Source organism: Spea bombifrons, chromosome 3 (genome assembly GCF_027358695.1).
Source record: "Spea bombifrons isolate aSpeBom1 chromosome 3, aSpeBom1.2.pri, whole genome shotgun sequence".
Classification (NCBI taxonomy): domain Eukaryota; kingdom Metazoa; phylum Chordata; class Amphibia; order Anura; family Pelobatidae; genus Spea; species Spea bombifrons.
The window spans coordinates 49,442,591-49,586,769 of record NC_071089.1 but is presented as its reverse complement, the minus strand read 5'-3'; the positions used below and the strand labels follow the sequence as shown (position 1 = coordinate 49,586,769).

At 40.6% G+C, this 144,179-nt stretch overlaps 2 protein-coding genes across 3 annotated transcripts; one reads left to right on the top strand and one right to left on the bottom strand.

Moving 5' to 3' along the window:
* The first annotated feature begins 30,575 nt into the window (after positions 1–30,575).
* MAP3K4 (mitogen-activated protein kinase kinase kinase 4) lies at positions 30,576–90,248 on the top strand. Of its 2 annotated transcripts, none has more exons than XM_053461224.1 (25): positions 30,576–31,236; positions 35,583–36,976; positions 47,211–47,465; positions 47,907–48,053; positions 53,123–53,280; positions 57,203–57,319; positions 57,608–57,707; positions 57,782–57,865; positions 62,349–62,615; positions 63,223–63,372; positions 63,625–63,786; positions 64,666–64,799; positions 66,169–66,247; positions 68,978–69,056; positions 71,005–71,101; positions 74,704–74,804; positions 75,365–75,445; positions 77,350–77,541; positions 80,768–80,838; positions 84,670–84,786; positions 85,498–85,657; positions 85,953–86,075; positions 86,789–86,895; positions 87,067–87,246; positions 89,686–90,248. In XM_053461224.1, exons 1-25 carry the CDS (start codon positions 31,050–31,052, stop codon positions 89,704–89,706), a joined length of 4,563 nt encoding a protein of 1,520 aa, XP_053317199.1. In that variant the 5' UTR covers positions 30,576–31,049; the 3' UTR covers positions 89,707–90,248. The 2 variants fall into 2 exon arrangements, with proteins under 2 accessions (XP_053317199.1, XP_053317197.1); XM_053461222.1 differs by having other exon boundaries at positions 30,580–31,236; positions 77,335–77,541.
* A 3,829-nt stretch (positions 90,249–94,077) lies between these two features.
* AGPAT4 (1-acylglycerol-3-phosphate O-acyltransferase 4) lies at positions 94,078–128,904 on the bottom strand. Its single transcript, XM_053461225.1, has 9 exons — positions 128,861–128,904; positions 118,202–118,424; positions 116,623–116,792; positions 109,269–109,430; positions 107,932–108,085; positions 100,712–100,814; positions 99,481–99,556; positions 96,611–96,809; positions 94,078–94,565 (listed from the first exon to the last, which is right to left on the bottom strand). Exons 2-9 carry the CDS (start codon positions 118,377–118,379, stop codon positions 94,474–94,476), a joined length of 1,134 nt encoding a protein of 377 aa, XP_053317200.1. The 5' UTR covers positions 118,380–118,424; positions 128,861–128,904; the 3' UTR covers positions 94,078–94,473.
* Between the last annotated feature and the right edge of the window lie 15,275 nt (positions 128,905–144,179).

Sequence of the window (144,179 nt, the reverse complement as noted above, 5' to 3'; positions counted from 1 at the left end):
CGCACCTCTGGTCTTTCAACTTCCCAGGATCTATTCTAGATTCGGAGGGGAATCCTCATCCCTTAGTCCTTCAGGACAGACTGTGCCTGGTGGCTTGGGCTGTTTCGGGGGATCTTGGAATGTGTTGGGATTATTGGAGGGTGCTTGAGACTTACTAAGGGACTCTTGGGCACTAGCAAATCCTACCAACAAGCTTGGGGAGTTTGGCATAGCTGGTGTGTGGACAAACACCTCGATCCTTTTATGGCCCTGCTCTATTAATGTTGCACGCTCAGCTATCTCGACGGTTCCTTTTTCTGCCATTGGGAAGGATCCGTTGGTGTGCTGTCTTCTTTGTGGCATTTGTCTGGCTCGTCCTCCACCCCACGTGTCCTTCTCGGATCTGTCAAGGACTTCAGACATCCGAGCTTTTGACTCAATATCTTTTTATTTCTCCCTGGATGGGGTTTCGGTCACAGTCTCGCACAGGACCAAGTCCAATTCCTCTACGGTATTTTATCTGTATTTCACATAAAGACCTAAACTTTGTGTGGCTTGTTGCACCTGAGCCTATGTGTCTGCTCCGGTTCGGCCGGAGACTGCTGATTCCCTTTCCATTTCATATGTTCGTCCCTTGAAACCTGTTTCGTTTCACACTTTTGCCCGTTGGATTAGATGGATTCTTGGCCTCGGTGGGATCTACCTTTCGGACGTTATATTTTAGGCCTCGGTCCCATGCTGCCTTTTCCTTACTTTCCGAGTGTTAAAACTGCAAATATGAAGCCTCCTGTCTTTCTGTAAAACCTTGGAGCAGTGATAATCTAAATTTTATCAAAGACAGGAGGCCAATATTTTCCATCCCTTTATGCTTTATGCCATCCCTGTACATGGGTTTATTTTATATATTGTATTTGATAAGCAGTGTGCTTCTCATAGTAGGTGCTTTTTTCACTGCCTCATATACAGTGTACTTTCACAACTCTATTTCTGTTCTTCATCTAGTTTGACTTTCTACATTGGACTTCATTCTCCTTCACATTTGATTTAAAGTTCTTGTTCCTGTTCTTGTTGTTTCTGCAGCTTTGTTAGGTGCACCAAAGAAAGAGTAAGAGAGGAAGGCCCTGTTTTGTAACTGTTTGTTTGCTGCTGGAGGTTGCAGTAAAGAAGGTCAATGCAAATATTTGCCTACAGTCATTAATAAAATTTAGATTATTATTGCACAAAGGTTAGTATAATCCCAAATTGTTAATAAAACATTTATTTTCAGAGTATTGACTATGGACTAAAGGCCCATCTCTTATTCATGTGAGAAAGGCCGAGCTGGCCCAATATAATACTTAGTTAACTATGTATAATGCTAGGCCAACTCCAGGGTTGGTCTTTTATGATCTAAAGTTAAATATTTGAAATAAAATGTGTCAGCTTATGTACATTTATGTTGTTTTGGTAAATGCTGCCTGGTTTGTATGGAAAAATACCAATAGACATTCCATATTCGGGTCTATGAATTAGTATTGTCAACAAACGCTGCAATTCATAAGGACAAGAGACTCATTAACACACAACTTTTGGAAATGGCAAAAACATTATACATTGTTACATAACTGTATTCTACTGCATAATATTGCTGATTGTATTCTTAGTAATAGCTGCTAGAGTGCACTTACATTAATTAAAAACACACCATGATGAATCATTGAAGTCAGTAAATAATGATCTTTGTAATGCTGAGCATTTAATTCAATCATAAGATGTCTTACATAAATATACCAAAACATCTGCCAATGTATTGAGGCTGCAGGAAATGTCCCAGGAATAATAGGCAAAACTTGCGTAGCATGCTAGAACTGCATGCCCATGATGCTTCTTGGTTCAGCTTTGAACCTAGATTTTAAATTGCAGTAACAATCATAGCTGGTTGGAATGGTTCATTAAACACTACAGGGTTTATACTCTAAAGTGGGAATCATTGTAGAGCATTATGAAGCACGTGTCCCAAAGGAAACTCTCACACTTGACTTTGGTATCTCATTGTACATGTGTAATTTTAGCAAAACACAAAAAAGTAGCTTTAACCACTTCAGTTCCGCTATAAGTGCTGGGAAAGTATGGAAATTCTATATAAATTAGGTATTTCTCATCTGAATTGAAACATTTGGAGGGGATTTTCCATTATGTTACCTAATTTTGTGGGGATACATACAGAATGGAAAATATATAGAATAATAGTTTCTCTATATCAGGAAATAGCGGCTATTGAACAAACACACAAGGATACTCTAACGGACGTGGTGTTCCAGCAGTTGGTCCTTCTTAGGAAGGATTTATCCTCCCTGCTGGCTGCTAAAGCGAGGCGTTCCTTTTTAAGACTAAGGGCGGTGTTCTATGAACACGGGGACAAACCCGGTACATTTCTGGCACGGGCGCTACGTGCCCGCCTCCGACTCTCATATATTCCTAAAATACGGTCTCCATCAGGGACCCATTGTAGACTCCCTCAAGAGATAATGTCGGCCTTTACAGAGTACTACTCCAGCCTCTATAACCTTTCCGGCACTCTTCCCACCACTTCCCAAACTGTGAAGTCGACCGCTATACATACTTACCTCGCTAGGACTCTGAGGAAAGAATTGTCTGCGGCGGAGGCGGAGAGTATGGAAGCTCCTATAACCTTGTCTGAATTGGGGGGCCGCCATTAAAGGGTCAAAGATGGGGAAGTGCCCTGGGCCTGATGGGCTCCCCTTACTCTACTATAAGAAGCTGTTGGAGGTCTTGGGCCCGCAGCTGGTGCTTTCTCTTAACGCTATCTTGGATGGCAGGGCTATCCATCCTCATACCCTGATGGCCACTATTTCCCTGATCCCTAAGGAGGGCAAAGACTTGGAACAATGTAGCAGCTTTCGGCCCGTCTCTCTGCTTAATGCAGACCTTAAATTATTTTCTAAGGTCTTGGCTACCAGAATGCGGCGATTTATCCCAGCCCTGATCCGCCCTGATCAAACTGGTTTTGTTTCCCGGGGCGAGAGTCCAGGGATAGCACGATCCGGGCCCCAAATTTGATACACCACGCGCTCCAATCTAAGACCGAGACTATCCTCCTGTCGACGGACGCTGAAAAGGCGTTCCACAGGCTGGACTGGTCGATTATGTTTGCGGTCCTGGAGCGCATGGGTTTTGGTCCCAACATGAGACTTTGGGTGGCATCCTTGTACTCCTGCCCGTCCGCTAGGATAAGGGTCGATGGGATGCTTACTGATTCCTTCCCCATCACCAACGGGACTAGACAGGGTTGCCCGCTATCTCCCCTGCTTTTTATACTTTCCCTAGAGCCCTTTTTGGAATCTATTCGGCAGAACGCTGATATTCGTGGACTCCGAGTCTGGACGAACACGCACAAAATTCTGGGCTATGCGGACGACTTGCTCTTCACGGTCACGCACCCACAGCTGTCTCTTCCGATTATTATCCGGGAGTTTCGGGACTATGGGGAACTGGCAAATTTAAAAATCAATAACTCCAAATCTGAAATCCTGAATGTCAATCTCTCTGCCACCGTAGCAACCCACTTACGATCTTGTGTCCCCTTTAAGTGGCGTGCCGGGAAGCTGCGATACCTAGGTATCTGGCTCACGAACGATCTGTCCGCTCTCTATCGCTACAATTACGTCCCTCTGCTGGCTGCAATAAAAAAGGCCTCAATGGCTGGTCTCCCCAACATATATCTTGGTTCGGGAGGATCAACGCGATTAATAATGCCCAGACTTTTATTTTTCTTTCAGTCTCTCCCGATTGCAGTTCCCTTGGCCTTCTTTACCTCTGTAAGGTCCATGTTCCTGCAATTCGTCTGGGCGCGGAAGCAACCCAGAATAAAATTTACCACCCTGTGTAGGACGAAACGTTGTGGCGGCGCAGGTCTCCCTAACCCTCGCTTGTATTACCAGGCATGTCATCTTCTCAGGGTTCTGGAGTGGTCACACCGACCTCTCCATAAACTTTGGGTGAATATTGAGTCCGCTGCGATTGCGACGCCCCTGCACCATCTTTTGTGGCTACCGCGCCACCACTCTCGAGCTCTTGCCCGCGGCCACCCATTTGTGACAGCTACTCTACATATTTTGCACTCTTTGCATTTGACGCCTGCTTTGACGACGTACCCCTCACCCTTGCTGCCTATCAGGAGCAACCCTGACTTTCCTCCAGGACAGGGTTCAGGCCCCTTTCTCTCGACAACGGCGACGGATAGAGCCCCGATCTCTGAGTTTTTGGCTGACGGCAAGTTGCGGCTCCTGACGGACATTATGGTTGACAGAATGCCTACCGTTTTAGACAAATTTCATTACCTCCAATTGACATGTTTTCTTGCTATGGTTCCCCGGAAGTGGACTTTGACCAGGGAAGTTACTAGCTTTGAGCTTCTCTGTACCGGGCATTCCCTGCCTGCTCATGGCATCTCGTTGTTGTATCAGCTCCTATTACAATCTCTGACCACCGTCCCTCTATGTTTTCAGGGCTATTGGGAGCAGGCTTTGCAGATTACCTTGAGCCCCCTGGAGTGGGAAAGGATCTTTCTTCTTACTCACAAATGTTCACGTAGCATGAAATTGCAAGAATCTTCGTATAAACTTCTTACTCGCTGGTACCGGACCCCTGAAGCGCTTCACGGCACCTTTCCAGACGTGCCCAATGCTTGTTGGAGGTGCATGACGGGGGTGGGTACGCTATTGCATATTTGGTGGGAGTGCCCGAAGATAGTTCCCTTCTGGCAAAAGATTCATGCGCTCTTGCTGAGGTTAACAGATTGCTCCATGCCGTTTTCGCCAGCAACCTTCCTTTTACACAACACCACTAGTTCGATCTCCAGTTATAGGAAGTCGGTAGTTCCTCATCTTTTAAATGCTGCAAAAGCTTTAATACCCCTACATTGGAAGGACCCCTTGCCTCCCTCCTTCAAGTAGTGGATTGTGAAAGTGGAAAGCATACGTACACTGGAGGAACTAGCTATGTCCTCTGATGATCAGAGTGAGAAATATATTAGAATGTGGTACTACTGGATGGAGTATGTCGCGAGTCCGGATGCTCGGTCCGTGCTGGGGCTCTAGGTGAGGGCATGGTGTTTGGGGTGCTGTTGAAGAGGCTCTCCCTATTCATCCCCCCCCCTTTTTTTTTTTTTTTTTTTCTTCTCTCTCTTTCCCCTACCGTTGCTCCTCACTGTCCAGTTTCTTTGTTTCCTTTCCTCTTCCTGTAGCCCCTTGCAGTGGCGTCTCCAGCTTTCATATAGACGCACCGGGACGTCCGAAAAGCGCCTATTAAGAAACCCTTATGGACGTCCCGGTACGTCCAGCCCTTCATGCAGCGTCAGGGACGCATCCCTGCCGCTGCACGGGAGATCAGGCTGTCGTTTGACAGCCTGGACTCCCCACTGACAGCAGAAGCCGGCATTTCTGCTGTCCGATCTCCTGTAACAGCTTCCGGCATTCAAACCGGTAGGCTGTTACACTGTAAACTGCCCGATCGCGCAGTTTCAAACGCACGATCGGGCATTCCCTTCCGGGTTGCGTCACTGCTGATGTAACCCGGAAGGTCATCGGAGGACAGGATATTCCCTGCGGGGATATCCTGCCCTCTGATGAGGCACAGAGACGCTGCGATCTCTATGCAGGTCTGTGAGGACCTGCATAGAGATCACAGTGTGATCGGTGCAGTGAGAAACCATGTCTCTCAGTCCCCCTCCCGTCCTGAAAGAGAAAAGCTGGAAAAAAAAAACGGTTAGTCATTTAAAAAATAATATTAAATAAATCATTAAAATAATAATATAAATAATACTAAAAAATTATAATGTGAGCTGTGATGTCATTGTGACATCACTGGCATGTTCAGGAGGTCCATAGGAGGACCTCTAACCATTTATGTGTAAAAAAATATATATAAAAAATACAAAAAAATATAAAAAAATGAAAATTTTTAAAAAAAATATAAAAAAACATAATAAATTTTTTTTTTAAAAAACCTTACTTCCCATTGCCCTAGCATAACATCTAGCCAGTATAACTCTCCTGCCCCCGTTCACAACCCCCAAACCCGTTAAACCATAGGCATAAAAATTATACAAAATTGTACACCTTATAGTTTGCTCCCTGGTGCTGGGAAAGTCTGGAAAATCTATATAAATTAGGTATTTCTGAAATCAGGACACCTGAACTGATAAACTTGGAGGGGATTTTCCATCACTTTACCTAATTTTGTGAGGATTCAGAGGGAAAATGTAAAACAAAATTAGTTTAATTTTCGCTAGTTTTTACTAAATTTCTCATTCTAAATTTTCAGCTAATCATCCAACTATGGTATCAAACGAAAGCTCTATCTCTCCTTGAAAAAATAATATATAGTTTACATGGGTACACTATTCACAGGAAAGGAGAATAATCGCTAAACCGACATACCGTAAAAATGGCAAAATTGCTCCGGGCTTTGAGGTACCAAAAACCCCTGGGATTGAAGGGGTTAATATTAGCCCCTGCTGACAATATATATAAATATTAGACCCCGCTTCCGATATATATTAATATTAACCCCTGCTGCGGATATATATTGATATTAGCCCCTGCTGTGGATATATACTTATATTATACCCTGCTGCCGATATACATAAAAATTATACCCTGCTGCCAATATATATTAATATTAGCCCCTAGTGTCGATATATATTATTAGTCCCTGCAGCCAATATATATATAAATATTAGCCCCTGCAACCAATATTTATTGATAATAGGCCCTGCAGCCAATATATATTAATATTAGCCCCTGCTGCCGATTTATATAAATATTAGACCCTGCTGCCAATATGAATATAAATACTAGACCCTGCTGCCAATAAATATTAATATTAGCCCATGCTGCCGATTTATATAAATATTAGACCCTGCTGCCAATATAAATATAAATACTAGACCCTGCTGCCAATAAATATTAATATTAGCCCATGCTGCCAATATATGTTATTAGCTCCTGCTGCCAATATATATATATATATATATATATATATATATATATGTAAATATTAGCCCCTGCTTCCGATATATATTAATATTAGACCCTGCTGACGACATATATTATTAGTCCCTGCTTCCGATATATATTAATATTAGCCCCTGCAGCCAATATATATTAATATTATACCCTGCTGCCAATATATACAAATATTAAACCCTGCTGCCAATATATATATAAATATTAGACCCTGTTGCCAATATATTTTAAAGTGAAAAAATTGGACCTTGCATTTCCTTGGGCCCTGCTCAATGCTCCCTTGCATGCAATCACTCCCTGCGCTACCACACCAAAAAAATATATATTTGCCACACTGCAGATCAGGGGAAGACTGTGAGACTGCACCGTGACATTGAAAGGTCCTCTCCCCCGTAATCATTCCCAGAGTCCCTTTGTCCCTTCATTCACTAAACCATACCTCTCTTTTACTTACACCCTGTAGTTCAGGTATAGATCAAATAAACAACACATGGAAACAGCACGTGCAACTGTATTTGCAGGTATACATAAATAATGCATGGAAACATAGCATTGCAGGTATAAACCAACAGAACACATAAACCCAGCATTGCAGGTATAGATCAACTGGAAATCACATGTAAACTCAGCACTGAAGGTATAGATCAAATAAACAACACATGGAAACAGCACTGCAGGTATTGATCAACTGAATAAGACATACACATCCTATATTTGCAGGTAAACATAAATAATGTATGGAAACATAGCAGATACAGATCAACAGAATTTGACACACTATTTGACATCCAAACAACTATAAATCATTCTTTTTTATCACATTATCAAAATCCCAAAAATCAAAAAAGTTAAAAGGCCCAAATAAATTAAGGAGATTAGACATAATGGAATCAAACATTTGCTACTGCAAACATTTTTAGATGAAAAAGTCCAGTTTTATTCAGCGCAACAAAACAGTGATAGCATTATTCTTAACAATATTCTTGAAAACGAAATATGAAACTTCAACAAAACTTTTAGCCATTAATGCAACACAACCATCCTAGCACTGCATCACCAAATGAACACCTCATCACAGATAACAAAATGCACACAGATAACAAAATGCATATAACTAAGCTGAATACCACTTGGTCTCCCTTAACAGGGAAGGACTGTGAACCCAAAGGGGAAAAAGGGGAATAGTGTCCAGTATAATGAAATAATTGAGTTTCACAAACTCTGAACTCTAAGTTTGCTTTTTAATAATATATTCAGATTGAAACAGAGTAAATAACACAATACCTTTACTTTTCCTCTCACTGATTTCTAGGCCTAGAAAGTTTTGTCCTCTGAAGTGACCACAAAATCTGGATAAATAAAAATGACAAAGTTCTATTTAACCCTCTACAGCAAGTAAAGTGCCAGGAAACAGATGACCAAACTCATATCAGGACAGGGTCTGCCACACGGACACCCACACACATACACCAGGACAGGCTCTGCTGCCACATGGAGGATGGGATAACCTACTAATAGTATAAAAAATGCTTTCCACATTGCTCTGTTGTTTGTGTGTATTGCCCCCTTGTGTATTTGTGCCCCCCCAGCCACCCCCCTTTGGGCATTTTTGCAATACACCCTTGTGTATTGATTTATTTGATGCCCACAGCCAGCCCCCCTCCCTTGTGTATTGATGCACCAACCCCTTGTAATGGTTAATATAATGGCCCACATGCCCATGTGTATTAACCCCCCTGATGTGTAATTATGTCCCCAGCCACCATCTTTTTGTATTATTTAATTTTCCCAATGCAGCCCCCCCCTTGTCCCTCCTGCTGTCACCTCCACTATTTATTTAAAATAAAATACTTACTTTTTTTGCTGGCCTTCATTCTTCCACTGTAACACCGCTGCTCTTCTCCCTCGTGCTCTTCTCCCTGTCACGCAGTGACGAGTATCTGTTCCGTAAGATCCCGCCCCCTTCAAAGGGGCGGGACGAAGAGCCTCAGTCAGTGATCGGCATGCCGGCAATCCATTAAGCGGCCAGCGGAGGCGGTTTTACAGCCGCTTTGAAAGAAACTGTCCGCCGCATCGGCTGCAATTGGAGCTAGGTGTGCCGGCACACCGGGAAATGTCCCGGTTTCCCGGTGGTGGGCCGTGAAATGACCCATTAGTATAGCGTGTCGATTCGGGGGGCACACTGGGGGGGGCACAGCATAATGTAGGGGGGCCATGGCCCCCTCTGGCCCCCCTGCCGACGCCACTGGCCCCTTGTCGTGTCCTCTTTGTTCCTCGCTTGTGATGACAGTTCTGCTGGTCGGCCCCTGCCACACTGCTGCCAGTTAAGGGTTGTACTTTGATTGCGGATGTATGCACGTACTACTGTCGTTAAGTATTTGCATTTTTTTTTTTTTATATTCTGCCATTCCCGCTGCGTCGGGACTTATGTTCCTCGCTTGAGATGTCAATTATGCTGGTCAGCTCATTCCACACTGCTGTCAGTCGAGGGTTGTATTTTGATTACGGATGCGCTTACGTGCTACTGTCGTTTTGTATTTGCATTGTTTTCTGTACCTCCTGTGATCTCTTATATGACTGTACTACATTCTGCCAGTCCCGCTGCGTCGGGACTCCCGTTTTCCTTCCTCTTCTCTCTTTTGGTGTATTGTTCTTCCCCTCTACCCCTTTCCCCACCTCCTGTTATAATTGTAAAACCCAATAAAAATATATCACCAAAAAAAAGAATAATAGTTTCTTTTCAAATTTTCGCTAGTTTTTACTAAATTCCTTATCCTAAGTTTTCAGCTAATTATCTAACTAAGGTATCAAAAGAAAGCCCTTTCTCTCCTTGAAAAGACAATATACAATTTACACGGGTACACTATTCCCAGAAAAAGGGAATAATCGCTGAACCGACATACCACAAAAATTGCCCCTGGACTTGAGGTACTAAAAACACGTGGGACTGAAGGGGTTAAAGCTTCACATTCTAACCAACAGACTACATACTGTAAAATATAACTTCTTAAAACGAACTGGAGTTTTCCCAAGATGGTACATTTCTAAACTCTTCTATGCTTTCCCAGGTATGTTTGTGTGTGTGTGAGGGGTGTGTGCTAAATGAGAGTTGTGTGATTAGGCTCTTAGAAATCGCCAATACAGTTTCTAACAACAACATCAACAATGCAATGATTCAGAGGGCTGAGGAGAGACCGGGTGGGAAGTGTGGTTACCATGGTTCAGGGCATCTATCTTTAATCACTGCTAATCAATCTTTAAATACAGTTTTACTATGTTCATTTTTAGAATTGCATAAGCATTTGTTATATGTACTGAACTCAATTTTAAAATGGCACACACTGCAGCCCCCCTCCAAGAAATTTCTCAGAAAAAAATATGAAAAATATTTCAAGTAAAAAGTACTGTTATGATAATGCACATAGCATCTGTGCTTTACAGTGAAGGCATACAAGATGCCATGGTGTTCCTGGAATTACCTCAAGTACTGGCTGTACAGCAATATAGTCGCATTGCTAATTCTTCAGTGTAGGTTGTTTTGCATTCAAATAAATCTGTTAACGTGTGTTTTCCTAAACCTCTAAGGCTCAGAACCAGTTCTGTTCTCATCAGTGACGTACCTGGATTACCAGGGCAACAGGGGCAGATCTTGTATGTGGCACCCCCCCACACAAAAAAAAATGTTGGCAAGAATGTTTATTTCACAATTTGTAAACTGTATGAAACTGTAAAACTAAAATCTTAAAAAAAAAACAAAACATTTACTGAACAGATATGGTACAGCATAGCAACCCGACAGCCGCCTAATGCGGGCCCGCAGCTTACTGCTATGGCGCCTGGACACGGTGTGAGGAAAATCAGTAAGTGAGCTCCACAATGGTAAGCTACGGGCCTGTGTTAGGCAGTCGTCGGGTCGCCTAGACATCTGCTCGGCCAGCCCACTGGGCACCCCTGTGATGAGTGGTACCTGGGGCAGATACCCCCCTGCCCCCCTTAAGTATGCTACTGGTTTTGTGTCGGTCTGGTTATCATAGAAAATAATTAATTAAGACTCATGATGGGGCACATGCTGGGGTGGTTCCAGGGACGGAGCCCACTTGGCGACCCTGGTTTTCTTCATGCCATCTGGAGACTGGGATTTGGTAACTGTGGTCATTGAACTCTTGTTTGGCTATATCTCAGACCACACTGGGTCGCTCTGGGACTCCAGGATTGCAGCCGCTTCATCTGGATCACCCCCAAATCAGTAACTTAGCGATATGCGGGTGTTGCTGGCTATGGTGACCGGTCTGTGGCAGCAGGTTGTCCAGGCAGGGTATTGTCTGTCTTAATGTACTCATGCTCTTTTAAAGATCTGTGTGTGCATAAGTCAGTGTTCTGGTAATAAGCTCAATACTGGTTCTATCTGGTGTTTGGGGTTCATTATTTTAATATATTTGTTTAAATTGGATAGGCCTAGTTTGAATACATGTTTTGTGAGATATTACATTTTGTGATCCTTAAAAAACACTAGGTTATTTAGAGACCATATAGTAGATCTTTGTTAGTTAGTCACTTTCTAATTTTATAGTGTGATTTCTTGTCAGCACATGTTCTTAGAGTGATGTGCTGAACCCTGCGTTTTTGCAGGCTTAGCAAATTCTCCCTTATGAAGCTCATTTGACTTTAAGTTGTCTAAGTCACCTTTAGAGCTATCAATAACACTGAGTACATATGTTAATCCTGCTGACCTGCGGACTCTTGGCAAAGCCTTTAACTTGTAACTAAAAAATATTTTTGTTCACAGACCGTAAATCTCATATCTAAACTGTCACCCGAAGATACATTGTTATTAGTAATTTGCTTTTCTTAAAATGAAAAAATGATCTTCTAGTAATCAAAATTGGCACCACAGCCTATTTAAATACTTTACTCAAAGCTATTTAAAAAGGCTAATAAATGTAATTAGCTCCCATTTTGATTAGTATAATAAAAATCAGATGATATGTTAAGTAATAGACAAATTTATTTTTGACCCAATAGTTTTCAGACAACAAATCCTGTGAATTCAGCCGCAAATTGGCATGGATGTGTACGTGTGTGTTATCTTGTGTAATTGGGTGTGTGTGTGAGTATGGATGTGTAATTGGGTGTGAGTATGTATAAGTGTGTTTATATATGTTGTATGTTGAAAGGTACAGACAAGTTGTTTGGGGGCAATGATGGCACACACTAGCTCTTTCACACCAGGCCCCTTGGTTTCTAGTTACACCCCTGATAATAGACCTTTAATAAATGTGTTATTGGGTTGTATTCTCCACTTATTAAGAGAAGTTTTAGATTTGGATCAGCAAAAAAATATTTTTTTAAAAATGAGATTTGAAGTAGTTGTGAATTATATACATACAGACAAAAAATATCCTCTTTACTCAACTGCATTATAACTGTAGTTAATTTTTCTAAATGTGTTCCCTGGTTTGTGTGATCAGGGTACAGACCATGCATCTTACTCTTCCTTCAGACATTTCAATAAACATGCACGTGTATGATAAGAGGTGAAAAGAACCACCAGTAGTCTGTGCCAATCACCAAGGTGTTTAACATTTCAACTGTATGTCTCTCGTGATCTAATTGGTACACATCCTCTTGAATATAAGCCTTTGTAACATGTCTTTGAACTAACACCTTTCATTTATAATATATTTTGTTAAATGCGTTCAATCAATTAGAATTTGTTTTTAAATATTCATCACAAAGCCATGATCATGAAACTCTGATTTGAAGTTTCATTTAGTTATTGAGATAACACGCAAAATGAACAGATGCATTCTTAACTTTGGGTTATCAGTTCTTAAAATTGGATCCTAAGTGCTTCCCATAACCATTGTTTTTTTTGCATATTGCATGCAGACTCTCTGGCATTAGTCATTAACCCTTTCCTTACTAAAATTTAGATATTTTTTTAGTGTACCCCCATAACAATATATATGTTTTTTGTTTGTTTTGTTTTAGAAAAATAGGGCATTCTTCTTATGTGCGTAGTCAAACAAACCCAGCTTCAAAGCACATGACATGATGGTACAAATGGAAAAAGAGAAAATAAACATAACTGTCTCCCTCCATGCCAAGCCTAGTAACAAAATTACCAGATAATAAATATTTTTATGAAAAGACCAAAACTCCTTAGTAAATGTATTTAGGTATCATTATGCAACATATGGTAGGGTAGGAACCCATCAAAAATGGCTACATGCACAAATGTAAAAAAACACAATGCAGGAAATACAGTTTCAACCTTTTTCATTGCTGGTGCACCTGCTTCTGTGAACACTTTCATCATCGTCCGAATCTGATGGAAGCTGAAGTCCAATAAAGCTCTTTTTTATGAATAAATTGTTATAAAATTGTGTGTTTGCTTTAATTATTTTTATGGAGAGTATTGACAGGTGGGGGTGCACAGAGAAAAGCTAGCACCTGATGCCATAACATTAACACACACTGGAACACACACACTTTAACACTCACACTAAAACATACTCACACCATCATACCCTTACCTTGCCCAGAGCTTTTCATTAATCTTCTAACATTATGTTATCTTAACATGCTCCTGTCGCCCAGATTGGCACTTTATGAAGAATTTGGATTGGCTCCTGGGTTATTGACATCCAGCCCACCTGGCTCGAGGGGGGGTGTCTTGTTATAGCACATTTTCTGATCCCTACACTTATGGCAAGCGGCCATATTATACTGCCTGCTCAATGCACTGAGACAAGTAGTCTCAAGTAAATGTGGTTGACTTCCAGAACAGGGTATCAGTGATGGTTCTAGTAGACTGCCTCGGTTAAGACGGTCATCTGAATCAACTGATTTTGAGTTTGTATATGTGTGTACTGGTATATGTAAATGTGTGTATGTGTAGCTACCCCTAAGGCTGGAGTTATTGGGGCATATTACATATTAAGTATACATGTACATGTAGGGAAAATGTGTACCTGCATATCATACCATAGATTTTTCTGTAAAATATAACTAAAGTTGTACATATTTGCAGCAGAATGTATCTTCCCTCAGGGTCTAGGCTACTGTGTATGGTATGAGGTAAAGATTCATACAAGTACAAAGTATAAGTACAGATGCCACTGTTTCCTTTGACTTTTATGGAGCTTAAATACAAGTGTGATCCAGTAGGTTTTCATAAAAAGAACTATGTATGGGTTTTAAGCTACAAAGATTTTGTGAATGTGTTTAGCTGTTTCCAATCCAAGAAATAATATACAGAAAGGGAAGCACACCCTAAAGAGCATAAAATGCATTTACATTTAGATTCCCAGGTTGCTGCTAAAATAATAATGACCAATATGTACACAAAACAGAGCAAGAATTCAACACATACCCAGCACATAAGGCATAAATATTGGGGATGGCTATACTGCTTACCAAGGAGCGGAATCAGTGTGACTCTCTGTCATGGAGAGTTGCAGGGCAGGGGTTTCTATTGTTCAAATTGTCCCGAGGAGGGTGTCTAAACATTTCAGACTGAGTAGTTTTTCTCGGTACAGTGATAGCAGATGGCCTAAAAATAGTGGAGGAAGTAAAAAGCAACAGAGGTGCCCGGCCAGAGTGCCAGGTGTCTATTACACTATCAAGCAATTTAAAGCCTTCCCTGGACATCATTAAACAGGCACTTGTATGGTAGTTGGGGTTCTTACAACACCTTAGCGTTGAGCACCCCACCTGCCACACAGTTAATGGTTCCGCTGGTGCACTGCACACATTGCATGCGTTACTCTGCAAAGATTTAAAGGGCCCTATATTTTTAAAGGGGAACACAAGCCTAGTTTTAACTGCTGGGTGTGCACTTCATTCTCCTTATACCTATATATACCCTCACTTACCTTTTCCATGCAAGAGGTATCTTAAGTCTCTGATATTTCTTGTAATTGCCTTGTTATGAGTCCCGCACCAGTCAGTTACTTGCCTTGACCATGAGTTGTCTTATTCTGCTATACCGTCACCATTGTATCCTGAACTATGTCTGCCTTGCCTTGACCTTTCTTCCTTTTGTACTGACGTCTCGAGTTCTGCTCAGATATATTCAACCTCGGCCTGCCTTGGCTAAAATTCTGCCTTGCCCTTCTGAACTATATTCCTGCTGCTTCTGTGCCATGTTTGTCCATCAGATAATACCAGCTGTGCATTGCGGATGCCTACCCTGGTATGACGGTCTCATTACACCTAGTCTGATCTTGATTTTAATTAATGCAGCCCCAAGGATCAGCGATCTGGATCAGCGCCTGACTCGCTAGTAGGTTGTGTCCAGGTCTTACTCATTGTGAGCTCTCATGCAACTAGGACAACATACATATGAATGACATCACACAGCACATTTGTTTCTACCTTACTCTCTGATTGACCTCAGATAAACCTGGAAGTGCCTTATAAAATGCTGTCTTTATTCCACTCACTGCCCTTGGTTGGTGTGGACATCCTAGTATCTACTGCATCTGTGATTCAGGGTATTGTGAAATAGTTCTTCCTTTCACTCTACTGTTGGTTCCTGGTTGTTCGCACCTACAACCTGCAGGTATCATCCTCCTCTAATAATTGAATCTTCTTGTTCTTCTGTCTTTTTTGTTCTTCTGGGTCTACACATCAGACGAGGAAGCTGATACTTGTTTTAACTTTTAAATAATGTGAGTTTGGCTGTGCCTTATGAGTTCTGTTCAACTACTAGTCAATGCAGCAAGGATTTTGTTTTGTTTTTGTTTTATGTTCCATTTTTCACCACCTGGAAACAAATACAACTGACCAAGTGTTTATTAATACCAATCCTGTGTCTGAAGTGCATCTGTAGACTAAAAGCTGACATGCCAGGACAATTGAATTTCACTACCAATTCCTTGCACAATTTGCAAAACAAATAATGTGCACTCTTCATAGACATCTTGTAATGTTGTTGTGTTTTTTTTGCAAAATACAGTTTGGGCTTGAATATAGGCCTCACCCTAAAAGTTTGCCAATCTGCCCCCTAGAAATGTCAATCTGCCCCCCTGACATGACACTCTGAAGGCTTCAATGGTGGAGCACCGGCGTGACATAACCTTCCGGTGCTCCACCATAGAAGCCCCGGCGGAAGTGTCAGCAGCAGAGGTTGTCTGCGCTCATCGCACAGACATCCACCGGCTGGTCCTGCTAGACACCAAGGAGTCTGGGGGTGCATTGGTAAGTCTGGGGGGGTGACATATCTAGGGAGCAGAGTGTCATTTCAGGGGGGAAGATTGACATTTCTAGGGGGAGAGTAGGATCCGGGTCCCCTGCAGCGCTAAAGACTTAAAGGGGGGGGTGCGGCCTATATTCGGGGAAATACGGGAAATTATCTTTTTAGAGGTTTGTAGGAATTTCTTCTTCTCATCTATATCCATCACTGTTTCAAGATTCTTAAGACCCGGGTGGCTGCAGAGTATATTATACCCTTAAAGGTGGGGTTAATCCTGAAAATGTCTATTTTGTTAAGGAAACATGATTCACTTCTGCTGTAGTTCATCCTTCTTATATATAGTACATGAGAAAATGTGAAAGGGATACTTGGGTGCACCATGTGAGCTTTCAGGAAATGTGTACTTTTGTTTATTTACTTTAGTATTTTATACCAGTTTGACCATGGATCTTATCATTTGTAATTTATTTATAAAACAAAGATGTTTTGTGTAATTACCATTTTGAAGTACTTGTTTGCAATAAACGTACTTTATACATATTCGGTATAGCAATTTACTATGGGGATATTATAATTTAAAAACACATATATCAACCTCATGCATTTTGGTGGTAGAAAAATATATACCGTATTTGCTCGATTATAAGACGAGGTTTTTTCCAGAGCAAATGCTCTGAAAAATCCCCCTCGTCTTATAATCGAGGTCGTCTTCTAATCAGACCTCATTCTGCTGGGGCCAGGCTGCTTACCGGGCTTTGGTCGCGAGCAGCGTCCAGGAGAGCAGGAAGCTAGCACAGTCCTCACATAACTCTGCCTCCCCCTCCTTCCTCTGGGGGCAGGGCCAGAGAAGTTGCTCGCACAGCAGGACCCCTGCAGAAGTCTGCGAGTGGGAGATCTGCAGTTCAGGTAAGGGGTGGGGGAGGGTTTTTGCACAAGTATGGAATGAATGAGTATTTAAATGTTTGTGAATGAGTGTGTGTGTGTGATAGCATGGATGTGTAAGGGGGGTGGGGGTGGTAGCATGGCATACGGAGGCTGTAATCACACTACTATCATCCACAGGTTCCAGCATGTACTGGCTGCCTTGGCTCGATAGGAGTGTGATTGCTGTTAGCAGTTTTATATATATATATATATATATATATATATATATATATATATATATATATACCTCCAGAAATGCATTTTAACCCCCTATATGCCACTCAGCCCCATGATATGCCTTTTAACCCCCTATATGCCAGAGTGGCATATAGGGGTATAAGGCATATCATGGGGCACAGTGGCATATAGGAGGGTATAAGATATTTCTGGAGGCAGAGTGGCATATAGAGGGTTAAAAGGCACATCATGGGGCAGAGTGGCAAATAGGGGGGTATAAGGCATTTCTGGGGCAGAGTGGCAAACCTGGGGGCAGATGTGCATAACTGGGAGGGGGGCGCAGGTTGGCAATATAAAAGGAAATAAAAAATATATATTTTTCTCAATCATAGCTTTTATTAAATATGAAAATTAGTTTACATGAATTGATATTTACTAGTAAAACTTTTTTCCTATAGGGTAGTCTTATATTCAGGCTTTTTGTTTTTTTCCTAAATTAATATTTTGATTTTGAGGGTCGTCTTATAATCAGGGTCGTCTTATAATCGAGCAAATACGGTAATTTTGCGATACATTTGTTTGTTTGTTTTTTTTTCTTGTCCCATGATGCAAAATTCACTTCACGTCAACTTCCAATTACATTAGACCTTATGCCAAAAAAAACAATGATGATTAAATGGAATGATGTGAAAATTTACGAAAATGCCCTCTAAGGGGAAAATATTGTCAAAACCACCAGCACTCAAATGGTTAAACTTGAGGACACTCAAAAATAAATAATTGTTCCTCGAGAAACTGATCTTTAGACACAAATATTATGTTTTGATAAATTGTGACATTTTAAAAAAAGCAATATTTAAAGGAGCAGTAAAGGTGCAAACCATATAAACTAGGGTCAATGCAAGCAGCAGATAGGCAGAAGGGAAAGCTCAATCCATGGAATAGGCTGTTGGCAGAGCTAAATACAAACACAGCCTTTTGCTTTTTTCATGCTTTTGTGGACCACAACGCCTATCACCCTTATCAGCTTGGCTAGGAGTGATGGCTTGTAATTCATCACTCATTTATTTGGGGTCACTTCCTGCATTTTTTAAAAAAAAATTTGTCCATTAAAATAACATGGATGAGAAATACACTGTAAACATAGTTAATGTTGTAAATGCCTGACATAGCTGGAAATGGCTGTTTTTAATGTAATTTCTTCAAAAACAAGCAAATAACATTCCCCTTTATTACTAAACTAGTGTATGTGCCCATCATTAAGCCCCACCCAGTGTGACACATTTCAGAAGTTGACAAGACTATTATACATAGTATATAGTAGCATGTCCATCATTAAAATATCCTGCACATTTTTTTCTTTCCTATTTTTTCTCTGTCTCCTTTTCTCCCTCTTTCTTTCTTCCCTTAACCTTCTTTCCTTTATCTCTCCATCTTTCTTTTTACTCCCTCTTTATTATTTTTTCTCTCCGTATATTTTATGTTCAATCTGCTTTTCTTTTTCTCTCTTTCACATCACAACTTGCTTCCTTACACCTATCACATCTCACTCCGATCACACCCAGCAATCCACCTCATGTCCATCACACATCACACCCAGCTATCACACTCATCCACCACACATAACATTAAAATAATAAATAAAAGATAAATAATGTATTCAGGACAAATCCCAATTATCAAGAGAATATTGAAACAGAACATGGGATTGTTTTCAAAGGACACCCAGAACTTAAACTCCGTCACTGTTGTACAGATAAAATGGGCATCATCCTGGGATAATTTCATCAAGAGCACCAAATGTTAAAGACTTACTTAAAATTAAATCTAATGTTAAATATATGGCGTCATACACGGAAATCAGGGATTCTAGAGAAATTGTAGCGGGTGTAAGGCTAGATTTCCACTTGGGTTTTTTTTGCTAAAAACGCCCATAAAAACGCCAATAGCGCCACCTGGCGTTTTTTTAGTGAAAAATGCCATTTCCACTTGGCGTTTTTTCAGTCCTCTTTGGCGTTTTTCTGCTTTTTTGGGCTCTGTGGCAGTTTTTCAAAATCGCAGCATGTTGACACTCTGGCGTTTTTTGCAAGAAATCTTGGCGTTTTTCTCCAATAGAAGTCTATGGGAGAGAAAAAACGCCATGAAAAAGCCATGTGGGTTTATTGCCTTGGCGTTTTTTATGGCGTTTTTTCCACAGTTACAATGCAGAGGATGGACCCAGTATCTGTGTGTCCTACGAGAAATAGGCTGAAAACAAACAGTTTCACACAAAACAAAGTCCTGGACTGGTTCATATTGAATTTTACACCATTTGGAACAAACATGCCATTACAAACAAACATACCCAACGCATCAACTGGATCCTGCGTGCCAAAAGCAACAGCAAACAATTTGCACCATCATTTGGGGCCAATCTTCCCAGAGGAGCAGACATTCGAAATAAAGCATGCCTTACAAACCACAGAAAAGAGACAAAAGGGTCTACCAAGTAAATGACATCAGGAGAGGGCAGATACTTGCCATTTATCCTAATCCCTTTTAGCTGGGTGAAACTTCTAACTTGTAAAGGCTGGAAAAACTGCCTAAGGTCAAAAAAAGCAATTTCCACAGAAAGGCTAAAACGCCAGAAAAAACTGCAGAAAAAAACTGCAGAAAAAACGCCAAAACGCAGGTAAATGCAGTGGCAGTTTTCCTGGCGTTTTTCATCAAGAAAAAAACGCCGGACAAAAACCCAAGTGGAAACCTAGCCTAACTCTAATCAAGAAATGTATCTACTTGCATGCCCATTTGGGCTTCAGTATGTGGAGATAGCAAAGAAGTTTTAAGAGGAGGATTTACGAGCATTTCAATAATATAAAATTAGGCTTGATGACACATCCAAAACATTTTCAACTGATACTTCGTTCTAAGCCCTAAGACCTTAATAGAAAGAGCAACTATTAATTGATAAGGAAGGAATATACGTAAGCTACTGATATTAGTAATATTTGTACTGAGAACGGTAAATAACAAAGGTCTCAATAATGGAGTGGAATGAAAAGCACACATTGGGGTGTTGTTTGACAGTGACATATAACAGAACCTGTATATCTATAACTAAAGTACAATTTGTGTGGGAAAAAAAATAAAAAAAAATCACTATTACAAAGTTTGACAAAGTGTAGTTCTATAATTGGTGCATGGAAAGGGTTAAAATAACAGCATTTGGAATACCCTGGGTGTCTAGTTTTCAAAAATATATGGTTTCAATGGGTTAAATTGAGTTAACCGGCTTCAAAGATGTTCCAAAGAGGAGATGGAGGCAGAATGACCAAATGACCACCTGAATTACGCATGCCCCAAAAGTAGCCTTTTACCAGCCAAACAATCTGACAAACCCATGCATGTGAGGTATCGCTGTACTCAGGAGATATTGCTGAACACACATTGGGGTGTTGTTTGACAGTGACATATACCAGGACCTGTATATCTATAACTAAAGTACAATTTGTGTGGGGGAAAAAAAATAAAAAAAATTACTATTACAAAGTTTGACAAAGTGTAGTTCTATAATTGGTGCATGGAAAGGGTTAAAATAACAGCATTTGGAATACCCTGGGGTGTCTAGTCTTCAAAAATATATGGTTTGAATGGGTTAAATTGAGTTAACCGGCTTCAAAGATGTTCCAAAGAGGAGATGGAGGCAGACTGACCAGATTTGTTAAAAAAAGATTTGGAAATCATAAAACGCTGCTTGTACTTATTGCCCTATAACTTACAAAAAACAGCAAAAAAACATAAAAACATTGGGTATTTCTAAACTCAGTAGTAGAATCTATTTAGCTAGTTTTTTTACTTGCTTTTTTAGGTGAGTAACAAAATCTGTTTTTTTTCAATTTTTCACCATGTTTTTTTTATATTTTTTATAGTAAATAAGATGATACGATCAAAATAATGGTATCTGAAGAAAGCCCATCTTGTCCTGAAAAAAACAATATATAACTTATGTGGGTACACTAAATGGGTGAGGAGAAAATTAGAGCTGAACACAAGCACCACAAAAGTGTCAAAACAGCCTCGGTCCCACAGGGTACAAAATGAAAAATGAGCCAGGTCCTTAAGGGGTTAATAATTGTTAGCGCTATTAATATGTTTTGAAAATTATGGGTGGAAATATTTGTTGCCATTTGTTTTTTTGTAACATTTTTATCATAGCACGTAGTTCAGAAATAGGTATTACAAAAATGATACAAAACTATTATAACTGGAATTACAGATAGGCATGGATTTTTTAAACTGGCTTTACCTCTTCCAGGGTCCCAGGAAAGCTCAACTGCTTGCTGCAGCTACATTAAAGTAACTTAAAAATGCTGTGTATTCAACAAAGAACCGATGAAAATGGGGATAAAACAAACTCTTTTTAAAGATAGCTCAAAGGCTTGGTATGTGGTACACATAAAAAGGTAACACTGAAACAGATAATGAGACAGATTGAGCATAACACATGGCTAATCAAATAAACTAACCAATGGACAGCTCCCCCAGGGATAATGTTATCAATGGGAGATGTGTCTACCTCTGTCTACCATGTTACTCTACAGGTAAGGGCAACCGCTAAGAGCCGTGCTAATTCTCTCTTTGTAATTCTACAGAGATTTCTTTTCTTTTGTTTCTGATTTATAACCCATGCATAACTATATGTATTTCTTTATGTGTTTTTATACATTTTCTCAATTGCAACATTGCAACCAATGCTTTTGCGTCAGTTTTTTTTTACTTTTTCACACTATTTATTATACTGCTTTTTATAAGGGAATACCCAAACCTCTATTCACCCTCTTAAACGAAACCAGTATAATATTGCTTGCTCCATGTGGCATTAAACTGAATCTGTCAGCACAGAGCAAGCAATGCTGTGTATTTTGCTGACAAAGGGTAGACTACTTTGCCCTTTCCTTGTGATCCTTGCTGTGATCGGAAAACAGAGTTTAACCCACATTGTCCCCACTTTGTCCCAGGAGCATCACTTTTCATAAGGTTTAATTTATGTTTGCTTTCTATTAATGTTATCTAATACTGTATTTTAAATTGATATAATCTAATACCGTATTTGCTCGATTATAAGACGAGGTTTTTTTCAGAGCAAATGCTCTGAAAAATACCCCTCATCTTATAATCGGGGTCGTCTTATAATCAGACCTCAAATAGGTCTGACTATGGGACCTGGATCCTCCTGCCAACCCCCCCGCCCGCCCCACTTACCGGTACTTCTGAGTCCCCGGTGTATAGCTGGGCAGCGTGTAGATGTCTACGCGATTCGCGTAGACAACTTCCGCTGCAGCCGGAAGGAGGCGTGGCTAGCAGCGGGGGTTGTCTGCGTCCATCGCGCAGACCTTCCCCGGCTGTCAGAGATCAGAGTTCCCCGCACCGGGGAACTCTGGCATTTAGAGGGTTAAAAGGCATATCATGGGGCACAGTGGCATATAGGGGGTATAAGGCATTTCTGGGGCAGATGTGCATAACTGGGGGGCAGGTTGGAAAATAGAAGGAAATAAAACCAAAATATTTTATATAGGGTAGACTACTTTGCCCTTTCCTTGTGATCCTTGCTGTGATCGGAAAACAGAGTTTAACCCACATTGTCCCCACTTTGTCCCAGGAGCATCACTTTTCATAAGGTTTAATTTATGTTTGCTTTCTATTAATGTTACCTAATACCGTATTTTAAATTGATATAATCTAATACCGTATTTGCTCGATTATAAGACGAGGTTTTTTTCAGAGCAAATGCTCTGAAAAATCCCCCTCGTCTTATAATCGAGGTCGTCTTCTAATCAGACCTCAAAATGTCCGCTGGGGCCATGCTGCTTACCGGGCTTTGGTCGCGAGCAACAGGAAGCTAGTAGAGTGTCACATAACTGCCTCCCCCCTCCTTCCTCTGGGGGCGGGGCCAGAGAAGTTGCTCGCACAGCCGGGCCCCTGCAGAAGTCTTCGAGTGAGAGATCTGCAGTTCAGGTAAGGGGGTGGGGGAGGGTTTTTGTGATTAATGTGTGAAGTATGTGTGATTAATGGAATGAATGAGTATTTAAATGTTTGTGAATGAGTGTGTGTGTGTGTTAGTATGGATGTGTAAGGGGGGTGGTGGTGGTGGTAGCATGGCATAGGGAGGCTCAGACTCCTCAGACTCCTATCATCCCCAGGTTCCAGCATGTACTGGCTGCCTCGGCTTGATAGGAGTGTGATTGCTGTTAGCAGTTATATATATATATATATATATATATATATATATATATATATATATACACACATACATACACACACCTCCAGAAATGCCTTTTAACCCCCTATATGCCACTCTGCCCCATGATATGCCTTTTAATCCCCTATATGCCATAGGAGGGTATAAGACATTTCTGGAGGCAGAGTGGCATATAGAGGGTTAAAAGGCACATCATGGGGCAGAATGGCAAATAGGGGGTATAAGGCATTTCTGGGGGCAGAGTGGCAACCCTGGGGGCAGATGTGCATAACTGGGGGGGGCAGGTTGGCAAATAAAAGGAAATAAAAAAATATATATTTTTCTCAATCATAACTTTTATTAAATATGAAAATATTGTTTACATGAATTAATATTTACTAGTAAAACTTTTTTTCCTATAGGGTAGTCTTATATTCAGGCTTTTTGCTTTTTTTCCTAAACTAATATTTAGATTTTGGGGGGTCGTCTTATAATCAGGGTCGTCTTATAATCGAGCAAATACGGTACTTTTCTTACTGTTCCAATAGATGTTTGTGCCTTAGTTGGCAGTGGTCCCTTATATGGTGATTAGGGTTTATTGTCACTTGTAGACATATCAAAGAAGAATTCATACTAAAATATTTGGCGAGTACTATGCAAAAATTACCTTAGTGAAAATCTGTATCTCCAAGCCTCCTCTTTGGCCCAAAAATTCTTGTCACTGAATCAATGGAAACGGTTTCTATACATGCGCACAGTTTGCCAAGCCAGGGCTAGAGCTGTCGATAAGTATATCAAATGCCAGGAGATGTCTCCTGTACAGAAAATAGCAAGAAGTGGGTAATCAAAAGCATATGGGGAGATGTTGCAGAACCCCCCATGCATTTCCAAAGGGAGACCATATACATTTAAAGAGATGTTTTGCCTATGGTTATCATGCATTAAAGTGCATATTGCTGGATCATCCCATGGTTGATGCATAGTTCCAAGTAATGGATTCCTATTACATTAGTTTTCAGAGAGGTAGGCTGTAGAAGAGTGCATTGTGTTTTATCTTCAGTTGAGTACCCAGAATATTATCAAATGTAATTACCCCCAGAGTTATCATTATACCTTCATAGCCCAGGTACTTCCATTTGAAAGGTTGATGCGAATCTACTCAATATACCAAACAGCTGCAATTCCAATACTACAAAATTGTGACACATACGGTAATTATTAGTAGGCATCATGGGGGTGATTTAGACTGGTGTTGTAATTGACTGGCAAGTTATAACAATAAAAGCCAACAGAATTTGCAGGTTAGTGCCAAACACACTACGCTGCAGTTTTGTGAAGGAAAATGCTTTTAGGCTTTATGTGCAGTTTTAGACTCAAAACTTCTTACTTAGTTTTATACATTCCATATATCTTTGTAATAAACTAATCTTTGTACTCCCCAGTGGCCAAAGTATGTCCACTCATCCAGTTACAGCACAGCTGCTTTTTAATTACCGTATTTGCTCGATTATAAGACGACCCTGATTATAAGACGACCCCCCAAATCTGAATATTAATTTAGAAAAAAAGGAAAAGCCTGATTATAAGACGACCCTATAGGAAAAAAGTTTCACCAGTAAATGTTAATTCATCTAAACTATTTTTTTTAATAAAAGCTATGATTGAGAAAAATATTTTGGTTTTATTTCCTTCTATTTTCCAACCTGCCCCCCAGTTATGCACATCTGCCCCAGAAATGCCTTATACCCCCTATATGCCACTGTGCCCCATGATATGCCTTTTAACCCTCTAAATGCCAGAGTTCCCCGGTGTGGGGAACTCTGATCTCTGACAGCCGGGGAAGGTCTGCGCGATGGACGCAGACAACCCCCGCTGCTAGCCACGCCTCCTTCCGGCTGCAGCGGAAGTTGTCTACGCGAATCGCGTAGACATCTACACGCTGCCCAGCTATACACCGGGGACTCAGAAGTACCGGTAAGTGGGGCGGGCGGGGGGGTTGGCAGGAGGATCCAGGTCCCATAGTCAGACCTATTTGAGGTCTGATTATAAGACGACCCCGATTATAAGACGAGGGGTATTTTTCAGAGCATTTGCTCTGAAAGAAACCTCGTCTTTTAATCGAGCAAATACGGTACATTACTTTATGATTCTTTTATAAACACAATGCCTTATTTGCAGCAAGCGGCATTTTTATGTTATTTTCTTCAGAACAAGAAGGGCTTTTCTACCATTAGCTAGATAATATCATTAAATAGGGTGAACAATTAAAAAAAAAATACTTTTTCTGACTTTTATTTAAAATAAAATGCTAATGAAAAAAAACTGCTACACAGATTCTTATGTTAGTCCTGAGTTTAGAAGAAATACCCGCTGTTTTTTGGGAAGTTTTAGGGCAATAAGTACATTTTTCTCAAATCTGGTCATACTGCCCCCATGTCCTACATGGGATATCTTTAAAGCCAGTCAGTTCAATTCACCTCAATGTGTGTTCAGCAATATCTCCTGAGTACAGTGATACCACCCATGCATGGGTTCGACAGATTGTTTGGAGGTAAAAGCAACATATGGGACATGCACAATTCAATTTTTCAACTTGGAAGTTTGACATGGTGAAAATTATGCCCCATGTCCTATTTGGCACATATTCAAAGTGTTCAGTTTAATTTACCCCCATCAAACCATATATATGTTTAAGAGCTTGACACCTCAGGGTATTTCAAATGATGGTATGTTAACCCTTTCCATGCACTACTTCTACTACCAGCCTTTGTCAAACTTTGTGGTAGTAATTTATTTTTGTGTTTTTCACACAAACTGTACTTTAGGTATGCATTTACAGCTTCTAGTATATGTCACTGTCAAAAAAACACACAAATATGAGTTCAGCAACATCTCCTGAGTACAGTAATACCACCAATGCATGGGTTTGTCAGGTTGTTTGGGGGCTATCATTAGGGATATGTGCAATTAAGTTTTTCAACTTGGTATTTTGATATGTGATCATTCTTTAAAACCAGCCAATTTCATTTAAACCCATCAAACCATATATGTTTGAAAAATAGACACCGCGGGTATTTCAAATACTGGTATTGTACCCCCTTCCAAGCACTAATTCTACTACCAGTTGTTGCCAAAGTTCGTGGTAGTATTTTTTGTGTTTTTTCACACACACATTGTAATCCAGGTATGAATTTACTGCTGAAATATGTCACTGTCAAACAACACCCCAATATGTTCTATTTGGTGTGTTTGCCACCTCACTTGAATCATGAGGGGGGGACAATAACATGTATAAAACACTATATATATTTAAGAATTCAGGGTGGAAATAGGGTGACTCAGATGTGAAGGGAGTTTCCCTAGGATTAGCTTGGGTAGCAGTAAACTATACAGTAATTAATGTGCTGCGCATGCATGGATCAGGCTGACGTTGGAGGCAGGTATCTGAAACATTAAAAGAATTAAGCATTGAACAAAGGGACTTACTATGCTAAACACTGAGCTAATAACAATAGTCTTTTTCACCAAATAGGTGGACCATAAACATAGCTTCATAACGTATATGGATTACAAATTCAAACTGGATATCTGTTTCTTCTGGTTACTGTTTTTTTTTTAAGATACAACTAAAATGATTTAGAGATACCCAAATCAATGAAAATGTTTGACTTTCCATGTGTGCATTTTTCTTTATATTACTCATTATTTGCTTTCCTTTATAAAAATGGTTTCCTGGCTCCCTCTTGGGGTTTTCTAAACATATTGATGATCATTGAGACAGAAACACATGGTTACTGAATGCAGGATTCAGTTCTCTGGTGGAGTTGTATAGCGCTCTGGGTAGAGCTTAATAAATTGAGTGTTTTTTTTTTGGACAATATCAGATGTTTCATATTGACTGCTACAGCACCATTTTGGAACATGCCATACTTTTATTATAAACAGTCCATATTTTTTCTCTAGTACCTTCCATAAATATGATACTACAGGAAAAGTGATTATTGAGAATGTATCCCGGAGCTTTCTAATTAATATATCGCTATAAAACGTCCTACAGCCATAAAAACTCAGTTACTACCATATGCCCACTGATTTATTTTGGTACAAGCATGCATTTTAACCAAAACCGTGTACCCCAATTGAATGAACAGTTTAGTTTTCAAAGTCAAATACAAAGTTAGCCTGTTAGTGTTTTTGTGACTTTAAACCAGACATTAAAAATATACTACTCCACCCTCCAAACAGGAAGAATGATGCACTAGAACACTTATGCTTAACACAATGAGATGAACAACCCCTTACTCCATTAAAGATGTAACTGTTTTTAATCATGAGTACAATTTGTGTTGAACCTGTGTTGTGTTGAATCAAATGCTTCCTAATAAATCATACTTTCAATTAAGTATGAAAGCAAAAAGATGTAAAAAGCCAGAAAGATACATATAATTATAATGTAGTTTCTTGTCACATCCTTGTTTCCTGAGTGTTTAAAACACACTAAAGGTTTAATGAAGCTGTTTGCTTGGTACAGTTGAAGAAATACATTAAAATGTAGATTGTTATCATGTGTTGCTCAAGTTTCAGAGAACTATAAAACAAACAAGTTACTGTACAGTGACACTGTTCATGTAAAATATGGTGCATACCAAAACAAATGCTCACACAGTACAAAACTGTTAGTGGTTTGTACAGCTTGTGGAGGACATTATGATCTCACTGGTATTTACTGCTAACTCACAACAAGACTCTTAATAAAAAATGTAATACCTGCCTTGAGCAACCATGTCAACAGCTTATTGTTTAAACTGAAGAAAAAAAAATATCTTTTTCTTACTTTGAAGTCAGAAAATAAACAAAAGCACAACATTGACAGGCAGTAATATATTAATTTTAGTAATTGTGCTATTGCATATTACCAGGAAATAATACATCTTAATAAAGATTTCTTTTATTTCCATAACAGCAAAGCAAAATGTCACTTCCTAAAATGACTAAAAGTCTAATGGCCCATACAGCACCACGACTATAGATGCATGTTAAAATACTTTGTAATGCTTTAATTTGTATTTTCTTCTTATCCCCCAGCAGCAGAATTATGCCCCCTCTGTTGTTCACCAGAGGAAGCAGCAGCCAATCAATGGCAAAACAAGTGCTTCCAGTGAAATCAATTGGACTGCATTATGTGCATGCACTGGAGGATCTTGCTAGACACCTTGGAAGTTAGTATTGTGTAAGCCAGGGCTGAGGATGGCTGCTGGAGACTACGCACACTACAGTTCAATACAGTACAGAGCAAATGCCTGTTGCCAGGCCTTCCTTGATTTTAAGTGTATTTGCCAACTGCTTAAATTATATAAACAAGACAAAAAGAATTCTGACAGCACAGAAAATGTTTAGGGTATGCATAACTTTCCAAGACAGTTCTAAGAGTGCTCTTCTAATAGCTAAAACTTGCTATCAAAAGTGGAAACACACAAATAATCTTTCTATAGTCAAATCAGTATCATTCTAATGGAAATACCCACTTTTGTTTTCTTCACTTTACTAGATGCCAAAATCCCAATAATTACATGCAGTGATGTACTGGAGGAATGGGGGAAAGGCTATGGTGTGTGCTGAGGCTCTGCCATAATCCACTGGGAAGGAAAGGTGTACAAACACTTCTCTTAGTCCGCACATCTGTCTTCATTATTCTGCCCTGGTGTAGTATTTCTGCAACAGGGCAGGCTCTTCTCCCCGATTCTTCCAGTCGGGGAGAATGTGTGCACCTAGGAACCTAAGTGTAGAAAAGTTTCTCTTTCTCCATGGATCCATCTGCATTATTCCTGCCTGGTGTATGACTTCTCCTTCCAGTGGTGACACTAGTACACCAGGCCGGGATAACGCTGCATAGAGCTGGGACAAGTGGGCTACCAGAGAAGACAGAAGAAACAGAGAACAAGAACAGGAGTGAAGGAGAAGCAGAGAAAGCAGGGAGCCATTGACAAATCGAGTGAGAGGGTGAAAATTCTGAGCGCTTTGCTCCATTAATAATTTAAATTTGTACGAATCTGAATGTACAATTATAGTTAAAACATGCTTTTTGTCTCTTATGTAATTGTATTCAATATCCAATAAATCATCCACAGCAACCATGCTATACATTTTTTTATATCCAAACTGAATGTAAACAAAAGAACAATAAGAAAACCAGGAAGAAAAAGGGAGAAGTCAAAGGAAAATAAAATAATAAAATGGGTTATGGATGATACACAGGATTAACAAGTCAGAGGGTCCAGATCTATCAAGAAGAAAAAAAACTTAAGTCTGAACCAAAGCTGTCAACTTATCCAAGTCTATATTGTCCATAATGTTCTGGCAGACCTTCAAAATGGGGGGTTAACATTTAAGAATGAAACAAATGTGAATAGGTTTAGAATCAAGGTCTGAATCATTGTTTTCATTTTTAAGTAGCCACGTAAACAGCCAATTCAATAAATGTCGGGTTACAGGAGATATTTCATTTTGTTTCCCTGGCTGTGAACAATGAAATCATGAACACAAGGTTTAGTGGGGGAAAACCTATATAAAAAAGGGAAGAGCCTGTGACTAGATTGTAAGCTTGAAAGAGCCGGGCCCTGCCGTCCTTTTTGTATCGGTTACTCATTGAGTTTTCATTATTTTAATGGCGCTTTATAAATAAATAAATAAATGTAAAGAGCGGTAATGCCTTGGGTTTCCGCCATCTCAAATAATTAGTTACTTTATCGCACAAAATATTAGTCAAATCGTTAATACGCTCCCATGTTACTGAAACGGTTATGTCACTCTCTCAAACGATGCATTTCAGGTCTTCGTACTGTTAAAAAACAATAAACAAAAATCCGTGTGTATACCGTACTTATAGAAATTAAAATACGTGTTAACACATTTTCCAGCTTGGGAACTTTTACGTACAGGAATCAATATACACACTAATATCGAAGAAGGAACCCGTCCGCAATCTGTGCAACAAAACACCAATGGCGGGAGAACGATAACGAGGATGTGACGTACTTTGCCTTAGCTGGCCCGTTCACCGCAGGCTTCTGTACGTCATTTCCAGCTACCAGAGTCCGCTGGCTGCAGTCATTAAACACGGCGAACGTGGAGGCAGGACTATGTGCTCACGTTGAATGCAGGAAGCTCTGGACGCCAGCCTGCAATCAGCCTTAACAGGAGGAAGTGCGGCTGGACTCGCTGGCACGGAGCCGTATAATACAGCCACGAGCGCCGGCTGGGCTGAATCCCGTGCATGCACCGGGGGACCGGGTTTATAGGAGTGCGCGGCAAATTTGAATTGCCCGTGGGTTGCAGGGTCTTAACCCCCCTCGCTTACAGTCGGTGGCGCTGGGCCCTAGCGCTGCAAGTTTCTGCAATCCCGACCCTACTGCACCATCCAGAAGGCTGCGCAAGGTTTGGAAAATGAATCGCGATGCATACGTTTCAGAAGTCGCTCTGCGTAATCTGATTTGAACATAATGCACGGATCTCCTGAGCGTGCAAAATGCGCAAAACGGAGAATGCAGCCGGAGAAAACCTGGATTGTGAAGCCGATGAGTTTTCAGATGAGGCCAATGCCGAAAGCCTCTATGCCACCTCTCCGCCCAACAATCCCCGACAGATGAAACGTATGTCAACGAAACACCAGCGAAATAGCGCGGGGAGGGTGGTCAGCCGCTCCATGTTCAAAGGTCAGTGAGTGCCTTCCAAAATGTTTACCTTGCGCACGGATCCAGCCGTATAGTCTTGTCTTATGTAACTATCACGTTAACGGACTTACAGATGCACGTTAAGTCAGATACAGTATAAAATATTTTATTTTTTTTCCGGGGGGAGGGGGGTGCTGTCATAGCGCACCTTATAATTTGCAGTGGGTGGTGAGGAGTGGCGTCAAGCAACCGTCATCTAATATGAATGTAGGACCAGGATGGATAACAAAGGCTCTCTTAACATACCTTTTTGGTAGCGTAAATGTCTGTGTCCGACTTCCCTGTGCGCACAGCAGGTCTGTGGCCGTCATGTAGCTGTCAAACATCGGACGATTGGTTGACAGAATTAGTTGCCATGTCATTGTATTGAGTATCATTATGGATAATATGAAAATACATGGGTATGTTAAATATATATATGTGTGTGTATATAACTTGCACATTTAAGAAAAAAATGTAAAATGCCCCCTTACATACTGCTTGATTTTAGAGTTTAGTGTTGCGGGGCATTGAAGCACATTATTGAACAAACTCTGGTCTCTTCTTTTTTTTTTTTTTTTCTTTTTTTGTTTACGCTAAAAGGATAGTTTGTATCCCTGAAACCACCATGAAAGTACTCTGTTCCTTACTTTGCATTCTTCTAAAACAAATATTAATATATGAACAAAAAAAAAGAATTTGCCTTAAGTTGAGTCTCCCCCACGATCCCATGATTTTTGGCGCTATTGGCTGCTTGAAGCCACTAATCAATCGTACGAAAGCGCACCCATTGAACCGTAAAGGAGTGTTTTTTTCCGAAAAGATCCCTGCCAGAGGCATACACTGAGCCAGCAGTTGAGGTAGGTATGTTGCATGAATGGCGGTGTGTTTTGGTCAAACGGATCTCCTTTCATTGGCTCCGGTTCACGGCATAATGCCGTATGGGGGCTACGGATAATTTCATATTGGGGACACCACAAAAAATGTAAATGGACCATGCAGCTATTATATGCAATAAAGTGTGATGAACTGACTTAAATTTAGCTGTATTTCATTGTGGTTATTGCAGCGTTAGGCTGCTGCCATGTTGCCTACTTCACTTTTAGATAGACTTGACATTGACCGTAAAAGGGCCAATTATATTGAGCGCTTCAGAGAGCTTCTTTTACTGAATGAGTTTGTCATGGTCTTATATTTATAATTGGATCTTAATTGCTGTTTGTGAAAATCTTAAATGAAGAAACCATATTTGTATTATATCTCGCTAGAGGTCAGTGGTTTTTTTTTCTTCTTGATGTGGAGTCCTTGGAGATCTGATGAATGGATATTGTTTGTGTTGGTAAATCTATGTCAGTGTGATATGATTTAATGGCAGGTTTAAGTATTTTTTTACCTCTCTTGTCTGTCATAGAAATACATTCATATCTATGCCAACCATTTAAAGAGCCTGTTGACTGACAGCCTCGCCAAAGAAGAATGCACATTAAAGTGCTTTGAGTACTACATTAACTTTTTTTTATTTATTATAGTGGTAACAATTTTATGGAGCTCCTCTTTCAGTACAGATATTAAGTGGGATGACAGTACTAGAATCAACAGACTAAGCCAAACGAATACATTTGGTAAAGAGGGCCCTATTTACAAGCTTGTATTTTCCATTTGTAGGGTAGTATATAATCTGAAATGCATTTGCAATAAGATAGTTAATACTAAATTTTTCCTTCAAAAATAGTTCTGGTTTTCTATAGTTCAGGTTATTTACAGCACTCTTTGTCCTGTAACAGACAAGAAAAACATTGCTTTGTAATAAAAACAAAAACCCATAAAATCCTGGGTATAATATGAACAGTTTCAAGAGTCCAGAAAAGGGGGTACTTTTTTATGTGTTTTAAATATGCTGCCTGATCTCTCCATTAGACATTGAAAGTCAGATACTTCCGTTGGTTACACTTTGCACCAGATGACCCCTTTCTTCATTGTGAATTGGAGAGCGAGCGTGTCGTTATCAAGAGTATAAGATAAACAAGCTCACGCACACATTATTAATAAAAAATAGTTATTGCATATCAGATTACTATCTGATCACTGATTAGTGACATTTTATGTTGCTGATTATTCACTGTATTAACTGTTCAATGCCAGTGAGCTTTAAGTTGTCACAAGTGATCTGGTTAGACTTTTTTTATTTTACAATATTTATTTTAAATAGCCTTTGACCTAATAAACTATCTGATCAATGAGTAGTGACTTTTTAGGTGACCTAATCTGCAAGGTGCATTTTATGCACAAGTACTTTATTTCTTTATACCTGTAATACAAGGCGCGTATTATATCCAACATATTATGGAAATCTTGTGCATCAGTAGCCTCAAGTGATTGGAGGATGTCTTGCAATCTTCAGTGACATGCCCCAGCCTTGTTTTATAGGAGGCCCTGGGGGTCCCTGTTTTGTTTGAAGATTTCCATTTTTGTAATTTTTTAATTATTATTATTATTACTACAATGGTTTGCAGGGATGGAGGGTGTTAGCAAACTTTGCATACTTCAAGCGAGGGCGCTTATACCCTTCCCAGACACTCACACTCTACCACAAGATGTGGCGGGCATGTTGAATTTCCATTATTTGCTTCCTGGGTTCTGCCTGGTGAAATGGGCTTTATGCATAGTCTGGGTGATATAGGCTTTGCAGCATGATTTTTTTTTTTTTTTTTTTTGTAGTTTTCTGTATACTATGCATTGTTTGTATGCAACAAATGAGTAGTAGAAGCATTATTAAACACTCATCTACAGACACCAGACAAGCTCAGAAATCTCATGGTGTGGCCACAACCACAAGGGATTCTGGGTAGGCTCATGCAAATAAGGTCAATTATAATCACCTTTTGCCTCTATATCCACTTTATACATGGATCCGTTGAAGGTAATTGCCCGCTGTACAACTAATGGAAATACATGTTCACCGTTTTAAAACAGTACGGGGAATGTGAATTTACAAGCTGAAGTAAGTCATTCATATTTGAAAACATCTGGGCAAAGTGGCACTCTTCCATAGTGTTGGAATGTTAATTTGAAATATTTATGAAGCTGCTGCAAACAAGGCATGAGGAAAGGCTGATGTAATGGAAGGCATTCATTAACTGCAGGAACTAGTCCAAAGTGCTAACATACTAGCTTGCCCTTTTGATCCCTTAGTGACATTATGGAAAAAAAATGCAGGCATTTCCGTGCACAGCATTCCTGACATCTCCAAAAAGGACTAGAAGTTTAGAACACATTTAAGCCACTGGTGACAGTTCAAATGATTTGGGTAATTGTTCTGTTTGATATTTTTGGACTTATTTTGCAGTTACAAAATCTTTGGAATTACTAATCGGCGTGGGAGGTGAACAAAGAGATCTCATATTGAAGCAAGTTCTGTCTCTTAAACTCTGTACTGCCAAGCATATGCAAAAATGGAGTAAGGGGTGTATACAAATATCTCTATGTAGTGCAACTTCAACACAATAAGTGATCCGATATCGCAAAATGCAGATTGTATGTTTGCCAAGTACATTGGGCAGAAATAAGATGAAACGCATACATATAGAAAAAAAGCAACTGACTTGATTTAAAACAAAACACAACAACAAAGGGCATATTATGCTACTAATTTGCAGCAGTCAAGGCCAGAGGATTAACTCTGAGTCCTATTGCGTTAGGCATCGTCAGGGTTAAATGGACAGCCAGGTCTCCCTTCTGCTAGCTGGTGAAAAAATATGTCCCCAAGCTGAGTGATCAAATGTAATTTAAATGCAGGGTTTAAATACCCAAACGTGCCTGAAAAATAAGTACACAGTGCTCAATAAGAATGTTATCTGCAAGTGGGAAAGCCTAGTAATGTCATGGTGTCACAAGGGCTTTCCTCCTTGCTGAACACATTTACTTTTTTTTTTCTTGTGTTTTTTTTTGTGGTGTGTTTATCACAAATTTAATGACAAAATAACTGCATGAAAAGTGTCAATCACCTGTGCTGAATACATTGAATCTAATGCTTTTCCTAAATGTATACCTTTCTGGTGGTTCATGCCAGAGCTTGTAAACCATTCCAAATGGGACTTGGGCCCTATAAAGCAATCAGAGGAAATGTTGCAGAGGAAAAACTTTATTATTATTTTTTTTAATTGTATATTTCTAGGCATATGATGTGTGTTCGAACTCAGGACAGGTATAGGTATATAGATTTTTCCTTTTTCTTGAAGTATGCAAGATTTGCACAATTTGTTCCAGTTAAAACAAAGGGGAGGGGTAAAAGCTGTTTTTGAAGTGTTAATCATTTGACTGATTTGTTTTTTTTCTTCTACGTTTTATAGAAAAGATGAGTACACCAAATCAGACACCGCACAAGGAAGCCAGCAAAATAGCTGAAAATGTAGAGGATCACAGCTACAGGCAAGAGAAGAAGAACAGAGCAACGCTCAGGACAACAGAGAGGGATCACAAGAAAAATGTGCAATGTTCATTTGTACTGGACCCAGGCAGTGCTTCTTTGCCAAAAAAATCAATTCCAGATGTTGATCTTAATAAACCTTACCTCAGCCTTGGCTGCAGCAGTGCCAAGCTACCTGTGTCTGTGCCTGTTCCAATAGCAAGAACTACCCGTCAGACCTCTCGTACTGATTGCCCAGCTGACCGCCTCAAATTCTTTGAAACTCTGAGACTTCTGTTAAAACTCACATCTGTCTCTAAAAAAAAGGAAAGGGAACAGAGATGTCAAGATAATAACTCATCCATGTGGTTTAATCGTTCAAATGAACTTTTTTGGCTCGAACTTCAAGCATGGCATGCTGGCCGCAGTATTAATGACCAAGACTTGTACCTGTATACAGCCCGCCAAGCCATCCCAGACATCATTAATGAGATTCTAACATTCAAAGTGAATTATGGGAGATTGTCTTCTGTTACCAATGGAGGCAACTTGAATGGGACTTTGTCAGATAGTCAGTTTATGGTCTGCCATGACACTGTTGGTGTGGGCTACTCAAGCTATCATGACCACATCCAGAAACAGAGAACCTCTTTTGAGCAGGTAAAACAGATAATGGAGTTACTGGAATACATTGAAGCACTTTATCCATCTTTGCATGCTCTCCAAAAGGACTATGAGAAATATGCTGCAAAGGACTTTCAGGCACGAGTGCAGGCACTCTGCTTGTGGCTCAATATAACAAAGGACCTTAATCATAAACTTAGAATTATGGGAACTGTTCTAGGTATCACAAACCTTTCTGACATTGGCTGGCCAGTGTTTGAAATCTCTTCACCACGTCCATCAAACTGTCCAGTTGACGAAGATAATGATATAGAGAATGAGAGTGGTCTGAACGAAGGAATATCTGAGACTTTTATAGAGGAGAGTGAGGGAGAGGAGAGTGAGGCAGAGGAACAAATAGACAGTGTGTTGGATGCTAGTCAAGATGTAGACAAGCTCAACCACAAGATAAAGGTTCGTTTGAAGAAAGAGGACCAATACTCACAAAAGTTGGACAGGTTTGCCTCTGAGGATGATTCCTGCTGGGCAAATCAGGAATGCAATCATGAGTCTGGATGTAATAGGCATTGTTTAACGTCCATATACAGACCCTTTGTCGATAAAGCTTTAAAGCAGATGGGTCTCCGGAAACTCATTTTAAGACTTCATAAACTAATGCATGGTTCCCTTCAGAGAGCTCGCACAGCATTGATAAAGTCTGATCTTAAAAGAGAGGTACGTACAATCTTAATGTATTGTCTGAGGTGATCTTGAAACGGACTTAATATACCCACTGCAACTGCTTCCGAGACCTGAAATTACTTTTTTATGTGCTTGGTAGGTTATATGCCTTTCATAAACAGATTGAAACATTAAATGGTTCTTATCTGTGCCAAATTTGTTTTTTTAAAATGAGCCAAAGATGTGTATTAAAAACCCACCTTAGGTGAAATACCCTGTGGTGTGATGTCTCCCTTTTCTGTCTGCATTATTGTCGGAACCATTGTTACCTCTGCTATGTTAAATTGTTGATTGGTTCATATTTTGTTAGACCCTGTAACAAAGAGTTCCCTTTTTATAACTTTGCATACCTCACTAAAATAAGTATTTTAGGGAACTGTTTTATTTATACGGCCTGTGATAAATGGTGGCATGGCTTACCTCACAGCGCGTTCTGGTTAATGAAAGTAAATGGAGGAATGGCCTTTGTGGCATTGTCATAATGGGTGAACTCAGTGTGGTGGTTGAGCAGGTAAAGTCCTCTGAATTAACACATGGATACAGGCTTATTGTGACAATGTCTAATAAAAACATTTTGTCACTTCTTACCTAAACTACTGTATATTAACCCCTTTGTGACAATGGCTGATTTTATTTGTTGTACTCTTTCTGGCAATAGCTGCTTTAATATTTCTGCGGGGCTCATGGTTAGCTGTGTGGGTTCAGTAAATGTGAAAAATCACAAGTTATATAGTTTTTTGGGGACAAGAAGGGCTTTCTTTAGACTTTATTTTGATTGTATCATATAATTTTCTATAAAAAGTACCGTATTTGCTCGATTATAAGACGAGGTTTTTTTCAGAGCAAATGCTCTGAAAAATACCCCTCGTCTTCTAATCGGGGTCGTCTTCTAATCAGACCTCAAATAGAGGTCTGATTAGGAGACTAAGATCCAGATCCCCCGCACCGCTGCAGGGGACCTGGATCCTCCTGTCTCACCCCCCCCCATCATACACACACTTACCGGTGCTTCCTGCTGTATTGCCGGTGCAGCGGGTTGACGTCTACGCGATCCGAGTAGACAACGTCCGCTGCAGCCGGAAGGAGGTGTGGCTAGCAGCGGGGGTTGTCTGCGTCCGTCGCGTAGACCTTCCCCGACTGTCAGAGATCAGAGTTCCCCGCACCGGTGCGGGGAACTCTGATCTCTGACAGCCGGGGAAAGTATACGCAACGGACTCATACAAACCCCCGCTGCCAACTCCACCTCCTTCCGGCTGCAGCGGAAGGCGATGTCAACCCGCTGCCCCGGCTGGAAGCACCGGTAAGAGAGGGCTGAGAGGGGGAAGGGGGGTGAGAGAGAGGGAAGGGGGATGAGAGAGGGGGGGAGAGAGAGAGAGTGTGTGTGTGTGTGTTAAATGGGGGTATAGGGTGTGTGTGTGTTAAATGAGGGCATAGGGCATTTCTGGAGTGGCGTTAAGGGGGCATTTAATAGAGCACTCTGCCTCCTGAAATGCCTTATACCTCCCTATATGCCACTCTGCCCCATAATATGCCTTTTAACCCCCTAAATGCCAGAGTGGCATATAGGGGTATAAGGCATTTCTGGAGGCAGAGTGCTCTATACAATGCCTTTTAACTCCCTTAATGCCACTCTGCCTCCTGAAATGCCTTAAACCTCCCTATATGCCACTCTGCCCCATAATATGCATTTTAACCCCCTAAATGCCAGAATGGGATATAGGGGTATAAGGCATTTCTGGAGGCAGAGTGGCACATAGGGGGTCAAAAGGCATACCATGGGGCACAGTGGCATATAGAGGGTTAAAAGGCATATCATGGGCCACAGTGCCATATTGGAGTGGCAAGCCTGGGGGCAGATGTGCGTAACTGGGGGACAGGTTGGAAAATACAAGAAATAAAAACAAAAAAAATATTTTTCTCAATCATAGCTTTTATTAAAAAAAATGGTTTACATGAATTAACATTTACTGGTAAAACTTTTTTCCTTTGGGGTCGTCTTATATTCAGGCTTTTTCTTTTTTTCCTAAGTTAATAATCAGATTTTGGGTGTTGTCTTATAATCGAGCAAATACGGTATAAAATATGGTGAAATTGAGACATTTCTTCCTTTTTTTTTTTTTTTTTTTTTTTTTAAATTCATTCATTAAAAAAAAAAAAAACCAAACCTGCTAAATAGATTCTACTATTTGTCCTGAGTTTAGAAATACCCAATGTTTTTTTTGTTGTTTTGCAAGTTTATAGGGCAATATTTACAAGTAGAGTTTTGCTCTAAACCATTTTTCCCATGTCTGGCAATTTTGCCTTCATGTCCTATCTGGGACACCTTTGAAGCGGGCCAATGCAATTTATCCCATCAAACCATGTAATAATCTTTGTGGTAGCAATTGTTGTGCTCCCCCCACACATTTTACTTCAGGTATGAATTTATAGCTCCTAATAAATGTCAATGTCAAACATCCCAATTTGTGTTCAGCAACATATCCTGAGTGCTGTGATTTCCCCTTAATACATAGGTTTGTTTGGGGGGGGGGCCTAAAAGGTCGCATATGGGAAGTGTGCATTTTTCAAATTGAAAATTCTGCCCACACATCCTATAAGGGAGATATTTGAAGCCGCTCAGTTTAATTTGCCCCCTAAAAATCATATATTTTGAAAACTAGACACCCCAGGGTATTTCAAATGCTGGTATTTTAACTCTTTTCATGCACACATTTTATCACCGGCCCCTTTATCAAAGTTTGCTGGAGTATTTTTGTTTCTTGTGTGCTCTCCCACCCTCCACATTCTACAATGCGTATGAATTTAAATCTCTTGGTGTAAGCCACAGCCAAACACCCCAATATGTGTTCAGCAACATCTCCTTGAGTACTATAATAACCCCCATGCTAAAATGCCACATTTGGGACGTGTCCATTTTTCAAATTGGGATTTTGATATGTGGTCATCCTGCCCCGTGTGTTATTTGGGACATCATTGAAGCTGGCCAGTTCAGTTTACCCCGTCAAACCATATATTTTGAAAACTAGACACCCCCCCCTTGGATATTTCAGTTGCTGGTATTTTAACCCTTTCCTTGCACTCATTTTACCACCAGCCTTTGTCAAAATTTGTGGTGGTAGTTTTTTTTTTTTCTCCACACACTGTAATTTAGGTATGAATTTACTGCTTATGTCACTGTCACACAATATGTGTTGAGCAACATCTGTTGAGTACCGTGATACCCCACATGCATGGGTTTGTTAGATTATTTTGAAGGTAAAAAGCCACCTTTGCGAGGTGTCTGTTTTCTAGAATTTGGACATCTGGTCATTCTGTGCCCATGTCCTATTTTTGGGACATTTTTGAACCCGGCCAATGGGAAATTATTCTAGCCTTGGTGCCGGAATACCGTATTTGCTCGATTTATAAGACGACCCTGATTATAAGACGACCCCCCAAATCTTAATATTAATTTAGGAAAAAAAGAAAAAGCCTGAATATAAGACGACCCTATAGGAAAAAAGTTTTACCAGTAAATGATAATTCATTTAAACACTTTTTTAATAAAAGGTATGCTTGAGAAAAATATTTTGGTTTTATTTCCTTCTATTTTCCAACCTGCCCCCCAGTTATGCACATCTGCCCCAGAAGTGCCTTATACCCCCTATATGCCACTGTGCCCCATGATATGCCTTTTAACCCTCTAAATGCCACAGTGCCCCATGATATGCCTTTTAACCCTATATGCCACTGTGCCCCATGATATGCCTTTTAACCCTATATGCCTTTTAACCCTATCTGGCACTTAGAGGGTTAAAAGGCATATTATGGGGAAGAGTGGCATATAGGGAGGTTTAAGGCATTTCAGGAGGCAGAGTGGCACTAAAGGGGTTAAAAGGCATTTCAAAGAGCACTCTGCCTCCAGAAATGCCTTACACCCCCCATTTAACACTCCCCCTCCCTCCTCCAAACTTACCGGTGCTTCTGAGTTGGGGGGGGCGCATAACACAGGAGGGTCCAGGTTCCCTGCATCTGAGCCCCAGGTGCTTAGTCCGGGCAGCATGTAGAGCTACACGCGAATCGCGTAGAGCTCTACACGCTGCCCGGACTAAGCACCGGGTACTCAGATGCACCGGTAAGTTGGAGGGGGCATAACACAGGAGGATGCAGGTCCCCTGCATCCTCCTGTGTTATGCCCCCCTCCCCTTCAGCTTACCGGTGCTTCTGAGTCCCCAGTGCTTAGTCCGGGCAGCGTGTAGAGCTCTACGCGATTGTATCGTGTAGAGCTCTACGCGCAGCCCGGACTAAGTACCGGGGACTCAGATGCACCGGTAAGTTGGGTCGGGGGTTAACACAGGAGGATCCAGGTCCCCTGCATCTGGGTCCCCAGTGCTTAGTCCGGGAAGCGTGTAGAGCTCTACGCGATTGTATCACGTAGAGCTCTACACGCAGCCCGGACTAAGCACCGGGGACTCGGAAGCACCGGTAAGTGGGGGGGAGGGGGTTAACACAGGAGGATCCAGGTCCTCTGCAACGCTGCGGGGATCTGGATCTTAGACCTATTTGAGGTCTGATTACAAGACGACCCTGATTATAAGACGAGGGGTATTTTTCAGAGCATTTGCTCTGGAAAAAACCTCGTCCTATAATCGAGCAAATACGGTAATTAGAATTTTAATAGACAGGAGGCTTCCTATTTTTGCATATCTTCCTTTACTCTCCCCAATGGCAGCAAAGAAAGAGTTAACATATAAAGTGAAAACAACCAATAAAAAAACAGTACACAGGTGGTATTTAAACCCTTAGAAATTCCCCCTCTTCCTCTTTCATCCGCATTTCAAGCCGCAATGTAGAAAAAGAGAAAACATAACAGGACCAAATCCCAGCAATAGGCGGCAGAGGCCAAGGAAAACAATCTCACATACACATAATGCATCAGAAGACAAATAAGTGAAATAACACAATCAATGCATACTTCATACTCACCCAGAGGAGTGATACACCTACAGGGAGAGAAGAGAGGGAAAATACTCGCCTCCTGTCTTTATTAAAATATAATTCTGGCACCAAGGCTAGAATAATTTCCAATTTTTAAGGCAAGACAGGAGGCTTCCTATTTTGCAGTTTTAACGCCTGATACCAACGCCACAGCCGCAGAAGGCACAGAGCGGAAATAAAAGGAGTGAAAAGTGGAGGCACGGGACCAATCCCCGGCCTGCAGAATGTCCCCCAGAGCCAGCAGGGCACAGGAGTCTGCAACCCCCCCTAACTTAGTGGGCACCAAATGACACCTTGACGCCGGCCAAAGAAAGAAGCCACTGAACCCATCTGGCTAACGTGGGAGATGAGGACCAGAACGGCTTCACATAGGAAATAAGCAACTGGGAAGCAGAGACTGGCCGAACAGCCGAAGTGCGCGAAAGGTAAGTGCAGACACACCTGGCAGCACAGAGTTTGGGGTCATCAAGGAGGTAGGGGTATGACACAGAAGAGGATAAAGACTCAGTAAAGGATTGGATACCCTGCGAAAAGACGGGAGAGACAGAAGAACAGTAAGCTTAGCCGAAAACTGCCGGAGAGAGAGAGACTCGTTATGCAGCCATGCCCGAAGAAATTCCAGGACCATGGCTACATCCCACAGGGAATCGCATCGAGGTACCGGAGGTCTAGACAGCCGGATACACCGCAACAGACAGCACATCATGGGTGCCCTCCCCACCTGAGAAACCGGTAGGACTTGCCCGCAGAAAACAAGTCGGACAAAAAATTAAGGATGTAGTCTAAAGGGGCCGAATGGGGATTCACTTGTTGACCCACGCACCAAGCAGACCAGCTTCTCCAAGCTGCCTGGTAAGACTTTTTGGTACCTGGAGCCCAGGGCTCTGTGAGCAGGGACTGAGCCACCTCTGATAGGCCCGAGCCTGAACGGGGTCCACCGATATCGTCCACGCTACCAACAGTTAAGCGGCTTTCTAAGATGAGCAGATGCGCCTAACCCTCCGGACCTGTAAGGAGAAATTTAAGAGACGGAAGTGCCGGTGGGTCCCGGATCGATAACTCCAGCGGGGCTGGAAACCACGGCTGCCTTTGCCAAAGCGGGGTCACCAGAACTAGAGACCCCCGGCTCAACACAAGTGATGGATTACCCTCAGGATGAGGGCAAAAGGAGGAAAGGAGTAAGCACCCGACCTCTGCCAAACCTGGGTGAAGCTGTCCCTCGAAACCCAAAAATAGATGATAGGGTGAACCAGTCGCCCTCTGACTTAAGGTCTGGTAAGAGATGGGATGAGGATACACAACAAATGCGTTGAGGGCCTGGAGGTTGATAACTGGACAGAATTCCCCAGACCGTTTCCGGACTAGAAATATGGAGCTGAGGAAGCAGATTGGACCCTTCGCCCGCTGGATAGCACTCTTGTTGCATAGGGAGCGAAGCTCCAATTCCACCTGATCCCGATCGGCAAAACATCTGTGCACCGGAGGAGGCCTCTGTACCTGACGAGGGGGGGGTGGACGAAGTCTATCTGAAAACCCTGGACCGTTTGGAGGATCCAAGGGTCTGACGTAATCCACGCCCAGTTGTGGAAGAAATTTCAGATCCTGCCCGCGACCTGTGGAGGAAAAGAAAGACAAGAAACATCCAGACTTACTGATTCTGGAGCATCCTCTGGGGAAAACGGTTAGCTGTGTGGGTTCAGTAAATGAGAAAAATCACAAGTTATATAGTTTTTTGGGGACAAGAAGGGCTTTCTTTAGACATTCATCTCACTTACTGATTCCGGAGCATCCTCTGGGGAAAACGGAAGCGCCTCTGCTTCGACTCCCTCCTCTTGGGGCGAACCGCTGCTGGAAAGGAGCCCTGTAGGATGTCTGAGCCTGAGGGAAGCCCCAGTAGCCTTGAAACGAGGATTGCGGTCGTCCAGCCCTGCCAGAAAAACAAAGGCCGGTCTGGAAGACTTTCCTGGTGGATAGTTTAAAAAGAGGGGCGCATAAACATGTGGAAAAAATAAATAAATAAAACAACACAATAGTGTAATATAATCAACTATAGTGGTGTGATGAATGATATATTGCACTCACAAAAGTAATAAGTAAAGAAGGCCCATCAGGTGGAAGATAATCTTCTTGAAATCTGGAAAGCAAATGAAGAAACCAATGGTGCAGTACTACAAAGCTTATGTTTAATATAAAGAAGCTAGTAAACTCACAAAATTGTTGGCATAACCGAAAATGTTATGCTAAAAGGCTCAATATAAAATGTCCAACGAAAGAAAGTAGTAGTCTCAGACTCCAACGAAGGATAATAGTGGCAGCGATCTCAACGCGTTTCACCAAACACAGTTGGCTTCTTCAGGAGAAAATCAAATGAATCAAATCCAAATGGATTAAACAAAGTGTAATCCGTGGGTTCATGTCCTCAAATTCCGGCTTTTAAAGTGGTTGTAAGTGCGTCCTCACGTAGCTACGTGTTGCGGATGCGTCATCACGTAGCTGCGTCCGTTTTCTTCCCATTATCGGCGCTTGTTCTCTGGCAGGGAGCTGCAGAACGTGTAGGAGTATACTTTTCAGTATTATTTCTCACCCACATATTTTCACTATTTATTTTCACGTGAAGGTGCTTTTTTCGTTTTTTACTGGTGGATAGTTTAGCCTTGTTTCAAGAAGTCATCAAGGACACGTGACGATTCAACTCCTTAACGAATACGTCGCCAAATAGCAAGCCATTAGCAGCCGCACCCAAATCTTTGGTGCCTAGTTCTGCTAGGCGGGGATCCATGCAGAGCATGTCCCCCAGAGCCAGCAGGGCACAGGAATCCACAACCCCCCATAGCGATGACAACGTTCCCATTTACCAGGAGGCAGACTACCCGGAGGGCCCAATCCTGGATAAGCTTGGGATCAAGGGGCGCAGCTTGCAGGAAAGCCCTATCGACCAAGGATAAAACCTGGGTGACCGGTCCCACCAAATCCAGGAGTTTGTCCTGGGCAAACTTAAGTCCCTGTTCTAGCCCCTTTCTGGAGTCCCTTTTTATTCAGGGGAAGTAAATCGACAACATTGGGGTCAAACTCTGGGGTAACAGCTACTTTGTCCGGGATGCTGAGATTAGATTAGAGCGCAATGTGTGCCGGAGGCGCCCACTCTGTGGCGCATAGTGGTTGGGCCAAACAAAGTGGAACCAGTCAGGTCAAGAACTGGGAGGTCCGTAGAGGTGGAAGCTGAGTGAGGTGTATGGGACGCACCCATTGCATGTTGGGGATCGGCTGGGTGGGGCTCACCTACCAAACACTCACAAGACCAGATTGAGTGAGGCCTCTGACTCTGAAAGGGTCCCTCATCACAGGCCTGGTGGAGCCCGGAGGGTAGAGGGGTGTCTGAGTTCTTGGCATTTGGCTGGAGCCTTGCCCTTACCATCGGAAGCGCTGTTGCTTTTCCAAGGGCGCTTAGAGCTAGAAGCCTCCTCATCCGATTTCTCAGAGTCTGACTGAGGGAATATTGGTAGGCCCAGAGGGTGTAGGAGGCTGCCCCTGAGGCATATTAGCGGCCACAGAGCTGGAGAATTTTGACTCCAACCATGCCATAAAGGCATCTTGGGGTAGGAGTGCTATCCTGAGACATGATATTCCTGGAGATAATACAAACAAAGGGACAGGTAAGGATAACAGGGGCTCACCCTGAACAGGCATCCAAATTCAACAGGGGCTCACCCTGGAAGGAAAGGCACTTAGTACTAGGATAACGTTTATAGAGAAAATCCTTGGAGCAAGGGGTTGATACAGAGCAGGGGCTCACCCTGTAGCCACGAACGATAAAGCACAAAAAGACAGGGGCTCATCCTGCAAACAGGAGCTCTAAGAAGGCAGGAGGAATCAACCAGCAACGAAGCAGTAGAAACACATGTGGAGTCTATAAAACCACAAAGTCCATAACTGCAGCAACTAAAATGGTGTCCAGATCTTGGAAATTGCACGCCCCAACCAAGATGTCCGCTGCTAGCAGAAAGAATGCTAACGAGGGGACATCGAGATGGCCGCTGCACCAAGAAATAGAACACCAAGATGGCGACGAGATCTTGCGACGCGAGAGTTCGCTAAAGAAACCAAAAATGGTGGCCGGAGAAAGACTCTGCAGAACAGAGAAGATATTAAAACGGCACAGAAAGAAAGGTAAAAGAAAACGCCGAAAACGGCAAACAATTGAAAAATGAAGGGAGAAAACAGGGAGGGAAAATAAGGTATACAGACCCCAGGGAGGAAAAAAGGGCCGAATGGGCCCCAAAAGCGGTAAACGATCAACTCGCGGGATAAAACCAAAAAGGTCACAAATGAAAGCAAATAAATAAATTAGAAAAGTAAATAACAGTAAAATAAATCTGAATATATAAATATATATATATATCCACAGAAACAATGACAATTCTAACAGAAACAGATCTGACCTATAGCTACGGTGAGCAGCAAAGAAAGAGGTTTCTATAACACCTGTGTACTGTTTTTTTTTTTTTATTATTGGTTGTTTTCACTTTATATGTTAACTCTTTGCTGCTGTTGGTGAGAGTAAAGGAAGAAATGCAAAAATAGGAAACCTCCTGTCTCACCTTAAAATTTTATTTACCCCATCAAATCATAAATTTGAAAACCCCATGGACTTTTAACATGCCAGTATTTTAACTCTTTCGATCTGATAATTTTCGTGACGATATAGCGCTAATTTTAGGACTTGCTCATAAAAATTAACGTGTGGATTGGATTGTCATTTTAAACTCCATGAGTGTTCCCATTCATTTTGGATATACATTATTGTCGCAATGGGAGACTGCACCAGGGTCCTGTGTATTGGTGTGCCGTGGGATTATATATTATATATATTTTTTACATTTTGTTGGAACTGGAAAGTTCACCTGATTATCTTGCGAGAGGCAAAATCTCTTGCAGTGGCGTTTGCGACTGCTCTCTGGAGCGTTTACAGTGCGTCCTGGGGGTGGGTTTTTCGGTGCTGCTGAATGCCTCGCTATCAAGGCATTTCAGTGACACCATTGATCGCCTCCTAAACTCTTAAACCAGGTGTATGTCGCTATGCAATGGTATGGTGGACGCTGACCTATTTACACTGAAGGAGAAAAACATTGTCCATGGGGCACTAAAAAAAAATCTTGCTTGCATTTGTAGCAGTTTTTCAGTTTACTCACTGCTTCTGTGTTTTCATTCATGTTACAGCATAAAAAAGTTTATTTAATTCTTCCCTTGGCAGCTTTCAGAATTTCCAGACCTCATGTTGTGTTCAGACTACCTGCCTGACCTCTTGAGGCAAACATCTAGCTCCACACAGGATGAATATACCGGCGATCTTGTATCATGGGAAGAGTTAAAGTCCATGGATTTGCCATCCTTCGAGCCTGCATTCTTGGTACTTTGTCGGGTCCTCTTGAATGTTATTCATGAATGTCTCAAATTGAGACTGGAGCAGAGACCAGCTGGGGAACCATCACTCCTAAGTATTAAGCAGGTGATTATTTAATACTTGTATGTTGTGCTATATGCAACATCATTTTATATCATTATTTAGGTGCAGTTCTAACTAGAAAGAAAAACATTAAAAGTCCCCCTCCCCCGCATCTCACAAGCATATGTCTTATCACTAATACAATCAGTGAAGGCCCATGCTGTGTTTCACTGAGCAGAAGTGCACAGACATTGGGAGTTCGGGTTCATGTACACTTGTAATTGGGGGGGGGGAGTCATTTCCTAAGATCATATGAATGGACAAAGACTTAAGTTAAGTGACAACTCCCTTTGGGTTTCCAACTTCAAAACTATTGATCGTTATTGTGCATTTTATTTTGCTTTTGTTTTTAGTTAGTGTCATATTTAAGGAGTATATGGAGTGTTCAAATGAGCAAACGGCAAGGAATAATGTTAAGCTCACTTGTCATTCTTTTCCACACAGTTAGTACGAGAGTGCAAGGAAGTCTTGAAGGGTGGACTTTTGATGAAGCAATATTATCAGTTCATGTTACGGGAAGTATTAAACGACTTGCAGAAACTTGACTCCAATATTGATGCTTTTGAGGAAGATCTACACAAGATGTTAATGGTAAGAAAGAAAAAATATTGTGTAGCCCACATTTTATAATCAGTTATGATCTCAAATTTAAATTTAGTAGTTTTGTTTGTACTGTAATGACGTTGTGGAGCGACTTCATGTTAGTTGCTGGTGAATCTTGCACCATAAATAAGCTGAACGTTGTAAAATTGGAATGACGTGCTTAATAACGTCAGACAATTTAGTGTGAAATTCCTGTGCTAATTTCCTATGATATAACCCTCTTTCTCCTCTGGGAAGGGAAGTAAAATTTCCAGAAATTTGGAAGCCATGGAAGAACCCCCCCCCCCGGAAAAAAATCTTTATTTTCAGAAAAACTGAAAAGTGGAGTTGTTTAACAAATGTAAAGTTATTTTGTTACACTGGGAACATTGAATGCAGTGTATATAAAAGTATCATGGTTGAAATAAAAGTACATCGTATTCAGTAAATAACGAACTAAATTTGCTTTTTAAAACTTTCTTTTTTGTTGCAAATAAAAAAAACTGTGTATATGTTAACAACATTTCAACTATACATGAGAACAGTTAACCCCCCCTTATCCTCCAATGGAACAAAATAAAGGAAGAAACCATCCACACAAAAAAAAACAATCTTTTCTAATCCTCCTACATGAATTGTAAAAGAAGATATTCCACACTCCATTTGGTTTAAATTTTTCAAAGAATGATTTAGGATTTCCCCACTTTTTCCTTTTTCCGTATTTTTTTTTTTTTTTTTTGACTCCTGATTTTGCCATCTCAACCTCCTGGGATAAGTCAAATTACCTTCATCCACAGTTATGGTATACAATGGTGAATACACATGCTTCTACTAGTTGTTTGAAAATAAACTTGGAAGCAGTGGTGTACTCAAGTGTTGTCCCAACAAGATGGGCGTTCTTAACCATTTTAATAGCTTTATTAATCTTATGGTTTTTAAAATATTTCGCAATATTCACATGTGCCTTGTTTGCTTGCTCACTTTGTAATTTTTTTTTTTTGAAAGTACGCTTTTGTAATTGGAAAAAAAACAGGAAACTGCATAGTTACAGAATTTCTACATGAGTTTTAATATACCGTATTTGCTCGATTATAAGACGACCCCCCAAAATCTGAATATTTAATTTAGGAAAAAAGCCTGAATATAAAACGACCCTATAGGAAAAATGTTTTACTAGTAAATATTCGTGTAAACCATTTTTTCATATTTAATAAAAGCTGTGATTGAGAAAAATATTTCTTTTTTATTTGCCAATTTGCCCCCAGGCTTGCCACTCTGCCTCCCTGATATGCCTTATACCCCCTAAATGCCACTCTGCTTCACTGATATGCCTTATACCCTCCTATATGCCACTCTGTCTCCCTGAAAGGCTTTTAACCCCCTATATGCCACTTTGCCTCCAGAAATGCCCTTTAAACCCCCTTTATGCCACTCTCAAGATTATAAGATGAGCATTTGCTCTGAAAAAACTTGTCTTTTATAATTGAGCAAATACGGCAGTTGGAAGGTTTACACATTTTTGCAAGATTGTGATTTGAGCTATTGTCGGTCTTCATGTTTTTTCCCTTTGGTGCTAGCATTTAAAATCTAATGCTGCTGAGTAGAATTCTTCAAATAACACCAAAGCACAGTGTGTTCCTTTTTATATTTAGGGTATGAGATATATTTTGGAGCAACTCCAGTGTGACGCCCTTAAATAACCTCAGTTTTTCTAAGATGGTAAGACTTCAAAGCAAACAATATATGAATCTAACCATGCTAGCCACATTTTGGTTGCACGTTGTGAGAAACATGTATTAGACTGGAGATCTATTCATAGTAATGAACGCTTGTGAGCAAATCAAAGGTCAGCCTCAGGCAAAACAATGTACTACCAAACTCAGACACAAGACCAAACCACAAAGTGTAAGTGTTCTAGTCACATACTATGTGTGGATCCAATATCATAAACTCAATGTGTGTGTGTGTGTGTGATTCCTGTATAAAATGTTTTTATTAAAAAAGGATTAAAGTTTGCAAAATGCAATGACGCCTATGGTTTTGCACGACATGCTCCGGCAGTAGGGATAATGTCCTAACTGCAAGACTTGTCGCTTTGCATGCCTGATTCCAAGTAGGGTGTGTGGGGGGGGCCTTGTTCAGCACGGTCACATAATGCACTCTGTGTGAGCTGCATCAATGATGATCCTTCACAGGGTAAGGGTTTTGTGTGTGTGTGTGTGTGTGTGTGTCTTTCAAGGTGTGTTGGTGTCAGTGTCTGAATATGTATGTGTGGCTTCAGGCTGTTTCCTTGGTGTCTTTCAGCTTTAACCCATCTTTACTGAAAGTATTTAGCACCCAGAAACCTAAGGCCTTTATTGCCTTTTTTTAAATTTTCTGTAGCAAAAATTCTCCTGTTTAATGTTACATGCACCCATGCAAATTATATATTGCTCTTTGAAGGGCAGATAGAACTTTCACTTAATACAATTTTTTAGGTGTATAGTATTTTTGTACTATTCCTTTAATTGTCCCCAAATTTCCTCAGTTGAGTGAAATAGCACAAAATCTTTTATGTGTCTATCTAAAATTTATCAGTTCCTTAATTTGTGAGGCCTACGTGTCATTTGGGACAGTTTAGCAGCCCACCAGCTCAATACACCCCACAGGAGTATATATTTTGGGAGAGAAGACAAGCAAATGTATTTAACTTGGCATATTTGGACACTTATCATGCAAGCAGTTGGTCACCAATGCTTGGCAATCAGAGCTGTAACATGAATTTTCATTGCTTCTTTTTTCACCAAGCTTTCTATATTAAGTTCAGTTGCATCTCTAGATTACAGAAGTACCCCACATGGATATGGTTTGCGTATATTTTTTTGAAATCTACAGGAAAAATTACTTGACATGCTCATTTTACTGCACAACAGCATACAGTAATTAAAGGGTTAAGTGATATTATACAGACAGTTTAGAAAAAGATAAGTTTTCACAAGTATGCCACCCTTTTTGTCTTGTTATGCGGCTGCTTTTGTTGGCCACAGCTCTCATCACCCTTATTACCTTAGCTAAGTGAGTCATCAGCACATTTCTAAAAAAAAAAAAAAAAAAAAAAAAAATGTACTGGGTGTAGGGTATTTTTTTCTTATTTGATTTATTGATTTTACATGGATGGTCATGGTTGTGCCACACTACTTGATCCGCTGCATAAAATATTTTTTCTTGGTATTGGCACGCTCCTCATCCATATCATCTCATTTAAAAAAAAAACAAAAAACTTTTCTGTGCTTGTTGATCAGCCTTTGACCGATCAGCAGCACCAACAACAAATTTAGTGTTGAGTTCATCCATCCATCCATTCATGAAGGAAGTATCCCGTGATCACATCATCACACAAGACTTCTGACCTGAGGTCGGTAAATGCCTGTTCACTCCCTTGCACCGGGATCCAGCGGATAGCAGTCTACACAGGTGTGTACACTGCAACTTTCTTCATGATGGTATGTGCCATCAGTATAGATTTTTGGGCATGTTTTCTTCATGACGGTATACAACAGCATACACTGTTTTAAGGGGTTAATTACCATTGCTTGAATTTCTTTTTCTCCAAATTGAGATTTACCGATAATTTAATACATTTATCCTAATTAATGGTTTCACTAATTTATCAATTGTTTAAGTGGATTATTAATGTTTGCCAAATATTTACTATATTGATCATTACATTTTTGTACTACATATTTTGTGAGTTCTTTATTAATTTGTGACAGATTTAGGGGACTTATGGTGGGGCATCACTTGAGAAGGGAGACGAGAGTCATACCAAAATTACTACCACAAACTGGCAAAAGGCTGGTGGTAGAATCTCATGCATGGAAAGGGTTCAAATACTAGCATTTGAAATACTTTGGGGTGTTTTTTTTTTTTTTTTTTTTCCCCTCGCAAAAATTGTACTTCGGGTAAAAATTTATAGCTCCAGGTGTCATCGCTATCAAACACCCCAATATGTGTTCAGCAACATCTCCCGAGTACAGTGATACCACCTTGCATGGGTTTGTCTGGTGGTTGGGGGTTAAAAAGCCACATTTGGGAAGTGTGATCCCCCACCCCCCATTTTGGTCATCTTTTTGCCAGCCACTCCAATTTACCCCATCAAACCATTTTTTTTTATTTATTTTTTTTAAATTAGACACCCCTTGGGTATTTGAAATGCTTTTACTTTAACTCTTTCCATGTCAAGACTTTTGGGAAGATATAGTGCTAATTTTAGCACTTGCTCATAATAATAAGCTTACATTTTTGCTGGAACTGGATGGTTCCTCTGATGTATAATTATGTTTAAACGTTACCACTATTTTATTTTATTAAATATTTTACTAATCACCTTGTTATTAGAAAGCTGGGCTCTATTGACTTGCATGGTTGAATGCAGTACCTACAATTGGAGCCAGAGTTCTGTATCTTTATTTTTTTAGAGGACGTGCCACCATCTTGCGAGTGGCAAAATCACTCACAGTGGCGCTTGTGACCATTGAAGTTTAGGACTGGATCGTCAATCGCCTCCTAAACTCTTTTAAGACGGGCGTCCGTCATGGCGGATGTTGACGCCCCGAAGAGGGACCAGACATGGTCCCTAATGCTGATCTCGGTGTTGCTGCATGCCTCGACATCGAGGCAATACAGCAACACCGTTTAAGCTAAGATCACTTTCTAAGCTTGTTTTAATGAAATGACGTGTCAGGCCCATCATAGGTCGTTAAGTGACTGTTTTTGCGTGATGTGCCTGACCCGTCAATGGACCTTTAAGGAGTTAATCCTGTAATAAATACGTTTGAAATAAGCAATATATTGTACACGTTTTAGTCTTTTGCAAAAGCATCTTTTGTTGGTAGTATCACTTTACACATTATAGTACACTTTGCCTGATAAACCCTTCTTGCAGGAGATGCTTATTGAGTTCAGCACTTGTTTATGCATAATGAAGCTGGTGTGTTCAAATGAACAGTTCATCTAATGGTTTGCAGAATACACTTGAGGCTTTTTTTCTTTAAAAACTCCTTTTGTCTGACATTCAAAGTGCTTTCCCTTTCTTCTAGGTGTATTTTGATTATATGAGGAGTTGGATTCAAATGTTGCAGCATTTGCCTCAAGCCTCTCACAGTCTAAAAAACCTACTGGAGGAGGAATGGAATTTCACCAAGGAAATCACTCCATACATTCGAGGTGGTGAAGCTCAGGCGGGAAAACTTTTTTGGTAAAAACACAGGGGTTTTTTTGTTTGTTTTAAAAGTTAAAAATTCAACTTTTCCTGGAAACGCAGACAACCTCCACTACTGCTGGCCCTTCTGTTGGGGCTTCTATGATGGAGCACCGGCGCCACACGATTTTCCAGTGCTTAGTTATAGAAGCAACAGTGCCGGCCAGCAGCAGAGGTTTGTCTGTGCGGATCGCGCAGACGTTCACCGGCTACCCCTACTAGACACCAAGGAATCTGGAGCGGGGGGGTGGAGTGTGGCATATCAGGGGTTTATAAGGCATATCAGGGGCACGGTGGCATATCCGTGGTTTTTAACATCCAGTTTGTTCATTAAATTCTTTAAAATAAACAATTTACCTTTTTTTTTTTTAATCCGATTAATCGAAAAAATTATTGGCCAACTAATCGGTTATGAAAATAATAGTTAGTTGCAGCCCTATAAGACTCACCGTATTTGCTCGATTATAAGACGACCCCCCCCAAATCTGAATATTAATTTAGGAAAAAAAGCCTGAATATAAGACGACCCTATAGGAAAAAAGTTTTACCAGTAAATGTTAATTCATGTAAACTATTTTTTTTTTTTAATAAAAGCTATGATTGAGAAAAATATTTTGGTTTTATTTCCTTCTATTTTCCAACCTGCCCCCCAGTTATGCACATCTGCCCCAGAAATGCCTTATACCCCCTATATGCCACTGTGCCTCATGATATGCCTTTTAACCCTCTAAATGCCACTGTGCCCCATGATATGCCTTTTGACCCCCTATGTGCCACTCTGCCTCCAGAAATGCCTTATACCCCTATATGCCACTCTGGCATTTAGAGGGTTAAAAGGCATATTATGGGGAAGAGTGGCATATAGGGAGGTTTAAGGCATTCAGGAGGCAGAGTGGCGTATAGAGGGTTAAAAAGGCGTTTCTGGAGGCAGAGTGGCATTAAGGGGGTTAAAAGGCATTTCACAAAGCACTCTGCCTCCAAAAATGCCTTATGCCCCCCATTTAACACTCCCCCCCCCCAACATACCGGTGCTTCTGACTTCCCTGTCATGTAGCCGGGGCAGCGTGTACATCCCACGCACTTACGCTGCAGCTGGAAGGAGGCGTGGCTAGAAGCGAGGGTTGTCTGCGTCCATCGCGCAGACCTTCCCCGACTGTCAGAGATCAGAGTTCTGACAGCTGGGGAAGGTCTGCGCGATGGACGCAGACAACCCCCGCTGCTAGCCACACCTCCTTCCTGCTGCAGCGGAAGTTGTCTACGCGAATCGCGTAGACATCTACACGCTGCCCCAGCTACACACCGGGGACTCAGATGTACCGGTAAGTGTGTGTGTGTGGGGGGGGGGGGTTGGTAGACAGGAGGATCCAGGTCCCCTGCAGCTGCAGGGGGGATCTGGATCTTAGTCGTCTCCTAATCAGACCTCTATTTGAGGGCTGATTATAAGACGACCCCGATTATAAGACGAGGGGTATTTTTCAGAGCATTTGCTCTGAAAAAAACCTTGTCTTATATTCGAGCAAATACGGTAATATGTTGGTGTTTGGCTGTGACCAATGTTCCATCTAATTTTTCTTGCGCGCAGAAAATTTCTCTTGTGCAAAAATTTTGTGCGCACAATATCCGCGCCGCATAAAGTTTCCCAAAAATTATAATTCTTTTCTTTTTAGAAAAAAAACTGTTGTGCGCACGATTTTTGTGACGTGTGTGCTCTCTATGTGCGCGCGTACAAGCGCACAGCTTAGAGGGAACACTGGCTGTGACATATACTAGGAGCTGTAAATTTATACCTCATGTAGAATGCGTTTGATAAAGGCTAATGGTAAAATGTGTGCATGGGAAAGGTTAAAATACCAGCATACTGGGGTGTCCAATTTACCCCCATCAAATCATATTTTTGAAAACTATACTGACTTCAAAGATCTTGCAGCTAGGATATGTGGGCAGAGTTTTCAACATGTTACAATTCCAATTTGAAAAATTATCACTTCTCAATGTGTGGCCTTTTAGTCCCAAAACAACTAGACGTAACCATGCATCACTGTACTCAGGAGATGTTACATATCAGGGGGTGTTTGACAGTGACATATTCCAGTGTGGTAAATTCATACCTATAATAAAAGGTGTGTGAGAAAAAACTCCATAAAATTACTACCACAAAGTTTGACAAAAACTGGTAGTAGAATTAGTGCATGGAAAGCGTTAAAATAGCATTTGAAATATCCTGGGGTGTCTAGTTTTCAAACGTATATGGTTTGATGGGGATAACTTGAACTTACCGGCTTCAAGGATGTCCCAAATGGCACACAGGGGCAGAATGACCATATTTGGGGAAAAACGCTTTTGAAATAGCAATATGCTACCTGTACTTATTGACCTATTCCATGCACAAAAACATAAAAACATTGGGTATTTCTAAACATAGGTGAAATAGTAGAATCTACCATATTTGCCCAATTATAAGACAAGGTTTTTTCCAGCACAAATGCTCTGAAATATACCCCTCGTCTTATAATCGAGGTTGTCTTCTAATTAGACCTCAAATGAGGTTTGACTATGAGACTAAGATCCAGATCCCCCGCAGAGCTGCAGGGGACCTGGATCCTCCTGTCTGGTAACCTCAGCTGCTGCCACCGGACGTCTATCGGACTCACACCGGACGTCTATCACCAAGCGCCGACAAAAGTGCCGGCAGCAGCGGAACTTGTCTACGCGCATTGTGGATACCTTTCCCTGCTGCCAGCCGGCGAACCTCCGCTCAATGAACGCAGACAACCCCCGCTACTGCTTGTACTTCCGACGTAGCTTCTATGACGCAGCACCAACATCACATGACCTTCCGGTGCTCATAGAATTTCCGGCGGAACACCCGCTGCCCCCACCAGACACCAGGGAGTCAGAAGCACTGGTAAGTCGGGCAGGGAAAGCTTAAGACTTTTCTGGAGGCAGAGTGCCCCATGATATGCCTTTTAACCCCCTATATGCCACTCTTCCTCCAGAGTGGCATATAGGGGGTTAAAAGGCATTTCTGGAGGCATAGTGGCATAAAAGAGGGTATAAGGCATATCAGGGAGGCATATAGGGGGTATAAGGCATATCAGGAGACAGAGTGGGTAGCCTGGGAGAGATGTGCATAGCTGGGGGCCAGGTTGGCAAATAAAAGGAAATAAAAAAAAAAAAAAAAAATTCTCAATCATAGCTTTTATTAAATAGGAAAAAATAGTTTACATGAATTAATATTTACTTGTAAAACTTTTTTTCCCTATTTGTCTTATATTCAGGCTTTTTTTTTCTAAATTAATATTAAGATTTTGGGGGGTCATCTTATAATCGAATAAAATAACTAGCAGATTTTTGTAGATGAGTGAAGTTTTTCAAGTAAAAGCCAGTCTTGTTTTTTCTCCAATTTTCCAACATATTTTATTCTTTTTTTTTTATTATAGTAAATTATATGATCTGATCAAAATGACATCTAAAAAAAACCATATATATAACTTGTGTGGGTACAGTAAACGAGAGAGAACAAATTTAGAGCTAACCGTGAGTTCCGCAGAAATGTTAGAACATCTAATGTCACGAAGGGTACAAAAAAATCAGCCATTGCACCAAAGGGGTTAATGTACTTTTTTGTTTTGTTTTTAAGTAGTCACAACAGTGACCACTGCTGCCTTTTATACAGACGTTCAGGCAGTGTGTGCAGTGGACTGTGTTTTAAATGTTGCACATTGATATCTGCTAATGCTTACCAGGATATAATTGTACATATTGTATTTAAGGGCATGCTACAGCAAGTGTTTTTTTTTTATTTTGTTCCCTCTATTAAGGCATACTTACTTATGTGTGCATTCTTTGTTGGTGGGCCGCCAAAGGGGCATACAGACTTTTCCCTGTGTTAAATGCTTTTTGTTTTGTTTTTGTTCAGTGACATAGCAGGAACGTTGCTCAAATCCACTGGGAATTTCCTTGATTCCGGTCTGCAGGACAGCTGTGAGGAATTTTGGGCCAGCACTGATGATGGCAGCGTCTCTGATGAAATCAGGTAATTCTTTTTGAAGATTTTTTTTTCTATTCTGTTGCACTGCCGCATTTGTGAGAATGTGAAGATATTCTATAGTTCATATCACATATTCGTACCATATTCGTATCAAAGTTTTGTTTAAGCGTAGCATCATCTTGAAAACCCTGCCTTAAGTTGATTAGTTGGATTTTAGCTGAAGGAAATATCTGTGGGCTGAAGATACATGCTGATATTGCTGCTTTGCAAATACATGTACGATTGTCCTTTTAAGATTGCAGTTCTGTAACTCTGTTCCTACCTTTGCTACAGGAGATCCGTGATTGAAACCAGCCGAGCCTTGAAAGAGCTGTTTCATGAAGCAAGGGAAAGAGCATCTAAAGCTCTTGGCTTTGCAAAGATGTTACGAAAGGTAATCTTGCATACTTCATTGCATTTTTGGTCTGTTAAATCATTATTTCATAAATATATATTTTTTCTTTTTAGGATCTCGAAATAGCAGCAGAATTTACTTTTTCAGTGCCAGTGCAAGATCTTCTAACTTCCTTAAAAGCAAAGGATTATACAAAGGTATGCATAATAAACACAGGTTTCCAAACTGGTTTAAAAAAGCAAAATATGAGTAAGTTTTAAAACTTTGTCATGGGGACCAGTCTTATGTGCAGTCTTCTAGCGCAATTTAGACCTAAGTCTGAGTGTGAATAAAGAATACCGTATTTGCTCAATTATAAGACAAATTTTTTTCAGAGCAAATGCTCAAAAAAAAAAAAATTCGATGTAGTCTTATAATCAGACCTCAAATAGAGGTCTGACTATGAGACTAAGATCCAGATCCCTCGCAGAGCTTCAGAGGACCTGGATCCTCCTGTCTGACAGCCGGTAAACATCTACACAATGCGCGCAGACAGTCTCCGCTGCTGCCAGGGCTTCTATGACGGAGCGCCGGTGTGACACGACCTTCCTGTGCTCCACCATAGACGTATCAGCCAGAAGCTGGTGCTGCAGGGGACCTGGGTCCTCCTCTCTGGCAGACGGTGAACTTGTGCGTGATGCGCGCAGACGACCTCCGCTGCTATTGACCCTTCCGCCGGGGCTTCTATGACGGAGCCCTGGCGTGACGTGACCTTCCGGTGCTCAGTCATAGAAGCCCCGGCGGAAGTCCGGTGTAGAAGTGGATGCTGGGTCCACCGGCTGCCCCTAATTGACATCAGGAAGTCTGGAGCATGGGGGACAAGTCTAGAGATGCATCGGTAAGTCGGGGGAGGGGCTTATAAGGTATAAGGCATGTGAGAATGGGGCAGATTGGCAAATGGGGGGGAATAAGGCGTATCTTGGGGGCAGATGTGCGTAACTAGTGGGGAGGTTGGCAAATAAAATGGAAAAATAAAAAAATGCATTTTTATCAGTTTTTTTTTTTTTTTTAATATGAAAAAATAGTTTACATGTGAATTAATATTTACTAATAAAACTTTTTCCTTATAGTGTAGTCTTATATTATGGCTTTTTCTTTCTAAATATTCAAATTTTGGGGGGTCTTCTTTTAATCGAGCAAATAGGGTAGTTTTTCTCTGCTAAACCCCTAAAAAAATAATTACATGTAGCAGTTATGAATTTACTTTGGGGCAAAGGTGGCACTGTGGGACATGTTGCTTGGTGAAGTTGGGGGGCCCGGGGCAATTTTCTCACTTGGGTCCAGCTGTTTCTAGTTATGCTCTTGGTTCTAGGTAATGTGTGTTTGTGGAGCAACCAAACTATATGATTTGTTCCTGTTGATTACCACACTTCAAGAGATACTTTCACGTTCCATTCCATTTTGTTTTTCTATTTTTGCTTGATTTCTCGTTTAAGATATTAAGACATTTTGACAGTTTGTAAAAATATTTTTTATATCAAAGACCATATAAAAGACAGAGTGTAAATGATGTGTATTGTTTCCGAACTTTGTTTTGTCTATAATTGTCTGCCTTACCAGTAGTTCAAGCACTTGCTGTGCTCTTCTGTACTAGTAATCCTTAAAACCATGTTCCTCGATTAAAGTGTGTACGTATGTAGCTTTTTAAGCCTGTTTCTTGTATCTGTGTTCTGAATATTTTATATACATTGTACGTCTTCTGAATGAGAAATATACATACATATACAGTGCCCTCCACAAATATTGGCTTCCTTGATAAATATTAGTGAAGAAGCCTGGGAACAATTTCTGTGTTTAACCCTTTAAGGACAGAGCTAATTTTTTTTGGTACGTTTTCTGACTATTTCTGTAAACATTTTTATGCTGCTAGTGTTTAGCTGTAATTTTCTTCCCTCATTTAGTGAACCCACAGAAATTGTATGTATGTATGTATGTATATATTTTTTCAAGGACAAGAAAGGCTTTCATTATTTTGATAATCTAATTTACTATTATTTTTTTTTTATAAAACATGGTGAAAAAAATGAAAATCACTTTTTTTAATTGAAAAGTCTTTTACTCATCTACAACTTAATGAAAAAACCTGCTAAATATAGTCTATTTGTTCACAATGTTTTTTTTTTTGTTTGTTTTTTTTTTGCAAGTAATGGAGCAATAATTACAAGTAGCATGTTGCTAGTGCAAAACTGTTCATTCTGCCCACATATGTTTGAAGCCGGCTTTACCCCATCAAATCATATATTTTTGACACCCCAGTTTTTAAAAACTTTATGGAGCAAGTCCTAAAACTTTTTTTTTTTTTTTTAAACAGTTGTGGACATATTGATCTTGTTCACTTTATCTTTTCTTCAAACAATACACAAAAATACCATGCTCTCATGGATGTCGTTTAACTGCAAACACATCACAGGTTTATCCAAAGAACATATAAATTGTGAAATGTGTGCCATAATTATTGGCACCCTTTTAAGTCGATACTTTGCGCTACCTTTTTTTTGTGTGAAAAACCCATGTTTGCAATTGTTTGATATTCATGACAGCCCAGTATTTTTGTGTACTTGAAGAAAAGATCAAAATAGACAATTTTTCACAGCCCTTTTTTTGGAGCGCATTGTATATATTGGGGTATACATGATTTTATTTTTAAATATCTGGATCATGAAAAATACTGCATGTTTTTTCACTTAATTGTACAGAAATTTTGGGTTACTTTATTTTCAAGCATAAATAATGTGATTTTTGCTTTTTCCTTGTTTTTTTGCCGACTTTTAAATTTGAAAGATTAGCCTGAACTTTGCAAACTGTGCATTTCTGATGAAGTTGTTCAATCACATTCTTATTGAGAGTACACTAATCAGCCAAATTATACAGTATCAAAAATAGCATTTTCTTTTCGGAGGGGAATATCCTTGTTTCGGTGACGCTGCGCATACGTTCTAGTCCCACAGTTTAAAGGGACAGATGTTGTTTACAGGTAGCTTTTAGTCTATTGCTATCATGGCTGAGGTACCTCAGGTGGAGACCTCTAGAAAAGTCCTCTTCCAGGACTATAAAATTAGCATGCTCCTTGTGCAATAATCCTTTGAGTGACTCCAAGTCCAAGGTCTGCTCTTCCTCTTCCAGATTAAGAAGATGTTTGGAGTAAATTTTTTTGAATTTTCGGTCTACGCGTCGGTGTACATTTTGAGCTCTACGCAAATCGCGTAGACATCTACACGCTGCCCCGGCTACACACCGGGGACTCGGAAGCACCAGTTAGTGGGGCGGGGGGGGGTGAGGGGTTGGGGGTAGAGACATTTGGATCCAGGTCCCCTACAGCTGCGGGGGATCTGGATCTTAGTCGTCTCATAGTCAGACCCATTTGAGGTCTGATTATAAGACGACCCCGATTTATAAGACGGGTATTTTTCAGAGCATTTGCTCTGAAAAAACCTTGTCTTATAATCGAGCAAATACGGTATTTCTAGTAGTAGTATCCAATTTTTCGACCATTGGCACCAAGGCAGTTGACTTTCCCAATGCAGTCCGTAACAACAAGACAATCTCGCAATTGGAATTGCAAACTGACAAAAGGCAAGAACTCGTTAATTGGTGGGGTAAAAAAAATCACTATCTCACTGTACTAGTTTTTGCAACATTACTAATAACAAAATTTTAAAATAAACTGAAAAGTACTCAAATTACTTAAATTTGGAAACTTCTGTATCTGCAATTGTGCAACTTTTACAGAATATCAACAAGATTTTCAATGTATAAACGTGTCTTAACTCCAATAAGCGAATACCCTGCAGTTACAAGATTGCATTATTGCCATATTTTGTCTTATAAACTATGCGTCTCATAAGCCATTATATTACGTAAAAAAATATATTCCCTGCAAAAAAAAAGCGTTTATTAGTGGTAACCGGTCTGAGATTCACATTCTACATTCTAAATCCTTTCCTGAGATTAACAGTTTGTATTTATCAAACTCCTCCTTGTTGTAGTAGGTGGGCCATAAGTTTAATTAGGACACGACTGATAAGGTGTATCTTTTCACCAAGAACTTCTTTGTTCTCAGTATAACAAAAATATAACTATTAATGTGATCTTAGAAAACAAGATAGATCTGATTACCTTTTTTTTTTGTTTTGTGTGACATACAATATGCTTAAAAATATGATATACATGAAATATCTGACAAGCTATATGCTCATAGAAGTCGTTTCTCCAACTATAAGACAAAAGAGGACGCCAGACCTCCTTCCGGACTGCAAGTCACCGGGTGTAAAGCATCATCAAACAATAGAATACTCTCGCTGACTTTCTAAAAATGTGTGGTGACCTCCCAAAACATATTTGGTTTCCAATCTTCCTCCAGGTGTCCTGGGACATTACGTGGGACCTACAAATAAAGTTTGTACTAGTTCCTGTTTCAAAATCCTCGGGTGCCTGCCAACTCATTATAGACCAGTTTTCTGAACAAATGTACCCTACTGTTACATTTCAAGATGGAGATGTTTAAATTGGCACTGTATGTGCTCTATTCAAGGAACTTGAACCTTCACGGTGCATATTTGCATATTCTTATTACACTCAACCATCAAAGATTTTTGTGCCCGGCTGTGCCAAATATAGTAAACTCCACTTTTCTTGTTTTAGGTCCTTATTGCAACCCTAGAAAACTTGCACGTGTTTGTTCCTGATAATGTTTCCAAGGGGAAGGCTGTTATTCTACAGTTACTTAGTGCTGCTGCTGGTATAGATTGTTCTAAAGACTGTGAGGATGTGGCATATGATGCATTTCTGCTCATGACCAAGCATTCTGGCAAAGACCTGGATAACGAAGACAACTGGAGTTTCTGGAATGGGCAGACCGTGAAAATCGTACCCCCTGTAGAAATGGCTGACACTCTAAGGAGTATGCAGGTATGTACTGTGGACACCTATGGGAAATGTTTTCTACTACATTAAAATAGTTGCTGCACATAATGCATATATTGAGGTTTTCTAATATATAATGTTTGTATTTACTTATTCAATTGAAATGGTTTGAAATCAGATTAGATTTACTGTATATTGTTCCCTAAAATATAAAGCATGTGTTATCATGCTTTCCTGCAGACTTTAATAAAGCATGTTAGCAGGTCTTGAAAAGTGGTATTTAATCCATTAAGAAAACTATTACTGTGTTTTGAATTGGTAATGTTAAAATAGCTTAGTTATACTACATGCTCATCTGTCAGCGTTGCTTGAATGAGACCTTGGCAGTTGTATGCTTTGTCTTGGGTCCATAAGCCTTCCAGTCATTTTACTTTTTATTTTTTTAAATACTTTTTGAATAGTGTGTGATACTATAGGCCAGACCTTCTATCACTTTCTATTGATTTCCTGGTCAGGTAATAGATGGCACTTGGCTATCATGTGCGTTAAAGATGGTTGTAGTGTACCTTTGCAATGTCTTGTAAGATTTCTCCAGATGTTATAGAGGGCTGCTGGTACTACCACCTAATTCAGCATTCATCTAAATCCTTAGGTTGACAACATATTGCTTGTGGTTCTGCACTCAGCCCATCTGATGATTCACAGAAAGGCTTTTCAGCACTCATTTGAAGGACTTTTATCTCTGCGTCTTGAGCAGACATCAAGTCATCCTGTGATTGCAGAATCTTTGCATCAGCTCAAGGTAAAACCGGCGCAAGATTATTAATTGCAAATCTCACGAACCACTTCTGCTATTTTCTATTTGTTTGTCAATTTATATAAGTGTGTGTATATATATATATAGAAATATTTGTGTGTGTATATATGTATATATATGTATATATATGTGTGTATATATATATATATATTATAAATTTGTGTGTGATATCTAGATATATAAAAACTAAAATTTTGATTGTATGTATACATTGTATATGTTTTGGCTCTGATTTAGAGTGATGCTTTGCAACTCTGCAATAAGATAAGCAGTGCTATTGATAGAGTCGATCAGATGTACACCTCTGAATTTGACACGGAAGTTGATGAGCCAGAATCTGCAACTCTGCACCAGTACTATCGAGAAGCAATGATCCAAGGTTACAACTTTGGGTTTGAGGTAAGGATCATACAAATTGTAATAGCTAGTGATTTTATTAAACTAGATGTTGACACCACTTCATCAAACCTTTGTATATCTATTAAAGCGTATATAAATAATTGTACTGCCCTTGGTTTCTGCTCAGATATTAACCAGTCTTCTAGGAGTTAAGGGGTTTGGTAATCTCAGCTTTCAGTTAATGGTAAATAACAATGTATCGTGTGGGTTATGACCAGCCTGAGAGCAGGAAGGCAAGGGCTCCCTGCCTGGCCACAGATAAGAGATGCCCCCAGGGGACCCCAACACCAGCTCCCCAACACATGCTACACCGACGCTGAGGCCGTGTGTATATACGTACATGTGGTGGTACCGTGTGTGTTACTTTATGGCCTAAGCATATATGTCTTCATGTAGTGCTAGCATGTGTGTGTATGGGGTTAACATGTTTCTATGTGTTTCTGTAAGATGTTTGTGAGCAAAACAATAAAACCTTACTGTAAGTGTATGATAGTATGACAGTTTGGTGTTGGTGTGTATGTGTGTTAGCATGTGAGTTTGTGTTCAGTGAATGGTGTTAGACTGCCAGGCATGAACCTAGGGTAGTGGCCACTAACTAGGCTTGCCCATGTTCTTATAGGATGTGCTTATGGGTGTGATGGGAGGGGTATGGGGGACCAGTCATTAAGCAAGTACTGGGCCCCAAGATTTCTGATGGTGGCCCTGTGTGCATGGTAAAGTTCTACTAAAGTTCCAAGAAAACATAATATACAAGTTTCTACATCTATATAATATGTACTCCTTCACTGTCCTATAAACTGTGTCAGACCATAACATTGCAAGTATTTAAAATCATTATACTGGGGAAAAGTGCCTTATTGATAAATCTTTGTCTTAAAGTACCATAAAGAAGTGGTTCGACTCATGTCTGGGGAATTCAGACGGAAAATTGGTGACAAATACATTACCTTTGCCAGAAAATGGATGAATTATGTCCTAACAAAATGTGAAAGTGGCCGTGGCACCAGACCAAGGTAAAACATGAGATTGCATTTTTACATGCATATATATGTTTGTACATAAGAGTATATCTGTATATGCTGCATCCGAGTATGCCTTTCCTTTTAGTATGGAGAAAGTATAATATTGTACAGATATTATATCACTTATATATTTGCAGGATTTTGGAAGTTGCTTTCATGAGTACAGGTGTAGTTTTGTTTTTGTGTGTGTGTTGTACAAACTGTAATCTGATGTGTGAATAATGCCTAGTCCCTAAGAACTGCATCTAATCTTTTCCCAACCCAAACATTATACAATTATATGTCTATAATATATATGTGTGTGTGTGTGTAAAATTACACACATTAAGCAATCTTATATGTAGACCTCTGTTCTTCTGAAGGCCTGACTCGCAATCAACATTCTAATTTAATCGCGTTAATGTGTCAAGCCATGTCTTTATAGACCTTGTTTTGTGCGCTAGGGCACAGACATGCTGGAACAGAAAAGGACCATCTCAAAAATTGGTGCCTCTAACTTGGAAGCATGTACCATATTTCCCCATGTATAAGACGCTCCCATGTATAAGATGCACCTTAATTTTGGGGCCCTGAAAATTACACTACTATAATGCCCAGGTTCCAGGATGAGTGTGATGTTGAGTGTGAATCTGGGTATGCCTGGGCATGATAGGAGTGATGTTGCGGTTAGCAATCATGTATATTTAATTTAGCAATCACACTCCTATCATGCACAAAAACCTTTACTGTAGGCAATTTGCATTCCGCTAAGTAGTGTTTTCCTGGCATCTGGCAAATTTCAGATTTTCAAATGTTGAGGTTTTGCCCATCACTCCTGAAAACATGTTTGTACGTCTCCAGAGTCCAGTGGAGCAGTGTGGCATTTGGCACTGTGCATAGTAATTTAACTTTTGCGTGTGCTATGAAAAACATGGAAACCCATTTAATGAAACTGCAGAAAGACAGTGCTGTTTTGATATTTGTATTGGCATTTGCCGTTTATTTATGGTTGTAATTTGTCATAATAAATTACTGGTATTTTATGTGGTTGTGATAAACACTGTGCCAATAAAATTAACTGAATTATGGCAATATGATGGCCTTAACAGTATTATTAAATTTGTCTGTGGTTTTTGTTTTTTTATCCCCTCTCTTTTGACTTATTGGTGCAGGCTTTTACTCACTGAGTTTCAGGCGTGCATGCCATTAACCTGAGACGCAAGGCCAATCAATGGCCTCTGCAGAGAGTTTAATTCACTTAGTATACTTTAGGTATAAAATAGTCTGTTTTTTTCCACTTTGCATATAATTTTTTGTGGGATTTTTTTCTTGTTTACCACAATTCCAAGATGATCCAATTACCTTTTTTCTGTCGTTTTAGATGGGCAACTCAAGGTTTTGACTATCTTCAAGCGATTGAGCCTGTATTCATATCGGCATTACCTGAAGATGACTTTCTGGTAATGACTATGCTTTTAAATGTTGTACAATTAGTTTATGCATTTGTTGAAATTAAAAAAAAAGTTTGATGATTTCAAAAAGTGTGCTTCTCTACTAGTGTACCCAAGTTTTTCTAAATCTGAAAATACTGAGATACTGAGGTGTATTAAAGTTAAGCAAGCTTGACTACTAGTGTAGTAAAAAAACAAAGTGCGTGACTATTTTGCAGAGATTTAAAATAAGATTTTCTGTTTACAAAAAAGATATTTACAATAAAGGGAAGCATGAGGAGGTAAGGAATTAAATACGTATATCAGGTGTTGACAAATTTTTTTGGATCTAAGAGTCGGACAAAAAATGTAGGAGCCAGTTTATTTCCCTAATCAAAAATTAGCTTAGAAAGTGATTAATGATCGCTTCCTTCTCTCCAAAGGTGTTGCTACAATGCCTCAACAGCATCCTACAGCACAACCAAACAAGAAGGGGCCCCATGTGATTGCTCTGTAGTGTTAAGTGTTAAAATTCTTCTATTTGAAATACACTGAGGTGTCTAGTTTTAAAGTGGTTGACAGCTATTCTGATGAGAGCATTTGGACATTCAGCTATTTGGCCACCAATCTAAAGTTTAGGATGTGTTATGGTTGAAAAATCTAGTTTGACATTTGTTTGAACCCGTGTGGGCTGCCAAATACTGGGCAGCATAAACTTTTGCCTGTGCAAATTAAAAAAACAAAAAAAAACATAAGTGTAACATTTTGTAAAGAGTGTGTGCGTGTATGTATGTGTACGTGTTGTGTGCATAATCTGCAAAATGTTTAGGCAGGTGTGGAAAAAATGCTGTAACGTTTTTGAAAAATATGATGCTAGTTATTTTTATCATTTAACAAAGTGCACAGTGAACAAACTAATCTAATAATATTTGATGTGACCACCCTTTGCCTTCACAACAGCCTCGATTCTAGGTACACTTGCACAGTTTTGTTTTTAAAGGAATTCTGCAGGTAGGTTGTTCAAAACATCTTGAAGAACTAACCACAGTTCTGCGGATTTAGGCAGCTTCTCCCTTCATGTAATCCCAGGCAGACTTGATGATGTTGAGATCAGTTCCCTGTGGGGGGCATACCATCACTTCTAGTACTCCTTGTTCTTCTTTTGTTCTGAAGGTAGTTATTCATTACTTTGGCTGTATGTGTGGAGTTACTGCAGAATTAGTTTGGGGCCAATCAAATGCCTCTCTGAGTATCTGCCTCTACTTCTCAGCCTTGAGGAGACCTCAAATTCTGACCATGATGTTTTTCATCTGCTGCACTGTTTCCTTGGCTGAGCACTACATCTATGGTCCTTAACATAGCCTGTTTCTTAATGATGGAACATCCGGAAACCCTTGTGTGCCTTGAAATTTCTTCCTAGACAAGGCTTGCTAATGCAGTGTAGCTTCCTTTTGTTACTGTGCGCAGTGTTGCCATAGTGTGTGAAGTTTGACATCAGCAACCTCACCTTGTTAATGAGCTTGGCTGTTCCTCCTATACAGCCATTTCAGTTAATCATTGTGTTTCAACCTATATCATACACCTAACTAAATGCCTACCAAATCTTGCTTTGTGCAACCTAGAAGAATTGTCGTTTCGAAAGCAAAGATTGGTACACCAAATATTGATATGGTTTAGGTTTTTCAGCTGTTCACCAACTTTAAGTTTTGCTAAATGATAAAAATAAATGAACATGTGTTTTCGAAAGTTTTTTTTACTTTTTAGCGTTTCTTCACAAATGCTTCAACTACTTCTCGCTCTCTAAAACTCTCTAACCACCCTAACTAAATCATTTCACACCAATAAAATAAAAATTGTAAGAAAAAATTTTGTTACTGAAAAGGATCAGTGGGCAGTAAAGGATTGGGGGGGGGAATTACAGGATTCAATTGGGTTGATTAGTAGTTTTGCGTCTCTGAAATGGTGATGGCTGTGATTTGTTGGCTATTCAAGAACCATCAGACTGAAACATTCTGCTGCGTCTTCTGTAGGACGTACTGGTATGCCCCAATGATCATCTGGGCACACCTTTTATGAAAATGCCAGTATGTCTATCGTGGCGTAAATGAGTTAATCCTGAACTCTCCTGTACTATTTGATAAGACTTTTCAGCTTTAGTTTTAACTATGCAGTGTAAAGTTTAATGTTTCCAAGAAAGTTTATTTTAATGAAGATGTGATACCAAGCTAATATCACTTATGTCTCGATTTATACCAAATATACTTTACCTAAATGTTTCCAGCATACACATATTTAATTTTTGATTTTTCATATCATCCATTTAAAGCTACTTGATAAGTGGGGCCTTCAATTTAATGTTTTAGTAACTGTTCTAGGTTAAAGGGACAATCCTAATGCAGCCTTTCTTTTGCATGGTCCAACTATTTTTGTCACTGATTGACTACTTGCCTCCAATTTCCCCCTTGCCAGCGCTGAAGATGAGTGCATTAGGCACTAGGAGACATCTCCTTTGAGGCAGTTTACTGGGCTGTGTGGAAAAAAGACAATTGCAAATGCACGGTGCGATGCTGCAGCATCCCCTCCCCAATATACATAACTGACAGCATGAAAATGTAAAGGGACAATGCAGCTATAGTATGTATTAAAGCACATACGATGGCTGGAGTGCCACTTTAACTGAAGAATGTGAACGTTATCTGAAGCAATGATCATTTGTATATTCCTTCTCCAACTTCTCAATTTTGTATTGCTATATTTTAGAATTTGCAAGCGCTCATGAATGAGTGTATTGGTCATGTCATTGGGAAACCCCATAGTCCAGTAACAGGCTTGTACTTGGGTAAGTAAACGTCAAAATCGAAAGTTTTATATATGAATTCTGGTGTATATGTATGTGTGTAATATCTGTATGCATATATAATTTGTTTATATTAAGTGTTCTTTGTTATATACAGTAGGGTAAACACTTATATTTACCTTGATTTATAGTTCGTGCAGATAATTAGAAATCTCATATAAAATTATAGAAACCAAAGATATAATGTGCACACAAAGCAAAATTGATATATTCAGCCCAATCTTTGAATCTAGTTCTGATTTTCAGTGTTTCTTATTGGCAACATGACATTTAATTTAGTTGCATTTTTCTATTAACTCGATGTTCACAATTTCTCCTTATGCTGTGGCACCTTTTGTAATTTATGGGTGAAATTCTTCAATCACCACATAGTAGAAGTGCATTCCTGTTTTTTCTCATGTGTCCCTCCACTTATACAGTAGCAAGAAAAAGTAAATGAACCCTTGGAATGAATAACCGGTCAAACCTCTTTTGGCAACAATTACCTCAAACAAGCACTTTTGGTACTGCAGAGCTGCCCAAGGTTTAGGGGAAATTTTAGACCATTCTTCCTTACAGAACTACTTAGGATGTCTGGTGTGAATGACTCTCGAGGTCATTCTGAAGCATCTCTAATGAGTTAATGTCAGGGCTCTGATTTGGCCACGCAAAAAGGCTTTTTTTGCTTTTCTATAATAGATTTACTTCAATATTTAGGGTCAATGTCGTGCTACATCACCCAACTTCTACTGAGCTTCATGTGGAGGACTGTCCGTCAGTGGTGATCTGCAGGGGCGTAACTAGACACCTCAGGGCCTCGGTGCGAGAATCTGTTAAGGGCCCCCCCACCCCCAACCCATCTATCCCTTTCTCACGATCTCCCCTCTCCCTCCCTACCCCCCTTTCTCACGATCCTCCCCTTCTCACAATCTCCCCTCTCCTCACAATCTCCCCTCTCCCTCCCTAACCCCCTCCTCACGATCTACCCTCTCCCTCCCTACCCCCCCTTCTCACAATCTACCCACTCCCTCCCTACCCCCCTTTGTAGGTCACTTACCGTCAACTCCTGTGTTGGGAGTGTGAGGCGTTTGTCTCAGGTGCCGACGCTTCACTGCTGAGCGCCCGCATATGACGTCATATGCCGGCGCTCAGCGTGAAGCGCCAGCACCCGAGACAAAAGCCTCACGCTCCCAACACTGCACTCTGGGCAGCGCTGAGGCAGGCGGCGGCGGCGACGGCAGCGGCATCCTGGATTTCTGTCAGTCAGGGGGGCCCAAGAGTTGCCGAGCGGTGGTTTTCAGCAACCACTCGGCAGCCCTTGGGCCCCCCTGACTGGCAGAACTCCAGGGCCCGGTCGCAGTCGCGACCCCGGTAGTTCCGCCACTGGTGATCTGGCCTCTGCACCTCTGTCCCGAGCTTTCTGTCTAATAAAGTGTGTATTTGCTTCAAGGGGTCCATGTATAAAATAGAGAGAGAGGCAAAAAGGTGATTATTGTTAACCTCATTTGCACACTCCTATCCAGAATCCCTTGCAGTGGTTGCACTACAAGATTTCTGTGGGAACAGGAAGTCTCTGGGCTTGTCTGGTGGTTGCAAATTAGTGTTTAATAATGCCTCTGCTACCTGCTTGAAATTACTTTGTAATCCTTTCCAGCTTTATGCATATCAATAATGCTTGATTGTAGGTCTGAGATTCATATTTTGTCAGGGATTGTTCACATCAGCAGATGCTTCTTGAAAATGGCAAACTTAAAATGTCTTGAGGGTTTTTTTATGTCAAAGTATCTCAACACACCCTCAATCCCGTTTCAGCAATTGGGACTCCAGGTTTGCTGACTCCAGTGAGCTTTTGTTGAAGTTGTTATGTATATATATGTGTGTGTGTGTGTGTGTGTGTATGTATATAAATGTGTGTGTAATCATTTCAAATGTTGCTGTTTTTTTACTTTAGCTACTTATCGCAACAGTCCCCGTCCTGTAAAGGTACCGCGATGTCACAGTGACCCACCAAACCCAAACCTTGTTACTCCCACACCAGAAGGCTTTAGGTACTACTTTTTATTTCTGTGATGTGTTAATTGCACCTTATGTTAAAATTGTTTGCTAGCATGATTAAAATTGTGTGGTGGCATTTGTTTCCTAGGGTGCCGTATTATGGTACGCTAGCTTGCCGATTTAGATATAAATTACTGAACGTTAATTGGAATGCAATCACGTATTTATTCTTTACATCTTCAGATGATTCATAGGTCTATTTGTTTAAAATTCAATCAATTTCAGGCAAAAAAGCACCTTAACACCAGTTTTGTTGTAGTACATAAAATTATTCTTATGATTTGTTGTACAGTAAAACAACTTTGGATAAACAATGTTTAAATTACTCTGTGTGCCCATACAAAGCATTCCAGTTTGTTCTTAATAACCTTAATAGTACTTGGGTTGACTACTTTTGTAGTTAATGAATTACAGCCTCACAGTCAAATGCCTTTCTTTAAGAGGGGACCATAGCTTGTCTAATAAGTTGCTTATTGTTATCTGCTCTGTCCATGGTTGAACTATTCTTGCTGCAAAGGCTTTGCACTGGCATCAAATGTATTAGGATGATATCGCCCCCATTCCCTTTAACTATTATTTTTTTAAATTTCTTCATCAATTGGGCATAATCTTCAAAATTATAAATGTAATATAAATTACATGTAATATTTTTGTCATTCATTTACAAATTGTAAACCAAAGAACCTAGAAAAATAACCTACTAATTGCCTTAGCTAAGCTATAAAAAGATGAGTTCTATAGCTGTACTCAGGTCTACTATGGATGTTAGTCACTGTAATGTACACTATATTGGCAAAAGTATTGGGAGGCCTGACCATTATACCAACAGGGAATTGTATGACACTGCATCCCACTTTGCAGTTGTAACAGCTTCCAGTCTTCTAGGAAGGCTTTCCACAAGATTTTGGAGCGTTTCTGTGGAAATTCTAGCCCGTTCATCCGATAGAGCATTTGTGAAGTCAGGCACTGATGTTGAACAAGATGGCCTGGCTAGCAATCTGTGTTCCAGTTCATCACAAATGTGTTCAAAGGGTTAAGGTCAGGAGTTTGTGCGGGCAAGTCAGGGTCTTCCACACCATGCCTTTATGGACCTTGCTTTGTGCACGGGGCCACAGTCAAGCTGGAATAGAAAATGGGCCTTCCCCAAACTGTTTACACAAAGTTGAAAGCATAGTATTGTCCAAAATGTCTTGGTATGCTGAAACATAAAGATTTTCCTTCATTGAAAGTAAGGGGCCTAACCCAACCCCTAAAAAAACCATTATCCCTCCTCCACCAAACTTCACAGTTTGCAAAATGCAGTCAGGCAGGTGATGTTCTCCTGGCATCACTCCATATAACACATTTCCACTGCTCCTGAGTCCAGTGGCTTTATACTACTCAATCCAACGCTTGGCATTGTACTTGGTGATTTGAGGCTTGCATGCATGTGCTCGTCTATGGAAACAAATTCCATTAAGCTCCCGTTGCACAGTTTTTGTGCTGATGTTAATGCCAGTGGAACTCTTCAGCTATGGAATCATCAGAGCATTGGTGACACTCTGTGACCCTGCTCTGTGAATTCACGTGGTCTTCTGCTTCATGGCTGAGTTGCTGCTGTTCCTAAATGCTTCCACTTTCCAATAATTGACCATGGAATATCTAGTGTACCCACGCAAGTTGGTTTTTTTTTTTTTCTTTTCAGATACCTTTTTTTGATAATTGTATCTAGTTTTCCATAAAAAAATAATAAAATGTGATAAAAAATTGAAAAAAAACAACAAATTTTCCGACTTTTACCAGAAAAATCTTTTACTCATCCAAAAAAGCTAATGAATAAACCTTCTAAATAGATTCTATTTGTCCTACTACCTGTACTTCAGTTATACATTTATAGCTCCAGGTATATATCACTATCAAACACCCCAATGTGTGTTCAGCAACATCTCCAGAGTACAGTAATGTCACCCATGCATGGGTTTGTCTAGGGTTTAAAGGCCACATTTGGGAAGTGCGCCCCCCCCCCCATTTTGGTCAGTCTGTGCTTATGCCCTATCTTTGAGCCCGGCCACTCCAATTTTCCCCATCAAACCATTCATTTTTTAAATTAGACACCCCTTTGGTATTTCAAATGCTTTTACTTTAACTCTTTCCATGTCAAGATTTTTGGGAAAATACAGTGCTAATTTTAGCACTTGCTCATAATAATAAACTTTATTTTTTAATTTTATATTTTTTTGACTTTTTTTATATTTCGCTTGAACTGGATGGTTCCTCTGATGCATAATTTAAAATGTTACCATTTATATTTTTTTAAGCTTTTTCATTCCCCCCCCTTTTTTCTTTTCTTTTTTTTCTTTTTTCTTTTAAATACTTTACAAAGCACATAGTGATTAGAAAGCTGGGCTCCATTGACTTGCATGGTTGAATGCAGTACCTATTCAACCTGCAAGTAGAGCCAGTTGTCTAGACCCTCTGGGAGACCCTCTGGCAAACTTTTCCAACTTTTTTTTTTTTGGTTCGGTGTCGCTGAATGCCTCGTGATCGAGGCATTTCAGCAACACCATTGAAGTTTAGGAGGTGATCGTTGATCGCCACCTAAACTTTTAAAATGGGCGTCCACCTCCATACAGTGTATGGCAGATGTTGACGCCCATGGGGAGGTGCCAGACGTGACCCATGATGCCGATCTCGGTGTTGCTGAATGCCTCGACATGCAAAATTCCATGTAGGCAGTGTGTTAATATTGGAAAACAAGGCAGAGCAGCAAAAATGTAGAATGTGGGTTGTAAAAATAGTAGTGAACAACTCGGTGAAATGTGAGCTATAAAAAAAAATAAAAAATAAAAATAAAAAAAAGGAAAAAATGAGATATGCCAAATGAGCGTTCTCTTGTAATTACTGTGAATTTCCTTTTTTCTAGAAAGTGATCCCATCTGATTCTTGTTAAAGATGTAGATATTAAACTTGCAAACCACAGGTTGATTACCATTCTATGCAAATAGTTGTTGGCAGAAACTAAAATTATGATCAAATGACATCCAAAACTGATCATTTAAAATTGATCACATCTTCTGTTTAGATATGTGAAGCATGCACAAGACTTGTCTCCCAATTGTATTCCGACCAGTAAGATATATTTATCACAAAATGGTTTAGTATTTATATCGGTTTTTTTACGTGTATATTTTTTTACTTGTTAAACAAGCTATAAGAAACGTTCTGTAGAAATGTTTGTTCTTATTCACATTTCTATGCTTCCTTGTTTTTATTCTAATCTGTAAAAAGTAAGTTCTATACTGTAAACAAGTTGTGTCCTAACATGGTTTCCTCTTCCAATTCCTATAGAATTTTGGAATTTCCCTTATGTAATGCAATAAATGAAAACTGTTAAAGCGCACATTAGTTGGGAATCATCCTTTGGCCATCTCACACACTGTCATGGCAGCTTGTGCCCCCTGTTCTATGAAATCAATTACCTTTTTCCAGTGTTAGTTCTATTGTATTAATAACTTTGTATGAGCTTAGATATTTAATTAGCTCACGACTGTTGTAGATTGAAGTAATGACCTTTAAATGAATGTCTGTTTTCTAATGTAAATCCTGCCCCCTCCAGAGGTTCCAGTGTTCCTGAAAATGATCGCTTGTCCTCCATCGCATCAGAACTGCAGTTCAGATCCCTTAGTCGGCACTCCAGCCCAACTGAGGACAAAGAAGGTAAAATCCAACCTAAATTTTCATTGCTGCAGTTTTTTTTGATTACTAGATTGTTAAACTGCATCATTTTGAAGCATGCTGATTGATCTATCTATCCTATTATGGTTTCTTACCTTTTGCATACAAAGATACATAAAGTAACAAGACAAAACATAAATGTCCTGGATTCCTACTTCATGTCTAATAGCAAATTCATTTTGTTTGCTTGCTTGAGCCCATCCTCTAGCTTATAACTGCTTATTAAAGGATGCTGCGCACCTGCCCTTCAAATTGCTAGGTATAGGTTCGGGCTTGATTGCATGAATTCTCTAAACAACCACAAGGCTTTTTTGTCAAACGTATAAACTGACCTCTGGGCTTAGTGCACAAACCCCAAAGAGTGAATACTGCCAGTTTCACTCATTCATAAGTTTTTCTTGTGTAGCTTTCTCATTTGAGGCTATGCCAGTGACACTACGTATTGTTTTGAAACTGGCAAACCACTTGAAACAATCACAAGTAGCTAGAAACCGATGAACTCTTTGACTATATTAATACTGCAAATGTTACTTGTGTTTAAGAGCCTACGTATCCAAAGGCAGAGTCAGGTGGATCAGTCAGACGAAGTTGGGAGCTTCAGACTTTCATCAGCCAGGCTAGAGGTACAAACATGAACTATTACTATGGCATTGCTGGGCTTGAAAACCTATGCCTATGTAGCTACATTGGAAACCGTGAATGGTCACAATTGTTCATTTTAAAGGACACTTCTGTTAACTTTTAGCTTAAAGTTTTTAAACTCATTTCTAGGCTTATCCTGATAAAACTACTGTCTGGTTTGAGAAAGTAACACATTTCCATGTATATATTACATAAACTAAATAGTTTTGTTAGCAAAGGTTAATCTTCATTTAATATTGGCGTATAATTATTGGAACCAATAATAGAATATCCAAGAATTCACAGTATCTATTCTATATATGGTTAAATAAGTACCCCAAGCAAAAATTCCTACACACATGTACAAATGCAGTTGTGCTCAAAGGTTTACATACCCTGGCAGAAATTGCGAAATATTAGCATTGATTTCAAAATATGACTGATCATGCAAAACAGTCTTTTATTCAAGGATAGTGATCATATGAAGCTATTTATTATGACATAGTTGTTTGGCTCTTTTTAAATCATAATGATAACATATCACCCAGGTGGTCCTGATCAAAAGTTTACATACCCTTGAATGTTTGGCCTTGTTACAAACACACAAGGTGACGCACACAGGTTAAAATGGCAATTAAAGGTTAATTTCTCACACGTGTGACTTTCTAAATTGCAATTAGTGCCTGTGTATAAATAGTCAATGAGTTTGTTAGCTCTCACGTGGATGCACTGAGCAGGCTAGATACTGAGCCATGGGGAGCAGAAAATAACTGTCAACAAGGTAAAGGAACTTTATAAAGATGGAAAAGCATATAAAAAGATATCCAAATCCTTGAGAATGCCAGTCAGTACTGTTCAACCACTTATTAAGAAGTGGAACATTTGGGGATCTCCTGATACCAAGTCAATGTGAGGTGTAACAAGAGAGATTGTTCAGGATACAAAGAAAAACCCACAGGTAACCTCAGGAGAAATACAGGTTGCTCTTGAAAAAGACGGTGTGGCTGTTTCAAGGAACACAATACGATACGTGGAGAATTATGAGCTGCACAGTCGAGTTGCCACAACAAAACCTTTACTGAGCCAGTGCCACAAAATAGACCGGTTACAATATGCCTGACAACACCTTGTCATGCCTCACAGCTTCTGGCACACTGTAACTTGAGTGACAAGACCAAAATAGAGCTTTATGGTCACAACCACAAGCGCTATCCCACCTCCCAAAATTTGAGGTCTCATAGACAACTATTTCAAAAGACTGCACGGTGTCATTAATGCTAAAGAGGGCAATCCACAGTATTAAGAACCGAGGCTGCAGTCTTTTGAACATGGGTCATTTTTATTTTTTTTTATGATTGTTCCATTCTGTTATAACCTACAGTTGAATATGAATCCCGTAAGAAATAAAAGAAATGTGTTTTGCCTGCTCACTCATGTTTTCTTTAAAAATGGTACATATATTGCCAATTCTCCAAGGGTATGCAGACTTTTAAGCATGACTGTATATATTAGCAATTGCTATTTACAAGCACATAACATGCATTTTTGTAGCTGGATCCACAGATGTTTTTCTATATTTATAGATCATTTTAGGTTGTATGTAGACAAAGCATACATATCATACACGAGGCATGCTGTGTTGTAATTGTAACACTATTGCAGTGTTAAAAAATGGCAACAAGCTTAGATTGTGTAACGTTACTATGTTAAATACAATTCTTCTTTTTCTGTGGTTAGGTGTTTTTTTCCTTTTGTATCGTAAAATGTTTTTTTTGGCATGTTCCCTGAATACTTAGTTTGTATATGTATGTATAGCCAATATTGTGAGACCTTTATGAATGGCCTAAAATCATTTCATACGTATGTTTAATCAATTTTGGTTTCAACTTAGATTGTCGTCTTACAGACAGTGCGGCCAGGCCAAAGCCAATGGATGCTATTCAGAAGTCTGTCATGTTATTTGAAGATCAGAGATATCGCAAGATGAGAAAGAAAAATATAATTGGCCAAGTCTGTGACACCCCTAAGTCTTATGACAACTTTATGCATGTAGGGTTGAGGAAAGTAACCTTTAAGTGGCAGAGGGGGAATAAAATAGGTAAGATTACATTTTAATATATGTTGAGACTTGTTACTTTCTCTGCAGTGTGTGTGTGTGTGTGTGTGTGTGTATATATATATATATATATATATATATATATATATCTATATCTATATATATATATTATTGTGTGTGTGTATTGTGCATTTTAAACTAAAACCAATCGGCAAAAGCAGAAATGTATGTTTCACAAGATATACCGTATTGGCTCGAATATAGGCCGCACTTTTTTCCCCCACTTTAAGTTTTTAAAGTGGGGGTGCGGCCTATATTCGGGGTCTAGCGCCCGACGCCCGGGACATGCAGTCCCGGGTGCCGGGCAGGCAGCGGGGTTAGGATACAGATCCCCCGCAGCGGTGCAGGGGACCCGTATCCTACTCCCCGATACGCTCAGACAGCCTCCCCTGCCAGCACTTCCCACGGGGGGGGGTGCCGGCACGGGAGGTTGTCTAAGCGTTTTACCTCTGCCCACCCCCGACTTACCGGAGCAGACTCCCGGGTGTCTTGCGGGGCCGGCGGGAGACATCTACGCAATACGCGTATGCAACTTCCGGTATATAAACTATATATTGTTTTTTCAAGGAGAGATATATAGCTTTCTTTTGATACCATAGTTAGATGATTAGCTGAAAATTTAGGATGAGAAATTTAGTAAAAACTAGCGAAAATTAGAAAAAAAAAAAAAAAAAAACCTTTTCCCTCTGAATCCTCACAAAATTAGGTAAAGTGATGGAAAATCCTCTACAAGTTTTATCAATTCCGGTGTCCTGATTTCAGAAATACCTAATTTATATAGATTTTCCATACTTTCCCAGCACTAAACATGGTTTCTCACTCTCCTCCCTGCGACCCCCCCCCCTGCAATGATCACACTGTGATCTCTCTGCGAGTCCCCACAGACTTGCATAGAGATCACGGCGTCTGTGCCTCATCGGAGGACAGGATATCCACTGCAGGGTCTGTAAAGTTTTTCGGCTTTCGTGCCGGACGCTGTTACATCAGATCGGACAGCAGAAAGCCATAGGGGACTGACGGGGGTTAAAGGGACTGTCCCTGACAATCCCAATAAGGAATGCATATTAAAGTAGTCTGCAAGTACTTTAATATTTAGAAATGGGGGCGCACTTATTTAAGGTAGCCTCTGTCCTCCTTAGTGGTCAATGGCCAGAAGCTATTGCTATTGATATCAGTGGGACCCCTTTAGGCACATACACATGGGATTCTACATTAGGTGGTCAAGTTTATCATATCAAAATCCGGCAGACTCAGGCTTCTGCTTTACAGTTTATTGTAAAGAAGCTCAAAGCATCACTCCTGGAGCTCATAAATGCAGTCCTATACAAAAAAAATTTAATGTACAGGGCACTTCATTTTTTTTTTTTTTTTTTTTGTCTAGTCTAGTGCAACATCCTGTGAACCCTGCCCAAGTTTTCAAAATATACAACAATGTAAAGAGGGCGATATCAATTATACCAACACGTTATTGTGTATGATTATGAAATTAAAATGTGATTCTATTTGGTGCTGAATATACTCTGATATCCTTGTAACCTTAAGAAATCATAAAAAAAAATGTGTGATTCTCCTTAAATGGTTCAATGCATGATCTGCCACCTCCCTAAAGAGGGGGGGTTTGTTGAGCAATCCCACTGCTCTGCGAGACCCACATTAGGAATCTGCATAACCAAGATTTTAGGCCCCTCTGACGTAGTTACATAGTACATAAGGTTGAAAAAAGACCTAAGTCCATCAAGTTCAACCCTTCTACCTAACCTTCCTACTCTTGATCCAAAAGAAGGCAAAAAACCCTAATTAAGCTACTTCAAATTCTGCCATCAGGGGAAAAAATTCCTTTTTGACTCCAAGAGGCAATTGGATTTCTCCTTGGATCAAGAAACTAACATATTAATTCTTTTTATAGCCCTGTATGTCATGCCTTTCTTAAAAAAGAAAAAAATATCCAGCCCCCTTGTGAAGGTGTGTCATCAGCAAAAACTGTAACATGGCTCTTAATGCAGCTTGGGAGATCATTTATAAATAAATTAAAAAGAGGACCCCAGGGCAGACCACTGAGGCACTCCTGCGTACAGTCTGAGAAACATCCATTCACAACAACTCTCTGCATTCTATCTTTTAGCCAATTTCTGATCCAAATAGACATTTTCCCCTGAGCTATTTCTGTTAATTTGTAGAGTAGCCTTTTATGTGGAACCGTATCAAATGCCTTAGCAAAGTCCAGATAAATCATATCTACAGCCACACCCAGATCTATATTTTTATATAGATTTTATACTAACTTCTTCATAGAATCCTAATAGGTTGGTTTGACAAGACCTGTCTTTCACAAATCCCTGTTAACTTCTACTAATTGGATTATGGATCAAGATATGATCTTGAATGTATACCTTTAGCAACCCTTCAAGTATACCTTTAGCAACCCTTCAAATAATTTCCCCACTACCAATGTTAAGCTTACTGGCTTGTACTTGCCTGGTTGAGATTTTGACCCCCTTTTATATATGGGCATCAGCCTCTGTCCTCACTAACCAAGTTTCTGGTTTCAGATAATAAAGGACCGATATTCTCTACCTTCAACCTTTTTCTATTTACATACTTAAGAGCAAGTATGTGTGATTAAGGTAATGAATGAGTATCTGTAAATGAATGAGTATGAGTGTGTGGAGGGGGGATGGCAGGGCATAGGGAGCATCGTTGATCGCCTCCTAAACGCTTTTGTATGGCGGCTGTTGACGCCCCGGGGAGGGGCCAGACATGGCCCCCGATGCCGATCTCGGCCTTGCTGAATGCCTCGACATCGAGGCATTACAGTAACGCCGTTTAAGCGAAGAAAGTGATCGTTGATCACTTTCTAAGCTTATTTAATTTTTTGACGGTTCAGGACCGTCAAAGGTCATTAAGCGACCGTTTTTCAATGACGGTCCTGAACCGGCAAAGGTCGTTAAGGGGTTAAGGTTACTACCAATTTTTGCTTTATCAGTTTACAAATATTTTTTGACTGCAGATTTTGGGGGGTCATCTTATAATCGAGCAAATATGGTAATATTTACAAGTAACTTTTTACCATAGGGTAGTTCAAGCATATCTTTTTTTTCCTAAATTAATATTGTGGGAGGTCATCTTATAATCAGGGTTGTCTTATAACGAGCAAATATGGTATTTGCATTTCAATACATTTCATTTTCATTTGCTGTCTGATTTGCAGGTGAAGGTCAATATGGCAAAGTTTACACCTGCATTAGTGTGGATACAGGAGAGCTCATGGCAATGAAAGAAGTAAGTACTTGGATAATTTTTGTAAGAAGAACATGACTTATTCAGTATCTTCCTTCAACCTTATGTTTAGCCGACCAGTTGCATATCTTATCTGAACCCTGTATTGCACACTCACTAAAATGATCACTTAAAAGAGAGAAGCCTGCTGATTTCCTTTTGTTTTTCCCTTTGACTCTGATTTCCGTTTACTTTTAATTTACTAAGTTGCTGTCTATCATCGTTGATCATGAACAGTTTAGCTAATATGGAATGCAGGAGTCAGGGAGTAAAACAGTGCAAGCTTTTTAGACCTATGACATACATCCTGAAGGAAGTGATGACAGTAACTGGCCCTAAAGGCTGGTGCAAATAGGATGCCATACTTATGGATGTGTATTTATTAGAGTTTTCTTTACAATAGTTATGGATAGAACTCCATATACATGCCTACGCTGAAATTTATTGTACCGTGAACTACATGGGCTGCATGTCCAATTTACATGTATGAAAAACCACATAAGTTGCATACGTACACTAATGGAGGTATATGTGCAAGTAGTATTTAGTTAGCAATTTATGGGGGAATGAGGGCTAAGCCTTTCTTTTTTTGATCCATGAATGGCTTAATGTGTGCTAATAAAAAAAAAAGTGTGTGTGTGTATATGTATGTATGTATGTGGATGTATATACACTCACTGGCCACTTTATTAAGTGCACCTGTTCAATTGCTTCTTAACACAAATAGCTAATCATCCAATCACATGGCAACTCAGTGCATTTAGGCTTGTAGACGTGGTGAAGTTCAAACTGAGCATCAGAATGGGGAAGAAAAGGGAATTTAAGTGACTTTGAAAGTGGCATTGGTATTGGTGCCAGACTGGCTGGTCTGAGTATTTCAGAAACTGCTGAACTACTGGGATTTTCACGCGGTACCATCTCTAGGGTTCACAGAGAATGGTCCAAAAAAGAGAAAATATCCAGTGAGTGGCACTTGTGTGGACGAAAATGCCTTGTTGATGTCAGAGGAGAATGGGCAGACTGGTTTGAGATGACAGAAAGGCAACAGTAACTCAAATAACCACTCGTTGCAACCAAGGTATGCAGAATACAATCTCTGAACGCACAACACTATGCACAGGCTCACCACAGTTGGACAACAGAAGACTGGAATAACATTGCCTCATCTGATGAGTCTCGATTGCAGCTGCAACATTCAGATGTAGGGTCAGACTTTGGCCTAAACAACATGAAAGCGTGGATCCATCCTGCCTTGTATCAATGGTTTACGCTGGTGGTGTAATGGTGTGGGGGACACTTTCTTGGTACACTTTGAGCCCCTTAGGTAGGCTGTCGCATTTAAACAATGCTCAGTTGGTACTGAGTATTGTTGCTGACCATGTCAATTCCTTTATGACCACAGTGTACCATCTTCTGATGGCTACTTCCACCAGGATAATGTACCATGTCACAAAGCTCACATCTCAAACTGGTTTCTTGAACATGACAATGTGTTCACTATACTCCAATGGCCTCCACAGTCACCAGATCTCAATAGAGCACCTTTGGGATGCGGTGAAATGGGAGATTCGTATCATGGCTGTGCAGCTGACAAATCTGCAGCAACTGCGTAATGCCATCGTGTCCATCTGGCCTAAAATCTCTGAGGGATGTTTCCAGAACCTTGTAGAAAGTATGCCACAAGGTCCAACCCGGTACTAGCAAAGTGTATCTAATAAAGTGGCCAGTGTGTGTGTGTGTGTGTGTGTGTGTGTGTGTGTGTGTATATCTATCTATCTATATATATATCCTTCCCATTTCCCTAAAGCCATACTGAAATTGCATATAGTACTTGAGGATTGTCTAGAGGGAATTGCTTCTGCTCCAAAGATTTTAAAATCTCCGGTTTCAGAGCTGAAATTGCTTATTGTGTCATAAGATCAAGAATCTGAGGGTCCCTACGTGGTCATAAAACCTAATACCCACATCATGTCACCAGTAATTATATCCTCTTCGGTTGATTTTTTTTTTTTTTAATTACCGTATTTGCTCGATTATAAGACGAGGTTTTTTTCAGAGCCAATGCTCTGAAAAATACCCCTCGTCTTCTAATCGGGGTCGTCTTCTAATCAGACCTCAAATAGAGGTCTGATTAGGAGACTAAGATCCAGATCCCCGCACCTCTGCAGGGGACCTGGATCCTCCAGTCCCCCCCCCCCATCATACACACACTTACCGGTGCTTCCTGCTGTGTTGCCAGGGCAGCAGGTTGACGTCTACGCGATCCGCGTAGACAACGTCCGCTGCAGCCGGAAGGAGGTGTGGCTAGCAGCGGGGGTTGTCTGCGTCCGTCGCGTAGACCTTCCCCGACTGTCAGAGATCAGAGCTCCCCGCACCGGTGCGGGGAGCTCTGATCTCTGACAGTCGGGGAAGGTCTACGCGACGGACGCATACAAACCCCCTCTGCCAACTCCACCTCCTTCAGGCTGCAGCGGAAGGCGACGTCAACCCGCTGCCCCGGCTGGAAGCACCGGTAAGAGAGGGCTGAGAGGGGTGAGAGAGAGAGTGTGTGTGTTAGTGAAATGGGGGTATAGGGTGTGTGTGTGTGTTAAATGGGGGCATAGGGCATTTCTGGAGTGGCGTTAAGGGGGCATTTAATTGAGCACTCTGCCTCCTGAAATGCCTTATACCTCCCTATATGGCACTCTGCCCCATAATATGCCTTTTAACCCCCTAAATGCCAGAGTGGCATATAGGGGTATAAGGCATTTCTGGAGGCAGAGTGTTCTATACAATGCCTTTTAACTCCCTTAATGCCACTCTGCCTCCTGAAATGCCTTATACCTCCCTATATGCCACTCTGCCCCATAATATGCATTTTAACCCCCTAAATGCCAGAATGGGATATAGGGGTATAAGGCATTTCTGGAGGCAGAGTGGCACATAGGGGGTCAAAAGGCATACCATGGGGCACAGTGGCATATAGAGGGTTAAAAGGCATATCATGGGGCACAGTGCCATATTGGAGTGGCAAGCCTGGGGGCAGATGTGCGTAACTGGGGGACAGGTTGGAAAATACAAGAAATAAAAACAAAAACAATATTTTTCTCAATCATAGCTTTTATTAAAAAAAATAGTTTACATGAATTAACATTTACTGGTAAAACTTTTTTCCTTTGGGGTCGTCTTATATTCAGGCTTTTTCTTTTTTTCCTAAGTTAATATTCAGATTTTGGGGGGTCGTCTTATAATCGAGCAAATACGGTATTATTTAAGGAAAGCTTGCCATAAAAATGTTACCCGGTGTCCATTAATTTTAGCCTTTGAAATGTCTTGTTTTGGCCGGTTGTTATAAAACTGGAATTTTATAGTGAAAAATGCTTCACAATTGTTTTTTAAAAAATACACCTTGGATGGGCAGATTTTTAGAGCACTTGTTCCCAACTTATGACCTTTTGTGGTAATGATTGGCCGTCTTCCATTAAAAACCTCTGGACAATATTTCAAAAGTTCTATTTCGGGACAGTTAGCACAAACATTCAAGGTAACAGCTCTAGATTTTGAAATTTAATCTAATATTGCTTTTTGTTAATGTTATGTTTGCCATGAGTCAAAATATAGTTTTGAGTATTGTAATTGAGAATCTTGCCACTCTGTCTCAGTTTCTACGAAGTGAATAACACTTATTGCGAACCAAACATTTGGAATTTATCCTTATCTACCATTTTTTTTATTTCAATTATTTTGACTACTAAAGGGTTCTTTTATCTCAGCATGCTTTTTCAGAACTCCTGCCGCAAGCTTTAGATTTCATTTTTGTGTCGCCAGATAATGATTTTGCCCTCTTTTTGCTAGATCCGATTTCAGCCAAATGACCACAAGACAATCAAGGAAACTGCAGATGAATTGAAAATATTTGAAGGCATTAAACACCCCAATCTTGTTCGTTACTTTGGAGTGGAGCTTCACAGAGTAAGATAATTTTTTATGCATATAACCAGTATCTTATCTGGGATTACATCTTAATAAAAGTAAAAATAAAAATACGACTGTGTGTGTATATATGTGTGTATATATATATATATATATATATATATATATATATATATATATATATATACACAGTCGTATTTCCTTATTTAAGGAATATATACCGTATTTCCCCAAGTATAGGACGCTCCCTCGTATAAGACGCACCCCCATTTTTGGGGGCCAAAATTTTAAAAAAATTACATAGTTATTGTACTGGCTGCCTGGGCATGATATGAGTGTGATTGATGTTGCCTGCTAGCAACTGTTAGCAATTGCACTCCTATGATGCTCAGGCAGCCAGTACATGCACATCACTTTCAGCCTCCCTGTGCCCCCTACACACAGATCCATGCTAACATACATACATACATACATACATACATACATACACACACACACACACTCCCCAACCTTACCTGAATTGCAGATCTTCTGCTGCCGCTCGCCTTTATTACAAATTTATTGTGTACAACATAAACTTAAAGAAATTGCCACCTTAAATAAAACATTACATGAAGGGGTTTATTTTCTTCCTGACCTGATCAGATTCCTTGTGTAGTATGCGGTAACCTAAAATGTAATGTAACCTACTTCATTTTGATGAGCTATCATATCCAAACCCCACTATATATAGACTTATTGTTATTACAGGAGGAAATGTACATTTTCATGGAGTATTGTGACGAAGGTACCTTGGAGGAAGTGTCCAGACTTGGCCTCCAGGAACATGTTATTCGGCTTTACACAAAGCAGATTACGATTGCAATAAATGTTCTACATGAACATGGGATTGTTCATAGAGATATCAAAGGTACCTTTTTACTAGTAATGCTTTCTTTCAGTCATGGAATTGGAAAAAAACAGTGGTAGTCAGATGTTTAAAACAGTTTTTAAAGGGGTTGTAGTACAGTTTTAAGAAGTTGCTAGTAAACCTATGTAGAGGTTAGTAGTAACCTCGTAACCACTGAAGTCTCTTGATAGAAATGTCACAAAAACAATGCAACATAATCAGCTGTTATTTTATACATGTTGGTTAATTTGTCTGTAGTGTGTCACTTATGTTGGATGTCAGTTGCCTTTCTTAAACAAATCTTACCAATGCACAGGAGCAAATATATTTTTGACTTCATCTGGACTAATAAAATTGGGAGACTTTGGATGTTCAGTGAAACTTAAAAACAACACACAGACCATGCCAGGAGAAATAAATAGCACACTGGGAACAGCAGGTAAGAACGTCTATATAAGCTTGGGGCTTTTGCATTTTTACTTTTGTTCTTTAATCATAATTCCTTTTTAATTTTTTTGTGTACAGATAGTCCAACATTTAATATGTATAATACATTAAAATGAAAATATTAAATATTATTTTTGGTCATTTCCCTATGATTATCCAGTGCAAATACCTGCAATCTCAGTGCTTTTTTGCAGCATCCACTGCCCCCCCATGGCTAAAACCGAGTTTAGGAAGCGATCAGCAATCTCTTCCTAAGCATAATCTGTGTTGCTGACATGCCTCAATATCGAGGCATTCAGCAACACAACCCCTACCTCGATCGCCGTGTGATTGCTCTGTTGCCCCTTTTCATCCTTCTTCAATGCAGATTATTCAGAATTTTATAATGCGTGTGTTCTGCCAAAATAAACTGCATTATGTATGCAAGTATGTGTGTGCATGAATGTGAGTGAGTGAGTGTGAGTATGTGTTTGTGAAAATATATATATATGTCTTAGTGCTAGGAAATTACGTCATATCTTGGCGCTCAAACTTGGCGTGCCGGAACTGAGGGAATGGTGATGCAGAGGGCTTTCTGGCACTGACCTATAGTCTTTTTCAGTTTTATGTACTGTGATATAATATGCATCCCACTTTTCAGGACTCTGAGACCTGAGATTTTTGTGGTTTATTTTTTGTGTATGTATACGTCTTTCTTTTTCTTAGCATATATGGCTCCAGAAGTGATCACAAGAGCTAAAGGAGAGGGTCATGGTCGTGCAGCAGACATCTGGAGTCTTGGTTGTGTATTAATAGAAATGGTTACTGGAAAGGTAATAATTTATATTTATATAAGATTGTGGTGGAAACCAATTAAGAGCAGTCAGTTTCCAGTGATTGTGTATGTTGTGTTTGACTGCAATGTACTTGCCATTGGTGTAAATTGTTTATTTTTGTAATGTTTATTTTGAAAGATAATTAATATACATATTTAATTGTAACAGAGACCTTGGCATGAATATGAGCACAACTTCCAGATTATGTACAAAGTGGGAATGGGACACAAACCACCCATCCCAGATCGAATAAGCCCGGAAGGAAAAGACTTCCTTTCTCACTGCCTGGAAAGTGATCCAAAGAAGAGGTGGACCGCTAGCCAGCTACTGGACCATCCATTTGTCAAGGTATGTAAAACAAACATTACTATCTGCTAAGGGCAACAGTTCTTCGGACTAATAGTTTACATAATTAAAAACTAAATACTAATTAAACACAGTTGGCATTTCTGCTTGCAATTGAAATCTGCATTTCAGTCCAAGTCTGTTGTGAGCTGTTGAGGCCAGCATCCTGGCTGGCATTAATTACTGTTTACTTTAGCCTAACTCTGTTTAAAAACAGAGCTCTCAACATAGAGGAAATTATCCTGCTAACGCTCCCTTTAGTGAATAAACAGCAATGTGGTCTTAGTCTGCAAAGTTTACAACTTTTGAAAATTGCAGTAATCAACCTTTAGCAGTACCACTAAACTTCAATTGAGGTCCAATAATGGAAACAACTGTATGCAAGGACTGTGAATATATCAATGTGTAATATAAATTGGCAAACTACATACTGTATTTGCTTGATTATAAGACAAGGTTTTTTCCAGAGCAAATGCTCTGAAAAATACCCCTTGTCCTATAATCGGGGTCGTCTTATAATCAGACTTCAAATAGGTGTGACTATGAGACTAAGATCCAGATCCCCCGCAGCGCTGCAGGGGACCTGGATCCTCCCGTCTTATGCCCCCCAACTTACATAGGGCACATAGGGGGTCAAAAGACATATCACGGGGCACAGTGGCATGTAGAGGGTTAAAAGGCATATAATGGGGCACAGTGGCATATAGGGGGGGTATAAGGCATTTCTGGGGCAGATGTGCATAACTGGGGGGGCAGGTTAGAAAATAAAAGGAAATAAAAACAAAATTTTTCTCAATCGTAGCTTTTATTAAAAAAAATATAGTTCATGGTTTACATGAATTAACATTTACTGGTAAAACTTTTTTCCTATAGGGTTGCCTTATATTCAGGCTTTCTTTTTTTCATAAATTACTATTCATATTTTGGGGGGGTCCTCTTATAATCAGGGTCTTCTTATAATCGAGCAAATACGGTAGTACCTCTGTGTAAACCTGCAAAAACATTGTAAAAGTCTCTTCCAATTGTAACTGTGCCCTAACTTATTTATGGTTCCAAAGTTCTTATACACGAACCTGAACAGTCCACTTACAAAACCATATAAAGTGTCTAATATCTATAGCTTTCAACCCTTCTGGAACCTCGATAGAACTCCAGTAAATATCTTTCCAGCAATCAAGAAAATATATTGCTATGTTTCCAATCTGTAGTACGAACTATTGCCTTATGGCAATATGACACATGCAGAACTTAAGTCCCCTCACCAGCTCTTACTCATATTACTCTGGATGAGCCACCTGGTGTCAGAGATCAGGGGTCATACATTCCCCTTCCACCTTCTTCTTGCAGTTTACTGTACATACGCAGGTCAAACTCTGCGACTCCACTAATTATTCTGTCTGCCTTCTTTCTCAGATTGTGCAGTTGTATGTAACTGTACAAAGAGTGGACAATGCTAATTGCGCATTATCTGGGAAAGGTACCTTGCAATTTAAATGATTGTGCTCCCACCCCATGCTTTTCACCAGTAGCTTTAACATACCATTGGAGCAAGAAGGCAGATGTGGTGATTAGTGAAGTTGTGGAATTTGACTGGCATATATGCACAATAACCTGGAAGAAGGTGGCTGGCCAGGAGTAAAGGGGTAGGAGCTGTAGAGCTGAATTTAGTTCTGCATGTGTCATAATGATAGGAATATTGTAAAGCCTTCAAACATTCCCATTCCCAAATTGGTAGCAAAAAACAAGTAGAATTATAAGATGTAACTTGAAGGATTCTTACAATTGAAAGATACTGTTGCAATTTCTTTGCTGGTTTTCAAATATGTTCTAATTTAAACTATTTTGGCGTGTGCATTTTTACTAAAAATGTGCATTTTCCACTAACAAAAGTACTCAGTTTTGTTACAGTTTGCAATATAAACAGGAGGCGCTGTAAGTATTAATCGACAATTTGATAGCGGCCATGAATCTGATTGCCCTTTGGAGTCAAGAAGGATTTTTTTCCCCCTGATGGCAGAATTCGAAGTAGCTTAGAGTTTTTTTTTGCCGCCTTTTGGATCAAGTATAGGAAGGTTAGGTAGAAGGGTTGAACTTGATGCACTTATGTACTAATACATTAGGGAAGGCGGCCTCTGCCTTGTAGAGCATATAATCTTAGTTCTAGGGGGTTTGCAGACACAAATTGCACTTTTTTTCTTTGAGTTCTGATATATAGTACATATCAAATCATGGATTTTAAGTTACTGTGGTGTTTTGGGTATCTTTAGGTAAGGGACAAAGACTAATCATACATGAGGTACGATGTGTCATGTTTTCCACTAACCTCTTAGATATATCCCAAGCAGAAGTTTTCTAATTTTTATGTTTAACAACCTACTCGTCTTAAGCAGCAAATAAATGACTTTGTGGTGACTTTTTTTTTTTTCTCCATCGTTTGGGCAGGTTTGCACAGATGAAGAATAAATCTGTTTGCACAGATGAAGACTTAAATCTGTTTGCAAAATGTAGCGAACTGTTTTCAACAAGTCATCTCTTAATCACTACTGTATGTAATATTTACATAAAGACTACACTGAGGCACACAGTGCAACATTATATATTACTATGACTAAAGACTGAACAGGTGACAGAAGTCACTCCTCTCCTGCTGCTGCTGCTCTTGTATGTTATCCATGTGACAGTATCCTGCACATTTTCTAAAGAAGCTGCATGTATCAGTGAAGTGCCATTACTACTGTACATGGAAAATTGCTTCATTTTTTCATTTATATTGCTTTTTATTTCTCATGTCATTGAGAACTGTAATAAATAGTACTGTTTTGAACTGTCAGGTTCAGATGTAAGTTGTATTATTATAAAGCAACCTGACCTGCAATTTGTAAATGTTTAAATATGTCCTGTTTGAGTGCACTGTGAACATGTTATTTTTGGGTAAGCTTCGGATTTGTTATGCAAAAAAAGCTAATGAAATAGGAAGTTTTCATAATAAATGTTTTATTTTAGGATGTCTGTGGGGTGTTTATTTGAATGTGTCATCTGAACAGGACTTTGGCAGTTTTTAAATGATTTTTCAAAAGTTTCTTTTCTTCAATACCTTCACTTTGCAATACATAATAAAGGGCTGACCCCAGGGAGCTTCTGCCAAGTTTGTTAGTTAAATCTGTGAGACTTCTCCTATGCCTCCACATTTAATTTTGCATTATACGGTGTCTTGTAGGGAAACTGTAACAGAAAAAACATTTTGGCTAAATCATGCTGTTATGGTGGCTTGTGAGATGTAGAAATCTTAGGAACCAATGTTTGGTTTTCCCATTAATTCCAAATAGTTAAACAGCACCATCCAGTGGATAATTAAGGGTATGACAGCCCTGCTAGATTGCTACTACTTTGTCTGCTTGTATCAAATTTGCTCTCCTTTCCCGTGTTCCCATGTGAGTGATTTAAATTCAGAATGTTAATACATTCTATAAATAAAAATGTTATTACATTCTAACATAACATTGTGACCACTGACAGGTGAATTGAATAACTGATATTCTTGTAATCATGGCACTTGTCAGTGGGTGGGATGTATAAGGCAGCAAGTGAGCGTTTCGTCCTCAATGTTGATGTGTAAGAAGCAGGAAAAATGTTCAAGCGTAAGGATCTCCAAAACTGCAGCTCTTGTGGGGTGCTCCCCTTCTGCAGTGGTCAGTACCTATCATAAGTGGCCAAAGTATGGAAAAGTGTAGCCAGCCAGCCACTTAATTAGTCATGTTGCATAATGCACTATAGATTTAGTCACATGGTTTATATTAATATTCATGGTTCCAAAAGAAGTAGTGAACTTATTGTATATACACTATGTAGACAAAAGTATTGGGACACCTGGCCACTACACAGCAGGGACTTTTATGGCATTGCCTTCTTAATACATACATAAATATGCTGTTGGTCCCCCATCTCTATGCAAGTTTGTGGGGACTTGCATAGAGATCACTGTGTTATTGGTGCGAGGAACCATGTTTCTCACTCTTCTCACATGCTGCAACACAAATCAGCAAAATAAAAGTGTTAATGATTTTTTTTTAACATTAAAAAGAATCACTAAAAATAAAATAAAAAATTATTTTAAAAAAGTGAGATAAGTGATGTCATTGTGAGGACCTCTAATATACTGCACTGATTTTTTTTAAAAAATACAAAAAATAAATGTAAAAATTTATAAAAACTATAATAAAGCACATTTATTACAACCTCTAAAAGGTATAACCCTGTGATGACAGTGATTGGGCATTCTTCATGCAGCTATTTGGCCACCAAATACCCCTGATACGATAGTCTGCTTTTCAAAAATATATACTTTTGTGGGTACTTTTGGTTTATTTTTTTAAAATTAGAGTTGCAATCCCATCATACCTAATGTAAAAATGCTAAAGCTTTGTAAAGAATAATGTACACCTTATAGTATGTTTCCTATAAGTGCTGGGAAATTCTATATACATTTTAGGTATTTCTGAATTCGGGACACCTGAATTGATAAACTTGGAGGGGATTTTTCATTACTTTAGCTAATTTTGAGGATTCAGAAAGGAAAATATAAAAAGTTAGGGTTTTCTTTTTCTAATGTGATAGTTTTTACTAAATTCCTCATCCTAAATTTTCAGCTAATTATCTAACAGGAAAGGGGAATAATCGCTGAACTGACATACCACACAAATGGCAAAATTGCTCCGGGCCTTAAGGTACCAAAAACCCCTGGGACTGAAGGGGTCAATAAAAAACAATGAGAAAAATGCATTTGTTTTTATTTCCCTTTTTTTTTTTTTGCCAACCTGGCCCCCAGTTATGCCTTATAACCCCCATATGCCACTCAACCCCCAATATATGCCTTATACCCCCTATACGCTTCCGCCCGGGCTTCTATGACTGAGCATGGAAGGTCATGTACTCTATCATAGAAGCCCCAGCGCAAGTGCTGGGCGGAAGCAGAGGTTGTCTGTGCGCATATTGCAGACGTTCACTGGCTGCCAGAAAGGAGGATGCAGGTCCCCAAAACATTTTGCCTCTCGCAAGATGGCGGCATTTGTAACATGTAAAAATATTTTCCTTCCAGTTCCAACAAAAGGTATGATTTTCCATGGGTTCAAGTCAGGTGACGGTCAGAATCTTCCAGGACTACTACTGTAACCAAGCCTTGGTGTATTTGTGGTATGCTTGGGATCATTGTCCTGTTGAAATGTCCAATGACGCCCAAGCTTCGGCTTTCTCACAGATGGCATGTTTTCTCCTAGAATTTCCTGATACTTCAATGAATCCATTCAGGGGTTCAAGTTGCATTTTCAGTTGAATTTGGGAAAACCACTTGAAACATCCGTTGTGTTGAGCTATTTCAATTGCTTTTGTTTACTTTGTTCATTGCAAACAGCTGAAAGCCTCTAAATGTTTTCAACAAACCAGATTTGCAACGGGGGTCGAATCATTTTGATTGCAACTGTATATAATAATGAGAAGCTAGAGATTTTATTTTTATCATCATCATGAAGAACATTACCATCTGAATCTCCCACAAGGACTTACATATGTTTTTATTTTATGGATTGTTTTGTCGATTTGTAACTTATATTTTTGTACCCAGCAGTGTGAAACCTTTTTTCTGATTAAATGTTCTATTAATCATCGCTGGTCTTTGTTCTCTTAAAGACACCAGTATATAAAATAATGGTGGTGGCAGCAAATTGTTTACTGGGATGATAGTCTAGGAGGGATTTCAGGGGTTAATTTGATAGCTGCTGGGGATTGTAACAGATAACAGGTATTGTATCGTTAACCCTTTCACTCCCACTCTCCTGTCAGCTGGGCTTATAACCCTCGCTCGTGACACTTGTGTTGTATGCACATTTAGAGCGATTACAGTATGTAATCAGTGGTCCACTCTAGATTTGGTAACATGTCCGACAAGAGTAGCGTCTTTGGAAAAATAATTTTTACTGTGTAGAGGGTTAAAGTTTTAAATCTAAGAAATTGGATAGATTGCAGGTGGATCTTGGGTAAATAATAAATTTGAAAAAATGGCCACTACAGTATTACTATTATATATACTTAAACACTTGCCTCTAATTCTAAGAAAGATTATCTAAAATTCAAAATGTATTCATATCTCTTAAAAGTCTCCCTGACTCCTGTAAATAACTGATCTTGTCTAATAAAACTAAACCCACCCATCTGTTTTATGACAATATTGGGGTTTTCTTAAAGTCCTTTCAGTGAAATTATTATAATCGATTTTGTAATCGTTACGCTAATTTTGTTACGCCATTAATGATCTAATGATCAAATAAAGCTTTTCGTGCTTAATTACACAAGGAGTTGGTTTTCCTTCTAACCTCCATACAGTGGGAGGCTGGCTCGGTTTATACAATGAGGAAAGCCACCCCCGCCTCCAGCAGAAAAAGTCTCACGGTCTACCACCAGGCTGTGGTAATAAATGCACGTTTCTGGCTTCATTTTACCTGCATTGCTTCTTGCAAGTGACAGACTTTATGGTTGCCACTTTAACATTTTTCTCTTTATTTTTGTTATATCTGCTTTTAAATTCATTCATATTCAAGTTTTTGATGTTTATGGGAAAAATCTATACATATATTTTTTCTTTTTTTTCTTTCTATATGTGATTTTACTGAGTGGGTGATGGTGGCAAGGGATTTCAAGCTCCACTAGATTGCACAGCTCGCTCCTATATCTTTTTATCTTTTGCGTTTAGACCCCATAACGTACAGAATTAGCAAACTGTGTATACATAAGTGAAAAAAAAGTTCCTTGCACTTCCAAATATGCACTTGGTTTAAGATTTCTCATGTTTAGTATACAGTGGATATTTTGTGTGCGTATATTAAAATACATTTAAATTGTACTTTATCCAATAATAAAAAGGTTTTTGAATTGAAATGATAAAATATAGTAAATATAATAACACAAAACAGCCCAACAACGCAGATTAGAAATCACGCTACTGGGCTGAGGAATGTTGTATTTATTAATTGTCTAAGAGAATACCACATAAAGTGTTCTAGGCCAAGGATCCAGTGAATATTAATTGTTTTTTTTTGTTTTTTTTAAACCCTCATATCACAGAATGATAGGAATTTTTAAAGACCAGTGCTTCATGGCATTGTAAAAAATTCTTGTGCCAACTCTGGAAAGACAATATCCATAGTGTGTTCCATTTTTAGTCCAAGAAGTCTTACGCTGCTAAGTCTGTTTCCTCTTGTTTTCATGATTGCCATATGCTGAGCCCCTTTCTATCTCAGTGACTCCTATCATCCGACGTACTACCACGGAAACTGCAAAGATAAGTAAATGCAAGTTAGAATGAGAGAGGAAAAAAAATAAAAAAATATATATATATTTATATATATATACATATACATATATACACAGACACACATTCATATACAATTAGCAGTAACACCTGCTTAATAAAATTAAAATAAATATAGACACCGGAAGACAGAACATGCAAGAGAAAAAGCGGAGCTATGAGACATGGAAGCCGTCCCATGGCGCCATGCAGAGAGTATGAGAGAATTGGATAAGAGAGTGTGAGTGAAAGAGCCCACAAATTTCAAATATAAATTCTGAGCTTTTGTTTTTGTTCTCTTTTTGGGGGCAGGGTCTTGTTGTTTTTGTACAAATTGAGGAAATATGCAGATTTTGTTAAATGTGCAATTCCTATGAATTCGAATGCACACGTGTAAAAAAAAATTGTCCAGAACTTCAATTTAAATATATAAAAAGATGATATAAATCTATGTAACTCGGGTATAAAAGTGATTGACAGAATGATACAGCATTCACCTAGGTTGAATGATTATATAACCACAGACACACACACAAAATCTTAATCCGCCAACAGTTCATACAGAATACAATTGTTTATGAGAGTTACACTGCATCAGAACATTTTTGAGGACACATACATATTTTAAATATTACCGACCAGTGACGTCCAGCACTTGTGTACATGTAAGATGTATGTACTCACAGAGGGGAATCAGCTACTGCGTTATCCATTCCACATACCACAGGTTAGCACTTTAGATGAGCTGTTCAGCAACATTAAAATGGCCAGTGGGGTTATTAATGTAAAAATGTCCCTACTACAATTAGGGTCTTTTGCATATTTAAAATAGACATAATTTAGAGCTGGGGAATACAGTTTGCCTTATATATATATATATATATATATTTTTTTTTTTTTTAACCCCTGTCTGTAGGATGCAAGCTTCTTGTGTTATTTATTTATATATATATATATATATATATATATATATATATATATATATATATATATATATATATATATATATACCGTATTGGCTCGGATATAGGCCGCCCCCGTATATAGGCCGCACCCTAAAAGTTTGGTGCTTTTTTAAAGAAAAAGTTTTTTTTCTTTAAAAAAGCACCAAAAAAACATGCTGCCACTCTGCCCCCCCCGAGATATGCTGCCACTGTTCTCCCTCCCCGAGATACGCTGCCACTGTCCTCCCTCCCCGAGATACGCTGCCGCTGTCCTCCCTCCCCGCGATACGCTGCCGCTGTCCTCCCTCCCCGCGATACGCTGCCGCTGTCCTCCCTCCCCGCGATACGCTGCCGCTGTCCTCCCTCCCCGCGATACGCTGCCGCTGTCCTCCCTCCCCGCGATACGCTGCCGCTGTCCTCCCTCCCCGCGATACGCTGCCGTTGTCCTCCCTCCCCGCGATACGCTGCCGCTGTCCTCCTCTGCCCCCCCTCCTCGACTTACCGGAGCAGACTCCCGGGTGTCTTGCGGGGCCGGCGAGGGACATCTACGCAATACGCTTATGCAACTTCCGGTACCGGTACCGGAAGTTGCATGCACGTATTGCGTAGATGTCTCCCGCCGGCCCCGCAAGACACCCGGGAGTCTGCTCCGGTAAGTCGGGGGTGGGCAGAGGTAAAACGCTTAGATAACCTCCCGTGCCGGCACCCCCCCCCCGTGGGAAGTGCTGGCAGGGGAGGCTGTCTGAGCGTATCGGGGAGAAGGATGCAGGTCCCCTGCACCGCTGCGGGGGATCTGTATCTTAACCCCGCTGCCTGCCCGGCGCCCGGGACTGCATGTCCCGGGCGTCGGGCGCTAGACCCCGAATATAGGCCGCACCCCCACTTTAAAAACTTAAAGTGGGGGAAAAAAGTGCGGCCTATATTCGAGCCAATACGGTATATATATATATATTTTTTTTTTTTAACCCCTGACAATGAATAATAACACAAGCAGCTTGCATCCTACAGACAGGATTGGAATGGTCATGTTGCTTTTTAGCATTTTCATTAGATTCCTTTTAACTTACATTACATTTTAACTTACCAATTACCATCAATAGTGCAAAAATAGCCAGCGTCATATATGATCCACTGCTGAGCATGTTAACAAAAACTTTGAATAAGGGATATGATAAGACCGCGGCCCAAAATAGCCAGTTTAGCAGAGTCCATGGCCTACGAGGAGGAACAACAGCAGTGCCAGGATAAACTCCAGTCCTGTAATACTCCTCTTGAAAAGCATCCTAAAATGATTAAAATCAATTTTCAATATGAAAGCTGTAGGATAAACATGATGATTTAAGAGAAACTCTCTTTTTTTCACTGCAACAACTAGTTAACATTTCTTTTTATTTCATTAAAGAAAACTATTTGCTCATGAAGCTTTGCTGACACGAAGGGAATACATAATAGCAATACAGTGGACCCATACTCTTATTTTCAATATGGTATCAATAAACATCTATAAATTACACTAAATATATTAACCCCTTCAATCCCAGGGGTTTTTGGTACCTCAAAGCCCAGAGCAATTTTGCCAATTTTGCTATTCTCGGTTCCTGTGAATAGTGTACCCATGTAAACTATATATTGTTTTTTCAAGGAGAGATAGAGCTTTCGTTTGATACCATAGTTGGATGATTAGCTGAAAATTTAGTAAAACCTAGCAAAGATTAGAAAAATAAACTATTTTTTTTTTACATTTTCCCTCTGAATCCTCACAAAATTAGGTAAAGTGATGGAAAATCCCCTCCAAGTTTATTACCGTATTTGCTCAATTATAAGACGACCCTGATTATAAGACGACCCCCCCAAAATCTGAATATTAACTTATGAAAAAAAGAAAAAGCCTGAATATAAGACGACCCTATAGGAAAAAAGTTTTACCAGTAAATGTTAATTCATGTAAACTATGTGAACAATTGTTTGTTAATAAAAGCTATGATTGAGAAAAATATTTTGTTTTTATTTCTTTTTTTTTTCAACCTGCCCCCCCAGTTATGCACATCTGCCCCCAGGCTTGCCACTCTGCCCCAGAAATGCCTTATACCCCATATATGCCACTGTGCCCCATGATATGCCTTTTAACCCTCTAAATGCCACTGTGCCCATGATACACCTTTTAACCCTCTATATGCCACTGTGCCCCATGATATGCCTTTTGACCCCCTATGTGCCACTCTGCCTCCAGAAATGCCTTATACCCCTATATGCCACTCTGGCATTTAGGGGGTTAAAAGGCATATTATGGGGCAGAGTGGCATATAGGGAGGTAAAAGGCATTTCAGGAGGCAGAGTGGCATTAAAGGGGTTAAAAGGCATTTCACAGAGCACTCTGCCTCCAGAAATGCCTTACACCCCCCATTTAACACTCCCTCCCCCAAACTTACCCTGAGATAGTACAGTATCCCGTTTATATCGTGTTTTGACCACCAAAGCTATTTGACAGGCGGGACACCCGGATTTTAAACGGACAACACGAAGGTAGCGCACGTTTGGGCCACAATACGATTCATTCAAATACTTAGTGACCGGGCTAGAGGAATAATATAAACCCCGAGGCAGCCCCAAAGCCGTGAATCGGGTTCTCCCAACGTACACAAGTACCGGATTGCACCGAGGGTTTCCAATGGAAAGACCCAGATACTTACGCAGTCTTCATGTCTCCTCCGGCCTCTGACACTTCATAAAACCGCTCTATAACACAGGAGGATCCATGTCCTCTGCACCTGAGTCCCCGGTGCTTAGTCCGGGAAGCATGTAGAGCTCTACGCGATTGTATTGCGTAGAGCTCTACACGCAGCCCGGACTAAGCACCGGGGACTCAGAAGCACCGGTAAATTGGGGGGGCATAACAGGAGGATCCAGGTCCCCTGCATCGCTGCGGGGGATCTGGATCTTAGTCTCATAATCAGACCTATTTGAGGTCTGATTATAAGACGACCCTGATTATAAGACGAGGGGTATTTTTCAGAGCATTTGCTCTGGAAAAAACCTCGTCTTATAATCGAGCAAATACGGTAATTCCTTGATTACAGTCCTGATTTCAGAAATACCTAATTTATATAGATTTTCCATACTTTCCCAGCACCAGGGAGCATACTATTAGGTGTACAATTTTGTATAATTTTTATGCCTATGGCTTAACCGGTTTGGGGGTTGTGAACGGGGGCAGGAGGGTTATACTGGCTAGATGTTATGCTAGGGCAATGGGATGTAAGGTTTTTTTAAGAATTTTTTTTATTATCTTTTTTTATATATTTTTTTTTATTTTAATTTTTTTACACAGTAATGGTAAGAGGTCCTCCTAGGGACCTCCTGAACATGCCAGTGATGTCACAGTGACATCACAGCTCACATTATAATTTTTTTTTTGTATTATTTATATTATTATTTTAATGATTTATTTAATATTATTTTTTAAATGAATTAACTTTTTATTTTTTTCAGCTTTTCCGTTTCAGGATGGGAGGGGGAGTGAGAGAGATGGTCTCTCACTCCCCTCCCCGCGATCCCCCTGCACCGATCACACTGTGATCTCTATGCAGGTCCTCACAGACCTGCATAGAGATCGTAGCGTCTCTGTGCCTCATCGGAGGGCAGGATATCCCCGTCAGCAGTGACGCAACCCAGAAGGGAATGCCCGATCGCGCGTTTGAAACTGATCGGGCAGTTTACCGGTAACAGCTTACCGGCTTTCATGCCGGAAGCTGTTACAGGCGATCGGACAGCAGACGTCCATAGGGGTTTCTTTGTGGGCGTTTTTTGGACGTCCCGGTACGTCTATAGGGGAACGAAGGGGTTAAAGGCGCACAGCACCTGTTACATTTTTCATGATGTGGACTGTGGCGGGGACAGCTGGGGGATTTTTACTATTTTAACCACTTCTTAAAATCCATCATGAAAGACACTTACTTTTTCCTGGTACAGCTTGTGTAGCCAAATGGCACATTCCTGCTCATCTTCTGGTATTTGTTCTAGTGGAATTCGCCTGCAATAGTTAAGAAAAGATTAAGAGATGTCCATTTAAAATGCGCTAGTAACAACACCTATGATAATTAACTATAATTAGAGGTGTTATGTAATATCCCAAGACCTCCTTAACATATAGGTAGTTAGCGACATATTCTGGCCTAGGCAGAGTCTGCCTAGCCATAACAGTCTCCCACACATTGTGTCCCCTTGTGAGGCAGAGCACCAGGCTAAAAGGTCATGTCCTGGCATCCAACACATAGTCCTAGAATGTGTAAGATAAAGTTTCATTTATCACGTCACACTATGCAGCATTTTGAATCTGAAAGATTCATATGAATGAACTATTCTTTTATCCTATGTTCGTAGGTGAGAATAAAAAAAAATTTTGTTTAAAATTTTATGTTGCATAGTTACAGGATCTAAGTTCATCATATGCGCTTTTCTCATCCACATAACACATTTTCACTTTTTTAGTTTCACTGTCAGTTGCCGTTACACTGGCTAGATTATTATTACATAAACAGCAGAGTGAAAAAGTATTTCTATGCAAGATTTCTGCATTGTTACATATTTTTTAAAGGTTGATTTTCGGTCAGAGTGAGAAAAACATTGTTTAACATCTTTAAAAAACAGATGTTAATGTAAAAAAGTCTTAGAAGGGTTACAAGGTCATTTATGATAGGAATGTTATTACAGCTTGCCTATGCCATGCTATCCCCCCACACTTACACATCCATGCTATCACACACTCATTTATTCACTCATTTTCAAACATTCATTCACTCACAGACTAGATGGGCTAAATCTTTCTTATCTGGTGTCAAATTCTTTTTAACTGGGCCATAAATGTGGCATACAGTATATAATGCTCTACTTAAAGATAGACTATGCTATCACCGAGTAAGATCATGCAAGTTAAGACTATAAAAGCTGTTTGTCAGCACTGGGCTGTGCAACTTAATCAAGGGTAGTTTAGAATATTAGTCACAAATATCAGTGTTATGATATAGACAACGAAGCCGTTCTGAATTTTTTTAACATTATAGTTCCCTTTCTGACCTGAGTCTTTACATATTGATGCTGTCAACTGAGAATTGACATTAGGCACTATTAATGACTTTTGTTCTATGCCCCCCGGTCTTAAAAATATTACATATTTTAAATTACTCACCTTACATACAGATCTGCGTGGTATTTTTTTCCATTTAAAACTCCAAGCAAAGTTGGATTTTCATTATTTCTAAAATTAAGGGTTGAATCATATACAGCAGAAACTGAAAACAAAGAATTTGGGTTTTCTTAGAGATATTTTGGGTTGAACACAGATAGCTAAACAAGAATTATATTTTATTTATAATTATTAGATGTTAACTTAGCAATATGATGCTGCATATATTGAATAGTATCCAATACAGGAGAATGGTAAATAATAATGAATCTGGTCAGGCTCATAATAATAGTAAGTATGCAGAGAGGTTCACAAAATAAAGTGGATTAGTTATTATTCAATTATTTAAAAAGGAGAAATGCTTCAAGATTAATCAATAGAAGAACCAATATCAGCAAGGGTCTTCTACAAAAAGACCTTGACTAGTCCTGTATAATGCACATATTTCTTCATCCACTGAATTATGCATTATACAGGACGAGCTCAGCTCTTCTCGCTTTAGAAACTTGCCAGTGTTTGCCCCTCATAATGAACTAGGAAGTTAAAACAGCAAAACAATAAGTGTCTCTTTCCAATTACTGCTATCAATAGTAGTCATTATTATTAAAGTACACTTGGGAAAAACATCAACTAAGACTTTGCTTCTTTAACTCTACACTTGTATTATACCTTCTCATAAAACCCTTTTATATCACATGCATTACCACTGTGAAGGTACCCAGGAGCTTGTACCGGACCCGTTTAGGGCCTTGTTTCCTGTGCTTTATGACTGGTTATCCTTCTGCTAAATTCCAGGTTGAGCACAGCTGTAGCTGGAAGAGTTAAATATTCTGCTTTGCAATGAATCCCTTCAAGGAGCCAGATAGGACTTGGTTACGTGGGAAAAAAGGTACTGACACTGGACAGCTTATATGGGGAACTTACAGGCGGAAGAGGAAATGACGTATAACAGGAGACAAGTGAACAAGTGATAATATGATTAACAACTCACGCAATGCTACAATAGTTATGGACACAGCCTGCTTTATATCAGAGCTGGACTGGGAATGAAAAGCAGCTGTGGAAATATTTGGACACCAGCCCCATACTAGGGGCATAACTAGGTACACACAGGTGTACATATGCACACAGTCACATACACACTGATTCACATATGCACACAGTCACATACACACTATATACTATATATATATATATATATATATATATATATATCTCGATATCTCACATACACTATTATATATTAATTATTAAGAAGTCTTGGAAACCATGTTGATTTCAGATTTAATAATATACATACACTCATGAGTAGCTATAGAATGTTAACCCCTCTGATACCAGGCATGAGTACATTCAGAGAATGAACTCCTTTTTTACCAGACATTACACACACAGTGACAGACAAACACAGTGACAAACACAGTCACTCAAACAGAGTCAAACACACATACCTGGTGTATGGATGCAGCTTAGTCTGACTTGGTGTGAAGGAGGGACTCAGCCTATCAGGAGAGGCTTCTGAACTCTTACGCAATCAGAAGAGTTGAGAAGTCTCTCCTGATAGGCTGAGACCTCCTTCACTCAGACTCCTCATTCCGGGACTGTCCTGGACAATCTGGGACATGTGGTCACCCTAGGCAGCAGGGGAATGTTGTGGAGACCCTGAAGCTGCCTGTGGCAGCTGAAAACACAATCCAATTATTGCATTTTGAGCCTGCAGAATCGCTCCCCTGGGAGTGATCAAAGGTTCGGGGGGCTTGGGGCGGCTATGCTGGTCTGCCCATACACCTGGGTAGGCAGCAGCGCCCCTGCAATCACCACGATTGTGGCAACACAGGGGCATTTTTTTGCATGACGCACCAGGTATGTCACAGAACTGATGAGCCCACTTGGACATGGCGTACCTGGTAAGTCACCAGACGCGAAGGGGTTAAGCTATTTGTTTTGATACAATAGCTTGTGGTACTTTCCGTAAGAACCACGTAGATAAAATACCACCATCATTTGAAATACCCTGGGGTGTCTAGTTTTCAAAAATGTATGGTTTGATGGGGGTAAATTGAATTGGCTGGCTTCAAAGATGTCCCAAATAGAACAATACTGACCAGATGTCAAAAATTCCAAACTAAAAAATGTGCACCTCCCAAATGTGCCTTTCACGGTAACCCCCTGAGGCTGAGGACACATGGGGGTATGTTTTGAGTTTGGGAAGGGGGCACTGGTGGGTACCTGGGGAGACTCCTTCCCTGCCTGCCCAGTCCCCTCTTATGTCTAAGATGAGCACAGGGTGAACATTACATTACATTTATTTATAAAGCGCCGGCCGATTCCGCAGCGCTGTGAACAGGACCGTTGGTCTGCTGGAGCCAGACTCCCATGAACTAGCTGGCAATGGGGGTCTACAAGCCAGGATCTAGCCGCAAAAGGAACCACGGCGATGCTTGCCGACGATTGGAACTGTGTCGCTACGGACACCCTTTGTCCCACCACGTCGCTCATGGTTACAGAGAGGGAGCTCATTTGGGAACCCTGGTTTTAATACCAATCTTTAGAACCGAGGGTTTACTCAGCTACGGCTATAGAACTCAGTGTGGGCTATTGCCAGGGAAGTTTCCGACGCTGTCGCTCAGGGGTCCTGACGTCCGATCATATCGCTTTTCAGACCATAACATATTCGGACCCTGACTCTCCATTGGTGCCCAGGGATTGATGTCACTCCATCAGGATCTCCCCCGAAATAGTGACTCTTTGTCAGGTGGCCATTACTGGCCATAGAACTGTATGACGGTGCCGGGCTGTCTGGTGGTTGATGAGATTATACCCCTAATCCTATCATGTGTTGTGAATAATTATCTGAGTTGTCTTCAATAAAGTTCTGTTTTAACCCCTACACTAAGCTTAGGCTAGTGCTTGGGGTATTTCGAGCAGTTGAGCATTCACAGCAAGGAAGATTTCTACGGCGGAGCTACTCAGTCTGAGTACGAGTCTCCTTCACGGTGGTCTTTAACCCCTCCCTCCAAGAAAACTTGACACGCCTATGTATGGATGGCATATTTGGCAGTGACATATTCCAAGAGCTGTAAATTCATACCTAAAGTACAATGTGTGTAAAACCAAAAAAATTACTACCACGAACTTTGACAAAGGCCAGTGGTAGAAATAGTGGGAAGAGTTACAATACTAGCATTTGAAATACCCTGAGTTGTCTAGCTTTCAAAAATAAACAGGTGAATAGCAGTAAATTGTACTGGATGGCTCCAAAGATGTCCCAAATTGGACATGGGCGCACAGTTACTCCCTCTAGATTGTAAGCTTGTTTGAGCAGGGCCCTGCTCATATTTTTGCTGTAAGTCAAATTGTTAGGTTATACACTCACTGGCCACTTTATTAGGTACACCTTGCTAGTACCGGATTGGACCCCTTTTGCCTTCAGAACTGCCTTCATTCTTCGTGACATACTTTCTACAAGGGGCTGGAAACATTCCTCGGAGGAAATTGTTTTTGCCGTCAGAGGCAAAAACAGTGATTTTTTCCCCCCGAGTAGGTCATCAGGCTTTGTTTTTTTCTTCAATTAAAATCCACAGTTTGGGGGCAGATCATCTTATAAATCGAGCAAATACATTTGGAGCGTACTCAAGTTTTTTTTCCTGGTTATAGTTTGAGGGTTTATGTACTGGTGTCCTATAATTATTTTGCTAAAGGAAAATAAGTCTAAGGCTAGGTTTCCACTTGGGTTTTTGTCCTGCGTTTTTTTCTTGATGAAAAACGCCAGGAAAAACACCAAGAAAACTGCCACTGCATTTACCTGCGTTTTGGCGTTTTTTTCTGGAGTTTTTTCTGGCGTTTTAGCCTTTCTGTGGAAATTGCTTTTTTTGACCTTAGGCAGTTTTTCCAGCCTTTACAAGTTAGAAGTTTCACCCAGCTAAAAGGGATTAGGATAAATGGCAAGTATCTGCCCTCTCCTGATGTCATTTACTTGGTAGACCCTTTTGTCTCTTTTCTGTGGTTTGTAAGGCATGCTTTATTTCGAATGTCTGCTCCTCTGGGAAGATTGGCCCCAAATGATGGTGCAAATTGTTTGCTGTTGCTTTTGGCACGCAGGATCCAGTTGATGCGTCGGGTATGTTTGTTTGTAATGGCATTCTTGTTCCAAATGGTGTAAAATTCAATATGAACCAGTCCAGGACTTTGTTTTGTGTGAAACTGTTTGTTTTCAGCCTATTTCTAGTAGGACACACAGATACTGGGTCCATCCTCTGCATTGTAACTGTGGAAAAAACGCCATAAAAAACGCCAAGGCAATAAACCCACATGGCTTTTTTTCTCTCCCATAGACTTCTATTGGAGAAAAACGCCAAGATTTCCTTGCAAAAAACGCCAGAGTGTCAACATGCTGTGATTTTGAAAAAAAGAGACCAAAAAAGCAGAAAAACGCCAAAGAGGACTGAAAAAACTCCAAACAGAAAAACGCCAAGTGGAAATGGCATTTTGCGATTTCCTATTGAAGAACAGCTAACATCTGGCTGCGTTTTATCACTAAAAAAACGCCAGGTGGCGCTATTGGCGTTTTTATGGGCGTTTTTAGCAAAAAAAAACAAGTGGAAACCTAGCCTCAATGACATTATACAGAAGGTAGAGATAAAGCGTAAATGTAATGTCTATGTGTTTGCACATACTAATAAGTGCAGTTAGATTAATAATCAGGAAATGGAAGCTGCATCACACCACTCAGACACTACGAATTAAGGTCTGAGAGGTCAACAATGCACCAGTCAACCATATCAGGAGTGCTACATAATGCTTGTAGGAGACTATGCAAGACAGAAGCCATCTGACAACATGTCTGGAGTTTGCTAGAAGGCATGCGTGCATCACAGCTTTATGTGGTTGTGATTTAGTGGGCAATCTTTTTTTTTTCTTTTTTAAATTGAAGGAAGAACACAAAAGGAACAAAAGCATAGAAAAATATTGGAGGGGAAAAAAGGGGGAGGAAATTCACCAGGACAATAATCCCAAGTAGAAGCCAAAACAGGAAGCCTTCAGGAACAAAAGGTGAATGAATGTCCTAGACCAGTGATGGCGAACGCGTGGCACGCGTGCCGCTGTTGGCACGCCGAGCCGTCTCTGCGGGCACGCTGTGACTACAGTCATACACTGCAGTCACGGCGTCGGCTCCCGCGCAGGGCCGGCCTTTGGGGTGTGCGACCTGTGCGACGGCACAGGGAGCCACACTCCAGGGGGCGCCACCGCGGGGTCCGACGCCGCCGCTCATCAGGGGGGTGCCAACTTGCGGCACCCGGCACCCCTCCAGAGACGGACAGTAATGTTGAACCCGGCTTAAAATCACTCAAGGGAGCCGGAGGTCTGTTAAAGACCTCCGATACCGCTCCCTTGTGATCCGCGCGGCAACAGCTGCTGTGCGCCGGGGTTTGTTGTCAGATCCCGGCGCACAGCACTGAAGCCACGCCCACCGCTGTCTGTGCCCTCTGACCCGGAAGAAGACAGAGAAGACAGAAGAACTGAAGAAGAGGAGCGAAAAGGAGGAAAAGAAGCTGAAAGAAGAAAGGAAAGGTAGGAAAGCATTAAGTGAGAGTGGATTGGTATGTGTGTGGATTAGTATATATGTGTGGATGGGTATATGTGTGGATTAGTATATATGCGTGGATTGGTATATGTGTGGAATAGTATATATGTGTGGATTGGTGTATATGTGTGGATTGGTGTATACGTGTGGATTGGTGTATACGTGTGGATTGGTGTATACGTGTGGATTGGTATATACGTGTGGTTTGGTGTATATGTGTGGATTGGTGTATATGTGTGGATTGGTGTATATGTGTGGATTAGTATATATATATATATATGTGGTTTGGTATATATGTGTGGTTTGGTATATATGTGTGGATTGGTATATATGTGTGGATTGGTATATATGTGTGGATTGGTGTATATGTGTGGATTAGTGTATGTGTGTGGATGAGTATGTGTGTGGATGAGTATGTGTGTGGATTGGTAAGTGTGTGAGAGTGATGGGTGTTATGCTGTACCATTTCCAATGTCTTTTTCACGATCTAATTATGCTAAAAAAGTACATCATAACTCCCATCACTCTATACTGTTCCATACAGTGGCAGATCTGGGAGGCAGAGGCCTTGCACCCCCACCGCAGGACTCCTGAAAGGTAAGTGAACTTCAAAGAGGGAGAGGGTAGATAGTTAGGAGGGGGTAGATAGGGAGAAGGGAGTGAGACAGGGGAAAGGGGGTAGATAGGGAGAAGGGAGTGAGAAGGGGTAGATAGGGGAGAAGGGGTAGATAGGGCACTCATACTCCTATCATGCCAAGTGTGCGAGTACATCCTGGAATCTGGATATGCCTGGGCATGATAGGAATGTGATTGCTGTTCCGGCGCTTAGCTGTGAAGCGCGCACCACAGGAAGACGGACGCCTCCCGCTCCCACCGCAGATATTGGAAAGAGCCAATACTAAATTCTCTGTTGTTATTATTTAAGCTCAATAGTTTGTATCTCTTGTTTCCCACAGTCCTCTGAAATGTCCCCTGGGTCCCACTGCCTTTCCTAAAATAATCTCTTTTTATTAATATGTTATATTGATGCATACTGTTGTGTATAGTCATTTTGTACCAAAAAAAACGTCCTCTCCATGTTTAATATGCAGTGTTGGCACTTTGAGGTCTGCAACTTGTTTTGATGCACAAAAATGGGCACTCAAAACATTCGCCATCACTGTCCTAGACTATAACCTCATAGTAAATCCCACTAAGAAGCACTATTTGATAACTGCCCACAAATGATGTCCAAACTGAAGAACCTGGAACAAATCTGCCATGAAGAATCGGTCAAAAAATCACCCCAACACCGTATGCAAAGCTGGTACAAAAAGAAAAAGCTGTTTATGCAGCAAAATGTGGCTTATGGATTCTAATAGGATTTTCCAGGATTTGTACATTAATCTTCCGTTATTCAATTGGTTTCATTAACATGGATGATCAGTACTTGGAAACATCTGCCCTTTAACCTATTAAGAGTTACTTGTATAGCAAACAAACAGCAGCTTCAGGATTCTGGGATTGTTCAACTACCTAATACTATATAACGCTGTTCTTGTGTACATTCAAATAATTCCCTTTGTCTGAGAAATAGCCCATGTTACAAATAAACCAATTAAATCTGGAAAAGAAAAAGTTTTCGAGTGGCTTTCCTTACCTACATTTCTCAAACTTTTCACAGTAATGGCAAATCCTTTCGTTCTTGGGAGTAGGTGGTGCTTCAGTTTTGGAAGACCCTTGGCTTCTGCCACTTGCATGCTGATTAAATGTTTTTTCTCTGTAAAACGTGTACCCTCACAATGGATTAGAAACTGAAATGTGAATAAAATATATATATATATATGTTTTAATAAAATTGGTCAAAATTTGCCAAATGTTCTAAAAGGATGTTAGAACAAAGTTATAAAAAGGATGTTAAATATTAAAATCTGTAAATATTTCTTGGCATGACAGTCTAGCTTGTGTGTGTTGGCCAAAATATAGCACTGAAGAATCAAGTTTATTTAAAGTATATATCTGTAGTTTAGGATTTGAGCACTGGCAATGTGTTGGCTGTCAGTCACCTGTACCACTACTTCCATGGTCCATTTTAAATGTAACGGAGACTTGTGAGCCAGCTAATATTGTTAGTGGTGTGAAAAAAAAATTATGGCGCTCAATTTTTGGCAGTTAATCCAGTCTCATGCTATGGAGAACCCTAGCTCCTCACTGATCTGAAAGCGAAAAAAATGGCATTAGATCTGTTTATAAAAGGAAAAACGTCTCTTTTCATCAAAAAGGTTTTCTGAAGCTGTACACACCAGATCATAAAGTCTGTATCCACTTGGTGATGCTGTTGGAGTCTTATTTTTAAACACATCCCATCAAAAATGTTGAATGAAACTTTACAAACTATGCAAAGCAGTACAGTACCTTGTCATTTTTCATATAGGAAAGGAAGGATAGAGACCAGAATTATTCCAGCTGACCAGCTTTTTAGGCACATATGGCAAAATATTTTGCCATGCTAAATAAAGGGTTTTCACCAGCAGTGACTAACTGCTGGCCCTTTATACAGACAATAAAGAAGCATATGCCGGGTCTACTATACTCTATATACTATACAGAAAAACACTGTCAACCAGGAAAGGAGGGAATGCAGTAAGCAAACCTCACTGCATCCTCAAACACAACAAATATGTGGGAGGGATGGATTTTTCCAACCTGCTGAAAACTCAAACAAAATGCTACCAAAATGCTTCCATCTATTTGACCCATATTTCTGCGTACAAAGTGAATGTTTTTCCTTTTTGATCAGCCCATTGGCCAGCATTTTCCTAGCAGGATTCCCCCAACTGCCTTTAAAATCAATACCTAGTTTTAAGAAGTTCCAAACTCAATTTTTTCATGTTCCAAAAAAATGGCAAAGTTCCATGGCAAAACAGTGGAAGGACAAGAGTCCAGATACCCAAGGGATTTTCTTCACAGAAACCAATTTAAATTATTTTCACTTACCCAAAAATGTTCGGGGTAATCGCTAAGATTATATAAAGCTTGCATTACTGATTTTCTATCTTCTTCCCATTTTCTCTTGCAGAACACAATTTCCAGGAAGTACCACATCCAGCCAATCACTGGAACATAAGAGAGTTCCTTCTTTGCTAAAACTTTGGAACTCTAAGGAGAAACAAAAACCAAAAACACTTAACATTAAAGGATCCTCCTCTCTTGCAGCCGGTGGATGTCTGCACGATACATGCAGATAACCTCCGCTGCTGGCTGGCACTTCTGCCGGGGCTTCTAGGACGGAGCGCCGACGTGACATGACCTTCTGGTGCTCCACCATAGAAGCCCGGGCGGAAGTCCCAGGTAGCAGCGGAGTTTGTCTACGCTGACACATCCACATGCTGCCCTCACTTGACACCAGGGAGTCATGGAGCACGGGGGACAAGTCTAGGGATGCATTGGGGGGGCATATAGGGGGGATAAGGCATATCTGGGGGCAGAGTGGTAAATGGGGGACACATTGGCATATCAGAGAGGCGGAGTGGCATATAGAAGGTATAAGGCATATTGGGGGCCGAGTGGCATATATATGGGGGGGTATAAGGCATATCTGGGGGGCAGGGTAGCAAGCCATGGGGCAGGTTGACAAATAAAAGGAAATACAAATAAAACATGCATTTTTCTCAAATATAGTTTTACATGTGAATATTTACTAATAACATTTTTTTTTTTTTCTAAATTACTATTAAAATTTATAAAGTCTTATAATCAGGGTCATTTTATAATCGGAGCAAATACGGTATTTCCTTGTATTTGCCACTCTGCCTCCCTGATATGCCTTACACCCCCCCCCCCGATATGCCTCATACGCCAATATGCCACTCTGCCCCCCCCAGACTTACCAATGTATCCCCAGACTTGTCCCCCATGCTTCAGACTCCCTGGTGTCCTGCGGGGGCAGCCAGTGAACACCTGCGCGATGGGCAGCGCAGCTGCTATGTCGGGGCTCCATCACAGAAGCCCCAGTGGGTTTCCCGGTAGCAGCAGATGTTCACCGTTGCGATGCGTGCAGACTACCTCCACTGCTGCCCGGTACTTCTGCTAGAGCTTCTACAGTGGAGAAACGGAAGGTCATGTCATGCCGGCACTTCGTCATGGAAGCCTTGGGCAGCAATGGAGGTCGTCTTATTGTGAAACCTCTATTTAAGGTCAGATTATAAAACAACCTCAAATATAAGATGTGAGGTATTTTGTTCCAGCAAATACATTGCTATGCAACTTTTACAATATCTTTGAATAGCCGGTTTCCAGGTAAATAATAGAAATTGCCAATTACTTAAATATTTAATTAATTAACATAATTATATGGTGTTTTTCACAATAGATTAGGTACACTGAGATGAAGCCCCTAAACATCTGCATATACACTGTAAATAAAAGTGGTGCTTCATTTGTATTGAAACGCGCAGTACTGATCTGTTCATTTTTGCATCAGAAGTACACACAGCATCCAGTTCCTGCATAAGGAGCGAATCTTCCATTTTCTCAATTTGTTTTAAAACAACCATATTTGGTTGATTATAAGACTAGGTTTTTTCAGAGCATTTTCCCTGGTCTTAACATTCTACGTCGTCTTATAAATCAGACCTCAAATAGAGGTCTGACTACAAGACTAAGATCCAGATCCCCCTCAGGGCTGCTGGGGACCTGGATCCTCCTCTGTAAACTGCACAATAGAAACAGAGCCCTCTTCTCCTCTTGTACCAGCAGTGTCTTAACATGTTCATTTTTACTTCCCCCTATGGTGGGACTGCAGGATTGTAACACAATAGTTAATGCAAAATCACATAAGGAAATATCAAAATCATATAAGGAGTGCATCTTTGTGATGGACTTTACACACCTGTAGCAGTACTTTCAATAGTGTATTCTGTAACAATGCATAATGGATTGGGTGCACTATGCAGATGTACAAGAAAACTGAAGGTAGCTACATTTTTATCTATCTATGCAATTCTGAACGCTTAACACAGCACTGGGATTTAAGCACGCAAGGAGAAGGCCATCCTAAACGTAAAAACGAAGCCGATGTTTTAATGCATGCACAAAAGAGCAGATGAGAATGGCTAAATGGATTTAATCCCTATGAAATCGTTGGTTTCTATATGATTAATATTGATTATTCCACTTTTTACATTGCTCCGTTTTGAGGATACCATAGTACTTCTGCATGACAGAACTAAAGCTCTGTTTCTCCGAAAGTGAATTGTATGTTTCTACAAGACAAAATAAATTAGAAATAACCTTGTAACAAGGCAAAGTAATCAGTTGTAGCTTTGAAACACATTGTGATTACTGCCTGTTTTTTTATAATATGCTAATACCCAAGAATCCTTGATTTTTTTGTTTTATATACAATCTTTCAATTCTGGATGGTTATTAAATAAGAAACAAACCTTTTTTGTCAAGATGACAGTAATAGAATACAACCATGCAATTTTAAATGGAACTGTCCTGTAGGTTTTGCCAGAGCCGGCCTTAGGTGTTCTGGCACCCTGTGCAGACTACTCCTCTGGTGCCCCCCTCCATCCCAAAAAAAGAAAGGAAAAAAAACAAAACTCCCCTTTCTCACTATCTACCACCTCTGCCTCTTCTCACTGCCTTTCCCACCTCAGCCACTTCTCACTATCTACTACCTCTGCCCCTTCGCACTCCCCCCCTCTGCCCCTTCTCATTGCCTTCCCCTCGCCCCTCCCTACTTCTCATTATCCTTACTTACCTTGTTGAGTCCTGCGGTGGGAGCGGGAGGTGTCCGTCTTCCCGCTCTGCCACGGTGCACGCTTCACAGCTGAGCGCTGGAATATGACATCATATTTCGGTGCTCAGCATGAAAAGCTGGCACCGCGATGGAGTCACGGAGAGTGAGGGGCGCCAAGCGGTTGCTGAAAACTTTGCGAGCAACCGCTCGGCGCCCCTGCCCGGGACTTAAATTAAAACATTGTTTTTTTTGTTTTACTTCATTTAACATCCTCCATGTTAAATAAAGTTAAAAAAAAATAAAATAAATAAAAACAATGTTTTAATTTAAGTCCCGGGCAGGCGCCCCTGTTGCCATGGCGCCCTGTGCGGCCGCACACCTCTAAGGCCCGCCCTGGGTTTTGCCATTAAGTCGGTACTTGTCAGTAAAATAGTTTGAGGTATTTAGTTTAAAATGTCATCACGTGAAACTAAGATCAGGGCTAGCATGATCTAGTTAATTTCCAGACGTGAAAACCTCTCTCTTCTCCTACAGTTGCACATGCTGCCTGAACTAAATCACCAGCGATAAGTAACTTAACAACTTAGTAGAAATTGCATAAAGAATCCTAGGAATTTGTTAAAGGGGAAGTCCCAAGGAATTATTTTTTTCTGTGCGGTCTACAGCAATGTGGATTAGCATTGAAGAAAATGTAGTTTTATATCATTGTTTCAATAATCTTTTACCTGCACACCTCAAAACTGCCACTGTTGTCAGTCATGTAATACTTCATGCGAGTTTCCTTGAATACCACACCAAGCAAGTTTATAGAAATGCAAAAGGTGTCCTGCTTTTTCAACGAAAGACTTTCATTAGCCAGTGTCTGGGAGATTCAGATTCTATTGCTTACCAGAAGGCAACAAGATAAGGAGTCAAATGTGTTTGTCTTCTAGATTGTCTTAAAATAACAATCTAAGAATTAGAAATGAAACACTTTTTAAAAACCTATTTTTAATCTGATATTAACCCCTTAATGACAAAGCCCATACATGTACAGGCTCACAATGCATTGTTTTCAATGGGTTTAGGGACCTCCCATTGTCCTTAAGGGGTTAACATAAAAAAAATATTTTAAAAAAATTATCTTGCACACACCTATTTGTGAAGCACACAAATCCAACTTACTATGATAACTGAAATTGCCTGAAAGGGCACACTAATGACTCTTTGCTTTGTCAAGTTCTAAAAGGAAGAGATTCAGAATTTTTAGATTTGCATTGGAAATTGCAGTGGTACACATAAGAGCATGCTATTTGTTTATGGTTACTAATATTTGCTTTGGTATACATAAATTGTTCTTTATTAATATTCATTGAACACTTCAATACATGCACGAGAAGGTTTTTATTTTTAAGCCTCAAGTGGCGTCATTTTAAAAAAAAAAGTTTAAGAACAAGCAGGGTTTTTTCCCTTCATGAAAGTGAGGTAAATCTTTTCATTCTGTATCTAAATTAAATATCAGAGGCTGACATATTTATTGAACCTGAGCATCCACATTGGTAAAGAGAAGATACAAAAGCAAAGCTTCATTATTATTTTTAGGAACTGAAATGGGCTGGAGCTGAATGACATCCCTCAGGACTTCTCTCTAGAGAGCTCAATTCAAAAACATAGAATTATCTAGAAATTGGCACCTATATGTGACAGAAAATGACTGTTCTATTCCCTTTCAAAATAACAACGCAAAAAAGAAAAATGGCTAAAGATGACAGTAACAATGTGCAAAGGAACCATAGACTTAGGATTTTTTTTGGGGGGTTCATGTTTCATTTCAAACAGACCATTAATGAATGTTATGTAGTGTTATGTGACCAGCATCAATATATATATTTTTTTCTTTAAATAGAATTTTTATACGTTGTCACATCAAAGAAATATCACTAAGATTTGCTTCACATTCAGCAAGTTATTCCATGTCAAGCTTTTTTTTCTTAGATACAATAACAGTCCTAATATGCCATAACAGCCTTGAACGAAAGCAGACCTCAACCTATATGGTCTGCCTCGTGCATGTGCTGAATTATATGAATTTATGTTATCACTATAAGTAAATAAATGCTATAGAAAATTGACAAAACCAACATAAAATTCTAGGTAAAAAAAAAAATCAAAATCTGGTGAAATTAGCATAAGCATGGCATTCATTTCTAATAGCACTATATTAGTCCATTACCCCAGACCTTAAAACAGCACGGCACAACTCCATTCCTCAAGGGCTACAAAAAGCTCAGGAATTCTTCATATCCATTGCTTGAAACACAAGTAGTTTAATTACTTTGTAATCGAGCTGCCTGTGCTTAAGCTTGGATATGTAAAAACCATGTCCTGTTTGCAGCCTTCGAGGACTGGAGTTGTGGAACACTGCCTTAAAACATAGCTTATGTTTACAAATCTTCCTTCACTCTAGGAGTGGAAAGATATGTTTCCTGCATGCTTTTGCAGTGTCCAATATTGTGGTGAACAGAGATCAATCAGCCAATGTCCCACTGGGATGATCACTTTTAACCCCTTAAGGACAATAGGGGTTTTTACTCGTAGTATATTGCGGGACAATGGCTCTTTTAACGTTTTTCAGGGTTACTGTTTAGATGTAATTTTCTTCTCTCATTTCATGCTCCCACACATATTATATATTGTTTTTTTCCAGGACAAACAGGGCTTTCTTTAGATACCATTCATTTTATCATATCATCTAATTTACTATAAAAAAAAAATGATAAAATATGGGGATTTTTTGTTAAAAAATTACTTTTTATCACTTTTTAAACAGAAAACTTTTACTTATCTGCAAAAACGAATGAAAAAACCTGCTAAATAGATTCTACTATTTGTCCTGAGTTTAGAAATACCCAATGTTTTTATGTTTTTTTGCTTTTTTCTGCACGTTATGGGGCAATAAGTACAGGTAGCGTTTTGCCATTTCAAAACCATTTTTTCCAAATCTGGTAATTCTTCCCCCCATGTGCCATTTCGGGTATCTTTGAAGCCGGATAATGCAATTTACCCCATCAAGTCATATACTTTTAAAAACTAGACACCCCAAGGCATCTGAAATGCTGGTATTTTAACCCTTTCCATGCACTAATTTTACCACCACCCTTAGTGAAACTTTATGGTAGTAAATTTTTTTTGTATTTTTTTCACACGTGTTGTACTTCAGGTATAAATCTATCGCTCCTGGTATATGTCCGTGTCAAACAACACCCCAATATGTGTTCAGTAACATCTCCTGAGCGCAGTGATACCCCCCATGCATGGGTTTGTAGGGTTATTTGGGAAGTAAAATGCCGCCTTTGTGAGGTGTGTATTTTTTGCCATTTAGACATCTGCCCCATGTCCCATATTTGGGACATCTTTGAACCCGGCCAATTCAATTTACCCCATCAAATCATATATTTTTTAATACTAGACACCCTATGGGCATTTGTAATGCCAATATTTTAACTCTTTCCATGCTGGAATTTTTGTAAAGATAAAGAATTTTAGGACTTGCTTATTAAAAACTTTTTATTTTTATTTTTTTTTGGTGACAGTGGGGATTTTTACCATATTTTTTTAATTTTTTTTTTAAACATTTTTGACCAATTTTTTTTTTTTTTTTTTTTTTTTTTTTACTAGTCACTCTCATTAGTGAGCTGGGCTCTATTGACCTTGCATGGTTGGATGCAGTACCTGCATTCAACCTGCAGGAGGAGCTCGAGAGTTCACAAGAGGGTCTGGATAGACCCTCTGTGAACTAAGATCTATTGTTAATGCCTTCCTGTGAATGACGGCAACGTCATTCACAGGATGGCACTTGTGGTTGCTCCTCGGAGCAATCACAAGGCGATCGGGGGTCGGGGGGTTGTGTTGCTACATGCCTCGATACTGAGGCATGTCAGCAACATAGTTTATGCTTAGGAAGCGATTCCGATCGCTTCCTAAGCAGCTTTAGCCGGGCGCCGCCGCGATCTTTGATGATCGGTGCGGCGGCGGCCATTTTTCTTCCGGGGAGGGCTGCCAAGGGCTGCCCTCCCCGGATCCACGGTCAGCCTCACTTGTGAGGCTTCCGTGGATGCTGCAAAGCCGCCGATCGCGGCGATGCAGCTATTTAACGGCAGCCCGTACATGTACGGGCATTGTCGTTAACACGTTGCACGGCAACCCCGTACATGTACGGGGATTGTCGTTAAGGGGTTAATAGAGAAGCTTAATGTTATCAAAACCATACCCTGTCTCTAATCAAAGTTAAAGAGTTCTACAAAAGACAAATGGTTTTGGCTGGACTTCTTCAGCCTCTGTCCATACCAAAATTCCTATAATCAATATGAAGTTTGAGTGACTTAGGGGGATAGTCTTCTAAAAAATAAAAAAAATAGAGCTCTAAACATATTATGCAAAAATACTAAAAATACGATGGAGCTAGATGTAGTAAACAATAAAATACTAAATAGTCTGATATACAGTTGAGTAGTAAGTTTCAATCTCTACTTAAACATCTGTAAAACCCATCTACATTGCCTTTTGTCATAAAAAACATAATTACGCAACAAAATTAATAAAACTGGTAATTGAACTCATACTCACCCCTAATACACCAAATCTCTCACAAAAGTTCCAGCCACATAGAAAGTCTATTTCAAAATTGTGATTGAGAATTACAATGGCACTCTCTTTGCCATATTTCGGATAGCCTTCAGGATCACAATAGAGTGTGCAGTCTGTGCCTGACCACCACTCTAACAACATAACCAGTTCTGGAACAGATTAAAGAAATAAGAATAGAGAATTAAGTGTGTTTGCTTTGATTAAAATTACAAACTTCTTATATGATATTAGCATAACTATATGTTATTTTACATTGCAAATAATTACTGTGTACACTAAACAAAAAATAGTGATGTGTAAAAAGTACATATAAAGCAAGAAATCAACTCATATCCAGCCAATACTATTTAAAAGCATCTTAAGCATAAATAATGGAGATGGTCACTAGGCTAGGCAGGACAGTGTCCAATGATGGTTCAGCAACTATGACTGTCCATATATGTTAGGTCTGCACACTGTAGATAACAATTGAGTGAAACAGTTCCCTCTGGAGACTGGAAGAGCGGATATTTCATAGACGACAAAGGAAGAGATTCTTTACAGTAAGGACAATAAAGGTATGGACTTCACTGCCAAGGGAGGTGGTGTTATCAAATACATTAGATGCCTTCAAAAGGGGTCTGGATATTCTTTTAGAAAGGCATGACATAAAGAATTAGAATTAATACTTGAGAGTTTCTTGATCCAAGGAGAAATCAAATTGCCTTTTGACGTCAAGAAGGATTTTTTCCCCCCTAATGGCAGAATTCCAAGTAGCTTAATTAGGGTTGTTTGCCTTCTTTTGGATAAAGAGTAGGAAGATTAGGTAGAAGGGTTGAACTTGATGGACTTAGGTCTTTTTTCAACCTTATGTACTATGTAAGTATGCAACTATGAATGCCACTACCAGACTTCTCTTCCTCTTCCATTGTGTGCCAATGTTAGACAGACACACAAGCATATCACAAGATGCTATAATGGAAACTATCCAACGGTAGGTTTTAGGGGGTGCTCATGATCACTCCCACCACTTCTGGCATATAGAGAGATTCTTTGGGGGTATGCAATGTGACCCATTGAGATTCCTTTTTATACAGGAATATTTAAAGTGATCCATGAGTACAATGTGCATCATCTGTCAGTTCAACATTTTGTCATAATTATTTTTTCTATATCCAGTAACACAATTGTGTTATGTTATTTTTTTAATTGCTATTTAAGGGGGCTAGATTGTGTTGTCTGACATATTTCACCACTCCACTACATATAAGACCAACCAATAATTCAATTCACATATTTTGCATTGATCACACGCTATTAATATTTGGGAACAACAACATTTTGCTTTTGAAGCGCTGGTTACATGTTTTTATTGTTTTACTTTATTGCCTGGAGGGAGATGCCTTCAAGGGATATTTTAATTGCTTAGTCCAATCTTACTCTTCTTTTTTGACTGTGATGCCCAGAGATGCCCAATTATTTTCCACATGCAATGTGAAGTTTGACATGTTAAAGTAACCTTGCATGGCACACAGATATTTTAAATACAAGTGCAGTAGAGTACACAAATATATCTTACGGCTTGAGATGCAGTATGCTAGCCTGCAGTTGATCTTCCTGAATAGCTGCTTGCTTATTGGCCAAATGGGAAGAGTACAAAACTGAATGAAGTTGATTACTAGTCCAGATCCAATAAAAACATAACTGATGAACAAATGGCAAAGGAACTGAGACTTCAAAAAGGCAGCGAGGTTCATACTGATAGACCTTTCTCAAAACCATCCAGATAATTAGAAGGAAGCCTATAGAAAGAAAGAAAAAGTATTACACATGAGAAAATCAGAGGCACATTGTTTCTTGTAAAAGCTTACCCCACTCCCAAAAAAACCCACAATACTCTACAAATCACAGATCTTGAAATCTAAATGTGCAGCCAGGTGAAAGAGAATCAGTGTTTTAATTCATTGCTTCGGTGTTGTAATAGCTTTAGAACTGCTGTTTAAGACCTCCCTTCTTAAATACTATTATTGCAACCGAAACCAGGGTGACCACTCTAGCCCAGGTTGTCATTATCTACCTTTTACCAATATCAGGCTACAAGATGAGCAGCCAGTCTGGTCCTCAGAGTAAATATGCTCCTCTGGGAAAATTCATTCCACCAGGCATACAACAGAGCACACCAGTCCAGAAGCAGAAGAAACACAGGGCTATAATGTTTAAAGACTAACTGGGGAGCCAATTACAAGACACAAAAAGGAATCAACGGTACTTTTGGCTATGCTAGCAAAGTGTGTGTGTGTGGGGGGGGGGGTATGCAGACTGACCAGTGGCCTGTAATTAGATAGTCTACATGAATGTATACAGGCAGCTTGATTAACCCTTTTGCTAATGCTTTGCTACAATTATATATTTGTTAAACCACAAGTTGGTACAGATTGGAAAGGGGTTTATGACATCCAAGACATAAGGGAAGGGAGCTTTGCAGGTTTAACTTTGTAAACCTTGATAAAGCTCAACTCGGTTCCAGTAGTCTCCCCGCACCATCAACCATGATCTATTCTTACAAGTCTTGCTATTGTGGGAATTTTCAATCATACTAAACAGGGCTTACAAACTCTACAGTTAGACCTTCAATATATGCCCAGAATGTGACTTCTCACCAAGGTCTGTTCATGCAGTGTGAGGAAGAGTGGGGGCTGCCGAACAATCTTGCATGCAGGGAGGAGAGTGTCTGCCATATTGTATCATGCGTGAGAGTTGCTGAGAAAGTTGCTGCCACATATAGTTCTGTGCAGTGAGGAAAGGGGCTGCTGTAAAGCATTCTGTGCAAGTGTGTCTGCTATCCAGTTCATCAGTAATTTCTCCCTTTTTCTCCTTGGTACAAAATCACTAGGTACTGCTACCTCCCAATAAACTTCACAAATATGTTGCTGCACCTTTAGAATGTGGGACATTTAATATTGACCTAATCCTCACATTTATTGGATCTCTTTTGAGTAATGAGTATGTGTGATTGAGGGAATGAATCTGTTAATGAATGAGTATATGAATGAATGAGTGTGTGTGTGTGTGATAGCATGGATGTGTAAGTGCTGGAACCTAGGCATGTTGGGACTGTGATGCTGTTAGCAATCACACTCCTATCATGTCAAGTCAGGCAGTACATGCTGAAACCTAGCTAGCTGCCCCCTTGTGTATTGACACTGCCAGCAGTATGGGGTCTGCACATTACTTACAGCCACCCTGTACCAGCATGTACTGGCTGACTTGGGATGATAGGAGTGTGATTGCCAACAGCAATAACAGTCCCATCATGCCTAGGTTCCAGCATTCACTAGGTTAGCAATCACACTTTTTTAATTATTTTTAAAGGTGGGGGGTCATTTTCGGTTTTGGCTAAGTGAACCATGAATTTTTGGGTTTTGGTTCAGAATTTTCATTTTGGTGCATCCCTAGAATAAATAGAACTATTTCATTTTTAATTATCCTGAATTTGTAGTCACAAAACTTTCTAGGCCAAGAAATCAGTGAGAGGAAAAGTAAAGGTTTTGTGTCATTTACTTTATTTTAATTTGCATATTTTATTAAAGGCTATATTTTCTCACGGTGAAAAATGAGTGCGGCTCTCGCATGTATACAATTCTGATGAAGTGGCCCACTGCAGAAAAACTTGGACACCCCTGGGCTAATAGATACAAATCGATAATGACAATCGTTGTCAAAGAATTTCATTATCTTTTAGTTGAATCGATTTTATCAACTATAAAATGAGGGTTTTTTCAGAAAATACCCCGTTTTATAATCCGAGCACTGCAAGGGACCCGGATCCTCCTCTCTGACAGCCGGTGGGCGTCTGTGCGATGCACGCAGACATCTCCGCTTCTGCCCTCCACTTCAGCAGGGGTTTCTGTGACTGACCGCCGGCATCACATGACATTCCGTTGCTCCATCATAGACGCACCGGCGGAAGTGGAGGACAGAAGTGGTGGTTGTCTGCGCGCATCACAAGGTAGAAGAATCCAGGTCCCCTTCAGCGCTGCGGAGGATGCTCCTATATGGCAGCCGATGGGCGTCTGCACAATGGGCGCAGACAACCACCACTTCTGTCCTCCACTTCCGCCGGTGCCGGCCTCTTCAGCAGTCATGAGGTCCAGACGGAAATGCTTAGAGAATGTGTGGCAGTTAGCCCGGGTGGCTGCAAGTTCATCCCAGGAGGTCAAAACTGATCTTGTCGAGTGAGCTCTCAATTTGAGGGGAGGTTCCAACTCCGTAGAGGCGTAACATTCAGAAATTGCTTCTCTGATCCAGCAGCCGATCGAGGCTCTAGATACCTTATTCCCTTTACAAGTACCAGAAAAGGAAATACACAGGGAGCTGGGTTTTCTCAAAGAAGTAGTTCTAGCAAGGTAAATCTGGATACATCTACGAAGGTCTAAAGTATGGAGCTGACATTCTTTAGAAATTTAAGGCTCAGGACAAAAGGAAGGTAACACAATATCTTGGTTCATATGAAAATGAGAAGAAAAATTTAGGAATAAACTCGGGTGGAAGTTTCAGCACCACTGCATGAGGTAGAATTCTGAGGAATGGTTCTTTCATAGACATTGCTTGCAGCTACACAATACTACGGGCAGAAGCGACGGCCACTAAGAGGACAACCTTAAGAGTGATTACCCGGGGAGAAACATATTCCAGTGGTTCAAAGTGAGAGGAGGACAATTGCTCTAAACCCAGATTAAGATCCCATGGAGGAGTCGTTGGATGGTAACAAGGTCACAATCTGGAGATTCCATTGGAAAATCTTTTAATCCATGGGTGTTCGACCAGACAGGAATCTAGAGAGCAGCTATCTGCACCTTTAATTAAAGATGGAGTGAATGTCAGCAGGGGAAGATAGGTGGACCTTACACCAAGAGAGGAGGGTTCTCCAAAGAGCTACATTCCTATATTGGAAGTGAGAGGGTTGGATTTATTCCACGTTCTTTCTTTACCACTTTGGTAATTTAATTTGTCTCTAAGATATTTTCTTTTTTTGTTAGACAAAGTAGTATCCTACAGTCTCCTAACAGTATCTTGCAATATAATATAGTATTTGTACTCCTTACTCTTTGTAAGGTATTAGTGCTCTTTATCTGCTTTTAAGTTGCTCCATCTGTATTATTGGAGCCACACTTGTGAGTGCATTTTCATTATTTTTCTTTTTCTTTCACATTGGAAAGTATTAGATTATAGTGTTTTATTTTATAGATTTCCATTGTTACTGCCTAGTAAGTATATTCTTCCCCCTTTTTTAAGGTTGTATGTTCAGTTTTTAAATCAGTATGTATCTGCCTCTTTACAGACTATATATAAGCCCAACCTTCATGCAACTGCTACAGACTCCTGAAGTCTCCTGGACAAAATGTATTGATTCTTTCTGATCCTACTGGACTTCCATAGAGAGCGGTGTTTGCCCACCTGTGCCAAATCTAATCTTAACGCACTGCTCACCGGCAGCTTCCATCACATTATACTGGAGGCTGCCAGTTCATATCTAGCGGTGTGGACTCTAATCCCCTTTGGACTACTACGTGAAAAGCCCTGTCTTTTGTTTTACCATTACCGTTCCTACTGCAACATTAAACACCATTATTTTCAGAACCGACTTCACTGCTTAGCCTTCCTTAACTGCCTTTTAGTTGCTCCATCTGTATTATTGGAGCCACACTTGTGAGTGCATTTTCATTATTTTTATTTTACTTTCACATTAAAAACGTATTACACTATCATAGTATTTTATAGATTTCCGTTGTTACTGCCTAGTAAGTATATTCATCCCCCTTTTTTTTTTTTAAGTATTTCTAGTTCCAATTTTTACATAACACACATTGGTGTTCTATTTTAGTTCATCCTTGAGTGGGGTTTATTCCTCTTCTCTGTTAACCATGGTTACCTGCAAGGAAACACGTGCTGTCGTCATTACTTTGCACTAAAATGGTTTCACAGGCAAGCATCTTGCTGCTAGTAAGACTGCACCTAAATCAACCATTTATTGGATCATCAAGGACAGAGGTTCATTTGTTGTGAAGAAGGCCAAAGAAAGACCACAAGTGCCAGGACCGTCTCCTAAAGTTAATTCAACTGCTAGCAGGCAGGTGTGAGTGCATCTGCACACATAAGGATGGGAAGACTTTTGGAGGATGGTCTGGTGTCAAGAAGGGCAGCAAAGAAGCCACTTCTCTCCAGGAAAAACATCAAGGATAGACTGGTATTCTGCAAAAGGTACAGGGCTTGGACTTCTGAGGACTGGGGTAAAGTCATTTTCTCGGATGAATCCCCTTTCAGATTGTTTGGGGCATCCTGACAAAAAGCTTATCCGGAGAAGACAAAGTCAGTGCTACCATCAGTCCTGTGTCATGCCAACAGTAAAGCATCCTGAGACTATTAATGTGTGGGGTTGCTTCTCAGGCTAGGGAGTGGGCTCACTCAAAATTTTGCCTAACACAGCCATGGATAAAAAATGGCACCATCCATCCAAGAACAGTTTGGTGATGAACAATGTCTTTTTACAGGCAAAAGTGAGAACTGAGTAGCTCGGGGAACAAAACATCAAAATTTTGGGTCCATGGCCAGGAAACTCACCAGACCTTATTTCCATTGAGAATGTGTGGTCAATCCTCAAGAGGAGGGTGGACAAACAAAAACCCTGAAATTCTGACAAACTCCAAGCATTGATTATGCAAGAATGGGCTGCTATCAGTCAGGATGTGGCAGAGAAATTAATTGACAGCATGCCAGAGCGGATTACAGAGATCTTGAAAATACTTGCATATATTGACTCTTTGCATAAACTTAATGTAATTGTCAGTAAAAGCCTTGATATTTATGAAATATTTGTTATTATACTTCGGTATATTATAACATCTGACAAAAATATCTAAACACTCTGAAGCAGCAAACTTTGTGAAGACCAATATTTGTGTCATTATCGAAACTTTTGGCCACAACGATTAAAGTTGTGTTTTGTGTGGGGGGTTTGTTAAAAACAAAAACAAAAAAACACCTTACATATATAAATCATTCTGTACAAGATGAAATTTAAAAAAATATATATATTCAGGGCTTTTTTTTTGGACTGAAGAGTGACACTCTGCTTTACTGCTCCCTTACACTGTGCGCCTGCTATTGATGCAGAGAGCCAGGATATGATGTTTTATTCTGGCGCTCAGCACTGAAGCTGTATGCAAGGGAGCACTGAGACAGAGGTCTGTAGGAATAGACCTTGCACTCCCTATATTTTGGGCTTTGAAGGGGTGGAAAATTGTCTGCTAAGTTTTTCATAATTGTTACCTTTATTAAAATGCCAACAGGGCATTTTCGTCCACACAACTGCCACTCACTGGATATTTTCTCTTTTTTGGACCATTCTCTGTAAATCCTAGAATGGTTGTGTGTGAAAATCCCAGTAGATCAGCAGTTTCTGAAATACTCAACCAGCCCGTTTGGCAACAACAACAACTATGCCACGTTCAAAGTCACTTAACCCCTTAAGGACCAGGCTGTGTTTTACCTTTTGTACCTTTGGGACCGAAGTTGTTTTAACACTTTTGTGGTACTCGTGTTTAGATGTAATTTTCTCCTCACTCATTTAGTGTACCCGGGTACACAAGTTATATGTTGTTTTTTTCATGACAAGAAGGGCTTTCTTCAGATTCCATTTTTTTTATCATATTATCTAACTTCCCACAAAAAAATAATAAAATATGAAGAATTGAAAACACATTTTCTGACTTTTACTCGAGAAATCTTTTACTCATCCAAAAAAGCTAATGAAAAAATCTGCTAAAAAAGATTCTACTATTTGTCCTGAGTTAGAAATACCCAATGTTTTTATGTTTTTTCTGCAAGTTATTGGGCAATGAATACAAGTAGCGTTTTGCTATTTTAAAGCCATTGTTTTTCCAAAGCTGGTCATTCTGCCCCATGTGCTATTTCAGGTCTCTTTGAAGCTGGCCAATGCAATTTACCCCATCAAACCATATATTTTTGAAAACTAGACACCTCATTTCAAATACTGGTATTTTAACCCTTTCCTTGCGCTAATTCTACTACCACCCTTTGTCAAACTTTGTGGTAGTAATTTATGTTGTGTTTTTTTTATCACTAAAATTGCGCTTCAGGTATGGATTTACAGCTCCTGGTATACATCACTATCCAACAACACCCCAATATGTGTTCAGCAGCATCTCCTAGGTACAGTGATAGCCCCATGCATGGGTTTGTCGGGTTGTTTGGGAGGTAAAGCGCCACATTTAGGAAGTGCGCTCCCCTCCATTTTGGTCAGTCTGTGCCTATGCCCTATCTTTGAGCCCAGCCACTCCAATTTACCCCATCAAACCATTATTATTATACCCTTAGGTATTTAAAAAATGCTTTTACTTTAGCTCTTTCCATGTCAAGATTTTTTATTTTATTCTTTTTGGACTTTTTTTTTACATTTTGCTGGAACTGGATTTTTTTTAAGCTTTTGTTTTCCCATATATTTTTTTATTTTTTAAATATTTTACTAATCACATAGTGAAAGCTGGGCTCTATTGACTTGCATGGTTGAACGCAGTACCTGTATTCAACCTGCCAGAGTTCTCTAGAGGGTCTTGAGACCTTCTGGCAACTTTTCCAACTTTTTTTTTTTTTTTTACAGGACAGCCGCCATCTTGCAAAATCACTAACAGTGGCGTCCTGGGGTGAATGTTCGGTGTCGCTGAATGCCTCGTGATCGCCCATGGGGAGGGGCCAGACATCGCCCATGATGCCAATCTCGGTGTTGCTGAATGGCTCGACATTGAGGAATTACAGCAACACCGTTTAAGTTGTCTTGACCACATCTACATGCCTAAATACATTGAGTTGCTGCCGTGCGATTGGCTGATTAGCTATTTGTGTTAACAAGCAATCGAACAGGTGTACATATACACACACACAGTCGTGTGGAAAAGAAAGTATACTCTTTGAATTCCATGGTTCTACATATCAGAACATATTAACAATCATCTGTTGTTTAGCAGGTTTAAAAATTAGGTTAATACAATCTCAAATGACCAACAACACATGACATATTACACCGTGTCATGATATATATTTAACAGAAATAAAGCCAAAATGGAGAAGCCATGTGTGAAAAAAGTATACCTTATGATTCAATAGCTTGTAGAACCATCTTTAGCAGCAACAACTGGAAGCAATAGTTTTCTGTAGGACTCTCACATTGTTGTAGAGGAATTTTGGCACACACTTATTTAAATGTTGCCTCAGTTCATTAAGGTTTGCAGGCATTTATTTTATGCACAGCTCTCTTAAGGTCCTGCCACAGCACTTCAAGAGTTCATGGTTCACTTAATATCTGCAAGGTTCCCGGGTCCTGTGGCTACATAACAAGCCCAAATCATCACCACTCCACCACCGTGCTTGACAGTTGGTATGAGGTGTTTGTGCTGATATGCTGTGCATTATGGCCAAACATCTGCACTTTGTTCTCGCCTGTCTAAAGAACATTGTTCAAGAAGTCTTGTGGTTTGTTCGGATGCAACTTTTGAAAGATGAGATGCAACTTGAGGTTTTTTTTGCAATTTCTCCAAGCATTGCACCGTCTGAACTTGGGGTGAATTTCCTGTAACGTCCACTCCTGGGGAGATTGGCAACTGTCTTAAATGTTTTGTCCTTTTAAATAATCTTTCTCGCTGTAGAATGATGGACTTTAAATTGTTTGGAAATGGCCCTGTAATCCTTCCCAGATTGATACACAGCAACAATTGCTTCTCTAAGACAATTGCTGATGGCTTTCCTCCTTGGCACTGTGTTAACAAACACCTGAATGCTCCAGACCAGCAAATTGCTAAGACTTCAGCTTTTATAGAGGTGGTCACACATGCTGATGATAAATTAATCATGGGCATTTGATTAGCAGCACCTGTCTGCTACTTTGTTTTCACACATGGCTTCTCCATTTTGGCTTTATTTTGGTCCTATAGGAAACGTTTTACTAGTAAATGTTAATTCATGTAAACTTCTTTTTTTTAATAAAAGCTATGATTGAGAAAAATATTTTTTTGGTTTTAAGTTTCCTTTTATTTTCCAACCTGCCCCCCCAGTTACGCACATCTGCCCCCAGGCTTGCCACTCTGCCTCAGAAATTCCTTATACCCCCTATATGCTACTGTGCCCCATGATATGCCTTTTAACACTGTAAATGCCACTGTGCCCCATGATATTCCTTTTGACCCCCTATGTGCCACTCTGCCTCCAGAAATGCCTTATACCCCTATATGTCACTGGCATTTAGGGGGTTAAAAGGCATATTATGGGGCAGAGTGACCTTAAGGGGGTTAAAAGGCATATAATAGAGCACTCTGCCTACAGAAATGCCTTATGCCCCCATTTAACCCCCCCAAACTTACCGGTGCTTCTGACTCCCTGGTGTGTAGTTGGGGCAGCGGGTAGACGTCGACGCAATCCACGTAAGCAACTTCCGCTGCAGCCGGAAGGAGGTGCGGTTAGCAGCGGGGGGTATTTTGCTCCAATAAAACATGCAGACATGACGGCTACCTTTGATGACATGATATTTTGGAAGAGCTGCCCTGCCCAGACATCACACTAAGCTGATACGGCAATGTTAATTAAGCCCTGCTTGGTCAATGAAATCCTTTCCTCCATATATTTTAATTAGTCAGAGTGTCTGTGTGACACTGAAAGACTGAGCCATTCTTATTGTTCACCACAAGCAGTGATAAGGTGTAAGGGAGTATTTCTAGTAGCTTGGGTTCTGGTAGCAAAGCTAGTATACATACAAATGGCTAATGTCCAGCCACCTAAAGAAAATACAATTACATTATGCCAAAACTGTTTCTGGAGTATTATATGGGGGGCATAAGGCATTTCTGGAGGCAGAGTGGTAAATAGGGGGTTAAAAGGCATATCATCGTGCAGAGTGACATATAGGAGGGTATAAGGCATATCAGGGAGGCAGAGTGGTATTATAGGGGGATAAAAGGCAAGCCTGAGGGCAGATGTGCATAACTGGGGGGGGCAGGTTGGCAAATAAAAGGAAATAAAAACAAAAAAGATTTTTCTCAATCATAGCTTTTATTAAATATGAAAAAATAGTTTACATGAATTCATATTTACTAATAAAACTTATATTCAGGTTTTTTTTCCCCTAAAGTAATATTCAGATTTTGAGGGGTTGTCTTATAATCGAGCAAATACAGTATATTCTCCTCACAGAATTACAGCGCACGTTCGCAGAGGTAGAAGAGGAAGGGTCCACCTTCCCTCGCAATCTCCTGAAGAGCCTCCAAGGCAACTCTGCCAAATAGTTGCCGGTGGAATACAAGGGTGAAAACCCATTTTACCACCCGCGTGCTTTACTTGTCGCATGTGGTGCTCATATCACCCCCCCATTGTTTTGTATTATGCTACTCATTAAATAAACAGTGGCCAAGGTGTTAAAATGGAACATTCCTAGGGTGCAACACAATAAGAATCAATACATTAAAAAGGGGGGAAAAAAACCATCTCCTTACAGCACGTACATACATTCTTAAATGCCTGTAGGCAACAGGGCGCTCCCTGGTCTGTCTCAGAATGGCCTTCTGTCCACCGCTCACTATTATTTTTAAATTTAGAACTAGCTACACATTACACTTTTATAGTTACTATGGTAACGATGTGAATGCAAGCATGATGCTGGGGAGGAAAGAGGGCCTCGTCTGCTCCATTGTATCAAAACAAGGGAAGATTAACACACAAAAACAATGGTCATTGTTGATAAATCCTAACAAAGACTTTATATTAAAAGACAGCAGCTTCTCTCACTTAATGGTAGGAGACATCTACCGACCCATAATACAAGGAATGAATTAACGAACGAAAAGTCGTTTTCCCTTAATGCTTTACAATCAAATTCTTCCTTAACTTTATTTAACACAGCGACTTAGCCTGACCGCTAAAAACGTGCAAAAAGTAACCTTCTGAATAATCCCTATAAAATATAAACCGTGTATCCTCAAGGCTGAACCAATCTTTTACTAAGGCTTAATGCACAGTACTTTTTAATAAGAATTGCACATCACGCTGCTCCTAAATACACCAGCAATCAACCACTCATTCAACAGATGGGGGGAAAGAGCAGGTTCATTAACAAATCAAAAGCACATTGGTAGGCTCTGAACTCTTGCAAAGGGCCACCAATAGCGCAACATACCTCGCGTCCGCCAGAACTGGACATGTGCACTTAAGGAAGTAAGGGAGGACAGAAGGAAGGAGGGAAGAAGAAAAAAAAAAACACCTCGTATAATCCCTAGTTTACAAGAGGTCTTGTACGTGAGCCAATCTCGGGAAGAAACCAAACCACGCCCATGGGGTGGTTTGCAAATTCAAGAATGGTCCTCATCTGACGTGTCTCCCCCACCGTATGTCACTTCCTTTTAAAGCAGCAATACACGAATGTTATTTCAATGGCTTCGTGCTTCCTAGACTGATGCCCTTCCAACCTTTATAATTTCTTTACTATGATCCGCACCTATTACTTCTTGCTATGTTGTTACGTTTTTTATTGATTTATGCTGAATGAACATAGGTACATAAGCATCACCCAAAGTCAAACTTATTGCTTTGTTTTCCAATTTCATATCACCTTAAAAAAACAGTCTGAAATGTTCCTGAGCACTGCTAGTTTGTTGTACATGAAAATAAAATGGAAATCAAAACGTTTTCATTCATTTGTTCTTCAGTAGACAAATGAAATTATTTTGCACTTTAATTTCATGTGGTATCCTGCTCAAAAAAACACATCAGTGTTTTGTCAAGGCGTATAGAAAATAGTACGATCAACCAAGGAAATGTAACTTTTATTAATATTAATTATAAAAAAGTTTTATTCCCTCTTCCAAACTTGAAAGAAAAAGGTGTAATTACTAATAATTCAGCCACGTTCACTACGTTTGCCCTTCAATAGATGTTTAAAGACTGAAATGGGAATAGCTGCCACTAGAGGCACTCTAACATTAATTCCTGCTTGGTGAAAGAAGGGAGCCTAGAACTACCGGTATATCAGTTGATTCTATGGTCAGCTAAACCAGGTCTTCCTATATATAATTACTACACTGCCTGACTGCAAAAAGAAGAGCTCCCCCAGAAAAAAAATGTCCAATTATCTCTCCCCCTACGTATGAACTTAATAATTGTATATCCTATCCTCAGTAGACCAAGATGATACCCAATGTCCAAAGCACTAGGTAATACTCAATAACCCCTTCTAGTCTGTATAGAACAACTGTTTACATCAGAATTAATGGGCAGACTAGATGGACCAGAGGCTCAGACCATAATCATTGGTCTTGTCTTAGATTCAGAATAGCTTTATGCTTTACATCTCCTCTCTTCCTTATTTGCACAATGCAACTAATAAAAATATTAAATAGTATAAATCCTAATACTGATCCTTGAGTTACTCCACTATTAACAAGACCTTCATCGAAATTGACGCTATTAAGTACAACCTGTCTTTTTGGACTTAACCATTGCCTTATACATTCAATGGTATAAAATGTCTTACTAAGATTAACATAGGCTATAGCTACTACTACTCCCTGGTCTATTATTTTAGTTACCCAGACAGAAAAACAAATTAACCCCTTAAGGATTAAGGCTATTTTTACACTTATTGGCTTTTCACACTTTTACTAATGTGTTTTTAATCATAATTTTTCATTTTATTTGAGTTTTTCAGAAAGAAACATGCATGCTCACACACACACACACACACACACATGTACACATGTATGCTCTTACACACAAGTACACATTCATGCTCACACACGCCCATACATGTACACATGCATGCTCACACACACCCACACATGTTTACATGCATGCTCACACACACACACACAATGTATACATGCATGCTCACACACACAAATATACACATGTATGCTCTCTCTCACACACACACATACGTACACATGCATGCTCACACACCTACACATATACACATGCATGATCACACACACACACACGTACACCACTCCTGCAGCTTTCCTACCGGCTGCTCGCAGACCATATATCTTCCTGTCTTCCCATGCCGGTTCAAAATACTTTCTAAACTATTTTTCACCGGTACGAGGAGACAAGAAGAAGGGGTTGCAGGGGTCTACCTAGAGGCACAGCCCCAGTGGCAGCTGTAATTAGTGGACATCACCTTGTCCGCATCACCGTCTTGCGAGATACACTGTATAATGTCTAATTCGTCGCTTTTTCAGTGTACAGAGCCATTAATCAGAAGACCAGATGTCAACCACAGTGCTGCTATATCTTTCGTTTCTCTTTTTAATATTGCAAAATGTTATCTTTATTAATTTCTGACACTTCCTGGAATGCCTCAGTTATTTTGTCCTCTGAATAATGTAGTTAATAATATTTATTTTAAAATATGAAGTTTCATTAAAAATTCATGCAGTATTTCATAGGACCAAATGGAAGGCGTTCATCTTACATGTTTTGCCTAAAAAGGCCAGGTTTTTGTTACTACGTTTGCGCTAAAAGACCAGAGCAGTTTTTGTGTTTTTGTACAGCATTGACTTATATTTAGTCCCCACAAGCTTGTACCATCGCGACATTGAAGGGGTTAACACTGCTTTTAACAGTAATCGGGCATCAGGGGAGGGTGGGGGCTGGTCTTTCTCCTTGTCCCTGCCTCTGGCAGCTGGGACACAATCGCTGATGCATCGGCGATATCAAGGAGGGGTCGCTTTGATCACTCCTGTGGGAGTGATCAAAAGGCTTGTGGGGGCTTGTTTTGCTGTTGCTGGTCTGCCTGGCCAGAAAACCAGGCACAGCAAAGTCCACTCTGGATTTGTTGAGTCATAAGGAAGGTGGTCTATGTTATATCTTCCAGCAAGCTGCAAAAGAAAATCCTGATTCATCTCCTGAGGAAGCTGGTTGTCCGGTGAAACGCTTTGAGAGAGAGGGATATATTGGGAAGTTCTTGCTGCTGGACGGTGGACTTTCCTGTGCCTGGTTTTATGCTGATTACCTTGCACACGCTTTTGTACATTTCATCTGTTGTAAGTGCAATACTTTACCGTATCCACATAACCGAGTGATACTGTGCCATTGCTGCTGTGTTTTTATATTTTTTATCTACGAACAATTAACCCCTTAATGACAAAGCCCGTACATGTACGGGCTGCTGTTTAACAGCTGCATCACAACGATCGCTGCGTTTTCGCCACGATCGGCGGCTTTGCAGCATCCACGGAAGCCTTACAAGTGAGACTGACCGTGGATCCGGGGGGGACTGCCCTCCTCGCAAGAAAAATGGCCGCCCGGCTAAAACAGCTTAGGAAGCATAAATGGTGTTGCTGACATGCCTCAATATCGAGGCATGTAGCAACACAACCCCCCTAACCCGATAGCCTTATGATTGCTCCGAAGAGCAACGACAAGTGCCATCAACCATAGAAAACTGAATGAGTTCTATCCAGACCCTCTTGAGAACTCTCGAGCTCCTCCTGCAGGTTGGGGGCAGTAGGACCAGATGTCTAAATGGCAAAAAATACACACCTTACAAAGGTGGCCTTTTACCTCCCAAATAACCCAACAAACCCATGCATGTGGGGTATCACTGCGCTCAGGAGATATTACTGAACATATATTGGGGTGTTGTTTGACATGGACATATAACAGGAGCGGTAAATTTATACCTGAAGTACAATGTGTGTGAAAAAAACTACCATAAAGTTTGAGGCTGGTGGTAAAATTAGTGCATGGAAAGAGTTAAAATACAAAGCATTTCAAATACCTTGGGGTGTCTAGTTTTCAAAAATATTTGGTTTGATGGGGTAAATTACCGTATTGGCTCGAATATAGGCCGCACTTTTTCCCCCCACTTTAAGTCTTTAAAGTGGGGGTGCGGCCTATATTCGGGGTCTAGCGTCCGACGCCCGGGACGGGCGCCGGGCAGGCAGCGGGGTTAGGATACAGATCCCCCGCAGCGGTGCAGGGGATCTGCATCCTACTCCCCGATACGCTCAGACAGCCTCCCCTGCCAGCACTTCCCACGGGGGGGGGGGTGCCGGCACGGGAGGTTGTCTAAGCGCATCGTGCGGACCGTCCGCACGATGCGTTTTACCTCTGTTAACCCCCGACTTACCGGAGCAGAATCCCGGGCGTCTTGCGGGGCCGCCGGGGGACATCTACGCAATACGCGTATACAACTTCCGGTGCAGCTTACTTCGGGGGGGGGGGGGACAGAGTGGCAGCATGTTTTTTTTTTGGTGGTTTTTTAAAGTAAAAAACTTTTTCTTTAAAAAAGCACCAAACTTTTAGGGTGCGGCCTATACACGGGGGCGGCCTATATCCGAGCCAATAGGGTATATTGGCCGGCTTCAAAGATACCCGAAATAGGATATGTGGGCAGACTTTTTGACATGTAAAAATTCCGCAGTGGTGGGATTCTATTTTTTAAGTAACCACTTCTGAGATTTCGTACTCAAAAATAAAAACCTCACACACTCAGGCAGTCTCTCTCACACACACAGACTCAGGTAGTCTCTCTCTCACACACACACAGACTCAGGCAGTCTCTCTCACATACACACACAGACTCAGGCAGTCTCACACACACACACACAGACTCAGGCAGTCTCTCTCACACAGAGACTCAGGCAGTCTCTCACACATGCACACAGAGACTCAGACAGTCTCTCTGTCTCACACATGCACACAGTCTCTCTCGCACACAGAGACTCAGGCAGTCTCTCTCGCACACAGAGACTCAGACAGTCTCTCTCACACACAGAGACTCAGGCAGTCTCTCTTGCACACAGAGACTCAGGCAGTCTCTCTCGCACAAAGAGACTCAGGCAGTCTCTCTCCCACAAAGAGACTCAGGCAGTCTCTCTCTCACACACAGAGACTCAGACAGTCACACATAAATAAGTAAAATCTACTGTAAAAAATGCACTTTGAACAATTTCAATCTGTGTAGCATATATATATATATATATATATATATATATATATATATATATATATATATATATAAGCACTTAATCAAAGTGTTCAATAGAAGTCTGGAAAAAGTATGCACTGGTGCTTTTTATATAATTGATTGTGAATTGTTTATGTGACAAATGCTATCAGGAAAATAGGTGAAAACTGCAAGAAACAATTTGACTCAAATTGGTATATGCCGTTTTCACCCTTTTTTCAAATTTTTTTTTTTTTTTTTACAAATCTATGATGCCTCCTTTGATGTTTTATTAATTGCATTTGTCACATTAAAAAAATCTCAAGCAATCATCTAAAAAGCACCAGTGAATACTTTTAATTACCATTAATTATTTCTGTCCCCAGTTTCCCATCTTTGTCACTAAATAGCTTCCCATAGTCCAATGTTTAGTGACAAAGATGCCAATGGGAAACTGGGGACAGAATTTGCCTTTGCCCCCAGTCTCCCATAGTCATCTTTGTCCCAGCCTCCCACTGCCAAGCATGCCCCCAGTTACTTCAAATTACCTGACCGAAGACCCCGATGTGCACTCTGTTGGATTCCCGCTGTCAAACATCTGCTGCTGCTGCCGGCGTCTCCACCCACCCTCCTCACTGAACGGGTCTGGCACCGCCCACAAAGATCATTGAGCAGCGCTGGTGCCGCCCACGAAAGTTATTGAATCGATAGGGGTGGCATTTTAAGAAGCCGTCCCCGTTGGTCCGAAAAATAATTGAGTCAGCTGGCCAGCGCGACTCAGTGACCTTCATGGGCGGTGACAGCCCCGTTCAGTGGAGTGGAGCCACCAGCAGCAGCAGGGTTGTCTGCATCGCACAGATGTCCACTGCTGCTGGAAAGGAGGATCCAAGTCCCCTGCAGCGCCGCAGGGGGTTCTGGATAATAAACCCAATTATAAGCTGCACAACAACTTTAAGGGGGGGTGCGGCCTATAATAGAGTAATTAAGAAATGGCTTGCGTGAACCGGTTAGAACCGGCTGAATCCCACCACTGCGTTTTAGTCCCCCGAACAACCTAACAATCCCATGCATGTGGGGTATCACTGCGCTCAGGAGATGTTCCTGAACACATATTGGGGTGTTGTTTGGCAGTGACATATACCAGGAACTGTAAATTTATACCTGGAGTACAACGTGTGTGAAAAGAATACAAAATTTTTTTACTACCATAAAGTTTGACAAAGGCTGATGGTAGAACTAGTGCATAGAAATTGTTAAAATACCAGCATTTGAAATACATTGGGGTGTCTAGTTTTTAAAAATATATGGTTTGATGGGGTAAATTTAATTGGCCGGCTTCAAAGATACCCGAAATAGCACATAGGGCAGAATGACCAGATTTGGGGAAAAACGGTTTTGAAATAGCAAACCGCTACTGGTAATAAATTAGATGATATGATAAAAATAATGGTATCTAAAGAAAGCCCTGTTTGTCCTGAAAAAACAATAGATAGTATGTGTGGGAGCACGAAATGAGAAAGAAGAAAATCACAGCTAAACAGCAACACTGAAAAATGTTAAAAAAGCTTTTGTCCCACAGTTTACTACGAGTAAGAAACAGTATTGTCATTAAGGGGTTAAAGAATATTTTATGATGAACTCATTTATGTCCTTGGAAATGTGAGTGCATTACTTACCTGCAATACTGCTAAGCCTCATTTGCATACAGAGTTACACTATTTTTTGTCAAAAATCACTCACCTGGCACACACACTTTACTGAACTTAAGGCTGCATTCTGCATCCGTCACACCAGTATGGCCATTTTCGAACTTTTCAATCCACTCATAGACAACTCTTTGAGAGAGAACTTCCTCTGAGCACATATGCGAAGATGAATTTGTGCTCCCAGCACACCTTCTGTCCACAAAAAGCGTATGACAGAACGATGTTCCTCTTTGGTGTAATTTACAAGTTTCGCAGCCATCTTCACCCCCAGGGTGAAAACTCTTATACTAAATTACAAGGGCAGCTGGCTTGCCAGGCAGAACTAGTCACATGACACGCTAAGACACAACCAATTACTACTCCTCCCGCCTAGTTTGCAGCGAATATATAAAAGTGCGGAAACGTTTCGAACGTCCCTCATACAATAAATTAAATATATACCACTTTGCTATAATATGGATAGTAGACTTCTGCACAAGGTCTAAAATAATTTGACACATTATTGGTTTCGTTTTTTACAAATTTGTTTTTGAGCAACACATTTTGTTTTCTGCCCATGCAGCCTCCCCCTGCCTTGTATCTGCCCCCACCTGCTCACTTACCTTCTTCTTCCTCTTGATATTCTGGCAGATGCAGAGACCATGCTGACAGGCAGCTGGGAGAGGGGACAGGGAGTCAGTATGTGAGACTATGTCCTGCTGCATAGAAAAAAAACACAGCAGAAGAAGAGTGGCATTTTGTGCACACACAGTGCCTACAATAGAAGCGGCTCTAAATTATAATATAATCCTTGATTGTCTGTAGAGTCACTGAAATTGTTAATTGTCAGTTGCATATTAATTATGCTCCTCCTGAGATTTTTACTAATAAAGTTTTACATTGTGTAAGGAACACTTACTTTATTAAAAGGGTGGTGGATATGTGGAACAGCCTCCCAGTAGAAGTGGGACTTAGAGGTTTATTTTTCTTATCCTCATCTTTGCCACTCTCTCATAAAGGTTGGTGTTTTGGTTGAGATTTTTAAATATATTATTAAAGGTTTAATTTTAGAGTGATCTAAGATATATTTTTTCAGTATAGATGTCTCTCGCATTGAAATATTTAACTATGGCATTTGCTAATACTTTATAAGCAGGATCTGCTTGATTTATTGGGCTTTGAATACTTAACGCATGAACCTTAACCACATTTTCTGGGAATGCTGCCAAAAATGCTAATCATCAAAAAATGTGAGAGAGAGATAACGCATCTATAGCAGGCAAAGAAATTGGCAAATTTAACAAAATTTTGGCAGTGTTGCTATTCAATCGTTTTATTGAAATCGCCCTCTTTTCGTACAAATGTACTGAACAGTCAATTTCCATTAAAAAAAACAAAAAAATTTACGAATCCAAATGCACAAGTCTAATGGACTTTTCCCTTTCACAATAACGGTAATGATTAACGGAATATCAAAAGTTGTTGTGAACGCCTACATTTACCGTATTGGCTCGAATATAGGCCGCACTTTCCCCCCCCACTTTAAGTCTTTAAAGCAGGCATGTCCAAAGTCCGGCCCGCGGGCCAATTGCGGCGCAGGGAGAAGGAAAGCGCGAGATTTGGGCTTTCCTTCTCCCTGCGCCGGCACACACAGCCACAGGGGCATCGGATGAAGAAATTGTGTAGGGGAGGGTTAGGTTTCAACCCTCGTCTACAGTAACTTTAAACAGGGCTGAAATCTAACCCTCCCCCAGTAGCGTACCTAGCGGGGAGCGGGGGGCGGTCCGCACCGGGTGCCGCTCATCAGGGGGGTGCCAACTTGCCGGCACCCGGCTCCCCTCCAGAGACGGACAGTAATGTCCGCCGCTGGAGGAGCAGGCTCGCAAGGGAGCGGTGTCGGAGGTCTTTAACAGACCACCGGCTCCCTTGAGTGATTTTAAGCCGGTTCAAGGATTTCCCTTGAACCTGGCTTAAAATCACTCAAGGGAGCCGGAGGTCTGTTAAAGACCTCCGATACCGCTCCCTTGCGATCCGCGCGGCAACAGCTGTTGTGCGCCGGGGTTTGTTGTCAGATCCCGGCGCACAACACTGAAGCCGCGCCCACCGCTGTCCGTGCCCTCTGAACCCCGTGCCCTCGGAAGAAGAAGGAAGAACTGAAGAAGAAGAGGAGCGAAGAGCAGGAAAAGGAGCTGTAAGGAGAAAAGAGGAAAGGTAGGAAAGCATACAGTGAGAGTGGATTGGTGTATGTGTGTGGATTGGTATGTGTGTGGATTGGTATGTGTGTGGATTGGTGTATGTGTGTGTGGATTGGTGTATGTGTGTGTGGATTGGTGTATGTGTGTGTGGATTGGTATGTGTGTGTGGATTAGTATATGTGTGTGGATTAGTATATGTGTGTGGATTGGTATGTGTGTGTGGATTGGTATGTGTGTGTGGATTGGTATGTGCGTGTGGATTGGTATGTGCGTGTGGATTGGTATGTGCGTGTGGATTGGTATGTGCGTGTGGATTGGTATGTGCGTGTGGATTGGTATGTGCGTGTGGATTGGTAAATGTGTGAGAGTGATGGGTGTTATGCTGTACCATTTCCAATGTATTTTTCATTATATAATTATGCTCTAAAGTACATCATAACTCCCATCACTCTATACTGTTCCATACAGTGGCAGAGCTGGGAGACCGAGGCCTTGCACCCCCACCGCAGGACTCCTGAAAGGTAAGTGAACTTCAAAGAGGGAGAGGGTAGATAGGAGGGGTAGATAGGGAGAAGGGAGTGAGAAGGGGTAGATAGGGCAGAAGGGAGCGAGAAGGGGTAGATAAGGCAATCATACTCCTATCATGCCAAGTCTGCGAGTGCCTCCTGGATTCTGGGTATGCCTGGGCATGATAGGAATGTGATTGCTGTTAACAATTATATATATATATATATATATATATATATATTGTTATTTAATTGTTTTGTCCTATTTTGGTGTGTTACTTACTTTAAATAAAAGTGTTAGATTTTTTTATGGTGTGTGGGGGGGGTCATATTCAGTTTCGGCCAGGTAGTTTTAAAGTGTGTGTGTGTGTGGGGGGGTGCCACATACAGGATCCGCCCCGGGTGCCAAATACTCTAGGTACGCCCCTGCCCTCCCCTACACAATTTCTTCATCAGATGCCCTTGTGGCTGTGTGTGCCGGCGCAGGGAGAAGGAAAGCCCAAATCTTGCGATCTCGGACGTCGCTAGATTTGGGCTTTCCTTCTCCCTGCGCCGGCACACACAGCCACAAGGGCATCTGATGAAGAAATTGTAGGCAGTGGCGGAACTACCGGGGTCACGACTGCGACCGGGCCCTGGAGTTCTGCCAGTCAGTGGGGCCCAAGGGGTGCCGAGCGGTTGCTGAAAACGACCGCTTGGCACCTCTTGGGCCCCCCTGACTGACAGAAATCCAGGACTCCTCTGCTCGCCGTCGCTGCCACCGCCGCCTGCCTCTGCGCTGCCCAGAGTGCAGTGTTGGAAGCGTGAGGTGTTTGTCTCGAGTGCCGGCGCTTCACGCTGAGCGCCGGCATATGACGTCATATGCCGGCACTCAGCAGTGAAGCGCCGGCACCCGAGACAAACGCCTCACGCTCCCAACACAGGAGTTGACAGTAAGTGACCTACAAAGGGGAGTAGGGAGGGAGTGGGTAGATCGTGAGAAGGGGGGGTAGGGAGGGAGGGAGGGAGAGGGTAGATCGTGAGAAGGGGGGGAGGGAGGGAGAGGGTAGATCGTGAGAAGGGGGGTAGGGAGGGAGAGGGTAGATCGTTAGAAGGGGGTAGGGAGGGAGAGGGTAGATCGTGAGAAGGGTAGGGAGGGAGAGGGGAAATTGTGAGAAGGGTGTAGGGAGGGAGAGGGGTGATTGTGAGAAGGAGGGGTAGGGAAGAAGAGGGGAGATTGTGAGAAGGATGGGTAGGGAGAAAGAGGGGAGATTGTGAGAAGGAGGGGTAGTGAGGAAGAGGGGAGATTGTGAGAAGGAGGGGAGATTGTGAGAAGGAGGGGTAGGGAGAAGGAGGGGAGATTGTGAGAAGGAGGGGTAGGGAGGAAGAGGGGAGATTGTGAGAAGGAGGGGTAGGGAGGAAGAGGGGAGATTGTGAGAAGGAGGGGTAGGGAGGAAGAGGGGAGATTGTGAGAAGGGGGTAGGGAGGGAGAGGGGAGATTGTGAGAAGGGGGGTAGGGAGGGAGAGGGGAGATTGTGAGAAGGGGAGGGAGAGGGGAGATTGTGAGAAGGGGGTAGGGAGGGGAGATAGTGAGAAAGGGATAGAAGTGGTATGCCGTTTTCAATAAACTTTGCATAAAATAGTTAATTTGCATTTAATTTTAATGGTTCAGAAAATGTCAGGCAAAATGGTCGGCCCTCGCACATGTTCACTTCATCAAATCTGGCACTCTTCGAAAAAAGTTTGGACATGCCTGCTTTAAAGTGAGGGTGCTGCCTATATTCGGGGTCTAGCGCCCGATGCCCGGGACATGCAGTTCCGGGCGCCGGGCAGGCAGCAGGCTTAGGATACAGATCCCCCGCAGGGGACCCGTATCCTACTCTCTGATACGCTCAGACAGCCTCCCTTGCCAGCACTTTCAATGGGGGGAGTGCCGGCACGGGAGGTTGTCTAAGCGCATTGTGCAGATGTTCACCGGCAGCGGCGATGTGCGTAAACAGCCCCCGCTGCCGGCACATCTGCACGATGTGCTTTAACAATCTCCCTTGCCAGGAATTCCCACAGGGGGAGTCCCGGCAGGGGGGATTGTTAAAGCACATCGTGCAGACGTGCCAGCAGCGAGAGGTTGTTAACGCTTGCATTGCCGCAGCCGGTGAACGTCTGCGAGATGTACGCTAACAATCTTCCTTGCCGGCACTTCCCACGGTGGAAGTGCCAGCACCGGAAGTTAAATACGTGTACTGCGTAGCTACTATTTTTTTAGTTTTCATTTCCTTTTATTTGCCAACCTGCCCCCCCAGTTATGCATATCTGCCCCCAAGGCTTGTCACTCTGCCCCTAGAAATGCCTTATACCCCCCTATATGCCACCCTGCCTCCCTGATATTCCTTATTCCCTCCTATATGCCACTCTCCACCATGATATGCCTTTTAACCCCCTATATGCCCCTCTGCCTCCAGAAATGCCTTATACCCCTATATGCCAGGGGCATACCATGGGACATAGTGGCATATAGGGGAGGTATAAGCAGGGGCGTACCTAGAGTATTTGGCACCCGGGGCGGATCCTGTAAGTGGCACCCCCCCCAAATGTAAAGACATCTACAAAATTATGTTGGCAAGAATATTTATTGCACCAATTTGTAAACTGTATGTCAACTGTAAACAACAAGAAATCTGAAAAAATAAATTAATAACTTATAAGTAAAATAAATATGTTTAAATAACATTTACTGAACATATAATAGTGCTTTATTTAATAACCCCCCCCCAAAAAACAACAAACACAACAAGTTTCTAAGAAGACCTAACAAATGAGTGACAAACATTACAAATTAAGTACTGGCTAAGCAGCTAAAGACACTATAAACTAAAAAAATTCTGATATTATAATCAGGAGTCACCATAACATTGTTCTCTTTTCATTTAAGCATTTGCATATATAGTGGTGTTGCCATGTCGACTCATGATTATATATACACCATATGAACCAGACACTGACTGTGGTATAGCATGACACCTATCACTATATACTGAGCCAGGCAGTGACGGTGGTACAGCATAATGCCTATCACTCTATACTGAGACAGACATTGACGGTGGTGCAGCTTAAGTAATTTCATTATATATTGAGGCAAACATTACAGTGAAACAGCATAACTCCTATCACTATACACTGAGCCAGATACTACAGTGGAACAGCATAACACCTATCACTATAACTGAGCCAGATATTGATGGTGGTACAGCATAACCGCTATCTTTATATACTGAGCTAGACACTTATAGTACTACAACATAACTCTCATTATACACTGAGGCAGACATTGACAGTTGTGCAGCACAACTGCTATCATTATATACTGAGACACGCGCTGACAGTAGTACAACATAACTGTTTCCATTATATACTGAGGCACAAGCTGACGGTGGTACAACATAACTGTTATTATATACTGAGGCCCACATTGCCGGCGATACAGGATAACACCTATCACTTTATACTGAGCACACATTGACGGTGGGGCAGCGTAATCCATATCACTTTACATTGAGCCTGACATTTACAATAATGCAGCATAACCCATATCACTATATACAAAGCCATTGATGTTGTGTAGGCCTACCACTTCAGTGTCTGGCTTAGTATATAGTGGTAGGGGTTATGCTGCATTATTGTAAATGTCTAGATCGATGTATAGTGATAGGGATTATGCTGTACTGCCCTCAACTGCAGATCAGGGGAAGACTGTGAGAGTCAGTACAGCCTTCCCTTCTTCTGACTGCACCGTGACATTGGGAGGTCCTCTCACCGTAATCATCCCCAAAGTCCATTTGTCCCCTACGTCACTAAACCACAACTCTCTTTTAATTACTCCCTGTAGTTCAGGTATAGATCAAATAAACAACACGTGCAACTGAATAAGACATAAATATCCTGTATTTACAGGTATACATAAATAATGTATGGAAACATAGCATTGCAGGTATAAATCAACAGAACACACAAACCCAGCATTGCAGGTATAGATCAACTGGAAATCACTCAGCACTGAAGGTATAGATCAAATAAACAACACATGGAAACAGCACCCCAGGTATTGATCAACTGAATAAGACATACAAATCCTGTATTTGCTGGTAAACATAAATAATGTATAGAAACATAGCATAGCAGATACAGACCAACACATTAACACACAAACCCAGCTTTGCAGGTATTGATCAATTGGAATTCACATAAAAAACTCAGCATTAAAGTTATAGATAAAACACCCTAAATTACAGGCATAGATCACAGATTGCACACCCCAAAGCCAGCGTCCACATTGCCCACATAGAACCTGACCAGCACCCTGCGGTGGGGGTGCAAGGCCTCTGTCTCCCAGCTCTGCCACTGTACGGAACAGTATAGAGTGATGGGAGTTATGATGTACTTTAGAGCATAATTATAATGAAAAAGACATTGGAAATGGTACAGCATAACACCCATCACTCTCACACATTTACCAATCAACACTTACCAATCCACAGATTCCACACATACCAATCCACAGATTCCACACATACCACACATACCAATCCACAGATTCCACACATACCAATCCACAGATTCCACACATACCAATCCACACATATACCAATCCACACATATACCAATCCACACATATACCAATCCACAGATTCCACACATACCAATCCACTCTCACTGTCACTCAGTCTTAATGAATGATTTCCTACCTTCTTTTCTACCTCTTTTCTTCTTACAGCAGTCTTTTCTTTTTACAGCAGTCTTCCTCTTCGCTCCTCTTCTTCTGTCTTCTTCCGGGTCAGAGGGCACTGTGGGCGCGGCTTCAGTGCCGCCGGGGTTTGTTGTCAGATTCCGGCGGCACTGAAGCCGCGCCCACAGTGCCCTCTGCACAGCAGCAGTTGACGCGCGGATCGCAAGGGAGCAGTATCGGAGGTCTTTACCAGACCTCCGGCTCCCTTGAGTGATTTTAAGCCGGTTCAAGGGAACCGGCTTAAAATCACTCAAGGGAGCCGGAGGTCTGTTAAAGACCTCCGATACCGCTCTCTTGCGAGCCTGCTCCTCCAGCGGCGGACATTACTGTCCGTCTCTGGAGGGGTGCCGGGTGCCGGCAAGTTGGCACCCCCCTGATGAGCGGCACCCGGTGCGGACCGCCCCCCCCCGCCCCCCGCTAGGTACGCTACTGGCCGGAGGTCTGTTAAAGACCTCCGATACCGCTCTCTTGCGAGCCTGCTCCTCCAGCGGCGGACATTACTGTCCGTCTCTGGAGGGGTGCCGGGTGCCGGCAAGTTGGCACCCCCCTGATGAGCGCCACCCGGTGCGGACCGCCCCCCCCCGGCCCCCGCTAGGTACGCTACTGGGTATAAGGCATTTCTGGAGGCTGCAGGGAATTTTCCTTTGGGCTTCTATCACCTTTGCCGGCGCTCGGTGATAGAAGCCCTGGTGGAAGTGCCAGCAGTAACTGAGGTTACCAGACAGGAGGATCCAGGTCCCCTGCAGCGCTGCAGGGGATATGGATCTTTATCTCTATTTGAGGTCTGATTAGAAGATGATCTTGATTATAAGACAAGGGGTATTTTTCAGAGCATTTGCTCATAATCGAGCAAACACGGTATATTGAATATATATATATACACAGTGAAGTAAAAAATTATAAATTGATTTGCATTTTACTCAGTGAAATAACTATTTGATCCCCAATCAAACAGCAAGATGTCTGGCTCCCAGGTAGACCTACACAAGGATGGAATAGGCTACAAGACCATCGTCAAGCAGCTTGGTGAGAAGGTGACAACACTTGGTGCGATTATTCGCAAATGGAAGAAGCACAAAATAACTGTCAATCTCCCTCTACTGATTTTCTACTAAGGGGACAGGACAATTTCACTTCATCAAAGGGACGATGGATGGGGTCATGTACCGTCAAATCTTGGGTGAGAACATCCTTCCCTCAGCCAGGGCATTGAAAATGGGTCGTGGATGGGTATACCAACATGACAATGACCCAAAACACATGGCCAAGGCAACAAAGGAGTGGCTCAAGAAGAAGCACATTAAGGTCCTGCAGTGGCCTAGCCAGTCTCCAGACCTTAATCCCATAGAAAATCTGTGGAGGGAAGTGATGGGTTCGAGTTGCCAAAAGTCAGTCTCGAAACCT

Excerpts from the sequence above, each read along its gene's own strand:
- MAP3K4 (XM_053461222.1), top strand. The coding sequence starts at position 31,050 with ATGCGCAAAACGGAGAATGCAGCCGGAGAAAACCTGGATTGTGAAGCC. Across the intron at positions 63,373-63,624 it reads AATCTTTGCATCAGCTCAAG|AGTGATGCTTTGCAACTCTG; the intron begins GTAAAACCGGCG and ends GCTCTGATTTAG. Across the intron at positions 66,248-68,977 it reads TACCTGAAGATGACTTTCTG|AATTTGCAAGCGCTCATGAA; the intron begins GTAATGACTATG and ends GCTATATTTTAG.
- AGPAT4 (XM_053461225.1), bottom strand. The coding sequence starts at position 118,379 with ATGAACCTCGCTGCCTTTTTGAAGTCTCAGTTCCTTTGCCATTTGTTC. Across the intron at positions 109,431-116,622 it reads AGAGATTTGGTGTATTAGGG|AGTTCCAAAGTTTTAGCAAA; the intron begins GTGAGTATGAGT and ends GTTTCTCCTTAG. Across the intron at positions 94,566-96,610 it reads TGCACTATTGATGGTAATTG|TTTCCGTGGTAGTACGTCGG; the intron begins GTAAGTTAAAAT and ends TTATCTTTGCAG.